The 114,612-nt window shown below is 44.0% G+C and overlaps 4 protein-coding genes across 9 annotated transcripts; 1 reads left to right on the top strand and 3 right to left on the bottom strand.

The window, feature by feature from the left end:
- Positions 1 to 9,639: 9,639 nt before the first annotated feature.
- DCK (deoxycytidine kinase) lies at positions 9,640 to 19,610 on the bottom strand. Its single transcript, XM_068403443.1, has 7 exons — positions 19,345 to 19,610; positions 18,177 to 18,295; positions 16,352 to 16,545; positions 15,550 to 15,697; positions 14,263 to 14,378; positions 13,913 to 14,012; positions 9,640 to 10,944 (listed from the first exon to the last, which is right to left on the bottom strand). Exons 1-7 carry the CDS (start codon positions 19,412 to 19,414, stop codon positions 10,918 to 10,920), a joined length of 774 nt encoding a protein of 257 aa, XP_068259544.1. The 5' UTR covers positions 19,415 to 19,610; the 3' UTR covers positions 9,640 to 10,917.
- A 1,139-nt stretch (positions 19,611 to 20,749) lies between these two features.
- Positions 20,750 to 57,144, bottom strand: MOB1B (MOB kinase activator 1B). The gene is made up of 6 exons (XM_068403500.1): positions 57,050 to 57,144; positions 38,403 to 38,569; positions 33,668 to 33,761; positions 29,087 to 29,220; positions 26,835 to 26,998; positions 20,750 to 26,262 (listed from the first exon to the last, which is right to left on the bottom strand). Exons 1-6 carry the CDS (start codon positions 57,061 to 57,063, stop codon positions 26,185 to 26,187), a joined length of 651 nt encoding a protein of 216 aa, XP_068259601.1. The 5' UTR covers positions 57,064 to 57,144; the 3' UTR covers positions 20,750 to 26,184.
- A 4,556-nt stretch (positions 57,145 to 61,700) lies between these two features.
- GRSF1 (G-rich RNA sequence binding factor 1) lies at positions 61,701 to 68,592 on the top strand. The gene is made up of 10 exons (XM_068403761.1): positions 61,701 to 61,874; positions 62,246 to 62,390; positions 63,272 to 63,427; positions 63,628 to 63,768; positions 64,525 to 64,654; positions 66,658 to 66,818; positions 66,956 to 67,080; positions 67,297 to 67,432; positions 67,639 to 67,722; positions 68,458 to 68,592. The coding sequence occupies exons 1-9, from the start codon at positions 61,701 to 61,703 to the stop codon at positions 67,695 to 67,697; spliced, it is 1,227 nt and encodes a 408-aa protein (XP_068259862.1). The 3' UTR covers positions 67,698 to 67,722; positions 68,458 to 68,592.
- A 312-nt stretch (positions 68,593 to 68,904) lies between these two features.
- On the bottom strand, positions 68,905 to 113,287 carry RUFY3 (RUN and FYVE domain containing 3). 6 transcript variants are annotated; one of them, XM_068403755.1, is made up of 19 exons: positions 112,748 to 113,073; positions 96,844 to 96,897; positions 89,493 to 89,666; positions 88,199 to 88,316; positions 86,481 to 86,582; positions 85,124 to 85,247; positions 84,633 to 84,694; positions 84,060 to 84,125; positions 83,888 to 83,957; positions 82,492 to 82,584; positions 81,694 to 81,774; positions 80,913 to 81,080; positions 80,099 to 80,196; positions 77,216 to 77,335; positions 75,370 to 75,472; positions 73,685 to 73,764; positions 73,012 to 73,039; positions 72,093 to 72,167; positions 68,905 to 71,085 (listed from the first exon to the last, which is right to left on the bottom strand). In XM_068403755.1, the coding sequence occupies exons 1-19, from the start codon at positions 113,064 to 113,066 to the stop codon at positions 70,942 to 70,944; spliced, it is 2,079 nt and encodes a 692-aa protein (XP_068259856.1). In that variant the 5' UTR covers positions 113,067 to 113,073; the 3' UTR covers positions 68,905 to 70,941. The 6 variants fall into 6 exon arrangements, with proteins under 6 accessions (XP_068259856.1, XP_068259858.1, XP_068259859.1 ...); XM_068403757.1 differs by lacking the exons at positions 96,844 to 96,897; positions 112,748 to 113,073 and adding exons at positions 105,502 to 105,944; positions 106,049 to 106,116; XM_068403758.1 differs by lacking the exons at positions 96,844 to 96,897; positions 112,748 to 113,073 and adding an exon at positions 113,208 to 113,287.
- Positions 113,288 to 114,612: the final 1,325 nt, after the last annotated feature.

Below are 114,612 nucleotides of genomic sequence, written 5' to 3'. Positions count from 1 at the left end.
AACAAGGTCAATTTGTCTCCACATTATTTATATTTGCAGTGTATTTTTCACCTTAGTATCTCAACAACACAGTTTTTACATTCCTAAAGTAGTTTTTTTTCAAAAGCAGTAAGAATCAGCCCAATTCTGCCCCTCGTGATGTCACTTCTCCCAGAGCAGAATCTGCTTGGGGGGAAAAAAATCAACTTTCTCACAAAACAGAAGTTGAGACACATGCTCTCTTCAAGAAGCTGTGCTGTAAGTTAAACATCTCATTTCTCCATCTCCCATCACTGACTTTTTAAAAACTGAATACTCTGATTCTCAAACTCAGCAGGATTAAAATACCAAGAAGGAAAATAAAATTAAAAAAAAAAAAAAAAAAAGAGAAAAACACACACATCATGTCCAAAGCATAACACAAGTACTACCACTCTAACCCCTTTCATTAAACATTTACAGAGAGCTCATCTGCATGTCTCAATCTCAAGCAAACAAACCCAAGTTTGGAGCCAGATGTGTTTAGCTGGATGAGGGATCACTTTCCCTCTCACCCCACCAAATTAAAGACACAAAACAGAGATAAGGGAGGCTCAAAACCACTGTCAAGCTTGGAAGTGACAATTACTCTTTTCCAAATCCTTTCTGAGCGTGTTCTCCTCACTGGGAGATGCTATTAAAAAACAAACCAAACCAAACCACACACTAACGTGATGAGTTCCTCTTTGACAATACACTACATACCCAGAAAAGAAAAAAACAAAACAAAACAAACACTCATTCTCTTACAACATGTGCTTAACTAAGACCTAGTTCAAATAAACAGGGAGGTTGTAGTGAAGTGGGAGTCGGCCTCTTCTCCCAGGCAACCAGCGATAGGACAAGAGGGCACAGCCTCAAGCTTGGCCAGGGGAGGGTCAGGTTGGGCATTAGGAAGCATTTCTTCTCAGCAAGGGTCATTAGCCATTGGAAGGGGCTGCCCAGGGAGGTGGTGGAGTCACCATCTCTGGAGGGGTTTAAGAAAAGCCTGGACATGGCACTTAGTGCCATGGTCTAGTTGCCATGGTGGTGTCAGGGCAATGGTTGGACTCGATGAGCCCAGAGGGCTCTTCCAACCTGGTTGATTCTGGGATTCTGTGACTTTTACACCAAGGCCAGGTCTATGATGTGAGCTGTCACTACAGTTACACCTTGCTTTACGGCTTGTAGGGCGAGCATAGCCTTTCCTGGCAAAAATGCACTACAAGAGCTTACTCCTGTCTTTCCAGGCAAAAGCTGCACTGACAGAAAGATCTTTTTAACCACAATAACTGTGCCAGCACAAGACACAAGACAAAACCGCCTGCTAGATTTGTAACAGCTTCCTTCATTCTTTAACCTACGTTTATTTGGCAGAAAAAAAAATCAGTAGGTCCCCTTCAAAGCAGCTCTTACTCACTAACTCCATCGGGGTGTAAATGCCTGACCCTACCACCAGCACTGAAGCATCTAGCCCCTTTGAGTCTGCTTCTTCTCACTCGCCTCACCCTCTGGTGACAGCACTGTCCTATCATCTCCGGTGTCTAGATATGGACTGGGTATGGCAGAGCATGAGCAACTGCGTCATCACTTATAGCAAGTCTCCTTAGCCCCATCAGCCCTCACCTACAAGGAGCAAAACACAGCACACTTGCCTTGGTCAGTGGCCCGGGGCACACAAACCTCCTACAGAGGCAGAGAGAGAAAAGCAAGGATATTAAAATTCCTCCAGGGACTTGTGCTCCCCTGTAATTTCCTTTCTCCCATTGTTGCTCCCTCAATTATCCAGCACGCGGGAGCCAGAACGGAGGTTTTGCTGCGTCACTGGCAAGGCAGGAACTCGGCACCCACCTGCTCTCTGAATGCTGGAGCTTTGGCAGCTGCTCAAGGTAACAGAGGTTAGCAGCACAGATCATTCTAGCTGTAGCAGTACCAGGATTACCTCAAACTGCACTCTTGCCTCTGCTCCCTTCTATCAGGTATGGGATGTAAACTTGATATATTATAATAGCTCATCAAACATGTCTTTAAGTGGCACTTTCCATTTATTTGTACAGTTGTCATCTACAGAAAAGCACATCAATTTTTATCCTTCTCTTCTTTAACAACAAACCTCACCACTGAACAGACCTTTCAGCATTGTTCTTCCAAACCTGGAAGTAAAATTCCATCAATCAATTTCCTTCTAACATCTATAAACCTACCTGGTCTAGTCTCTGCCTGACTCATGGTGTTACGTGACATGTTCTGCTTTATTCAGGTCACTGCCCACTCCCACCCCTCACTCAGTGTTTCAGTAAGCAATGCAGTATAGTACAAAGCAATAGTTCAAGTCCTAAAGAGATTTTGTTCCTGTCTCTGATGTCCAAGGTCATGCAGGACTCCACACTCTGTCCCAACTTACTCCTCTCTTAAAAGGGGGGTACTACTACTTCTACTTGTCATGTACTGTCACATTAGCAGATGGCAGTCTTACTAACTCCTTAATTCAGGTTTCAAAAAACTCAATGTAGGTCTCAAAACCATTTTTTGAGCTCAGCTTTGTTGCTGTAATAACACATCATCCTCCCTTTACAAATCTATGAAACATCTCCTACTAGTATAATGCATGTTTCACTAGTAATCTAGGTAGGTAGCGTGTAGGTGCTACACTTGTCTTACTTGGTCTACACCATTTCACTGTTCCTTAGTTGGGGTATTAAATTAAGACATTCCTAAAGTATTTACTTTCCCCATTTCTGGTTTAAGGGCCATATAATTTTCCACATGCACAGTAAAAATATTTACTAATTCCATCACAACTAGCTCCTCGCCCAGAAAACACCCAGCTAGTTGTAGCTGTCTACAACACTAACTCCAAGCTGTAGGCTGCAGACTCCTGGGGCCAAGGGGTTTGCAAGAGGTAACAGAGGAAGCAAGCCTTCTCTCAGGAGGTCACATAAAAGCATGTCACACCTGTAAAAGTGGTTTGATTTCTGTGAGACTATTTTGAAATGAAGCTTCAATCATGAACACGAGCCAAAGATTTAGTCCAGGGTATCTCATTTCTCTCATGTACTGCCAGACAAATAAAACCATAAAAGCCCTATCAATCAGAAGAGAATCAGCTCTACCATACGAGCACCTCCCTTTCCAACATCCCTCTGCCTCTGCAGCTTGGGGGATCCAACAGGAGCACTTTGAGCAGGATTGTCCCTGCACCATTCCACAAAATATTCTAAACCCAGCAAGTTTCTTACATGAGCTTATTTAACTTCAGCCTGAGCCAGACTAATTTTCCCTTTTATCCTTAGTGACAGCTAATACTGCAAACTAAAGGCTTTATTTGCCTCTCCCTTGCACTCTGCTTTCTCACTTCAAATGGTTACATGGCTAAATGGTAAATATTACTCACCCTGCTTCTGCTGCACCAAAACTCTTCAACCACAAGTTGTTTTTCAACTCGTACATTCTTTGTCTTCCCCTTTTTTTGTGAGGGGGCAGGTAGTATCACCAACCACCTACCAGCAGCAAACACCTCCTGGCCTAGTTAACTTGAGTAGAGATTGACAGCACCTGATCCTTGTTAGCTGCTACCAGGGAGGACCACACTGCCTTCTGAAGCGCTTTCTCATCTTCCAGGGGTCTTAAATTTGTAGTTTGTCTCCACTGCCACAGACAAAAGCTTGCAGAAATCATTAGTAGAACATTTAAGTGCAGTCCCCTTATTCCATATCATTTGACAACTCCCACACAAGTATTTCTACCTTCTGCATTTCCCAGACATCTATTTTTTGCAGCATCACGCACAGAGATCCCATCCAGGCTCCTGCTAGCCTTACATCTTATTCAGGTAAAAAGGTACACTCTCCTCATTCATTATCTGTTTACATCTTACTTTTCATTTCAGCTATATCTACATTAATTGTGTCCAGGCTCATAACAAAATTTCTTTCCTTTAACATCTGTCTTAACTCCCTCTCTTGAAAAAACAGCAACTAAGACCTTCCCTCTAGCTCCTTCCATCCTCCCCCCACTCCTTGCTACCAGTACAGGTGCTACCCATGACCAAGACCACATACTGTCAGCAACAGCCACAACTAGAACCAAGGACTTGCAAATACTAACACTTTGCTTATTATTTCAGATTAAAGCTAATTTTACAGACAGCCCACAGTCCCCTTAAAAAAAAAAAATAACAAAAAACCCCTAAAACCAAACCAGACACAGTCATAATAGTCATTATGATTCTGACTTTGAGAAGCACAGCAGAAAGGCAGGATGTTAGGAAAAACCTTGCTAGTAACATTAGCTGCTAGGCTTTCTTGCCTAGCAACCCAGTTGGCCACAGGAGATAAAAATCAAAGGAATAAAGCTGCCTTCTATCTCAAATAAAAGGAGAGAAAAAAAAAAGACACTTTGCATGAAGTAATGCTTGGAAAAAAAACAAATCACTTGCCTTGTCCAATGAACACAGTGCTCTCTTAAAGAGAGACTGTAAAAACTTTTAGTAAAACATAACAAAACATCCCCAAACATAACACCCTGAAATCAAGAAGCAGAAGTGGAAATCAGTACTTACATTAAGAGGCTGAGGACTGTAGTATCTACACCTAATTTCTAGACCTTATGTATTTCCCAGTGAAAGACAAGGTCATTCAATGGCCATACTACTCCAGCCAGCAGGAAATGTTGTAGGACAGATCTAATCCCCCACAGAAATGTCCTCCAGGAGCTGAAGTAACTACAGGTATCCAAGAGAAGGATGAGTACGCTAACAACCAGTAGTTTAGCCTAAGTATACAGGCTCAGAGCGCAGGGGCTCAGGGGGTTAAATGACAGATAGAGATAAGAAGAGCAGAAGAACAGGCAAATAAAAACCCCTCAAAGACAGCACAACAAATGCAGAGACAGAGAAAATTCCTGACAAGAAGTGAGTAAGGAGCATTCTGCAGAGGGACCTTAACAGATCCAGAGACCTTCAGCTCCACAGCAAGCAGACAGAGAATTGCTACATGTTCAGCAATGCTTTCTGACCTCCTGCCAACATGATTCCAGCTGGATTGTAACAGCAATCCCAGAAGTAATGCTAACAGCAGGATTTAACGCCAAAAGTGCAACCAGATGCTGGAGATGTCCTCATTTGAGAGCACCAGGCAAGTGCAGACCATCAATAAAACATAGCTGAGATGCTTTGAGTGTATCATGGGTGAAAAACCTTGGGAGAAAGGGAAATTTTCAGACAGAAACTCATCTCTGGCATGGACAAATTCCATCAGCCCCACTGCATGCACAGACTAACCATAAGTCATTAACAGATGTCATGAAAAGCCATTACTTACACAAGCTAAATAACTACAAACATCATCAAGAGTCTATCTGTATCACACAAGTGTCTGATATAGATGTAAGTCCTGGCAGATATAATTAAAAATAATCTCTAGAGCACACCATGCCATAGCACCTCAGCAGCAAAGACCATACTGAAATGCTGAACAGGGTGGGAAGCCACAAGCAGCAGAACCATCACCCACTAGACCACAAGTGTCATGCTGGCCTCTGAGGAAAAGGCTGTTCAAAGGGGACAGAGAGTAAATCTCAGCAGGTAAGAGCTGGAACTGAGATCAAGAGTTCAATTCACAGCTGAATGTGTAAGAGTAGTAGGGGCACTCACTAGGTACAAAAACCCCATTGTAAGTGTACACACAATAGCATGAGGCACACTGAAAATAGAGATTGCCTGAGCAAAAAGCCTCAAGGAATCTCAGTTAACCCTCCAAGAGCTAAAACTGCTCGATTCCACAGAAGTGAGCTATATTCCTTTGTCACAACACACAGCAAGCCTACCAGTCAGAAACCAGAAGGTTTAAAGCATGCTCCAGCCAGAACTGCTGTTCAAGCAGGCCTAAAAGCTCCAGCACCCTCCCAAGCTATCGTCAGGCTGTGGCCACAGTACACCACAACAGAAACCCCACCTGAACAAGCTTTTTAGTCCCTTCATGCCTATCCCCTAGACAATAATAAAGCAAAGACAGCAAAGAAACTGCTGACAAGGACAAGCACACACGAAAAACCTACCCAACTACGCTGGACCATCGCAATCGACCGTCACGAAACAAGCAGTGAAGCAGACCAGGAAGGGACACCTAAAAAGTCCTGCTTTCTATGGCAGCGGGTGTTCTCCTCCCCAGGCACAGCACGGGCAGCCCATCCACACCAGCAGCCTGCTGCAACAAAGCAGTCAACGACCTGAGGCCACTGAGAGGGTCAGGGTAAAGGCCACAGGCTAGCCCCAAAGGCTGGATACTAGTGAAATTTTGGCTTTAACAAGTCTGTTACAGCTTGATCGTGCTTTTAGGAGTTATTAAAAGTCACAACAACTTAGAAGGAAATCAGAGAGAAAAAGCACAAACTGCAGGACAGAACAGCCTGGAGAAAGCACAGGAACATACCTCCAAATGAACTGCAGCAGCAACATCTTTGTAAATAACTCTCAGGAACCAACTGCCTTTTCTAAGTCAGTACTATTAGTGAGCAAACACACAGCGCAAGCTGGGCTACCTTGGCACTCTGGAGATACGTATATGTAACATACACCCTGCCTAAGACATTGGGAAGAGCAGAAATCCAACAGGCAATAGCCTACATTCTCATCTAGCACACACTATATTCTTATTTATAACCAAAAATATAATCCAAAACACACAAAATTATACTTAGCTACAGAGTGCCGACAAGTTGCTCCAGGAATGGTGATCCTTGAGAGTGCACAAGAGGGAGGAGAGCAAAAAAGAACCCCCCTTGCCCCAGCAGCTCTCCCTTTTATAGTGAACTTGATGTTAATGCTATAGGACACACCTGTGGGCCAGCCTGGGGCAGCTGCCCTGGGTTTAGCTGCTGATGGCCCTGATCACCGTGGCTGGCCACAACCTGAAACAAAATTTAACAGAAACTTGATTCTATCAACTTTATCCCCAGGAAACCAGGACAATACCAGCCTAAGGTACAATAAATCACTCCACCACTTAGTCCCAGTATGGAATCCACCCTCCTTGTCACTACTGGATTTCCATCAGAATTTCAGAGGAACCATACCCAGTTCAGGCTTATATTTGGCACACAAAGTACCATGCGTGACTTCACTTAGTAGAATTCCTAATTGCTTTATTTTCCCAGCACTAGTACTGCTCTCTGCCTGCACTCAGGGCCCATAGCTCAGCACTGGATGATTGTTATTGCTCAGACACGTCAGGATTAGTGTTATCCATGTGCTAATAGTCACCTACAGAACAGAAGCAGCTGGTGGCTGCACAGACCTTCTGGTGTCAAAACCCCTCCCATGTTCAGCTGTTTCTAGTCTTTCACTTAATCCAGCAGGGGCTTGCTTTATCCCCCTCCCTCCAGATCAAGATTAATAAATACACTTCTGAATGAGATAAACCAGTTTAATGGGTTTGCTCCAGCAAAGCAAGGCAGTGACCTCTTCCTTCTATCCCTTTTCCAAAGCCATTCACTGGCAAAACAGACACTCTTCTCGAGCACCGAGGACACAATGACCTCGTGTGGCAGATCCTGCACGTAGCTTCGCCACTGCCCACGGAGCTACAGCGACTGCAGCACAGTTTTGGCCATCAATTTATATTTCAAGGCTGAATTTGTAATAAGTTTCCTTTCCTCACAAATGGTGACAGTTGTGGGTGGCCACGTTTCTCAGCAAACTAACTTCAATACAATTAACATGGCACTGATGGCTTTTAATATCTTTTAAAACAAATAATTTCTATTGGTGGTGAATCTGGGCCAGTGACTCCTTTCATGAGGACATCAAAGCATCCCAGTGAAAAATCTAAAACCAGGGCTGCCTCCATTCTCAATTATTTAATAGAGCACTTCAGACCTACAAAAGAGCACATCAATATTAACCAACCAATCCTCCCAGCCTTCTGAAGGAGGAGGGAGATATCAATATTTTAAAGGTGAGAAGACTGAGGCAAAGAATGATTTACTCACAGTGACGCAGCAAAAACAACCTTGGAGTCCCTACACCCAGCTATGCTGAAAGCTCTTGGCAGTAGCCATTGCACACTGTTTTTTCCCCAAGATGTAACTTAATTAATACTAGATATATTCTTCCCTAGTCTATGCTCAACAGTTTTTATATCCTGTGTCGTTTTGATTTCACAAATAGATTCCTGGAGTTTTTAATCACAAGAAAAAGAATAATTTAAATACTAATCACATTTTATATACAATTCCATTATTATGAAGTCTGCTTAAATAAAGAGTAGCAATACCTAACTGGCACAAAACTACAGAAAATTAAGTTCTACGTACAAAATTGTTGCTGTTCAAGACGCATTTATATCAAGAGAACTTAAAATGCACTATACAGAAAACAACTACAATGACTAAAAACAAAACGAGGCAATATTATGTCTATTGCTCACACACGTACAATTAAAACACTACCAATCAATATCTGGATCTGTACCCTAACTGGAAAAAGCTTAACAAAACCCACATACCGGTTTGGTTCCTGCTCGTGGCGATGACACTCGATTAAAACCAGCAAGCATTTCTAGCCAGTTCCATCAAATTATCTCTTACCCAAGGGAAGAGAAAGGGACACAGCGCTCAAAGACTGAAAAACCACTGTCGCCAGAGAGTAGATAGCAGTTCAGATACCTCTAACAGGCAAAAAAACACCACAACAATCCCGTTTTGTGGTAGCCTGGGAATAGATTTAAGCAAAGAAAAGAATACTGACAAATCTGAAAGTCTGAGGGACTGTCAGAGCTGTGAGGTTTAAGCTGACATCTCCACTTCTGTCCTACATACCAGTAACTCCAGCCCAGCCACTTCCAAAGCCCTGAGAAGCTTGGGGGCAGGAGGGGTGTGTGTTTTGGGTTTGTTGGGTTTTTTTTCTCCGCAGCAATTAAAAGCAGTCTAATAATTGGTCGTGATTTTGCTCCTCCAAAGCCAAACTTGGCAGGCAGAGATTTTGCAAAGGTTTCTGGAACGGCACGCAGATAACCTGCCACAGAACTTCTGTGTGCTCTGTGATGGGTTTGAAAAGAAGCCTTTATTAGGACTCAGACTTGTTTACTCCTCGCAACGAGCACTGTCAGTCCAATTCCTGTAATTAAATCCACAATTTTGACAGCTGAAACCATAGGAGTAATTGCACTGTTAGTCAAAATAAGTTGCTACTGTTCAGACTGTTGCCAAGAATGTTTTAAAGGCTTCTACTACGTGTCTCAAGTAAATCTGAACTGAATCTTCATCCATTCCACCTCACTTCATTTCTGGAGCAGAGAGCTTAAAATCTTTCCTTTTACTAGGCAACCTTGAAGGCCAAAACAAGATTTTCTACCATACTATTGCTGCATTCCACTATAACATAAATATCATACAAAATGCTTACTGATCAGTAAGTTATATATATGATAATTATATATAATCCTGTGTCTCTAGCCCATAAGCTCCTTTCTCACACATGAAAATAATCTGAAGCCAGTCACAGTGTTTCAGAACTCTTAGAGAACTTGGACACCAAATACACTGAGAATACATCATCTTAAATTCATCCATTGTACTAGTATTACGTACCAGCAGTCTACAACATCGATTCTTTTATGAGACAAGGGAGCCAACACTATCGAACACTGAAAATCTTCCCAACCACTTTTATTTTTCAGTCAACAGTTAAAAAACGCCAGCACAATTCCAGCCACAAAGGAAGAAATTCCATCTCAAATTAGCAGGTAACAGAGGCACCACAGTGAACAAGAAAATGCTTTATAATAAAATCTTGCACTCAAAAGCCAATCGTTCAGAAAGGCTAAAAGCAGAACAAAGCAGCTCGTAGAACACAGTACTTGAGATGTGTACCCTGGATAGTTCATATCTGCTGCACCTGAAACAAAAGTGGCTCAGTTAATAAAACAAGATGGACTAGAGGAGCAGCTACTCCACAAAGGTCTTGCCTTCTTACTACAAGGAAGAACAGCCTACTTCAAATATTGCAAGAGCTTGTAGAAGCACCCAGAAGGCCCAGCTAACAAGCAGAGAAGCTAGAACAAAAGCAGGAAGCCACCTCTCACATCCAAACCTGATTGAGGAAAGGGTTAGAAACACGTCATTGACACATGGAGGCCACTTGCAAAGTTCTCTTCTTCCTTTTACGGTGCCCATCAAGCAAACATACTCCTTGACAGGAAAAGAGGACTTAGCAACAACAACAAACAGCTCTGGTTTATTAAGAGCTTAAAAAAATTGGAAAAAAAAAACCCCAAACATGCCAGAGAATGGAAAGCTTCTTAACATCCTAGTTTGCAGTGCACAATGAAAGCAGATGTAAAACCTGATTTGACATCCACAGAATTTCAGCCATACTTGGATCTGTTTTAATTCAGTGTATTCTGTGAAGAATTTCATCTACCAAAATTGTCAGACAACGTTTTTATACCTTACAATATAAAGCTCCAGGTTATGTTAAAATTCCCTCACCAGCAAAAATGGTTTTTACTTTTTTCTTCCTCAGAACAATGAGACACCCATGACAAATCAATTCCACTAAGAAAACATTCAGGAGATCTAAAAATCACCACCTTCGTGAAAATTCAACAGGTACCGGGCACAAAATAAATTTAAAAATACAATAAAATACTCCAGAAGTTATTGGTCTGAATAGAAACAGGCGCAATATTTGGGATCTCTCAGAATTCCAGTATCTTCAGAATTTGTGTGTGTTACTTAATATGACCTACTGATTAATTAAATAATTTCCCTACGCAGAAAGGTTGTTTGTTCCTCACAATTAAATCAACAGGATTGAGTCCTGCCTCTCCAGAGGCCTTCTACAAAAGCAGAAGCTGTACTTCAGACTTTGATCGCACAGATGTTTGGAAAGGTTTGACTCTGCCTGTGCTTCAAAGAGGATTATAACGTGCCCAAAAATTCTTTGACCTGCAAAAAGAAATGAATATCATCAATCAAACGAAGGATTTATCAACAGAAACACACAGCAGCTACATTTACCTCTCCACTGCTTTATGCTTTACCATAACCTACAGAAACAGGAACTGGGATAAATAACTTTAGACTCAGCTACACTATTTCTCCTCCAGCACCAACTTTTTCAGCCCTGGTTCCTGTAATTTAGCAGTTGTGGAGAGAGACGCATTGGAATGACGCTCCTTCCTCCCAGGGTCCTAAACTTCAGAGCTACATTGCAAATGAATTATCTTAAAAGCAGGTCTAACCTAAACACGAGGCAGATAAGGACCACCTGAGATGATCTGTCATTTGGAAAGCACCAAGTCACACCCCCTACCAGAACAGAATTCATATTGAATGTTGATGAACAACCCAAGGCATCTAATTAGTACTTTCTTTGCAGTTTGAGGTTGGCCAATAAATAATAAACCACCACCTAGCAAAACCATAGTACCTGAAGAAATCCAATACTGCAGAACAATGCCAACTGCATGAGAGCTGGATCCCAATCAGGCAGCGTGCCGAGCACTGGGCTAGCTTTACACTTAGAAGTGGGGTCACTTAAGACAAGGTCTTAAATTCAGGTCACTGCCAAAGGTTGCAAGAAGATACCACGCTGAGAACACGCTTCTTGCCACAGGTATATATGCCTTTTCGTTGTGCACCTCCCCAGAAGTAACATAGTAATTACTCCCTCCCTTTAAAGTGTAGGGGTAGGAAGGGGTGGCAGCAAGCACCAGGCCACCTATTTTAAAATATAATAATAACCCAGAGGATACGAGACCCAAGGAATACAGGGCCTAAGCACACAACTCCTCTCTCTCAGTTTCAAGAGCATCCTAGAAACTACACTGTGATACAACTACCTGAAGGGAGGTTGTAGGGAAGTGGAAGTCGGCCTCTTCTCCCAGGCAACTAGCGATAGGACAAGAGGACACAGCCTGAAGCTTCACCAGGGGAGGTTCAGGTTGGACATCAGGAAGCATTTCTTCTCAGCAAGGGTCATTAGCCATTGGAAGGGGCTGCCCAGGGAGGTGGTGGAGTCACCATCTCTGGAGGGGTTTAAGAAAAGACTGGACATGGCACTTAGTGCCATGGTCTAGTTGCCATGGTGGTGTCAGGGCAATGGTTGGACTCGATGAGCCCAGAGGGCTCTTCCAACCTGAGTGATTCTGTGATATAGCCTGAACTGGGAACATTTGCCTCTCTGTCCACTCAAGCTAGACTACTGCACAGAAAGGCACTGACAATTCACTACAGAACATGGTGTTAGTCTTTTGGCAGGGGCTCTCACACACAGAGCGCATCTGCAAACGTTTTGTCCAAATTCTCCGTGTGAAATGGAAACAGGTTTTGGATCACATCCTCCAGCTGGGACCCCCCTTCCTAGTTCAGGGCTCAAGGAGGTCGAAAAAGAAGAGGTCAAATCCCTTCATGTAGAGAAGGGAACACGAAACTGTGCCAATACTGTAACTGGGAAGGTATAATGAGAAAGCCACCCTCCACTTCAGAAAGTAGCAGCAGTAGTACTGCACCATGAACCTTACCACGATTCACACCCCAGGCGTAGTTTCAGGACGGGGCTCCAACAGAGGTGAGAAGGAAGCACAGAGCTCTTGGTCCCCACTAGACATAAGCACACACTAAAGGCCAAAGCACCCAGCCTCATAGGAGTGTAGCAGTTCTGGGACTCCACTTAGGAAATGCCAAAAAATCAGGCCCACACAGGGCTTAGGCTGTTCCCAGATAACCTGGCAGGTTTTACACGCAGGAGTAAACTCTGAAAGCCCTATTGAGGTGCCTGAGCTTGGCCTTCATCTCATGGTGCAGATGGGAAGCACATTCATTCCACAGCTGCACTGTCCAGTCATTCCATCAATTAACAAGCTTTAAAAGAACAAATTCCATGAAGGCTGGTTTTCATCAGGTGAACAGTTCTACTTCTCAGTGGATAAGCCGAGATCAAAGGACAAAGCTGTTTTTCTCATGAGGTAAACTATGTCCAAAGAGTGGAAAAATGTGCACATACCATTGCTAAGGTCTGTAACTCGTTGCAACTACTCAAATAAAAGTCAAGTTGTCCTCAGCTGAATCCCATCAAGACTCAAACACCTGAGCAGTTAAAATGTTGATGGTTTGGCCTAGCTTTAGAAGATATATTACACTATTTTGTGCTAAGGATTAGATCTTCTTAATCTAGAAGAATAAAAACCTCAACTTGAATCCTTTTTATATCAAATAGACATTATTTTTCCATGCCTTCAAATAAAACTAGAAAATACTCTGGATTTATAGTCCGCATTACGTCTTAAAGTAGAAAGCTACATTTGAAAAGTACTCCCTGAAGTTTTAGACCACTGCTTTTGAGAAGGATTTCGAAGCTTAATGCTTGGATCAACATTTGGCTGCAGGTTCTGTAAACTCACCCTTCAATTTCCCCTGTAACAGTTTTGTGCTGTATTTTCACAGCACTTGGCACCAAAGTTCTTTTATTGACTAGCACTGTAGGTTAGACACTTTCACACCTCATAGAAGCAAGACTTTACCCCAGACATCCAGCTCTCTCCATCAACAGCTACCCTCATCCTCTCCCACCCCCATCACATTTCTTAGGACACCTGCACAATGTCAGAAGCAGGACGTAGCAAATAACAGTTCTTTCAAACAGGTGAATGTTATTTAAATGAGAAATTAGATCTGCAAACAAAGCTACTAGTGAAAGTTGTCTCAAAGAAGCCTGGAATATTTCCTTCCCCCATCCTGCTTCTTTTTTTTTATGGAAAATTTATGTAGGAAATAACATGAAGAACCACAGGCTTTAAGTCTAGTCTGACTTCAAAGGATTCTACACTTTGAGATGCAAGAAGTATCCTGAATTCATTCTGACATGCTGGCAATAAAGCTAAACATTCAGTTTGTACTGTTTGTGGAATTGTACCTTTTCAATCATGTGATCGTATCGCTCCTTTTTGTCTTTGAAGTCTTCATTAACATCTAACGTTAAAACAGGGATTTCCTGTAGATACTCAAAATCCATCCTGTATTGGGATAGGAACAAAGAAAATATTATTAGCTGAAAAAAAAGTATACATCACTCAAGTCTCTGTCAGCATTTTTGTTGTTAAGAATCCCATGAAACAACTGCACGTATAAATTATGGCCATCAATTCTGAATATAAAGCAGCTTGAATTTACAGTGTGGCTCCTAGGATGTATTACTGATTCTTGAACATTCTCTTCCCCCAGCACCCCAAGTTAAATTCAGCTGCGTGTTTAAACAAACCCTACCGCAGCGTCCTATGCTGAAGCCAACTTTCGTGTTTGTAGTGGAGCTTCTCCAGATATTCAATGGGGATTTCTTGCTCTTCATCTCTTCCACGCAAGTAAATCCTGTTCAAGCATTTCTAAAGGCAAAAGGTAACACAAAAAAAAAAATATTGGTTGTTTTTGCAGACCTACAGAGGAAGTCTAGTTTGCTTAAGTTTTTTTTGCCTACTGTGCTCAATATGCCACCCTTTGCCCAAGATCAATATTCAACTAACTGTCTTGTGAGCATAGAAACATTACACCATGTTCAGCTGATGGAGCCCATAGACTACATACAGAAATCCAAGAAGGACCCAAGGAAATGCATCACATATTTCTCCACTACAAGGAAAAGTCTCATGTGAGCTCTTTATTAAAAGAAGGGATACCAGCACATTGCCTCAGAAGAGCACAGAAATACCCATTTGACATTACACACAGGCATTCCAAAATCTCATATATTTCTGGCTCTTAGCAACCCACTTTTCCAATGTGGGAAATCATTTGCTCCTGTCCTGAACAAAGCCTCAATAACAAGCCAATCAAAACTGCTTAAAACTGTTGTACTTCGTAATTTAGATATATGTTCTTGACTTAAAGAGAAAAAAAGGCCCTCAAGAGCGAGCCTAGTCAAAAAGCCCTCAGAGAAACTCTAGCATGTTACATTACACAGTTGTTCACAACAATTAAAAAGATGAACGCATGGAAGTTGGAAGTAAGGAAGTATGGAAGTGGTATTTTCTGGTTTGCTCTTGTCATATATTCTGTTTTTATATTTATAAAGTCATTATCACCACATTTTATTTAAAAATACAGAGGCTACATTTGAAAGAACATTCTTTTCTGAAGTATTTCCAGACTGTATTAGTCATAACTCAAATATTATAGTCTTCAGGGGACTACTACAATCTGAACTGAACTCTAATCATCAGGACTCTTACAGTGAAAGATAAGGGTAGCTCAAGATTTTGAGAAGATGACTTTTCAAGGAGAATTTCTCCACTGTCTCCTTGCCTGAGATGTTCAAAGCAATCCCTAAAACAAAGATACAGAAATCCCTAAAACAAAGATACGCACAGTTGTGACCTTACTGGAGTTGACTGCAAGCACTTATTCCTTTATCATAAAAAAGGTCTAGAATCACAGTTAAAATATACATTTTTTTTAAGAAAAAAAATACTATGGAAGCATAGACAGAGATCAAATGTTACAAGCAAGGCGTAGAACGTACTCTCATTCTCTGTGCAGTCATAATTTTTTATTCCTCACCTCAGGAGTGGCTCTGAGATAAATGATCCCATCCAGCGCTAGGCTTTGACCTAACTGCTTATTCATCCAGTCGTGCCAGTCTTGGTAAATAGTCCACTCAGTTTCATTCATGCAATCAGACTCATATAAACTAGCCGCAAAGATGTATCTGTGAAGACAAAATAGTTACATAAAAACCAAAATTAGCTGGAATAGTTATCACTTTGTTTGCCTGAAGTGCTGCACAACAACAGTGTCCACAAAAAGCAGTAACATTTGCAGCTCAGTTACCTGTTCACCACCGCTGGTTTGTTCACTGGGGTCATTTATTTACAATATATTAGAACACAGTGAACACCTAAGATTAGGTGATGGGATTTAGGTATCAAACCTATCCAAAAACAGAGGGTGCAGCAATATGAAATAGCTAGAGCTGTTCCAAGAAGCCTAAAAGAAAACAAGATTAAGTGACAAAGAAAGAAAGTGCTCTTGACTCTTCTTGATGCCTGCTCCCCTCTTCTCTTTGAAGGGAAAGGTGTATGCACAAATCATAACAAACCTACCCACAAAGAATGAGATACTACACAGAGTTAATCAAGGTTATACAACAAAGCTACAAACCCTCAAATCAGTAATTCTACTTCGCTGTCAACACCAGTGAGAGAAAGACAACAAACCACTTACTGATGTTACTGTGATTCACCAGTATCAAAATTATGACAGAAGGAGCTACAACACTCAGTCACACTCTGCTTTTTAGTTATTTATGCATTTTACTTAGGAGAATTTTGATCTTCACTTCAAGGCCTTCACTCCAACATACCTGTCGCTGTAGACAGACCGCTCGAAGAAGACCACAGGATTCTCCACCTCTTTGAGTTTGCCATCCAGGGACCTGAGCTGAGCCCGGAGCCTGCTGAGACACGCGTAGGTCTGGAAGGTGAAAGCCCACCTCTCTGGTTTCTCATACATCCTCCGAAGCACGTTTCCACCACTCTTCTGTGAGGCAGTCAGCTCCTGGTTTTAAATGAATACAGTGACCCTTTAAGTTAGGGAAGTGGATGATTAAGGTAAAATAGAATTGCTCTACTACATTAAAGCTCTTCAGTCTTTATTTCAGGTTTGCAACCACATAATTTACCTCCCAACCCTGTTTATGATACAGCCATAAATGCCAGTAATGTTATTCTTCCTATGGCACCGAGCTGAATAAGCAACTCTGCAATCTACGACGTCAAAAGGCTCAAGTGCTGAAACACTTGGATCACTATTTACAAGCTTTAATAAAAGCACACATCCTATCACCAGTACAAAAAGTCAACAACACTGTAGAAAAATCCATGCTCCTTTTACTCTGACAAGGGTGAGTTTAAATTTAGGCTCATTTTGGTTTTTTATCTATTAATTACTCTTATGACAGCAGCAGCTGCTGATGCAGCACCTTAAGATATGATTACACTCTCATTCGACCCGGGAGGTTCAGAGCAGACACCAGGGCAAAGATCTCCCTCAGCCCACGAGGGAGATCAAGCACCTCGAGCCAGCCACTAAAGCTCATGGAAACAGCAAGCTGTGTCCCCATTAACACCAACTCCAAATATTGACATGTTTTCAGAAACCTCGAGATAGAAGGTCAACCCCTTTTCCCAAGTCGGAAGACCCTTATTTATCAGTTTCAACAGTAAGAAATAAAAGATATAGAACGAACCTCGGGAAAAGATTCCCATGTCCTTGAAAAACACTCCATTAAGAAGCACAGCACTAAGCCATCTGAAGTATTTAAGGTGTAACTTTCTTAAGAACTAACTACAAAAGCAGTAAGACACACCTCTTTCTATGAACACACACACGTAAAAAATGAGCTTCACAAATCTTTTTGTACTGTGGGATGATGAAAATACCAACTTTATTAAAGACAGAAAAGTGAAAGTCTACTTTTTGCTATTAAAGTATATAAAAAAAGAATGAAGATCTTGCATGCTGATAACTTTTCTCAGAAAAGGGAATGAAAAAAAATAGGCAAAGGCCTATTGTTCAGGCTGTACAATGTTCTTACTAGAAAGAAAACTGATGCGTAGCAGCGAGAAAACAACACGCCTCCATTAAAAGTTTACATTTAGTTAACCAAAGAAAAAAAAAGAAGTTAAAAAAGAAAAGTCTTCTACAGTTCATCAAGAGCTGCCTACACAGCCCTGACTTTGGCCACTAGGTAGCAGCTGGATTGCCAACAGAATTACAGGTAGCTGACAGAAAAAACACCACTAGAAACAAGTTGGCAGTAGTCCATTATTTCCTTTAGGCATTTTAGAGGACACCTGGGCAACCCTCTGCTCTCACCTGGTTAGTTCACAGTTGCTAAATGTAACTTCTGCCTAACTTTTTTCCATCCCTTGCTTTATACATCAAATAGAACACGCTTGTACCGCTTGTATAATTTACGTCCTGGTGTTGGATAACATTTATTCTATAATACACCGAGCAGACTGGAAAAGAGGAACTCAAATACTGATAAGAATCAGGGAAAGTATTGCTATCACGGACATGTTCTAAAACACCTAGTCTATCAGATGTGTTAGTCTTGTGAAAATAGAAAAAATTTAACTGTTTGGTTGATTTTTTTAAAAAAGTTTCACCTTAGTTTCTTTTACCTTACAATCGTCTTCAGAGTTTTGATGAACATTGCACCATCTAGCTATAGGCTCAGGAACAACCTCCCATTCCTCATCGGCCTGTTTGAGAATATTCACAAACGTGGATTTCCCTGCAGCTGTAGAAAAAGCATTCAGTCAAAAAACACCCACAGTGTCGTTATTTAACTACAACACAAATCTGGTTTCAAGTCCCATAAACGAGTCTCCCACACTCATGTCCTGTTGACTTCGTGACAAGCATGAATCGAAGACCATTGTGTACCACAGATCAGCAATTAATTGAGCAACAGGAGGTTTCATTTTTATTTTGTACCACACAACACCAATAGCCAAGTTCACAAAAATCACTAACAACAAGTCTCAGCCAGATCAATTATCTAAGTTCTAGAACGCTACATTTACAATTAGAACATTAAGTCTTAAACTTTTAAAGCTACTTAGAGGTCCAGTCTCAGGCATGAAGCTACAGTTTTCGTAAGTTATTCTCGGAAGGAGGGGGGAAAGCAAGCAAAACAGTTAAACAGGCTTCTCTTCTTAATTAGTAGGAGTATTGAACCTTAGAAGTTTCATAGAATCACAGAACGTTTTAGGGACCTTAAAGAACATCTAGTTCCAACCCTCTGCCACGGGCAGGGACACCTTCCACCAGACCAGGTTGCTCCAAGCCCCATCCAACCTGCCCTTGAACACTGCCAGGGAGGGGGCAGCCACAGCTGCTCTGGGCAACCTGGGCCAGGGTCTCACCACCCTCACAGCAAAGAATTTCTTCCTAATATCTAACCTAAATCTCTCCTCTTTCAGTTTAAAACCGTTCCCCCTCATCCCATCACTCCACACCCTTGTCAAAAGCCCCTCTCCCGCTTTCCTGTAGCCCCTTCAGGCACTGGAAGGTGCTAGAAGGTCTCCCTGGAGCCTTCTCTTCTCCAGGCTGACCAGCCCCAGCTCTCCCAGCCTGTCTCCAGAGCAGAGGGGCTCCAGCCCCCTGAGCATCTCCGCGCCCTCCTCCGGACTCGCTCCGACACCAAACAAGTTTGACCCGACGGTCTGCGTTTACACAGGGGTTTTACACCTCAATCAGCCCACGGCGGGAAGGGCCGCGCCCGCAGGGAGAGGCCGCGGAGCAGCGCGGTGGCCAAGCCGCCGAGGGGCCGCCGCCCCGACTCACCGATGTTGCCCTCCACGGCGATCTTGGTGACGCCGCCCGCCAGCCGCCCGCGCTTGGGAGGGGTGGCCATGGCGGCGGGGAGGCCCGAGGAGCCGTGACGGGGACGGGACGGGACGCCGCCGCCTGCGCGCGAGCCCGCCAACGGCCGCGCTCGCGCCCGCCTTTCGAACTTGGCGCGCGGCGGGCCTGACGTCACGGGCGGCGGGGCCCGGCCCGGCCTTTTTGGCCCTGGCGGCGTCCCGTACGCGGCGCCGCGGGCCGCCCGCTCTGCCGCCGCCGCCCGTGACGTCAAGAGCCGGCAGGGCGGGCGGTCGAGCTCGGCGCTACGGATCCAGGCAGGGCTGCGGAAGGAGGAGCGCATCGATGGGCGGGCGCCACCACTGCCACGAGTTGCTCGGTGCTCGGCTCGCCCCAAGGCCAAGCTTCCTCGTACACCCACACAAAGGGGTGGGCAAAGGCCACAGCCGTCACCGAACGGCGCTCACCAGCAGTTGTTTAGGTTAAAAATCTTCCAGAAATACCTTAGCGGTGACACGCAGGGTGGGTTTAAAGGAGATCAAGGCCACTTGTGTAAAGGGTTATTGCTGAAAACGCTAAAATCCGCCCCAAAAAGCCACCAAACCCACACTTGGCAATGCATACAAGCATGCAGGTTCTTGGAGGACCAAGTTAAACAGGGATAAACCCTCAAATCCATGAAACGGGCAGCGAGGCAGTCGTGACCAGCACACGCGCTCGTCTCAAACCGCGTGTGACAAACCCTGTCCCTCAACCACACGCCAACCCCATGATTTGTGGGGAGTGAAGTAAAAGCGACGTTTTTAACCACTTTTTTCCAACCCGATGGCACCAACCGCTTTCCAGCCACGCGTCACAGATGACTTACCACTGGACGGGGTGCTTCAGGGTGCGAGAGGAGACGGCGGAGGGCACGCAGAGGGGGGGTAGGAAACCTGGAGCGCTGCAGCATCAGGGTCACGGGAGGCTTTTAGGGGAAAGAAAGAAAGAAAGAAAAAAGCAAAGCAGAGGCACCCGTGCTGCTGAGCACGGCCACAGCGGAGTGTGTATTTCGTGTGGACACCCTCCTTGTAGCAAAGCTTTCAAACCCCCCCGGGATCAGCACCAAGAGGCATTTAATGCAATACTAAACTTGTTACCAGTAATCCCAGTTGAGCTCCATCCTTACCAGTTAAGTTCAGGTCATGAAACAAGGAAATTAAAAGGATATCAGGTTGATTTATTGCTATCGTGTCTGCCTGCAATGCAAATATTCACAAATTAAGACAAGGCGATTACAAAAATCTAATTTGTGTCATGTTTGTATGTGTACAATATACAGGAAAAAAAACATCTACAAGTGGAAGATAATTCAGCACCAAGTTCAAGAAGGAAATCAAGACAATCATGGTCAAACATAGCTATTTATTTTCTCTTATAAACAGCCTTCAGTTGCTTATTGAAAAAAATCTAGAATTTAAATATTTCATCCCGTCACATACAACAATCTGTATACATTATTTACAACTCTCAAATAAACATGTTGCAGATTTTTCAGACATTCAACTTTTTTTTTCTTTTTTAATCAAAAGCTGTTCTCATTTAAAACTAAAATACCCATCAGTGACTACAAACTGAAGCGATATTGGCACAGTTAGCTTACAGTAAGGGTTCTCATCTTGCATTTTGTATTTTACACCGCGTTTTCTCCCGTATATTTTAGGATTCTAAAGGAGGAGGAAAGGTTAGTGTTGCTTTCATAATATATATATTTCTTTTTTCCTTCAAAAATGGCCTTTTATTGAAACCTCATTCACTTTTATTGCATTCTCTTCCATCGCACATCAAGGGATGTGCTTCTAGGTACTAAGCAACACAACCACAGCACATCTAAGTAGTAAAACAGCCATGAAAATAAGTGTTCCCTCCGCGACACGTCTCTGAAAAATGTTGCAAACGTACAAAAATAATGAGTATAGTTTAGTGGCTATAAAAATTAATCTCCCCTAAAAATACAATACTCTATGAACAATTTAGGGAATTGGTTTCTTCAAATAAAAACTAATTTCTTATTTACCTAGACTGCAATCTTAAGCTGGCAAGAGGAAATTGGAAGGAAAGCAGGAAAATAAAAAGGTTTAACACTTAAAATAATCAATATTAGTCTCATGGTAAAAGAGAAGGTATCCAGGAAAAGATGACAGGGATCCAGAAAACTGCTAGTGGTTTTAGTCGTGCAGTTTGGAAAAAAGACAACTGATATCAGCAGTGAAGGAAACAAGATTCAGTGTGACAGGGAATCTTTGAGGAAAAGAAAAGCAAGGAGTCTGCGCCCGTGCTGCAGCTTTTGAAACAGTCCAGCTGAAAGGGGGCAGTTTATGTACAGTAATACAGCACCCTGGCAGGTAGGAAGGGGGAAGAGGCTTGCAAGGCAAAGAAGGATCCAAAAAAGAGGTTTTTATAGTAAAAATGTGTGTGGTGAGTGAGGAGAAAGGGAGGGGGTGCAAGAAACAGGAACAATCTGAAAGGGAAGTAAAGTCCATAGCAGCAAATAGGTGTCCTTACCTGTTACATGAGTGTCAGGGAGACAGGGAGAGCGTTCAGCTCCTAAACACTGAGTAAGGACAGTGCTCCTCTACATCTTAAAGTAAAAGCAAAAGCTCCAAGCTCTACATTGCATAGTAAGCAGTAAAAGAAACTTGATACTTGCAGACGGGCCACCTGCCCCTCAAAACCTGTCTTCTCTGTCCATCTACCACTCAGCTACCTGCGACAGCAGCACGTGGCATCTGTATCTTCTATTCCTGTGATGAACTTGTATCCCTGACTTGAATTTGAAAGACATGCAAAGTTATTTCTGCCAACACAATGTGCCCACACCATCTCAACAGCGTCAACACTGGCGTGCTTAGCAGGGTTTGCCCCATCCCGTCTCGAGGTAGATGGGCTCCTGAAGTTACCACCTGAACCACTGACATGGTGTAAGATGCTGGTAGCTGAAAACCACCATCAAGCACAGAATTTAAGGACCTAAGAATGCCAGCACTGCCAGCCCAGCCTCGTTTAACCCCACCTTCCCCTCCCAACAACAACAAAGCTCAAAGTTCTTGTCCCAAAGCACTCATGACACGTCACAGCGTCCATCTGCAACATGATGGAATCCATCCAGATTCCACTTGTACAACGTGGCAACTTCTGTTTAGCATTTCAATGTGCCCTTACTTCCAGAGTGTAAACACACATCAACTTCTGGTCCCACATCTTTTTTTGAGGCAAAAAAACACAATTAGAAGCTGCAAATATAAACAGCATAGGGATACTAAGTCCCAAACACTGCGTACGTAGCTTTAATGTTGTTATTTTCAAGTGTTGTATAATTAAACGACGTCTTCATACAGCTGTCAGGCAAATCATGATCTCCAAGCTTTTATTACATGCCTAGAAACTGTTCTGTAAAGCGTTTTCTACGGCCAGATGCTAAATACAAAAAATACACTATGACATAAGACTAATTTTTTTACATAATACATTCTAATTCTGATTGGCTGAACTGCAGCAGATGCCTCTGAATTTGCAGAATTGGCTATTTAAAATAAAAATAATAAAAAAAAAAAACACCACATCCAAAAAAAACCCAAAAAAAACAACCTTCCAGAGCAGAAATATGCCAAAACTGAGAACTACTGCACTGGCATCACTCTCAGCAAATCCTCACTTGTAAGGATTTTTCTTTTGAGTTTCTTGTTGATATATGACAGCAAACCAGTGAGACAGCTTTAAATCTAATGGAAGATATCTCCTATTTAGCACCTTGGAGCAGGCTTCTGCCCTTCTCACTCTTGTGTCTTGCTGCAATGGGATAACACGAGCTCTAGCACTGGTTACAAGGCTCCTCTCCAGTCAGAGTTACCAGCTCAGTGAACGTGCACACGCAGCCTCTTGAGCAGCGCTGACTCAACTCAGCAAAGCAGTTTTTATTGGGATGTTTACACCATTTTTAATATCAAAACTGCACCTGCAGCGCTCTTCACGCCTCTCTAGCTGGAAATTTCCAGTCATTAAACACTCCTCAGACAGAAGCACGCCTAAAAGGCTGTGTGTGTAAGACCACGTTCTTAAACTCAGCTTCCTGCTCAACTGGAGTCTGTTTAAAATCACGCAGTTCAAATTTGGGAGTTAAGCTGCTTTGCGTGGTCAGGTGGATGCTGACTGCTCCCACAACGCTGAAAAGACAATATTCAGTCAGAATTGCATGGGGAAGTCCAATGTTTGCCACACCAGGTATCTCCTACAAAGAGCAGGACTGACAAAAGCATTGGGGTGAATACTGCAGCCAGAGGCAACTTGCCAAAAGAAAGGAGATTGTGCTCCTGCTTCTTGTTTGCTTTTGCCTCTAATTTTCTTATACCTCGTGCATATTTTTCCACCTCCCTGAAGAGGTAACAGACATTGAGTATCTCCCCTCTTTTCCTCCCACGTGTGTGTATGCACACAGGAGAGTCAAGATCCTCACTGCCTGAGAAGGGATAAGACCTTATGGCACCTTTTTTAAACTAGGAGTTTAAAACTAGTTTCAGGGAAAGCTCTCTGCATCATCAGCTTGACTCAGTGTGGACTGTGTTAACTCCAATCCAAGTTGTTAAGAAAAATACAATATAAAAGCCCTTTCCTTTGACATCCACACATTAAGATTCTGTATGATATAAAAAAAAAAAAGCCAAAACATAATGATAACTGCAAATTTCACTTGTCCTTTGAGCAGGTTATAACGGGCAACGACATTAATCTGCAAAGGAGCCAAACACATTCTACATTTTGTTCATAATGAAGCTTCGAATGAAACCAAGGAGTCATAATTATGAATACTAACTGCAGGTGTTGTGCAAGAAGCCTCTCTACTTCACATCAGTGTAGCCAAACCTAAATTCAGTATGAACACCACTGCATCATCACTCTTCACTACACCACGCTCCATGTTTCCATTTCTAAGCAAGCAGCAAACAAGTACGTAAGGCCAGTTTCTAGCTCAATACTAGGTTTACTCAATTGTTCTCAAGTCTGTTCAGGGGGAAAAAAAAAAAAAGGAGATGCAGAAGAGGGAAGAAAACATTAAATTGCCTCTCCAGGAAGCAGTGTAAGCAGACTAGGAAATTTAACTCCATTGAAGATAAGATATTATTTTAGATTTTCTTTAAGATATTCTTAAAATAACCTTCAGATGCTTAAATTATTTTAAGATACTCTTAAAATAACCTTCTGAAATACCTCATTTTAACTCAGAAGTAGTGATTCTAGTCTCCCAAATGAGTATATGTTTATAACTGTGCTTAGATGTTAATTAGCTGGCTATACTAATGGCCACTTAAATATTTTGCAGGCTGCTGTACAGTATTTTCCACTTGCCTCAGGATTTTCAGCACACAAAATGTAAGCTCAACTTTCCTGTCGCACGCTAACCTTGGCTCCACCTGTAAATTTTAGAGGTTCAAGAGTCAGTTAAGGTTTTCATGTTACTCAGGTCTAAAAATGGCATTTTTGCAGAGTCACAATCTAGCAAAGCCTGGCACCATCATCCATGGACCACCGCAGAGGTTAACTTCTCACGGGCAGTTCTCATTTCTGGTTTGAGAAAACACAAGGCTAGAGAGGCAAAGACACTAACCCAGGTCAGGGAAGGCCACAGTATGATTAAGTTTTCTCAGAAGCAGAAGCAGCACTTCCCAAATCACAAACCACTAAAAATTCACCAGTATGTTCCTACTGCTTTTCCCAGCTGCTGCAGTTCCTTGGAGCTGGGCTGCAATTTTAAATGTTGGAGAACACCCTCACGCTAACGTAAATCCAAAGTGGTCCATGAAATTATATTCCCTCCAAGCTACATTTCCTACCACGAAAAACAACGGCCACCAGAACTCCTCCACAGAGCCAGGCTTTTTATTCACAACTCACATCATTTCACTAGCTATTTTTCAAGCCAGATTTTTCTTAGTATTACCCCAGTGCATTTTTTTTAATATTGAATATTTTCCCTAGCTGTATTTGTGCAAACTAACCGTCCATTTGGCAAACGCTAGGAAACTTAACAGGAGTGACTGACCCAAGCTGATGCTTCCCTGTTAAAAAAATAAAAGCAACTATGAAAAGCCAAAACCCATGGCAACAGACATGTAACTACTTGCTAAGCACAGGTTCTTTGTCATTTTGACACCACCTTCATCGTTTCGATTTAGTGACAACTTCACCATCACTTTTCTTTATAAGAAATATCTAGTTGTGAAAAATTCTGTATTAATCTCTAAAAAAATAAGACAAATATTTGTATTAAAAGCTGGAGATCATTGATTTCAGTAAGTTATGGCTTTTTTTTAGTGTAAGCATATATATATTTTTCTAAAACAAGTATAAGTGTCCTGGGTGTTAGTTCATATTTTCTGTTTCCAGCAATGTTCAGTATTGTATGTGCTTTGCACCTCAGAAGTGAGTCTGCCAAGGCACTTAGAGAATGTAAGCAAGTCTTTTAGGGACTTCATGAGAATGGGCTACCACTGACACAACACAAGAACCCATCCACCAGCAGAGTCAATCCCCCAACCAAGCATGTTTCCTTTATAAACACTCAGCACCTGCTAAAATTCCACAATGAGTAACAACAATCAGGAAAAAAAAAAGCTATTTACCGCGTGTCACTAACAGAGAAAAGATTTCCCCTAATAAAAGCACAGAAAGTAGATCTTCGCTGTCATTAGTAACAGCACAGGGTTTTGTTTTTTAAAAAAAAACAAATGAACAAAAAACAAATACCACACGCTTGCTTAAGGAAACAAGTGCCTTCAAGAAATCCTTTTATCTGTCCTTAGAGGTGAGTTTTTCAATCAGTTCTTGGAGCGGTGCAAGTTCTCTTCTATCAATGAGGTTGAATTCCTGTAAGGAGGATGAGGAGAAAGACACACATGCAGAGTTTGGTATGTGCAGCTCAGGTGAGAAGTCTTATTCAGACAGAAGTTGTTTGGAAGTAGGATTTTTGAGTCCAGGCTTAGCCACTACAGCGTTTGCTGCCTGTCTGCTGTTGGCTGAACAGCAGGGTTTGGCTGCCTACAGCTTTATCCCCCACTTAAAGGAAGGAAACATGAGAATATGATATTTTTTTATAAGGGGAGAGGGGGAATGTAGCTTTCAAGCAAGCACACTCTCTTCACTCTACCTTCAGACGCTGTCCTCCCTCTTTCTTTTGTTAGGAATTACTGTTCTACTGAATTATTTAGGAAACACTTTTCAGTATTCAATTTTGTAGCAAATGAATACTTTGTTGAAAACTTTTCCATTCCTTGAACGCTTCTAACAGTAAATACACATAAAAAGGGAGTAAGACACTATTCTGGAGGTGCTGACTCTCCTACAAACACACCAGCTGTTAAGAAACTGAATGGCCATTACTTTGATACATCACTTTTTCCAGAATATAATCGCAACCACCATGCTCCTGCCACACCTACCTGAACAAAAAATATAAAGTGCTTGAAAGAAGTGTTAAGGTGTGCCTCTTCCTGTAGCTGGATCACTGGATCAAAGTGCTGGTGATAAATGTGAGCGTAAACTCTGAAGAGACGCTTTAAAATTGTCTTTGCCACTGACATGAAATTCTTTGGGAACGGTACACCTAGAGAGAAGAAAACAAATGGCTTATTTTTAAATGCCCATGCCATGACCCAACCCAATCTCTTGCACAAGGAGGGCTGTTGGTTTCACTCAGCACTTCCCTCTGTAAATCACACAATGTGCTTAGGCTGAAGGATGATGACAAGCTCATTGAAAGACCAGAGGGGAGGTTTCCTTTCTTCACTGCCTGCTTTAGTGCTCTGAAACATGCTCCTTTCAGTACTTTCAGTGAAAATGACCCAAGACAAAATCAGTTTCAACAGCAGATCTTTATCAGTGCACAAGTTTTATTAAAATTGGTTAGGAAACAGCAACCAGCTACTGGGAGCAATGATCTCTTTAGTAGACACATCCACAGGCTAAAAAAAGATATGTATCAACCACCTAAAGGGATTAAACCTGCCTAGCTTCTCCTCACACAGCAGTTTTCCCAGTCAGCTTAGTTCTTTTGCAGTCTTTCCAAGTGCTGAAATCCTGTTTGAGGGCCAGAGGCCCAAGCTGGATGCTGTAGGTCAGTCATGATGTCCCCAATGCTTTAAACACTTAGCAATAAAATTTTCATACTCCTACTCCAGCTTGCCCTGCTTACATGTACATCACATTTCCTTCACTGGCTGCTGCACTGCGTGGGAATCACAGAATCACAGAATCAACCACGTTGGTAGAGCCCTCTGGGCTCATCGAGTCCAACCATTGCCCTGACACCACCATGGCAACTAGACCAGGGCACTAAGTGCCATGTCCAGGCTTTTCTTAAACCCCTCCAGAGATGGGGACTCCACCACCTCCCTGGGCAGCCCCTTCCAATGGCTAATGACCCTTGCTGAGAAGAAATGCTTCCTAATGGCCAACCTGACCCTCCCCTGGCAAAGCTTGAGGCTGTGTCCTCTTGTCCTAGCGCTAGTTGCCCGGGAGAAGAGGCCAACTCCCACCCCACTACAACCTCCCTTCAGGTAGTTGTAGACTGCACTAAGGTCACCTCTGAGCCTCCTCTTCTCCAGGCTAAACACCCCCAGCTCCCTCAGCCGTTCCTTGTAGGTCAGACCCTCGAGACCCTTCACCAGCTTGGTCGCCCTCCTCTGCACTCGCTGGTTCATATCTCATTGGTTATCCACTGTGGCCTTTAAGTCTCTTTCTCAGTCACTACCTTTCAAAAATACATGCTGTTAAAAGAAAAAAATGTCTTCAGCAAAATATATGCTGCAGTTAAAGAAAGATCAAGTCCTGATGTAGTTTTTTTAACCCAACTTTAACTGACTTTCTGCTTAACTGTCAGTAAAAAAAAAAAGCCACTTGATTCTGACAGGTGGCCCTGTTTCTCTGAAGAGGCTTATTGAAAATGTGTCAAACGCTTCAGAAACTACTCACAAAATAAAAGCAATTAAGAGATCTCCCTTCCTTTTTTCCCCACAATGGATCATAAGGCTATGAGTAGTGGTGTACTGGAAAACTGCCAGCTAGGAGCTTTAGAACAAACAGTCCTTCGTGCCTCTAGAAGCAGGGTTTTCTTCTTGTTATCGTTTCTGAACTGGTGGTTGTTCATGATTTCCCCCCTGCTTTTCCAAAAGAAATCTCTTAAAAACATACATCTTTCTTCTTGACTTGAAAAGGAAAAATAATCATGAACTTAAGATCCAAGATGTAATTCAGCTTCTTTGGAGGTAAGGCCTATAAGTTCCTCACAAGGACCAAACATCCTGCATCAAAAAGCTGCCAGTTTGTACCAGTTACTGGTTATAAGGTTTTGAGACCCTCTGCCTTATTTCTAAGGAAACAACCCACTGTTCAAAATGAAAAAAAACATGAAATTTGATCAACACAGACAGTTCTTAAATAGCAACAGTACCTTCTGTATTCAGAATTGTGACAGATGTTTATTAGGAGTATTAACACACGGATCAGAGTTCATGTACTACCACATAAATTTTATCTGAAGAGATAAAAGTGCCTTCTTATATATATATAATGTAACCTTTTAAAGCTGCCCTACTCACGAGTCATTTAGGAGACCTTTTAATGCTGTATGACTTAAATATTCCTCTACAACCGTAATCCAAACGCATTGTTCAATTTTACTGATTTACTTTACCTATTTTTGAAGGAAATAGCGTTTCATCATCCAGCTGATCCTGGACCCAAGTCATCAGGTAATCAATGTACTTTGGTGCAGAGCACTTAATTGGTTTCTTGATGTTGGTCCCGTCTGCCCAGTGGTACTCGTATCTGGGTTGGGATGACAACAAGAAGACATTTCTGAACACAAGTGAATCATTCATATCAAGGCCTGGAAGGTTACTCTTCCTGCTCCACTCCCCCTCCTCCCACACCCTCCCTCAAAACTAAGGTCCAAATGCTCCTGAGTCACCTGCAGCTGCTCCACACTCCAGGGCTCACATCGGTGAAGGCACCTGACTGATTTCTACTGTGATGTTTCACCCACTCAGCCCTAGCAATGGGCTTCTCTTCACCTCCACTGGCAAAGAAGAACTGCAAAACCAAGTGGCAATGCTCCACATGTGTAGCAGCTGCCAGAAGACACATTAGACCTCTAAAATTGATGGAATTTCTTTACATTTGAAAATATTCTTAGAGATTTTGCATAACTGAAGACTATACTGGCTCTTGCCAGAGATCCTGAATTATGATTGTATTAGAGACACGGAATAGATGCAGAGGTAGGTTAATGACAAGGAATACTACTATAAAACTGGACGCTGGTATAAAATGCCTTTCAGCTATCTCAGAAGAAAGCTTCTAGACTAAATAGTCCTCCTTAGAAAAGGCTCATATCTGAAGGACTAGTGCTACCACGCAGCACACCAAGATTCAGAAAGATCTTGGTTTCCACTTATACCACTGCCCCACTTGGTAGTCACAGGCCAGTAACTGGTTTTTAGCTTAATTTTTCCACCTGTATAGAAGGTGATATCACACCTTTAGAAACCACTGACATGCCTATGGAACAGTAAAACGTGCTCTCTTAAACCTTTTCCATCCACAGAGCTAGTCATGTTGACATCTTAGTACAGCATACCCCAATGTCTGGGCTGCAGCCACCACTGTTTAAACTCTCCCTTGCTATCTCCAATTAGTACTGTGCAGACACTGAAGAAGCCTTCTATTTTAAAGACCACACACATCATTTTATGCAAAGCTTAACTGTAGCTGATAAATCTGGCTCCTCATTTTGTTTAACAAATTCAGTTTTGTCAGAACAGTAACTGGGAGAACATTTTCACAATAACGAGATTTTCTGCTCACAGTGGTATAAAAAGATCCCTTTTCATAACAGCCACAAATCAGAGGGTCTGAAAGCATTTTATAATCGTACCTCAAAACACATGCAAGCCTCCCTCCCCACCCACAACACTATGGGTTAATTCTGCATTTTTGCTACAGGAAATGAAGGGCAAAAATCACATTTCTACCTCAAGCTTGTGAGTAAACACCTACAGCCCTGGTGATAGAAACAAATTAACCTCATTGTGATAGGCAGTTCCTCTGTGGAAAACACATTTTTAGAAACCTCTACAGTTTAGTGGAGGTTTTTAAGGGCAACACAAGATGTGAAGGATAAAGAAATATACAGTTCACTTCAGGAAGCGCAGGGGGAAAGCTAAGAATCCCTGATGACTCTGGTAGAATTGTTTCATACTAATAAACACAAGATATTTGCTGTCTGTAAACGGAAAACCCAACCATGCTTCTCATACTAAAGTATAAACCATCATAGGACCAGCTCCTCTACCACCCAGTTACATGTACATGACCTAAAAAAACCCAAAAAACACAACCAACCAAAACAAAAACCAGCTTGACAGAACCAAAGCTGTTACCTTGTCCAACAGCAATAAAATGCAGTGGCTCAGTAATGCCTTCACCATTAAGAGTGAGCTTAGTGCACTCACACAAATGCCTAAATGTGGACTGTAGAGCCCCAGTTCAGGCATCCAGCTTTGAAAAATGCAGCAGCCTTGTCCCCCTCCTTTGTGCTCTCGTTGAAGACTTACAACGAGGGAGGAAAATAAAGCAAATCCCCCTCACCCAATGCTGATTAATAAACATATTACTTCCACGCAGGTTCTTAACTTCTTATCATGCCTGTTGCACTGATGGTGATGCTGCAACTGATGTAAGAAGAGCAAGATGTGATAACCAGGTAGGGTTTGTTTGGGTAAGAAATGGTTGGTCTTTGCTGAAGTGAAAAGAGTGGAACAGCACCATGAGTAATGTATGTTTTGGAACAAATTAATCCAATACTTCTTTCAAATTGTTAGACAATGAGCTGAACAGCAGGAGAGGGAGATCTGGTCCTGATCTTTATGTCAATCTTGAACTAACTCAATGTACTAACACCCTGATAAAGGCAAAGTCAGCAATCCTTTCAACAAAGACAAGTCGAGGAGAAATGAAAGGGATCCCACAGCACACAAAAATGTACCTGCCTCAGCTAAGCCCTTCTGTTAAGATCACTACGAAGCAGCCCTACAGCCCCAAGCACTTCCTCAAAGGCAGCCCTTTAAAGAAGATAACCCTCCCTGTACCAAAAATAAAACACAAAAAATCAGCCATGAATCTAGGTGACCTGTCTGTTGCCAAGGGTCTTTTTTTTATTATTTTAAAGAGGTTTTAAAGACAAAACCCCAGCACCAGGCAGTGGATGCAGGAAACATCCCACTTCTGATCTGGTTACCCTCTCACTTAAGACATCTGGTTTAATTTTTCCATAGACTGCTACAAGTTTGTCAGTTGCACTATGAAAACTGTGACTGAGCCACCATAAGTTCTAAACAGTCACCTACATACACTTACAACCCCTTTTTAATACATGGACCATAAACACTTTTCCAGTGGGAACACAAAAATCAGACTTTAGAGCCACAGAGGACTTGCTGCTTGTGCTTCTCCCCAGCTACTCACGCCTAACCTGTTCCAAATGACCTTAAGTTGTTTCAGCTAACTCAGACTCTTTTGTCCAAGAGATGAGGATGCAATACTGGTGGTGGCTCAGCCATGGATGTGAGCAGACAGCAACCTTCAGCCTAGAAGCACTCATGAGCACCTAAGAGTTGATGCTTCTTGAACTAACACAGCTTGAGCCAGAAGAGAACATGAAACAGAGATAAGAAACAGAAAAAAAAGAGGTAAATATCAGTGCTTTCATGCTGACAGGTTTTCCAGTGGTACTTCCCTGAAAAACATTTTGCAAACCACCTTTTAAGTGCAAGAAAGCCACACTCAAACTAAAAAATACTGTATGCACTCCACAGCCTCACAAGCCACCCGTCCTGCGCCTGCCTGGCCTCGGCCCCTCACGTGCACCCACGCTCCTGGATCCTTTCACAAAACCCATCCCTGAGCACAGGCAGGGGCTGCAGAGTTTGGGGAATGCTCTACAAATCCTAGAGACAAGATTACCTAATTCAAACTTTGGCAGAATGCATCTTCTAGCCTCTAGCATCTCTTTTCTGCCCCGCTTCGTAACTATTTGAGTACAACATATGTTTCTGTCAATGGTTATCGGTCTCTTCAGAGAGAAATAAATGGTTTAGTCTGGCAACCAGAGAGCTAAGCCTTTAATAATTAACCTCCATCCTCAAATAACTGCTTCTCAGCACACAAACAATAAAGGAAAGAAATATTTTCATGCTCTTATTTAATAACTACGAGTCTGTTCTGCATGCCAGAGCACAAAGCAGACAATGGGCTACGTTATTGCACAAGCTTATCCCAAAGTTCTTTTGCATAATGGTAAACTTGTATTCCTTCTGGATTTTCATCCCTCCCGCTTCGCAGCGGCAGGTCTGCCTGCCCACACTGCTTTGGCCATTCAGCAGAGTCCATTTTTAGTTTAAGAACCCAGTGCCAAAGCTTTTCTTGGTCAGTCTGGCTGCTCGCCCCTCACAGAGCTCCTGCCCTCCCAGCTGCGCTCTTTTGCAAGTCCTCAGCTCTCCACCACACTGGCAATTACTGGCTTCAGATCGTACAACAAATATCATTATAAAGGAGGAGGAAGTGGAGGAGAGGATTGTTTTTCTTGATTGTTTATTTAAGATTTTACAGTAATTTAAAAGGCAGCAGCGCCCTCCCTCGCCACTCGCTTAGAAACGCGGGTGCTTTCCTCTTTGGAAGACACTCAGCAGCTGGAGAGCAAGAAAAAACACAAACCTTGGACGTCTGCACAAAACCATAAGCAAGAATCAAAGCCGTGAAACTTAACTGATGGACAAGGTAGGAGATTCTTACCCAGACTACCAAAAACTGTAGCCGAGTTTATTTCTACAACACCTACTACTCAGATGCCTAAAAGAAAGATTATGGTGAGCTCTACTTGAACACTTGCATATATAAACTTCAAACCTTAAGAAGCCCTCATTAATATTTTAGAAAAAAATAAAAAAAAATATAGTTCTAATAATCAGTTTACTTCCCAGGCTAAAGAAAAAAAAAAACTAACCAAACATACACCCAAAAAAACCACCTTTCCATTCCCCACTCCCTTAAAAAGTGTTCAATGTTTTTTCCCCTCCACAGGCAACAAGAGAAGAGAGTCTTTCCACCCCCAGAAGTTACCTTATCTTTAGCACTCAATTGAGCTAGTCTCAAGTTTTCAAATGCAAAATCATCTCCAAAACTGCACGCTCCCAACAATGTGTGAAGAAGAACTTACTTTGGGCCAGCAGACATCACGGGGCAGCTCTCCTCCGTGCAGAAGTCCGTGATGGTTCCATAAAGCATGTTGATCTGGTTGAAGAAGTCGACGGCTGTAAAGCATTTAAACCATCAATTAACACTCTGCAGTGTTAACTGCAACACGAGCTGCTTAACTATAAAGTGCACGTGCCTGAAGAGGACCCTGGAATATGGTTTGTGAACAAACTTCATTGTGATTGCTTTTTAATTCCTATTATAAAGGAGATGCAGAAAGCAACCACACCAACTTTCTAGAACAGTCTCTGGCAATAACTAATTGTTCACTGCCGCAAAATCCTCGTTTGAAAGAAGAAAAGGGGAAGAGAAAACTGAGTTATTTCCTTTTCTCAAAGTTTGGTGTGTTTTATTAGAACCTCAAACTCTGCTGGCAAGTCTGGGATAAAACAAAGATTTCCAGTGTACACTTTCCAACTGGAGAGAGCTGTTACTCACTAGGTGACACCGACTTCCCTCAGGATCCTGTATTCCAAAAGCACATCTTGTCAAAGAACATTTCACAGAATCACAGACTGGTTTGGGTTGGAAGGGACCTTAAAGGTCATCTAGTCCAACCCCCTGCCACGGGCAGGGACACCTTCCACCAGACCAGGCTGCTCCAAGCCCCATCCAACCTGGCCTTGAACACTGCCAGGGAGGGGACAGCCACAGCTTCTCTGGCCAACCTGGGCCAGGGTCTCACCACCCTCACAGCCAATTTCTTCCTTGTATGCAATTTAAATCTACTATATTTTAGCTAAGTTATGGTCAAACACTACACGTATGGGAGGTGGGTACGGAAGTCAGGACATAGGAATAGTTACAGCGCCAAGCACCTTGTGTTCCTTAGATTACCAATTAATTACCACAAACCAATATTTAGTCCACAATGTTTCCTCATTATAAGCTATCCTTGGAGTTTTGTTTTGGGGCATAGAACGTTACCAAGGTATCAATATAAAACCTATCTTTTCAGGATGTCTTTCAAACAATGGATGTCATGAGTAAAAATTGAAAGGTGACCAATATTAAGCACTAGGAAATAAAATTAAGTAGGTTGGGTTAAATTCTTACAACTAAGTGCATGAAGTTTCAGAATAAGTTTTACTACGTATTCCTGTCTCCCTTATCCTGCAACAGTTACTGTAAATTCTGCTCCTGGATGAAGCCAAGTAATACAAGCATAAAGGAACTTCAGACTTGTGGGACTACCTTGGGTGTCCTTATTCAGCCATTTTTACGCATGGATGAAATTCAGCAATCGTATAAAAACCCAAATCAAGCACGGTGGAGTTCAACTCCTCCTATTCAACCACAGTGCTTTCCAAATTTAACTATTCCACCGACACACTCCTACCCTGAAAGGAACCATATAAAACATACAAACAGATTTAATGCCCCAATGCCCAGTCTAGGCTACATCCTAAGAGCACTGGGCCTGCCACCTCTGACAACAGGAGCCTTCACAGCTCGAAACTCGATTTATGAATCATGTCTGCAGAGCTAGCCCTCAGGATGAGAAACCACAGCATCGCTTAAAACTTACTTTACTTCTGTGCTACCTGCTTTATGCCTGCAATTCCATGTGCCAGTGACAAACTGCTCCTTTTTTGAGACAGATTTCATACATAAAACCCCTTATCAGCAGTACTGACAGTCTAATCACGTCACCAAACAGCCATGTGTTATTCAATTTAGTGTCCAGTGACAAAGCTCTTCATTCTGAACCAACAGACAATGGTGGTGTCAGGGCAATGGTTGGACTCGATGAGCCCAGAGGGCTCTTCCAACCTGGTTGATTCTGTGATTATATGAACAGGGAAAGGTTTTCCTGTGACCAGTCTCTCCAGTAGTTAGACAGACGTGTTTGTCTTAACTTAAATAAATAAGTTTAAAAAAATTAGTTTAAAAAAAGAGCTACCACTTGCAACACTGAATAGTCTCACAAAACCAATCTGCAGGACACTGTGGAACCAACACCAACAATACACTCCTCTCAATCCAGTGCCATGCCAAAGAGAAGGCAGCGTATTTCTTGGTAGCCTACCCAAATTTGTGTTTCTTGCTTAACTCTATTACAGAGATGTACAGTTTTGCTGTCATGAAATGGAGACCGATATCCTAAATGTCAGCACTAGCAGATACCACAGACTTTGAAACTAACTGATGGCTGCAGGAAAGGGAGGGTTAAAGACTGCAGCTCCTCTCACTGATTTTTCCAGAGAATAAACAGCAAAGACAACACGAAGGTCAGGCAGCAAGTTATAGCTACTGTTCAGCAGTTCCAGGATATGAGCTACAACTGTGTCATGCAACTTCCCAGGTATCAGAAAAGGGAAGCAAATAAAAAACTGGTGTGGCGTGCACCTAGCACAGCTCATCTCAGAATCACAGAACCAACCAGGTTGGAAGAGACCTCTGGGATCATCAAGTCCAAGCATTGCCCTGACACCACCATCTCCAGCAACATCTCCCACCACCACACCCCCCGCACAGTAAAAGCAGAAAACAGCCAAACAACGTTGGGAAAGGTTGATAAAGAAGGACCAGGAGGACTCCTAAAGCTTGCTTGGGCGGGGAGAGGAGGCAGTTAACACCGAAGGCACCAAGAAGTGGTTATATACAGCCCTTGTTTCCTAAGCGTACCCAAGAACTGTTAATTAAGTTTCCATTCCCTGCTCCCAGTAGAAACCACAGCCCAAGGCAAGGATGTTCAAAAAACCCCACACAGACTTTGACAAGATGACTGATTAGTGTGAATCCCAGGCTTGCAAGTCTCAAAAGGCCATGAGACACACACCACCCATCGACCAAAGCCAGCAGCGTGTGACAGACGAGAAAAATACAAGGACCTCCTTTCCAACACGTGTAAAGCTGTACAGTGGCTCTGCTTATTTTCATTTCCTCTTCTTACTCATTGTCCTTAAGTTTCGAGGGCTTAGATTAGTTTTTCCAAGTGTTTTTCTACTCAAAGAAATGCACACTGTCTGGTGTTCTATTACAAAGATACGGGCAAGATGCACTTGTGAAATTATTTTTTAGTATTTTCAAGTCAAGGAGGTGACAAATGAAACTCAGAACAAACTGATTATACACTTCTCACCTTTTATTTTTAAAACATATTTGAAAAATCTACACGTACACCAACTCATTACCCTAAGACATCAGTAAGGCTAAGACTTGAGCAAGAAATATTTGTTCCTGTGCTCTCACTACTGTGAAGGGCAAAACCAATGACACTGTCATGCATTTTATCTCCTTATTAGATATCACAGAATCACAGAATCCCAGAATCAACCAGGTTGGAAGAGCCCTCTGGGATCATCGAGTCCAACCATTGCCCTGACACCACTCTGTCAACTAGACCATGGCACTAAGTGTCATGTCCAGGCTTTTCTTAAACACCTCCAGAGATGGTGACTCCACCACCTGATATCCCAATCAACAGAAGGGGCTCACAGCTCCCATTCACTGGTACTAGCTGTGGTAGAGGGATGCTGTAAATGAAGGGAGAACCTAATCAGTTAATCACTTCTAGACGAAAAAATTCAACATTAAAACTCCACTTTGCTGCAGGAGGCATGAAAGAGGACCACTTCCTTACAGAATGCAGCTGTTACCAAAAAGGAACTCCCAGTCTCTTGTCAAGTGCTTTGCTGCCTTTGCCACCCAGCTAATTTAACAGTTTAGTCATTTGCGAAGGGAAAAACCCTGCTGCCACCCAGGAAAGAAGAGACATGGACAAGAAGAAAGAGACAGAACCATATAAACAATGAGAATACATTTATCTTGAGCATAACTCACACTGCACTGCAGTGCACAATCAATACCGTACAATCATGGAAGCACGCCAAGCCAAGGACACAAAAGATGAGGAAATACCCAGAGTTTGTGGCAGCCAGAACTCTGCACGGGCTACGGAGCATGACAGGATTGGGGTTAAGCCATTCTTTAAGAGCAGAAGGCAGGCAGCAAATTCATGCAGCAGGGAGAGGAAGGAGGAGGAAAGGTGGTCAAGCGATCAGAAAACACTAATTTGGGCATCATTGTCTGGCCTGACCCAGCGTGAAAGGAGAGAGCTAGGACAAACAGCTTGAGAGGAAGTTACAATGATGACATCAGAGACTTACCAGAGCAAAGGCTGGTAACTTGGTGGAAACAAAAGGAACTAACTTTAGGAAAAATGCAAAGATTGATCTCTGGGTTTGTTACAGACAAAAAGAAAGCCAGGCCATACATGTGACTGCAGTCTTGAACATCTTTTAGGGCTGGCCCTCACACTTAGATAAATTAAGGTTTTACACTGAGCATGTCGAGGCTTGACTACACCACTGAGTAACAACCCCAGCTGAAAAAGAGCTGGATTAAACATATTAACATGGCACTGACAGGCTACTTTCTAAAAACAGCAGTGACATTTTTCCTTCAGCACTTAATTTGTGATCAAATGCTCAGACTTTAACCACTAAGACTAAGAATGATTTTGTTAACAGGAGCATATTTTTGGCACAAGGAGATTAAGGAGGTTTCGTCTCGGCGAGTCGCTCTGCATCTGTCAGCTCTAAGGATACGACACTCACCTCTCCCAGCGGCAGCAGAGTGGAGCACACAGGACAGAAGGGCTTGCCCCACCAGAAAGGAGCACGCAGTTGTTCTCCAACAAGTGTGAGCCCACATCCAAGCCCCCCTTATGACAAAAAGGTTGGCCAACTTACTGTTAACTGCAACCCACTCATTTAGGTCTTCGCCCTCTGGAAGCATGACGGCCATGCGGAGGTTACCGCTTCCGAGCGTGGCTTCGGCATGTTTTAGCAGCTCGTACTGGTGAGAGCCCTCTGGAATATTCTTCTTTGGTTTGAAGGTTTTGGAAGAGCGACTACCACTGCGAAAGGGAGAGGAAATATTTAAAGAACTTGTGGAAAGGGAAAAAGAAAGGAGCGGACAAGTCACACACAAGCACAGGACGAACGTTAAATACTTTCCCCAATCCCACATTTTCATGTCGAAAAAGGGAATTTAACAAAAACTGGGATGCAAAACTAACAGGTGCTTTGACTGGTTTTAAACAATTAAATGCTTCTCCACTACCCTGCCTTCTCATCTGCTCACCCTACCGTTAAGCCAGTCAGACAACTGGGAACGCTCAGACTCCCTTCCCTCTCTCAGCAAATTGGATCACGGGCAAGATGAGACCAAAAAATATTTCCTTCCCCAGAAGCTGGAGAGCCACGTATCAAGGCTAGCAGCCCAGGCAAAGAGAAACCCTTTTTACTCTGAACAGTCATGAAGCTTGTCAGGGTAATTAAAGATACTATTTATTTAACAGAAAAGCCACAGAATCCCAGAATCAACCAGGTTGGAAGAGCCCTCTGGGCTCATCGAGTCCAACCATTGCCCTGATACCACCATGTCAACTAGACCACGACACTAAGTGCCATGTCCAGGCTTTTCTTAAACCCCTCCAGAGATGGTGACTCCACCACCCCCTTGGACAGCCCGTGCCAATGTCTAACAACCCTTTCTGAAAAGAAATTCTTCCTAATGTCCAACCTGAACCTCCCCTGGTGAAGCCAGAAACAATATCTGGTATCGTTTAGGAACTTAGTTTTTAAAATGCAGTTGCTCAAGAAGACAGGTGATGGAGAAGATGCCATTTGCCAAGAACATGACAAAACTGCCTGACAGTTCTTTTAGTCACAGTTCAGACCTGAGCATGAGCAATGGAAGAAGAAAACATACTGAAACCAGAGATAAATATTCCCAAATTCTTTTAGGCAGGTAACATCATCCTTGCAGGTGTATCTTTGAATATTAAACAGATCCCACGAGTCCAGCTGGTTAGAGATTTACACGGTCCCAGTCCTGCTCTGACTCTGCCTTGCTACAAAGGAGCAGCAGCATCCTCCTGATCCCGTAGGCCTCGAGGGTAAGAAGAGCAAACATATGGCTCCCATATATTGTCACAGGACACTTCTAACATGCACCCAGTCATTTGCATTTCACCAGATTCAAATCTTCAATAAAATAATTGCCTCCCAGTGGGAGTGAGAAGCTTTGGCGGCTCAGGGAGTTCCCTTCACCTCCCACCCCTCCAGCCACCTGTGTTTGTTGCCAGGCCAGGTTCAAACCAACGCTGAAGAACAAGGAACTGAAAAAAAACCACCAAACAAAACCCAAATCTTTTAACTGACTGCTTAAGACCCAAGTTTTTCTCTTGAGGAACATACCCACTTTATAGCCACTGTGCCAACACAGGGAGTAAACATACAACTGAAAACGTCTGGCAATTGCTTTGGTGTATGGCTGCACGGACAGGGCTGACACAAGGTAATATTCACAACTGAGGAGCAAGAGAGACTGGTCTCATTATCTTTCCACGCGTGCCAGTGTAAGCAGAAGAAAACCAGCACATGTTGAACACAAGCACAGCACTTCCTAACTTGCTCGCGAGATTTTGTTCTCACTCCATCTTAACTTGACGACGAGGGAAATGAACTCCTGATACTTCCATGAAAAGGTTTCCACAGATTTGCCACCACTCCAAAGCTCAAGTCATTCATTCATTGTAAATGAGAAAGGAAAGGAAGAGATTCCTTCCGCCCCCCTGGCTGCTTACACAGAATCCCCAGATCCTAAAACTTAAGTCCTCCTTTCACCATGTTTCAAAACCTAACATGTAGCAGCTTCTCTTTTGCAATACCATCACTTCCATATGATGATGAAGGCTGAACAACTTAAGTGCTGTCACTGCTCTGGTGCAGATGACGAGGCAAGATCTACAAGCTCATTATAGAGACTGCTCCTGGGTGTGGGAGCTCCCCAGGCGTGATGAGGAAAGCTCTATCCAGGCAGAAGGAGCACTTACCAAGAGGATTCAGGTCACAAAGGGCAGCACCCCACTTGCAGCTTCAGCAGAAAGTCTTTGTTCGGGAGGAGAAGATGGCATAGAAACATAGGAAGGAGTAACTGGAAAAGGTTATGAAATAACTAAACCAAGAAACTGTACTTCTCAAATTCAGCACAGCCACGCTCAGGCAGCAGGAAATGGTCTCAGAGGAAAGGCAGGCAGGCAGCCAAAAGGAAAAGTAATTAGGATAAACGCAGGCTGCTGGTCATCGTGTGCTATGGAAATATCTGCAATTTTGGCAATAAATTATCAGAATTCCATGCATTTATGCAGTTCAGCATATGCAAAGCCAGTTAACTGTGTGCACGGTCACACACTCCTTGATACAAGCAAAAGTTCAGGGGCTCCACAACCTAATACAGCTTCTTTAAGCCAAAACCCTTCTAGGACATGTTTGCTCTTGGGAAGTCTAGTTGTACATGTTGCTGCAAACATTATTTCAATTATATTAGTTCAGAAGCTCTCCTATTATTCAACCAAAAAACATCCTCATTTACTTATGCCTTAGCACCATCAGGTAACCACCCCTTACCAAGTAATCCTGCTTCCTCCCTAACCCCTGCCCACAGCACCACCTTATTCCTGCTACCCTACATTATGATTCCCAACACTGAGCTGAAGGCATCTTAAAAAAAAACTAAAACAAATAAATAACAACTTTTTTCCCCCTATTATGTCAATCTGTTACATGTGACAGACTTAGAAAGTCTTCTTGTTCCAGGTCTACTTCCTCAACTCCTTGAGCACTCAGTGAAAAAAGTAATTTTAAAGAGTTCTGTCCGTTGGCCAACAACACACACAATAACAGATGTCTTGATCAAGTATGACAGTTTATTTTCACCTACTAGCTATATCTATGAGCCATTTCTCCCCTAAAATGCTCCGAGTCAGTAAGCAGCACCTGCCTTCCCCTGTTAAGAGTCTCTGAACTCTCCTTCAGTTTCGAAACAATAATGCAGAAGTGAAAGGGGACAGAGAAACCCTCAGAAATGCCATGCAGCAGATCCCATCTTCCTTGGACATAAAAGGGTTGTGAAATGGGGGACACGCTGCATCATCTCCACTATTTCTCACAACCAATTTCTAGTCTCCCAAGAACTGACTTCTCCAAAAATTCTTGCAATTCCAAGGACGTTTTTGCCTCCCTTCACTCCCACCTCCAACATCTCTAGCAAATTATGCCCTTCTATTTTTATAGGTACGTACAGCTGCAGCAGTGCCAGATGCAGTTCCACCTAGCACTAAATCAGGAGATGTGTTTAAAGCACCTGACTCACGGAGCCGGGGTGAGTCGGGAAGCCAGGGCAGGCAGCCACACTGCCGAACCACAAGCAGCACTTCCCACTGCCAGAAGCCCACATGCTGCTCGGCCTCACGAAGACGTCACAACTCGCTTGTAAGCAAGAACACCAAATTTCCTCCCAAGCTGTGATTTTATCTAGTCATCTGCTGGCAGGGAGGGTTTGTAATGATGCAGATTCTGCAGGCTGTTCTGTCGAGGTGGTGGAGTCACCATCTCTGGAGGGGTTTAAGAAAAGCCTGGACATGGCACTTAGTGCCATGGTCTAGTTGACATGGTGGTGTCAGGGCAACGGTTGGACTCGATGATCCCAGAGGGCTCTTCCAACCTGGTTGATTCTGTGATTCTGTCTTAGGTTGGCAAGATGATGTTTCCAGAAGAAAGGAAAATTTTCAGGCGTCCTTTTACAACCAGAGCAGCTCAACATCCAGCCTAAACGCTCCTTGTTAACTGCAGGAAAGGAGCCACTTAAACCTTGGCACTCCTAAGAGAAGCGCTTTGGCTGGCCTGGCTTAGACCTCCTCACACCCACCTATTTGTGCACTGGAGTCTTTCAATGGAGCTTCTTGCTTATTTCTAAGAAGTCTGCTGCATATTCAGGGAAACTTGGATTAAACCAGACAAGTTTAGGCTCCTCACGCATAGAACTTAAGACTTCACAGCTTGTTCTTACCACAGAACTAACCTCAAGCTCTTACCTACTGTTGTGTCTAACACGGTGCAAACCAACAAGCAAAAAAACCCTGCCCTGAATCTAGCGTGCTTCACAATCCAACACAGGGATGCAGATCAAAGCCCAAACCCTGCCTCTACCCAGGCAGCACAACTCCAACCACTGAAATATTGACAGTGCTCCAACGTCTTCCTCAAATTCCTCTTGAGCGAACAAAACCAGACCAAGTTATCCCATAATTCACTAACAATTCATTACAGCATCTTAAACTAGTGCAGTACTTACAAAGCATGCAACTACTATGCCACTGGCAAAATGCAATGAGGAGGAGAAGCCACCCTGGAGGAGATATGAAAATCTGAAAACCCTTTTTTCCCTGCACACCTACTTGCACATCACATACCCAACTGACATGTTCTACAAGAAATTAAGATTTTATTTTAAAATATCTCAAGCATTCAACTGTCATGGAAAGCATAAAGAGCACTGCTCCTCCCATCTGTTTCAGGCCACCTCAGGCTCAAGAACACAGCGCTGCCATTACCATAAATCATGTCATACAGGGCTCGTTCAGGGGACTGTTTTATCCACCACCGCAAAGGACAGAAGCTTGCCCTGGGGAAAAATGAACAGAAAACGCTGCAGTGGCACCATTTTCAGGACACATCTGCCACCTATATTCTTCTAACCAGTACATAATGCTGAAGCTGTAGGATACCATCTTTCTTTCTTTCCTTCCTGGTGGAACCTGCGAGTAACTAACTTACTTCTTCAAGTATAGCTATACTACTTGGTGTCTCCCAGAAGTGTTCACCACCATGATCCAACCACGCTCAAGACAGGACCCAGAACGTTTACCTGGGGCATGGAAACTTTTCCTATTTTGTATTTCAACTCCTGCTTTTTCATCTTCAAAGGCCTTTGTAAGCATTAATTAATCCTCACAAAGTATCTTTGAAGTAGGCATCATTAGCGAGTTAGACCCAGGGAAACTGAGGCAGAGACTCATGGCCAAAGGCCAACAAGTAAATTTATCAGAGAAGTCCCCACGTTTTAGTTCTGCACCTCCTTGTCTCCTTTCTCCTGCTGCGCCTCTTTTTAAACCCCAACACACAGAAACACTGTAAGGCAGAACAAATTCCAGAAAATCAAACATTTGAAGCCTTCAAACAATAATCTGGGGCTTCAAATGATAACATCCTGCTAAGAACAGACACACCAGAGTATGATCGTGTTAGTTTCCAATAGCCAACACATCAACATAGAAATTAAAATAAAAGCTCAAGCTACTTTTTGGCAATCAAATCAATAATTGCAGCATTTAAACACATTTTCCCTGCGACAATCACAGCATCAGGAGGACAGGAGGTAAAATTAAGTTGTACGTGTTCAAAATCTGCACTGACAAGATTTAACTTGAGCATTTCTATTTATAAAAGTGAGTAGTCACAACATTTCTGTTCTGAAGAGACGTGTGTGCGAGGCAGGCATTATTTTCTTCCACTCTTACAATACCAAAAGGTCATTTTCCAGTCAAATTCCCACTCATTCCATCCCAAGATCACTAAGCCAACTGAAGCAGCCCATCTGGGAAAGGATTAAGAGCTGCCAACTCCCTACATAACCTCGCTGCTCCCCGAGAAGGTAAGGCAGTGGTTAGGAAGCAATTCCAGGCCCAAGGTTTTTGTTGTGCTTTGTTTCTTTGGGTTTTTTTTAAGGAAAAATCAGTCTTGACTTGAGAAGTTTCCAGAGACACATGGTCACTCCTACAGAACCAGAATACATGCTGTTTATTTGTTTACACACTCTTGTAGGAAACAATAACTGAAAACACTTAGATCAATGGCACACAGCTTAAGTTTCCCAGTGTAGCTAGTATGAGATATAACAACCACCTCCGCTCACATCCCCTCCTCGCAGGCACTTAACAGTTGGACTTGATGGTCTCAAAGGTCTTTTCCAACCAAAATGGTTCTATGATTCTGCTGAGCACGGCAAAGCTGCCCACAGCAGCCACTTCCCTGCAGATCTCCACGGTGGCTTTTTCCCAAAAGCCCCAGGTCCTTGAGCTTAGCAGCTGAACAAGAAATTCAGATTTAAAGATGAATAAATAAATGCCAAGGTAACAGATACAAAACACAACTTCCCACAGAAGGCAGGAGGTCCCCTCAGAAGAGAAAGGAGGGAAAAAGCTTAGTTTCCAACATCATTTTTTTAAGTATTGAATACCAGCTTAAAAAAAAAAAAAGACCAAGCAGAAATGAAACCAAAAGTTTCCTCATCTTAAAAAAGTACCACAGACTGGGGGAACAGTGCGTGGAATTGACAACCATGGCAATACAACATAGTTTATTCCTAAAAGAAGAGCTTCTTCAGATGTCTGGAAATGGAATAAATACAAATTCAGACAAAACCACAAATCCCACTTTTTTCTTGTCAGTGAAACACTGTTCTCCATCCTGCCTCATCCCACCCTTTGTCTTTGCTACACCATGGAGTAAGTTCAATTTTCTGGAGGCTTTTCAACCTTGAACATGCTTCTCAAGGGGTACACTGACCTTTATCATTATAACTGATTTGTAATAGTGCCTCTTGCTACTGAAGTACTGACAGTGAAATAGGTATTTTTATGAGATTTTTAACTCTCTACCCATCAAGGTGGGGAGTAAAATCTGGCTTCCCCCTCTCGGAAAAGTAGCTGTCTTCATCAACTGAAGTTCCACACAGGACGGTATGAGAAGAGGCAGAAGAAAAAGTCACCATTTAATCAACAGCTCTTAGAAAATACAGGTATCATTATACACAAGACTCTACACGTTAAAAGAGCACAAGTTTATCAGATTATTCACATCCGGTAAGGAGAAAGTTATTTAAGGTAGCCTTAAGGAATGGTTTTGCTTTTGCTTGTCCCAACCATCACCACCCAGAGTTGAAAGCTGTCATAACACGTACACGTCCACATTCTTCAAATACACTTTTTTTTTCTTCTATACACACACGTTTTAGAGTCAGTGAAATGAAGCAAACGCAGGAATCGTCCAGCAGAAGTCAGATGCTCTTAGGTGCACCAGAACATGGCTAAGGACAAACTTTTCTGGCTGAGCTATGACTAGGGGACAGGTGACCGGCCCTAGGACAGTGGCCGTTTAACTCTTCCCTCTGGCACATGCCCTCGCTGCAGCAGCACACTTGGTGCCAAATCCATGAAGATGTTAGGTGGCCACAGGCCGTCTTCTAGCCCAGCCAGGCACCTACACTTCTCCGCGTCTCTCCGCCTCCGCTTTTCCATCTTCGAGCTCAGAATGTGCCTGTAAACAAGGGGGAGGTGTTGTGCTACAAGGCTCGTGGTCTACTACAACCCCACCCATGTAGGTGGCAATGGTGTTCCTGCTGTTCACCCTGATGGATGCAACCTTTCTCCCAAGTAATCACAATTCCTCATGCAAGGAACAAACAAGCGTCCAGAACACCAGGACGTAACCAGGAAATCACCATCAGTTTGCTATGCTCACACACAAAATAAATTCCCTTGTTTCCTTTACAACATGTTCACTCAATACACTTTCATCTCCTGGAAAATCCTCAAAATAAATACAGCAAGTCCCAGTCGCCCTCACGGGATACTACCAGAGCTCTGTGCACTCCAAAACACAATTAAACTAATTCCCAGAGCGGCCAACAGTTGCGGAAATGATTCAGCTTCTCAAGCGTTGTCCTCTGTAGGACTAACAGCAGCGCTGGGCAATGCAAGGGGTGGGACAGGCCAGAGACACAAAAAGAAGTACACAAGAGAAAAAACTGAGATGAAAAACGAAAGTACACATTCAGCCAAGCATGACTTATGGACTTGCAGGGACAAGCAGGCGGCAGAGGAACTGAAGCACGTCCGTGGTAGAACATCCGCAGCCTCCCAAAAGGCTCACCCTGCATGTTCTATGAATGTCACTGCACTGCTGCTCCCAAGTTTCTCCACAGAGTTTTTCAAGAGCTTCAAGACCACCAAACATCACCTGAAACAATGGGCAAGAACGAGGTTTTTAGCAGAGAGCCAAGTATCTCCACCTGCTCTCCTCTGACATCCATTTGAAATCCTGTACATGAGAGGAATCAAGACTATCCACAGTGTTTCGCTGCACACTCCCAGGTATCCACCTTGAGGCAAACACAACGCTGTCTTCACTCACAAAATTTCTCTCTTATTACAAACAGAAGTTAGATTTTTAAGAAGGTTGAGGACTGGTCTTGGCTGTTGTGTTGGGTTCTTTCAATCAGATCCAGGTTCCTCAGCTGTTTGAATACCAATGTTTACTGTGTACATACACACACACATCATGGAACTGTAGGGCATAATCAAAGCCAGATTTATTTCTGCAGATCCTCATCTCCTAATATTCACATATTACTCCTTTAAAAGAGCTGGCTACTAGCAGCTTTGAAGAAGGTAAACCCAAAGTATTCCTTCTTCTCCAACTGCTGTTTTTCCCAGGGACCACTGAGATGGAGTTCAGTATCTTTACCATTTCAGTCACTAATTAAGCTCTCTGCAAACTAAATAGCACAATTTTCTCACTAATTGCCTGTCTTTTCTCAGAAAACCCTTATTGCTGTCAATTAGCACTAGCTCACTTAAAAGGGAGGGCACAGCATGAATTCAAACAGAAGTTAGAACTTCACCTAGTTACGCTTCAAAGTTTAGTTTCCACCAAGGTTCAAACCTCAGTTTACTGCATGTAGGTACCTAATAAATTATTCAGCAGACACAACTACACTTATTTTGTAAAAAATACCCTTTCCCATACGTAAAACTCGGCACTCAAAAGCCATTTGAACACTTATTTCTGCTGTACATGACTGTATGGCGCATTTTCCTTTCAAGAAGGGTGTACTCGATGAGGCTGTAAATAGTAAGACTACTCAAAGCTCAAAGGTTGCCCCAAGGGATGCTGTACGTACCCTGCAGCAAGGACTGCTGTAGAAGAACTCAGGCCACAGAGAATGCAGTTCCACCCCGTGGCAAGCAAATTCAGAAAGAAAGTCAGACCCCTGGGACAGAAGACTACGTAACATTCGGTAACAAAAGCATACCTACGCGCTCCATACCCATGGAACCCTGCAGAAAGCCTCGGCCCTGGGCAGTCTGCAGCCCAAACCATCTCAGAGGGTCTCCCTCTAACTTGTTATACGTGTAATGAAGACACAGACCCAAGAGCAAATGCAGGAAGAAGAACATTTGCATATTTTTGAGAAATTCTTAAAACCTGTCACTCGGATGTTTCCAAGAAAATGTTGTGTTCTAAAGGAAAACAATTACATGATCAGAAATCAAACCTAGGAAGTACCATTACAGATGTAACTAAGCAAATTAAACCTCATCAAGTGGCCCAGAGAGCTCCAGCTTGCCTTGGGCAAGTGCCAGTCCCATGAAGCATCACACGGCTTGTGGGGCAGGAGGAAAGGGGAGCGGTGTGGTGTGTCACATAAATAAAGCAGGTGATGAAGAGTATTTGCCTACCTATGATTTCTTTACTGCAATACTTTTTGAGTTTGATAAAGCAGGGATAAAAGTGTCCCATACAAAAGGTATACACCACCTTCCATAGCAAACTGTTCCACCTGATAAAGAGATTTCCTTATATTAATCTAAATTTATGTCTTTACATTACTAATACCCTCTGCATCCTAAACCATATCCGCTGGTAATAGTCACACCCTTTAAATACACTTAAAGCAGGAAGCAGAGCTTTTCAGAAAGCGATCCACAAGCCGTTGAGGATGATAAATTGCAGCAATAAAAGCCTGGCTCGAGTGTCAAATTAGATCCTCACTTACACACCAAATATAGTGCTTGGAGAACATGCCTCAGAACATGGATAGTTTCCCAAAATGCTGATCAGTGCTTTTGAAAACCAATGCTTTATGAATGACTAAAGCAAATCCAGTCACACAGCCTACAAAATCACAGCAGGGCATTTAAAAAGAAAAAAAACTAAACAGTTTAAGAGTCTTCAATCCTTTTAAACACAATAAAAAGAACAATCTGTTAAAAAGGAGAAACTTAAAAATTAATGGGAGAGGAGTCACTTTAGCACTTTATAAAGGCTGTCTTTTACTGTAACCCCCACGCAAAACAGGCTGATGGTATGAACACAGCAAATGAGAAACACTCAGCAACCTCCCAAGAGAAAACCTCAAAGCACATGTGTAAGATGACACTTACACTTGGATTAATAGGCACAGTGGGGTCTGAATTCAGGAAATAACATCATTAGGGGCAAGAAACAACACAGAGAACAACAGGAAGAAGGAATGGACAGGAGGCAGCGATGAATAATCTCACAGCTTTCCAAAAATACCCTGCATTATCTCATCACCGAGTATTTCTTACACATCTTTTATGTGCTGTGTGTAACTATGTTCAGTAAAATTTACTTCCACCTTGCAAAGTATCATATCAGGAAAATCCACCTGTCTGAAGCACCTGAGGGAGAACAATAGCTCCTACATACACAAGAACATTTCTTCTGAAATTATTTAAGCTTCTGCATTTGACAGTTGAGTCCACAGGCAGTTTAACTGTTTATGGTGAATTTAAATATACAGATTTTCCCTCTTTTTCCACTCACACTGCAGCAAGAAATTTTAAGACGAGCTGTCAACCACAGAAGTTAATAACAGGACATCAGAGACACTTGATTTTTTGTAAAAGTTACACTTCATCATTAGAAAAAACAATATTTTGTAGCCATAAAGTATAAGGCATAGTAATGCTATTTTGATTCCTGGATCTAGATTACTCAGCAAGTCCCTAGAACAGCCACTCCATTCAAGCAAAACGAGGACTGTGCTACTGAAGTTGGTAAAAACACAATTAAAATATCAGGTAGCAAAATAAAATACAGGTCATTTTATTAAGGTCAACATAAATCCCCCCAAACATTATTTGGGTTGAAATTATTTCTATATCAAAAATTAGATGTGTCAATTTTTAGCAAAAGAGGGATTTACCAACGCGTACCTCAGCTCATTTATTCTCTTTGTCATAAAGAAAGGAATTACACTTGTGGTAAAGACAACAAATCCAGGCATTATGAGTTCTTAGCTGCAAGATGTTCTTCACTGAGGAAGGAATTAAGATCTTCTACATCAGGAGTGCTCATATCTCTAGGACACAAGCAACTAACTCTGGAGGTAAGCTACCAAATTTAAAGATGAAGCACAACGATAGACCAAAAAAAAAACCATCCAAGTATGTGGAAAAGCAGCAAACTTCACATACAACTCAACTGAAATATGGGTAGGATCACAGGAGGTATGTAAGAATAACAAAAGGAATGGATTCCTGCCAAGGAACAGCTGTGAACTGGAGAAGGAGGAGAGGAGAGGGTGAACAAGATAGAAGTGTCTTCACAAAAAAAAAAAAAAAAAACCAGAAGGAAATTTGGGACAAGAAGCTAAGGTCACAGCTGGATTTCGAGAAGAATGGAAAAAGACAGAACAAAGGAAGAAAGGCCATTTGCATTTGCAAGTTACACCAGAGTGACCAAAATCAATGCTTTGAAGGGCAAGGCCTGAAGGGACCAAAAAGCTGCACCTTATCCTTAGCTTTCTCCTGAAGAAAAGCAGAAACAAATGCAAGAGAAGAGTGAATGAATTCACTTCCAAGTACTGCTTTTAAAAGTTTCAAAATATATTTGCAAAGAAAAAACTACTGTTACCTTCCTGAATTCACAGTGGGAGACTGTCTTTTTATTAACACAAAATTACAGTGTCATACTCATGGATTTACTCGCTGCTGGCTCAGGCTACACATCTGAAATGGGAAGCAAAGACTGGAATTAAACAGGACACGTCTGAGATGCTCAACACATTTTACTACACTGCACAAAACGAGGTATCAGGTCCTGGAAGGCATACACCTACTAAGCTAACGAAGAAATAAGAAGTCATTTCAAAAAAATTAAAAAAAAATTAAAAGAAAAATAATTTTCTTGCCCTCAAGTCATCTCATAGAGACTGCAAAAAGGACTTTTCCAGTGTTTCCTCCCAAACAGTTTCAGCATCATTCACCTGTGGTGACCTTCCTACAGCACGGCGTGGTCCTTCCCACCAGTACAAACACGTCCATCACAACTTCCCTTCTGTAAAGTTCACACATGCAGCAGGTGAAGTCAGCATGCTGACAGCCAACATTACCCTGGTGCCACAGAAGGGCTATGAAGTGAAAGGGAAGGAAATGCCATGTTTAAAAAAGCAAGACACACAGAGAGATGACAAAGCAAAGCACTGGATCCTGATCATCCCACATCACGAAATTTCCAGGCTAGAAAAATTTTGAAAAGTCTGTGAAAAGCTATTAAGTTATAGCTGAAAACAGATTCTACAGCATTTGAATACATAACCCACAATCTCCCTGTGTACTCAGGGAGAAAAAAAAAAGACAAAAACCAAATAGCAAGTTCATTGTAGCTCAACTCTAATAGGAAGTGGCTTAGTTTACAAATGCTAAAAGCATCACAAAGCATATCCTGCGGTTTAGGTTGATTTGTGGGTCAAAGGCTCATTGACAGCTTTGGCAGCAGTATCTTTCTTACTGCTTGTTAGACTTAAAGTGGCATAATGAAATGCAGCTATTTACTTCTCTAAGAAAAACAAGCAGCTTCATTCTGTCAGCCTTGGGCACAAAAACATATTACCACACTCGCAACTCTTAAGCCACCTCTCGGTGAACAAATGCTTCTAATATTTTATCCTTTTTCAAACGAGATAAAAAAGATTATGTATTTCTCACGACATGTACAGCATGAGGTGTAACTGTGATCCCTAGGCTGTCCTTACCACAGTTGTCTGTTGCCATGAAGAGGTCCTAAATCCAAAGACCTGACAGAAAAATATCAAAAGCACCTTTTCCAGATGAAAAACCAGCCACTTGACATGTGCACAAATCCTCCCCTGAAAGTCATCCTTGTCCCACCACTATTCTGCTCTGACAAATGTAAATAACTAATTGCACAGGTTCACTTACATTGCAAACACAAAGGGAGAAGGACAAACAAGGGAGAACAATCGTGGCATCAAAGCAAACACTTAGGAAGCAATTAAGACCGGACATCACTGTGTTGTAGTAAACACAACTTTCACACTGAACAATGCCTTTCTTCTGTTGGGGTTTTTTCATTCCAAACTGATGCTTCTATACCAAGGAAGCATCTAAGAACATCTAAATGTGCCAGTCACTCCCTTCATCAATTACATATTCCCCAAAACAAAGTAGCAGCAGCACTCACACGTTGCTGGCTACAACTTATTTCCATTCCATTGTACACAAATTTGATCAGATGGTTTTTGAAAGTGTACACTAGTTTGCCACAACAAGCAGAGGTTTCATCAAACTCATCAAGGAAGAACAAAGCCACTGGTAGGGGAATTGCAGGAACTCAACTACTTGAACAGGTAGTAACACACACACAAAGCCAAATGAAGTCTGAAGGACTGGGCTGGTGATACAGCAACGCTTCTTCGATTGCCAGTTCGCAATCTTCCCTTTTGCCACGTCCAGACACTCCTGCTGCTTCCATTATTCCGACACCACCCCTCATGTCACTACACAATGACACCAAGTAACTACACTAGCAAAGAACTAATCCCACCAAGAAGGAATTAAGCGTTTTCTGCTGGTTTAAGCTGCTTCAGCCAGCTCATTAGAAGGATAAGTGCCTCAGTGAGCTTAACCCCATCAGCAAACTGCACCCTAACTGTTCTGAGGTCTTTGGGGAAGATCAATGAGGAGGGAAGCAGAGTGACAAGCACTTTAAAAGGCCTTTTTCAAGATGGTTCTAGAATTGTAAAATGAATTATACCACAGGCAGCACAAGGGGCAGCTTGAACACCTCTGGGTAAGTTGGTCATTGCCGTGGTTTCTGGAAGCTTTCTGTTCCTTGGTGCTCCCTTCCTTGAAAGCAAGACCATCTGCCAGCCCAGGGGCAAATCTTTTGACAGCAGTCATTTCAAAACAGGAATTAAACATAGAGTTAACACTGCAAGTGAAGTGATGTGCTTCAACAACATCAGACACAATTTCAGGTAAGAGCATATTTCTCTACACCCAATAATTCAATGAATCACAAAATCATTTAAGTTGGAAAAGACCCTTAAGATCATTGAGTCCAATCATTAACCTAACACTACTGATGAAAACTATAAGTAGCCAAAAAAAAAAGGTTTACTTTCTGTGAAGTTCATTGTCAGAGCTGATTCCATACAAACTCTACCTCTAAGGAATCCTTTTGCTTCCCTCAAAACTCAAAATTACTGGTACCAATACTCAAAAAATAAAATATTATTTTAAAAGTTGGTAATAACTTTGCAGTTCTCTCTCCAATTTACTCATAGGCAAACTCAAGAGAGTTTTCATTCCTGGTATTCTAAAAACAAAACCAAACCCAAACCTGAACACATCACTAATGGTACTGGTTAAAAAACAGATTTTGCAATAACACATGCACATGTCGAGAGCCTCTACCCTGATGTCTGCTCTAGGAACACAGGAATATTACACTAATCAAGCTAAAACTGAAGCAAACCAGTACATTAAAATACAGGGAGAAAAACATCTGAATGTTCAACAAGTACATATTTCCCAACAGTTTATAAATGCCTACATGTTGCTTTTCAATGACTGAAATTTCAGTTTAGAAGTGCCTAACAGTCTTCTCTGGGAGTCCTTGATAAAGAGGAGATAAACACCACATCTCCAGCTTTTAACTACAGAAGGAGCACTCACAAAGCACTCTTGCTCTCCAGCTAGAGCAAGCTGAAAAATACTGCCCACTTTAGACACAGCTTTCATTTGGTAAGTAGCAGCAACACATCTAGGGAAGCTGAAGAAGGGCAAAAAACAAATAACCATGATGTTCTTCAAGGGCAGGAGCAGACTGGGAAATCAGGAAGGCCACAATGCTTGTCAATGTGGAAACAAACACACCAGCTCTGATTTAGGTATTAATTCTGCAAGAGATGCAAGGAAAAAAAAGTCCCACTGCACCTTTTGCACTCACATATATACACAAACTATGATTTCAATTTAATTTTAAAAAAATTGACCCACATGCACCATCAGAGGAAGCTGCTCGGCTCTGCCATGCTGTGTAACAAGACAGAGAAGGAAGAGCACATCTTCCCCCCAATCTGGTTTACAATTTAACTTTGCACTGATTCAGAAATATACGTGCCCCAAACAACAGCTACTCATCCTCACCCTTATTTGCTGTTTCCATCAGCTCCTGGTCTTGCAAAGTCTCACCAGTTACAACTACTTACACAAATCTCATTTTTCAAAAACTGTATGCTGGAATTTTCTGAGAGGGATTTACTAATACATAGGTGTTTGGTTTAAGACAATTTCACAGCTTCAATTAAAAAAACCTCAATCTTTTCCTTTTAAAAATAAATGGGTTTCATCTAGCTTCTTTTTTATGTAAGTTTTGCCAGCGTAGGATAACACAAGCATGTCACCATATGGCACGCCTACCAGAACTATCTTTAATTTTTTTCCTTGGAGATGCAAGCTAAAGTACCTGCAACTATGCTATAATTTCCTTTCAGAGAGATCTTATCAAGCTGAATTTTTTTGGAACTGAAGATATTTTCTAATAAGAATTCTAGCCCAATTTTTGCTTTTCTTTTTTTAAAGATTCAAGATAACCTATCCAACCACTGGAGAGGCTTACAAAGTCTTTTCAGAAAGGAAGAAACAGACCAGAGGGAGAAAATAGTGGTGCTGAAAATAACAATTGCTGTCAAACCCGAGTTGTATTAATTCAGTGACTCGTCTCACAAGACAGTCTTTTTATAATGTTACCCATAAGCAGAGAAGACAATGGTTTCCCTTGACTTTTTTTCCCCCACCCCATGTAGCTTTATATGTCACTGGCCCTAGCAACAGCGAAGAATAGCAGTGGATTTGTCAGCAGACAAGGACCGTGCAGCGAGGGGGGCCCCAAGCACCCTGTGTTATCCGAGCACAATCGCCCTGTTCTTCGACAACGAGCAAGGCTGCAAGCAGGACACGGCTTCTGGTATCATGCTTGAGTGTCAAACTGACAAACTACAGCCGAGTTACTGATGATAAACCTGCGTGACAGGTTCACGGCAATTTAGGAAACTTCTCTAGTCTAAGAGCACAAGGACAATCTTCATGTGCCACATCTTTATTGGCAGTTCAAAACTGTGAGTCAGTTCATAAAAAGACAACAGTATCACTGACACGGAGAAAACAGCACAGAGAAACAGTCAGCTTTGCTACCTCCACACCAAGGAAACCCTCGGTGAAAAAGAGGGTGAAAAAGAGTCAGTAAATAAGATTACAATGCCTGTTTGTCCATCTGTACAGTAACTTTATTTTAGATTATTTTAGATTAATTTTATTTTAGATTAATATGAAAGCCTACGTAGAAAGTACTGTGACAATGTGGGGGGTCTGCAGCTCAAAATACAACTTTGTACTACTACATTTGTGAAAGTGTCAAGATATCCAACCACTATCTTTAAATAACTCTATCAAGTCAACACAATATTCAACTCTGACAAAAGGTGCTGCTAACTTTCTGGATACTTTAAAAAAAAAAAACCACACCACTAACTACCTGCCACCAACCTAGAAAGTTTCCCTCGTCTCCCTGAGGCCTACCTGGCATATTTTAAAATTATTTTTTTAAAATCCGTTTCTAGACTGCAGATGAGTAAATTAGGTGCTGTCTACAACACTCTGCCAACAACAGCTGAGACAGCTTTGCCAACATCTCTAGCTTTGCCATGCCACAACTTGAGTTTCCATCTCTGTGTTTCATCCAGCAGGACCACTTGAAACAATGGAGCTGGGGGTAAAGTTTTGCTTTTCTTTGGTTTCAGAAGGGTCTGGAAAAAGAAGCAAGCATCTCATTACTGCCTGTGACAGAGGGTGGAGGGTTTCATGCTTTTCCATTACCAGCTAGCCAAATGCCACAGAGAGGGAGGCTCTCTAATTTGCAAACCAGACTCCCAAGACACCACCACACTCGAAATCCTGTCCCCCCTTCTCCATTGCAGCAGCTGAGAATTATGAAGGAGGGGGACAGCTGGGCTTCTCATTAGGAGCACCGCGCCTGAATCCACGGACAGCCTTTTGTACCCACCTCCCATGTGCAGCTTATAAGTGTATTTCAAAAATCTCTCTTGGGGTAAGGCAGCACGAGCCGGTTTGGTAGGGCAGAGTTAAAAGATAAATGCAACGGAGAGATTTACAAGGAATCCAGCGTCGGTGTTATTTGTCTCCATGAGAACACAACTTACTAAAACACTCCAGTTCCCGAGATAAAGTACCTTCTCCAAGAGCAGGCTACACGTACATCTGTTGGTTATCAATATAAGCCTTTAACAACTGTCAGATACGATGGCAACGGTCCCACTAACCGCTCGCACGTAGCTCTGAACGTGCAAGAACACTCAGCGGGGCGAAGGCCTCAACGGAGCTCGGCTCTGCCAGGGCGCCTTTTTCAGCTGCCTGGATTTCCCTTCTCTCCCTAGAGCACATCTTCACTTTAATTAATAGGTCACAGAACCGGTTTATGTTAATTGTCAGAAGTGCCTCGTCTTTGCTCCCAAGGGGAGGGACCAAAGTTCATTCAGTTGTTGTCTATGGAGCGAAATTGCAAAATGTCAGGTTTTGCATGCGCCTGAACTGCCACCAGCTCCTGAGGGAGCTTTTTTACGCCGCAGTAAACAACTAAACAGCAAGGTGCCTCCTGCCAGCCGTCCCTCGCTCGCCTTCGTACCAGATCACCCTCCGTCAGCTGCGCAACCATTACCTGAACCTGGAAATTAACTTTTAAACGCTGCTGCTCAGCGAAGCTGCGCCAAGGCGATCCGGTTTTAACTTAGCTACCGCAGATAGTGCTACGGGCAGCAACTTCTGCCCACACCGTCCTCGCTAGGAGCGAGAAAACATTATAAAGGAAAAAAGGAACACGAGGAGATGGGTGTTTTCCCCTTTCCAGCGATACCCCTCGGCCTGCAGCACAGCCCTCAGCGGGAAGGTCTACCCCGACCCCAACTAAAAGCCTCCGGAGGATCCGTCCCCCCCCCGCCGCTAAGGCAGGCCGAACCCCCTCCCGCAGCCACCGCCGCCCTCCAAACGCCCTCCCGGCGCGGAGGGCCGGCCGTTAGCTCCCGCGGCGGAGGGGGGCGGCCGGGCCCCCCCCCCGGGGGACCGAGGCACAAAGGGAGAGAGCGGGCAGGGCGCTGCTCCGCCGTGGGGGGGGAGAGGAGAGGTGCGGGAAGAGGCGCCATGCCGGCGGGGAGCGGCCGCCCCGCTCCCTCAGGGCGGCGGCCGCGTCCCCTCGGCGGGACGGGGCAGAGGAGGAGGAGGAGGAAGGGACCCTTCTCCCGGCCGGAGCGGGGGCACCCACGTCCCCACCCGCCACCCATGACCCGTCCGCGGTTAACTCACAACAAGAAGCTCATGGCGATGGCGGCGGAGCGGGACCGGCGGCTGCCTGGGCTCGGCGCGGCTCGGCTCGCCTCGGCGCTGCTCGGCTCCCAATGGCAGCGGCGGCGCAGGGCGGGTGTGTGCGGGGGAGAGCGCCGCGGGGCGGGGACACGGCCCGACACCGCCCGCCTCTCGCCATCGCCCTCAGCGCTCCCCTCAGGGCCGCCGCCTCCCGCCACCGCCCTCAGCGCTCCCCTCAGGCCCGCCGCCTCCCGCCATCGCCCTCAGCGCTCCTCGCGCCTCCCCTCAGGGCCGCCGCCTCCCGCCATCGCCCTCAGCGCTCCCCTCAGGGCCGCCGCCGGCTGTCGCCTGTTCCCGTGTCCCCCCTTCAAGACCCTCTGCCCCTGCTCCCTCAGACACCCTCGAAATAGCCCCCTCTGCCCCCCCGACACCCCCATCCGCACCCTGCGGCAGCGGCCTCAGCCCCAGGGGCAGCACAGGGCTCCCCGGAGGCGTTTCCCCCAGCCCTGGGTGACCCGAAGGGAGCAGAGAGCAGGGCCCAGCCTCCATGGATAAACCTCCACACAGCTCCAGGCCGCGGTGTCCCAGCTATCACTGCGCAACACTTCTTGGACACAGGCATAAGTGCCTCTGACAGCCTTTAGGTAAGTCCTGGCAGTGAAATCCCCGTGGTTACCTACCAAATGTCACAGGGGAACCATGAAAAGTGCCTCAGCGATAGCGCAGCCCACCAGTATTCATCCCTCTCCGACCCCAAACTGCCTCCTGTGGAGGAGGCCTGCGGGCTACAGTTCACTTTTCTCTAGCACGTCAACGCCAGGGACTCAAAACGCATTATAATCTTATTTTTCCTGTCATCCAGCCTTCCTTAGGCCATCTGTCCTCGTTCTTCTGGTGCATGACAAAGGGCTTTGGGTACCCTACCCACAGATAACCACCACAGTCTTAAAAATAATAGGGAGATCTTAACTTCAGCATTTCTGCCCTCCTCACTCAACAGTCTGACCCCTTTTAAAAGAAACATGTCAAAATGGCTTCTAATATTTCAACACAACTGTCTGAGTCGTGAGCAATTTTTAACTTAGCTGGTTAGGGCGAGCAGTCGGCTAAGAAAGGATGCACCTCAGAAGCGAAGGTACAGGCAGCTGCAAACTACTGAGGTCAAAAAAAATCCCAGTTTTCCTCACAAACCCTTGGCAAGTCCTTCACCTGAGGGCGCGCAGTGCATTGCAAAGATGTCTGCCAGCTCGTTCGACACCAGATGACAGACGCAGGCTGTGTTTTTGGGACCTGTGCACTGTGCTCTGGGAATCCCGACCTCCCGTTCCCAAACCAGGAACAATGCTCTTAATTTTTGGGTTTGTCTCGGTCAGTTTATATGTTCCAGGGGAAACAAAGCAACATCCAGAATGCTTCAAAATAAAATACTATATTCCTATCAAACAAGGACCACACTGTAGACTTTGCCACATCCAAGTGCCACCTCTTTATGGCAGAAATTACAATCCCAGGGTGTAATTTAATGTGAAAACTTGCCTCTGTTTAGGTCACTAAGAAGCCAGCTGGATTTCAGAGAAGGGACAGGACAAGACGACCTGCAGAGGTACCCTCCTGCCCCAAGGGGATTCTGCGAGCCCTGGCAACCCCACAAAGCCCACGCTGCTGCAGGTAGGCCAGAGGAAAACCTAATAACTTTCAAAATAATTAATTGGGCAAATTCAGTGCATTGAAACATGCTACAATCCCGCCCAGCATGAAGTTTCTGTACAGCACATAAAGGGTTTCAGCTATAACACCTTACGTGGCAACATTGACAGTCGTCTACTGCTCTCATGCTTTTAAATGCTGAAACTGCATTTTCTGCTTCTCTGGCTCTGTCCTTCAGCCCCAGCCAGAATGCCAGGTCAGTGCATTTCTAAGTCAATTAAAATTACGCGACTGTTTTTAGGACACTGTTGAAATCAAGTGGTTTTACAGGGCAGCGAAGGCATAATTAAAAAGCATTTCATGACGTTTGCAGTTTTCCTTTTGCCTGTATTAGTACAAGCAGACATGAAACGAGTCTCGGGGCACTTTTTAGCAGACGCTGTCAGACTAAGTTGGCCACGTAAATCGAACTCCAAAAAATATTGCGCATCTTTCTGGCACATTCATGTTGAGAGATGAATAACCTCCGTTCTCTATTCCCACCCATACGCTTCCTTCTGCCCACAGAGTGTTTTATTTTAGTGGCAAGTTAAAATTAAATATCTGTTACTGCAGCAGAAATACTTGGCCTGGGCAGCTGTCAGGAGAAATGGTTGTGTAATGTGTACATGTTCTGTCTCACATTAATATTGGCCTCTTTGGGGTGGCGAAGGGTCACACGAAGGGCTCCTTTCAGACACCAGGGACTGGCAGCATGCTGCAGTCTTATGTAAGAGCCGAAGCGCTCCAGGAAAAGCACAGTGAATGCACCCACAGCCTCACGTCTGTCATCTTGGTTTATCCATCACCCTGTAGAGCTTCAAGAATTACTCTGAAAGGGCCCTCAAGCTAAAAAAGCGCTTTGTCCCCAACTGAAGTTTCCAGCTTTTGCAGCACAGCTCGGTAAACACAGAACATTCCAGCTGAAGGAAGTTCAAAAATGAAAATCACGAAACTTAATATGTTTGTTATCAGGAATATCAAATAAAAGGAAACAAAATTTTGTTTTTAAATATGAATAATATAGTATGTAAATACTAGGCTCTGTAAACATTCTCCCCACATTCTAGATTAAACCGATAGCATCCATCAATTTTTTAATTGGATACTTGTTTGTGCATTCAGGTAAGGGATTTAATTTGTGAATAAGCAATACCCAGAAGACTAATGACAAATGTAGTGTGGCATTAAGTATAAATATCAGATTGAACCTGTGCTATGTACTTGTAATCACTCCCTACAAAAAATACAACACATGAAGAAATTACAGGAATGATGAGGTTATTATACAGTGGGCCTGAGAGTCACCATAATTCTGGAGCTGGGATACTACAACTCATCAGCCTTGTCATTGGTGGACAAGAGAGAATAATAACTTTGGCCCTCTGTTGCCTTCAGCATTTTTACAGTGCTCAGATACATGCCATTCCTGCTACAACCTTCATCCACTTCAGTAATAATGTCTCAGAAATAAATCATTTGTGTAGGCCCTGCTCTACAAATCTCAACAGTATTTATGGAGTGGACACTGTCTGCAGGGGGGTTCATGCTACTTTGTAATTTCTCCATGCAGAACGTGCTCTCCTTAATGGTTTGCAGAGTTGGTGGTCTCACTCAGGCTAAGCAGGTATTGAAAAAGGCATCTCCAAGATAGATAAATTTAACTTCTTGGTCAACAGCAGTATGGAGGGGATGGATGTTAGCAGTATGCCAACAGATTTCCTCTCATAAGTAGACTTCATTCAACACCACTTCTCCACCAACACAAATTCTATTGTCCTAGGCTGATTTTTTTTTTATGATCATAGATGCAGAGGCTTTGATCCCTAAGGAAGCTCTGAGATTCCTGGAAAACTTCAGTGCCAACAGATGCCCAAGAAAGTGGTGCCCTCTAAAGGTAATCTGCACATACCAGCAAGCTACCAGACAAACAGCAGTGGGATATTTTTTTTACTGTACTTGGGAAGCAAATATATTGAGCGAAAAATGGATGGAAAACGTGCATCTCTTAGACTCTTCCTTGCACTCTGCTTGGTTCACAAGAGAGGAATGCACGTAACATTCCCTTGGTCCGTAAGATTCGGGGATCTGCTTATTCAGTCAAAGCACGAAAGCCAATCCAGATAAAGATAAGTGTTCAAGAGGAATTCCTACAGTTATCTTCATTTTTTTCCTCTTATAAAATCTGCTTGCTTATTTAAAGAAGGTTTTGAAGAGAAACCCAACGTGTAGACTATCAAAAACTGGAATGTGAACCACTTGAACACGGAGGTCAACTTCCCTTTGAAAATGTGTTTAATATGTGATTTACCTTGAAAATTTAAAACAGACTGAGAGTGCCAGTGTCAAGAAACTCTGCTATTATCAAGCTCCTGAACAACCTCTCAGATACCTGCCTACATATCCTGGATCTGAGCCTGCACAGGCTCCCTTAGCTCCTTCCACTGTTGTTTTTTTTTTTCCCCAGCTTATCTTTTCTCTTCCTGCTTTTTTAGCTTCACCCTAAAAATTTTTCTTCTGGGTCCAGCATGACCTCCCTTCCCCGTGTGTGCACTTAGGAGCCGGTGCCGGCTCTTCACCCTGTATCCCTCTTAGATGCAGCATTAATTTTTCCAGATTATTTTAAAAGTCCTGTGTTCCTCGCAAACAGGTTCAGCTCTAATATCTACGACTGCCAAGCTAGGATGGGAGCGAGGGGGAGAAAAATCAGCTCTTTTATACGAGTCTACAGGAAAGGGGTGTCAAAGGGTTGCTGTGCTGAAGTCTGACTGAAAACTCTACGTTGCAAATATACTGTGGGGTCTTTTTCCTTCGTGTTTTGACAAAAAAAAAAAACACAGTGTGACAGAAACTCTAACATAAGCCACTGATAACTTGTGAGGGAGGCCCTTCCCGGGCCACCCCGCTCCGCCCGGCCCCGCCGGCGCCTCCTGGGAAGGGGAGGCGGAGCTCGGGCCCGTCGCCCATGGCCGCCGCCGCCGTAGCGCGCCGCGGCCTGGCCGCCCTGCTGCTCGGCCGCCGGCTGGGGCCCTGCCTGCGCCCGCCGCCGGCCCGCAGCCTGCCCCGCGCCGCTGCCCTGGGGCTGGGGGCGCCGCGGGTCCCCGCTCCGCTCTGCGCGGCCGTCCGCAGCTACAGCCAGGTAGGGGGGAACCGGGGCTAAAATGGCGGCCGGGGGAGACGGAGCGGGGGGCGAGGCCGCGGCCTGCGCGGGGGTCGGGGAGGCCTCCCCGCGGCCTCCGTGCATCGGGGCGGCGGCGGCCCGTTAGCGGGGCGGCGGGCAGGGAGAACCCCGGTGCCCTCGTCCCCCGGCGGCGGGGAGGCGGTTGCGGCCTGTGCCATGCGCCCCGGCTGCCTCGTCCTTGCCGCCCCCCCCCCCCCCCCCCCCCCCGCACCGCACCAGACCCCGTTACCGTGCACCGCCCTGAAATGCTGAACGGGGCACGGTGCCCCCGCTCCAAGCTGCAGCCTTAATTCGGAGTGGGTTTTTTTTTTGTTTCTTTTTGGGGACAGGTTACGGATGCACCGTCCAAGGAAGGTCACCTCTCGGAACCGGAGCCAGAGTCACCCAAGGCGGACAATGAGAATGTTTTCCTCATCAGGGCAGAAGGATTCCCCTTCTCCTGCACCGAGGAAGACGTGCTTACCTTCTTTGATAGTATGAGAGTTAATTTTCCTGCATAACTGTTCAGTGTGGTGATATGGGACCCCATAGTCAATGATTAGTTAACAGAAAGAAGTTAAATATCTTTAGCCAGAGAAAGAGAAGTTTTTGATGCTGCTGTAAAACTAGTCACAATTTTCACATATAAAACAAATAACCAATGGACAATAACTAGAAACTCATCCTTAGGGCATTTTATGTTTAATTGAGCAAATCTCTCCCTTCTTAGTTGGTGTCTCCACAGTAAAGCGAATCCAATTCAAAGTGGTTCCTTTAAAGACTTATTACAGTTAGCTTTTCCCCCCAGCTCCTCTCTTTTAAACAAACTGGAGTGGCTTGTGCTTACTAGTTTAAAATCTGGTGTTGCTTTCTGATCCTAATTAATAGGCTCATGCATACCTTTGCAGGGCTGATCCCTCCATGCTGTAATGTTGTGATCCATTCTTCCAGCATAGACTAGATGGTCAGATCCAAGTTTTGAAGTGGTTTCATAACCTGCCAAAATAAAAATAAATCAGTTTGAAGTCCTAGGGAAAAGGAACATAGAGCAGGCAGAGTATAGAGACTGAAAGACTGTAGTATTTGTTCTTGATTTCAAATAGCTCAAACAATTAAGTTCATTAACAATATGAGAATATATATTATCCAGTTACACAGCTGTGGGAGCTAATTGATGTCAAATCAGTTTCTTATCTGTGATAGAAGTTAGAGTTAATGTTAGAAATAGTTAAGTAGCAGTTTTCTTTGTTTCAAGACAGTGTTTTGCACTGCTGAGGGGAATAACTCTATGCAGAATATTTTCATCTGCAGTCAAAAGACCCCCATGTTTGATGCAGTTGCGTATGTCTCTGTATCGTGTGTTCCTTGATTTCCAGGCTGTAGAATTCGAAACGGTGAGAACGGCATACACTTCCTCTTAAACAGGGATGGGAGACGCAGGGGGGATGCCCTGATCGAGCTGGAGTCCAAAGTGGATGTGCAGAGAGCCTTGGAAAAGCACCTGAGGTACATGGGCCCGCGCTACGTGAAAGGTGGGTTTGAGATGACAAAAGTTGCATTGGAAGAAAACTCATGATAAAGCAAATTAGAAGTGCTTGAATAATAAAGTGGGGTGGTGTGGAGAGGTGCAGGATGTGGTGGGGGAAGAAACATGAGGTTTTGCAAGGGGAAAAAGCTGCCTCGAAGGATGCCTGCAGAGGGAAAACGTGTTTTGTGCCTGTATTCCTCACAGTTTTTGAAGTCCACGATAGCGATGTGGAGGGCTTACTACAGAGTCTGCGGGATGAGTCCCAAGCCATGAATGATGGAGTTGTGCTACTCAGAGGCCTTCCCTTCAGCTCGACTGAGTATGATATTGCACATTTTTTCTCAGGTAACTCAGCCTAGTCCGTGCTCTTCAGTTTTGAGGTGTTTACTTCTCCAAGTGGGTGCTTAGCTAGGCTGTGGTTCCTCTAAGGGCGAAAAGCAAAAGCATGTGCAGCCTTGAAATCTCAAACTGCTGTCCCTCTGCAGCTAGAAGTAACTAGAGTTTTCTGAACAAGCCTTTGGCTGCAAGGCTTGCTTCTGGCACCTTTGATTTTCTGCAGGACTAAGCTAGGATCAGTACTTGCAGCACTCTTTTAGCTGGGAAATAAAGAGAGGAGGAACCTAGATCCTGTTATCTGCAATTGGATTGCCACCAGTGCATAATTCAGCAAAGTTAAGAGGGGGGGGAAAACACCTGCATGATAGTTAAAGTACAAGTATGCAGCCATGGTTATTAACTGGCTTACAGGTTCCCCAGGAAGACATTATGAGGCACAAAAATGGAAGTTCAGTGAATTTGACCTGAATTTTAAAGAGATGGGGGAAAAAATTGCCATAATAATAAGATAAAATTTCAAGAACATTTGTGCTCTGGACTTACTTGTTGTCTAGAACTTGGATTCACTTGTTTTCATAGTTACCTGCATCCTCAGGTTGATTAATTATTGGCAGTTAAGCCTTCTGCAAAAACTAACAAACAAATCTAGTAAGTTGGAGGTAAAAAAGAAGTTTAAAAAAACCAGTACGTAGGCCAGCACGAGCAGTTGTTTCAGAACTATTTAACTGACAATGTAAATGCATTTTTCTCCCTACCCTTCCACAGGTTTGAAAATAGCTGACATAGCTTTTGTTTACCGAGGAGAAAGAAGAACAGGAGAAGCTTTTGTGCAGTTTGCAGCTCCTGAAATGGCAGCTAAAGCCCTGCTACGACACAGGGAATATATGGGGAGTAGGTAGGTGCTTCAGTGGGGCTCACGAGGGTAGGGGAGCATGGTGTGGAGCATGCTGTGTGACTAAATCTTTCTCATAGTGATATCAGACTGTGAACTTTGTGGCTTTAAACTTCTCTTTGTTAACAGCACCCTCTGAAATACTCTGTGTAACCCAAGTGTTGCCTCCTCTGGTGGTGTTTTCTTTAAAACCTTGACAAAAGTAGAGAAAAGAAGATGAAGCCTTTTGCAGGTGTCTGTGCACTGCAGAGGCAGCTTCAGCACACATAGCTTGGGGGAATTTGGGGCCTTTCAGAGAAAGTTTCAGCTCTTTTTAGGTATTCCTGAAGGCAGCCTCATCCCAACAACACCAGAGTGATAGCATCCTTCCCCACAGCCTCGTACCAGCCACAGGCAGTGTCTGCACAGGGAGAGCACATTGTGCAAAGCACAGCTTACCACTCACCTCTGGTTTGAGTCCCTTCCCCATGCTGACTGCTGGCCTGCACCATACCATGGTCTGCCTCTTTGGTGACCACATACACCTGGGCTGTCCTTCCTCAGGAATCCATGTTTAACCATTTTCTTAGAGCACTGTGCCACATGTTTCTCTCACAAGAGCCTCTCTTTCTCCAGCAGAATCATTTACCAGTTTTTCTCAGAATCCTGAGCTGCACTAAGGAAAAAATACCTCTAGGCTTGCTTTTAACCTGCTGAGGTTTCTGATTTTTCTTTAATAACCCACTAAGTTCTCTTTCTGAACACCAGGTAGCAAAAAACCTCTCCAAACTCACACCTTCTCCTCCACAGCACCTACCTCCCTCCTTCTGTTGCCTTATTTCTTCTTCCCACTCTGCATTTCCTTCTGTTTGTCCCCCCACCCCTATTAAAAGAAAACAGCTGCTCTGTGGGTGTGCCCAGTGATTGTGTTCACTGACACACTTCCCTGCCCTCCAGGAGAGATTAATCACTTCTCAATCTTCAGGAAGGGGCCAAAGCCTCCTCACTTGGATGTCCACATTCTCTTTTTTATTATGTTGTCATGATTCCTCCAGTGCTGTCTGAGCACAGGCAGCTCTGAGTTCAGGGCTTCTGGGGTGGGTAGATAGAAATACAAGGCATTGTAACGTGACTAAACCTGCAAATAAGGGTTTGTTGTTGTTTATTTTTTTTCTGTGTAAGTGGGATCTTGTTAGAGTCCCTTAATGTTGCGTTACATATTGGTGTATTACACCCACGACTTCCACACAGCCTGTTACATTTTATCCCATCAATTTCACAGAATCACAGAATCAATCAATGAGGTTGGAAGAGCCCTCTGGGATCATCGAGTCCAACCATTGCCCTGACACCACCATGTCAACCAGACCAGGGCACTAAGTGCCATGTCCAGGCTTTTCTTAAACCCCTCCAGAGATGGTGACTCCACCACCTCCCTGGGCAGCCCCTTCCAATGTCTAATCACCCTTTCTGAGAAGAAAAAGTTTCATAGCAGTATATAAAATCTTAGGGCTTTCCTGAAGTGTTTCATACGACCTGTTTCAGTCATCTGTTCTGGGGTTGGGTGGTGGTTTAATTTGGGAGTTGTAGAGATGCAGTGAGAGGAAAACAGCCTCACGTGCAGGCCTGCTCAAAAGGGATGTGTACTACTGAAAGAAATCATTTTTCAGAGGAAATAAATCTGTATTTCTGCAACAAAATAGGATTTTGGTTTGTGAGTGATTGGTATTCTATGAGAACTTTGCCTAAGGCTACAAACTAAAGACCTTGTCCAGACCAAACTGGTGATCTGTCTCACACTGTGTGGGTTTATACAGGGGAGTGGCTGTCACTGCAGGTTGAAAAGGGCTTTCAGAAACAACTCTGTAATTTAAATTAATTAATCCTTTAGAACCGTTGCTTGCCAGACCACAGCTCTCACACTGAGTACGTGAGCAGGGCTGAGACAGAACCTTCTGAAGGTGCTTTCTCAAACTCCTGAGTTCTTTGTGAAGGTGTGTCATGGGATCTTTTCCTTTGCATTCCAGATACATAGAAGTGTACATCAGTAGAAAGCATCAAATGCAACGGCACGTGCCTTATGACAGGCAGATGGGGGCCTACCCCAGAGTGAGAAAGGAACAGGAGTCCGTGTCTGAAGAAAGGGGATGGAGCAACACGGGAGACCCTAGTGCTAAAAGAGAAAATAGTGAGTCCATCTTGCATGTTCTTGGAGGCCTCTCCAGTTCACCCTATCTGAGCATGAGCCAGTGTGGCTATAGCTTTCACGAGAGGGAGGTAATAAGTGCAAGGAGTGTTAATGATGTTTTGTTACCTGCTCCACAGAAGCGTGCAGCGAAGGAACGGAAACCTCCAGGCACATTTCAGAACCTGGGAACACCCCGTCCCCACTGCACGTTGTCCACATGAGGGGTTTGCCTACCCAAGCTAGTGCCCAAGACATAATAAATGTGAGTAACACTAAAACAACGAATGAAATTCAGTTGTCATTATCAGTGCAAACCCTTAATTGTTACAGATGAAGTGACTTCCGATTTTTAATTATCTGTGGCCTTGTTAGCCCTCAGTGCTGCGTGGCTTCAGGCTGAATGCAGTTGGAAACTTGAGCAGCAACAACTTGGTCTGGTGTTTCTGTCTCACCACACTCTTCTTTTCCCTCTTCCCAGTTTTTCGCTCCGCTGAAGCCCACGAGGATCATGGTAGAATACAACTCCCATGGAGACGCCACAGGAGAAGCCGACGTGCATTTTGAGAGCCAAGAGGACGCGGTGGCTGCGATGGCTAAGGAGGGGTCCCAGCTGCGTAAGTAGAGAGCAGGGGGCTCTTAAAACTTAACTTATCAAGCTACTGTTAGTACCCTGTGTGAAAAAATAGTCTGAAGTGTAGATTTCCAAATTACCCTGTAATGTGACATTGGCTTTGTGGAAGAAAGAAAGAAAATAAAGAGTTAAAAAAAAAAAAGAAATACAAGTTGGTGAACCCAGATTGCCTCTCCAATTGTTCCCCAGAGTGCAGTGCCATTGAGTTACTCCTGAATGAACATCCAAAGGCAAAACAAGACTGCTAGTGACAGTGACTTGGTCGCAGCTTTGGTAAGTGCCTCCTTTTCCTCCTGTTCCTGTTCTGTTTTTCTGCAGCGTGTGCCTCATGCTTACTCCTCCTGATACTTTGAATCTCAGCTACCATAAAGGCTAGAATGAGAGTGGCTGAAGGGGTTGTAATGTACTTCACAGTCTTAACAAGGGGAGAGACATCCTGTGCCAGGACAGGTTTTGGGGTGGGTTTTTTTGGCATCTGTCCTTGCTTGTGTGAGCGTGGGGGAGCTGGCCCTCCTGCAGAGCCAGCACAGTGCCAGGTGGCAGTTACTGCTGCTGTCACATCACGCAGGACAGCCCTCCCTGCAAAAGGGTTGCCCAGCTCTACACCCAGGAGCCAGAACATTTGTACTGGGAAAGAAGTTTCCTGTGACCTTTATGGAAAGCCCTGGCCAACTCGTAACTCTTCCGTGACTTCCTTTCTGAAAGCGGGGGGCTGATGGCCGCTGCGCCTCGAGGTCCAGGCCCCCCAGTGCCCCACAGCTCTGCCTTTCCAGTCTAGGCCAGGGACGAGCTCTTGGGGCACATCCAAGGTGCCCACCTCACTGCGGCCTCCATCCCCTGCAGCCTCCCTGCTGCCTTGGCACAAGAACATCCATTTAATGTTGCCCAGTTCTATTGTTCAATTATCAGGAACCATAATTTGGAGTCAAACCCAGTGGGGTGCATTAACAAAGGAAAGCAGGAACCTGCAGCCAGGTAGTGATTTTTCTTTTCCCTCGTCCGTTCTAGGCCAAAGCGAACACATTCCGTGGGTATGAGCGTAAAGATCGTGTACGAGTGTCGCTGCTCAGCAAGGATAAACTGTGTAAAATTTGATTTAATGTTGTGTAAAAGCATGTTAATAAACGGTGTTGAGACTCTGGAGAGATTGTCTGGTGCAAAAGCAGCAGCAGCTGTACAGGAGGCATGGCAGGTGCTGCAGGATGGAGCAGTTGTAGTCTCCAGCTGCATAGTGGTGTACAAAGCATTAATAACACACCAGTATTCACAATTAACAAAACTAGAGCTAATTAATATCCTCAAACACAAGTCAGCAGGCGCAGTGTAGCACAGCCAGCTCCCCATCCCTCCCACCACACCCCTCTCCATCTCCATTACCCGTTTTGAAACGCTTTTGTATGCGTAGCCGAAGCAGAGTGGAAGGAAAGACCCCTCAGGACGCGGGATACAGGTCACCAAGGTTTTATTACTGTGTGGAACAAAATTAACATGAGAAGAGCTGCCCTCCGCTCCCCCCAGTGCAGGTGTCAGCCCACCCTCCCGCGTCACAGGCAGCACCTGAGCGCACGTGCCTCGTACCTGCAGGCAGGGACATCGCGGAGCCTCGGGAAGGGGGTGAGTGCTGACACAGCCAGCGTGGGCTCACACTGGCCTCTCCAAACACCAGCTGCCATCACAGCTGCCAGAGCTGTAACTCAGAGGGTTGGTAGCCACCTCCTGCTCCTTCACGGAGCTCTGTCCCTTCGGAGGAGCTGCTCTTCGCATGGACACTCACAGCCGTCGCTTTGAGCAAGCCGGGCTGCTGCTTCTGAGCTGGGAAGTGCTGGACTTAGTGCAGCGTTACAATTACTGACAGTAAATGTGCAGTTTCCAGTTCAATCCTCTAACACGGACATTGGTTGAGTCTCACTTTCTCCTTGGGATGAGCCACGCTGGGTTTGGCTGCAGGAAGTTCATCTCTTCCATGTGTACGTACACAAAACCAACACTAAATTCACCTTCTCCTCTGGCGTCTCACCCCCACAAAGCAGCACACCCCCAGCTGAACTCCAAGCAGTTTGTACCTCAGCACTGTTACAACTACTCATCTTTAGGGGACAGCAGCGAGGAAATGTATCTGTAACTACCATGAGGAGGGCAAAAAAAGAGCAGAAAAAGAAAAACAATTTAAAGTTGCCCCTGTGCGAAGAGCTCTGGCTCCGAAGGGCACTAAGGGGAGCTGGAGAACTTGGGTGGCTGAAGACGCCGAGGCCCAGAAGGAACTAGAAGAGTAATTCCTGGTACAAACTAGCACCAACCACGTACATAACCCCAGCTCTGACACGCTTTGCAACACAGCTCCAGCCAGTCTAACAAAAAAATCCCGTCTGAGGGAGTAAACCACTAACCCCTAATAAAATCTGTACAAACCCAAATGAATTTATCACATATAAATACATCAGTTTTCTACGGACTACAAAACATTCTGTGGTCTTAAAGACTGAAGTAGGCTTCCAGTATAAACCAGACCAGACACCACCATGACGTGCTTCACGAGGAAGCCACCGCCGCTTTTTGGAGTAACACAAAATTCCTTGAGGTAACAGCAACAAAGAACCATGTACATCAACTGTGAAACGTCTTTGTGTTTCAAAGCAGAACTGCTGGTAGGTGAGAAGCATTCCCATCCCATCTCACCTTCGAAATAAAAATAAAAAGTGCAATGCCAGGTTTATCACAACAATTTTTTCACGTGCACAAGGGGGAGAGGTGGATCCAAGTGGCCCTAAACCTTCTGCGTCGTGAGGATTTGGTATTTTAAGTCCTGGGGATTCCAGTTCTTCCAGTTACCACCCCAAAATGGGAAGTACAGTTACACCCTTAGCTTTAACCACCATTTAGTCACAGTGAGGGTCTCTGAGAGGAAGGTCAGAGATGCCTGAAGGCACTTCCATGCCAGATCAGTGCAGGGCATCAGTTCTCCCATCGTGGATGCCTCAAGGCTACCCACACCCCCCACTCCAGCCCCTAAAATCCAGGAGAACTTTCACAGCTTTGATTATTTGATATTAATTTGCATAGCAAGCCTGTGGCCAGAGGGCTGAGCCAAAGAAATGAAGATAGAAAGTTCATTGGCCTCTTACCTGGCCTCCTTACGCCTGGCACTGGTTTAGCACAGTTGAGCCAGACTGTCAAAGGCAATTGGGAGAGGGGAAATGGTAATTCAAGTGCAGGCAGACACGAGGATTAAGAACACCCCCGTCCTGCTGTCAGCCTTCGCTCAGCAGCAGCGTGCCTCCACGCCACATGCTTGAGGACGGGACTGTCCCCAACCTGCACACAGCAGGCAGGTTTTTGTGCAGGGAAGGCTCAGACTGTTGTTTTAGTCACAAGACTAAACATGAAGCCGCTTCCCCTCTGACCTCCCAACACCACAGGTCTTCACATTCCCCCCAAACAACTCCAGAAACCACCATCAGCGCCAGCCCTTGACTGGTCACCTCTGCCCGTCCCCTACAAGGGGCTGCTCGAGTACTGCTGGATGAGCTGCCTGTGGCAGGGGTTGCAGACGCGCTCGGGGTTAATGCTGGACGGGAGGGGCAGCTCGTTGGCTGAACAAGCTTCACAGAAGGTGCCACCACAGTTCTTGCAGATGTTCTGGAATGCAGGAAGAGCACAGAAAAATTAAGGAGATGCTCAAGACAAAAGCAACACAAACTTTATTCTCTCATAATCAACCCAAATCCTCCACTGGGTTAGAGAGATGCTCCCAACTCCACTCTTGTCCCCTCTGCAGACCAGCAGTTTGCTCCTGTGCTCAGCACCAAAGCTCCTTAGGTCAAACCTAAGTTTGAGCAAACTTGTAGGAAAGAAGGTACAAGTTACCAACAACGAACCCTTCACGTTTAAACTGACTCCATCTATTAGAAATGGTACACTTGTATATTTTATAGCCATATAAATACACTGGAACAACAAGTCTTGCCTGAGATAAGTATTTCAATGTGCACAGGCATTTGGAAATGCATCAAGTCAGATATAAAGCTGTGGTTTGCTTTGAACTCGCATGTTTTCTCCAGATAAACACAGGAGAAGAGGAAAGACCAGAAATCCTACACAGAGCTCCCACACGTGTAACCACAGAGGTTCATGGGGCGACTGGGGGTGTAATGGGGCCCCCCCTCCCTGCCTGTTCTCAGCACCATGGTGCCACAGCACTGGGGAGGAGAGGGCTGGCTTCTGACCACGTCAAAGAACTCTTGTAATCCCTCTAGACTCAGACTGTAAAGCAGTGAGGAAAGCAACAGGAGCTTAGCCACGAAAAAGAATAAAAAAAAGAGAAAAAGGCAAGGTGGCTCAAGTGGAGAAACAACAAGTGTTAACACCTCCTGTCCTCGCTTCTGATGGATCCCAGAAAACAACCTCTTAGCTGAGAAGGGGAGAAGCTGCTAAGGGGAGGGAAAGACAAACCACTGAACACAGAGCAGAGCGGGGAACCCTCAAGCGACCGCTGTTTAATACTTCAAGGGTAAAGAGGACTTGAGAAAAGGGCTCATTTCTCTGTCCCACGTCACCCGTAGGAAACCTGCGCTACTCGAAGATGAAAGTCAGAGGAAACATGTTCCCCAGATGACAGGGACGACCGTGCAAGTCCTTGGAGTTACCTTTTTTGTGCTTCGGCTGCCTTCCTCCCGGCACAGCTGGCAGATCTCGGCGTTTCCAGGGCCCGACAGCTGTTCCTACACCCCCAAGGCAAACCCAAGACATTCTGATGCTTTACTCCATCAGAGCTCCATGGCTGACCCACATCTCCCAGCGGGGAGGAACATTTCACACTCTTGTGTTCTGAACCCCTCTCTATCCGCAGCACAGGACACCGTGCGTCTGCAGGGTGACCTACTGGCTACACCCCAGGGCAGATGGGGAAGCGCAGTGAACCCAGGACCACGCAGCTCCATTTTCACCCCGAGGTCAAGGCCGCTGGCCCAGCAACAAGGTGGGAACAAACAGCTTTTTCGCTGTGAAAAAGAGCTGACAGAGGCAGAAATTCCCCGTAGACAGGACACAACGTGAGTGCTGCAGCGTCCCATGGACAGTTTGGGGTCTGGCCGTGTCTGCCAGGCATCCAAGGGAGGAAGAATCGATTCTGGGCAATTTCACATACATGGAAAAGACAAATCAAACCAACCGAGCAGAACACCCCTTCCCCTCTAGCCTACAGAGCAACCCTAGCCCAGACCAAGGAGGTTAAACACCACCTTTGTCACAAACACTAAATTATGCTTTCGTTGTTCTTTTTAGACACACCGACCAGGAAAGGGATGGGGCAAAGGGATGATAAAAAGGGTTAGTATCAGCTTAAAAACCAACACTGCCAGCTGAAAGCCTTCCCAGTGAGACAAGCAGCACTTTTCCACCAGGAAACCACTGCTGCTACAGACTCTACAGACAAAACCTCCACAGGGCAAAACCTGGAGGACAAACTTCAGGGTATTTGGGCATAGAAGGTGCTGCGGTGACCCAGGAGCTCCCCTCAGTGCCCCTGCCCTTCAGTGTTTCAACACAAGAAAAAGAACCACCAACCTGCTCTTCCTGCGTGCTGCTCAGTAACCTGTGAGAGAAGAACATCATCACTTGGAGCTGGCACATCAGTCACCACCACATTCAAGAAAAACATCTGCACTATCAGGTAATTCCCTCGTCCTGTTTTTAAAATCAGGCAGCCATCATGTGCTTTGGGGCCTTCCAGATAAATCAGCAGGGTGAAATGGGGTCAAAAGCCATCTCCTTGAAGTATTATTTCAAGTTCTCTTTCTCCAACAGCTTCTGTTGTGGTCCAGAAGCCACCTGTTATTAGCCCCAAATGCCACTGATCCACCAACCCTTCTCCTTTCCTCACCAACAAAGGTACCTTCTCTGGACTCGAGTACCAAATGTCCAGGTCTCTGCAGCACTTGGCTTATGAAAGTTCATTAAGTAAGAACAATTAGTAAACAACAGAAACAAATTCAAAGGTAAATGGGAGAGAGACTGAGCTTTTCAGATCCAGAAACGCTGATGGCAAGCAGTAGAACCTCCTTCTTCCCTCTGAGGGTTACGAAAAAGCAGCAGAGACCTCAACAAAGGGCACAAGGTTGAAAGCTCTTCCTTAGGAAGAGTAGCTGCACCGTTCCAAACTTCCCATCAGCCAAGAAATCAGAGAAGGGGCAGCAGGACTTGGAGAGAAGGCAAAAATGAGATCTCTTTCCTTCCTTACTTGTGTGGCAGGACGCTGTTCTCCTCTCTCAGCGGCTGTTTCAGCTTGGCGTTCTCTTCCTGGATTCTGAGCTTCCCATCCTGCCCAAAGGAAACATCTACCCATCAGTTCACGCTATGAAGACTCCAGTTCCACCCCTGCCACACTGCAAAGGGAGACCTTACGTTGCTATTTTGGGAATGGTGATGTGACCCTCCTTGGCAGCGAGGGATATTTGGACACGGGAACGCATCCAACCACCAGCCCACCCTAGGAGCAGCTCTACATGCCTTCCTTTCACTGAACAAAACATTGACTTCACATTTTAGAGATGGGATGCAAACGTGTCCAATGACCTCCTTGTACTAGAACATACAAGAAACATTTAACAGCACAGGTTGAGAAGATAAACAGGCTGAGCAGCCCATTCTCAAGTTGCTTTTTGGCACGTTGGCCCACTCGTTCCCAGGGGGAACTTCATCTAATTCCAGCACAATTGTGTGGGAAATAAACCTGTTGACCAAGGCTGCAGTGGAGAGCTCCCCAGCTTTTGCTCTGAAGATCAGCCTCCCCAGCTTGGCCTTTGGGGGCTTCTTGTTTCCCTTTTTTACTGACCAACTGCATCACACTCAGTTCCTGATTCCTCCTACTGCATTACAGCTGTTCTGCTACAGCAAACATGACTTTCTGATAAATCACAGAATCAATCAGGTTGGAAGAGACCTCTGGGATCATCGAGTCCAACCATTGCCCTGACACCACCATGGCAACTAGACCATGGCACTAAGTGCCATGTCCAGGCTTTTCTTAAACCCCTCCAGAGATGGTGACTCCACCACCTCCCTGGGCAGCCCCTTCCAATGGCTAATGACCCTTGCTGAGAAGAAATGCTTCCTAATGTCCAACCTGAACCTCCCCTGGCGAAGCTTGAGGCTGTGTCATGATGATTCATTTATCAAAATTTCATTTTTGATAAATAACTTCACTGAAATGACACGTAATATTGGTTCACAAAAGCAAACCCAGACCAGTTCAAGCAGCCCAGGGAAGGCAACTCTAAGTGCAGCAGCACACGTGAAAATTGCAGGAGTCACCTCTGTTACTTCACAGTTCTCAGTTACAAGTTTTGTTCTCCAAAACAGCTGTTTTACTGCCAATTCCCAGCAAAAAAAAGCCTGTTTCGTCTGACAGAAAAGGCCACAGAGCAGATCTGCACTTTCAAAGGTGAATTTACTGCTAAAAGGGGAGTTTCACTTGGGGACTAGGAGTTTGACTCTGTTGTGATGCCCACAAAAGACAATTTTGTCTTCCAAGCTTTACTATTTACCCCTCTCAGGAGAATTTCCCTTATTACAATGCAGAAAATAAAAATGAGCAAGTTTGCTTTTCTTAAGATGTGGACATGATATCTCCTACTCTATTTTATTAAACTAGCAAAGGAAAACCACAATCACTGTCAAGATATTGTCAGGCACCCAGCCTGGAGGAGGAATCCACTGTTCTGCAATGAAGTGTCCTGCTTGCAATATTTTTGCAAGGCTCAACTCAATAACCTGCCTGTTTAGTGTGTGTAAAAGATGCTCCAAAGCTCATTTTGTTGTGGCACATTAAAAATACTTATTTATTGCCTAATAAAGCTCAGGAAAAGCAAACGAGCAACATGAAACCTTCCTTCAAACACAAGCCAGGAATGCAAATCACATTACCTGTCTTAGCCAATTCTTTGTGCCTTTTTTGTTCTCCTGGCTGCGGTGGTGACTGTGTGACCATCTGTCTCTTTCCCGCTTCAGTTCCAGTTCAAGGTGGCTCCTAGAACATGGAGGTGGAATGGTGAGTAAAGGCTAGGGTTTGTAACACTCCACACCAAGAACAAGTGAAACATTTAACCCTCTCTTCACACTAAAGTGACTGAACCCAAATTCAAGAGCTGAAAACTGCCTCTTGGAGTAAAAGGTTGTCTGGCAGGGTGTTAAGCCATAATATGTCAGGATGGAAAACCTACAAGTTCTTCATTTAATTCCAGCACACTTTTGTGGGAAATAAACCTGTTGACCAAGTCTGCAAGTCCTTAAGAACCAGTTACTCATCTCTTACAGAACTGTTGGTCAGCACCCTGTTCACAAGGACACTCTTCAGCACATCAGCTGCTCCAGGACCAAAGTCCAGTCAACATTCAGAATCCTCGTTGCTACTAAAACCAAGATTATCCATTATCACCCTCGTTAGCCTCCGTACAGCTCCAACAGCTTTTTAAACAACTTGTTATGACTACAGCCTCATTAATGACATAGCCTAACTGGAGTAAAGCTGGTGGAGACTTCCATCCAGAAATGAATCCTTGCCCGTGCTGACATTTAAAAACAAACTGAGGGAATTCCTGGTTGTAACTTGGATTTAGAAACACCACCACCACAACAAGCCCCATTTCCACTTCAAGGAATATAATCCAAGCAAGACTTCCCACCAACCACTGCAGCACCTTCCCATATCTCATTGCTTTAGAAACCCACTTCAATGAAGCCATAAAACCTCCCAGGAAAGGGGGCTCAATTGTTTTCATACCATCATCTTGATTTAGCTCGAGCTAGGAAGGAATCAGAACACGTCCAACTGATGCAAAACCAAACCAATTTATAAATGTCCTCCCCTGAGTTAATGTGACTCAGTGTGAGGTGCAGAGAAGATGCATTCCCCATTTATACATGGGAACACCACTAAGCTCACACACCCCCAGGACCTCGTACGCATTTCTAACCAAAGCCCTCTGTAACTTTTTGAAGAAGGAAACGAAAAGCTGTGCCAGGAGGGGGCCAAAACCAAAAAGCAGCCAGCAATGCTTCCACACAATTCATTCCAGTGACCTTGCAGCAAACCAAAGATGCGTCACGGCTGCAGAAGGAGAAGATGCTCTTCTATTTTAAGGTAAAAGGTTTTCTCTGTTTTCCTGATACGGGTAAACTGATGACACTGCAAGGGAAAATATGATAGCTCTGGCCAAGTTCTTTACATTTGGCTGCTTTTTGGTCGCCTCCCAGCAAAACTGAGACCAGTTTCAGCTGGGGGGAAAAATAATATCCCAGCACTGTTTGTCAGACCCTACCCTGGCTCCAAACTCTCCCGTGTTAGCTCTAGGCAAAGACTCAGCTGCTACACCCTGCTGACGAGCAGCACAGTGTTTGCTTTTGCTCTCTTCTGTGTTCAGAAAAATATCCTGACATTTCATTTCCACCCAAGAGATGTTCTGCAACCTGCTCCTGATATCCCACCGCCACGTAAGAGTTGTGCTTTTGCTGGTGGGTTCTGCTGACCACGTAGTTCCTCTGCATTTTCTTCCAATCTGATTTTTCAAGTTATAACTTCAAAGACACACATGTGAACAGATTTGCCATCTCTTAAAGCATTTCACCTCCCCAGAATTACTACCTGGCGTCTAAAATGCCCCTGGGCCCTCTCCATCTCCAACCCCTACCTCCTTTTGCGATCGCCCTGCCTGCTTTCCACTAGACCCAGTCAGAACAGCCCAGAAAATAGGTGAGAAAAGGATCTCTTCACCGCTGCCTGGAGAGCTCTTCCACTTCTAGCTGGAGGCTGTTGATTTTGTCCCCAAACTCCTGCTTGAAGAGACGGTTGTCCTGCTGGGCCAACTGACGGTCCTTCTCTGCCTGTCGCAATCTGGATTTGAGCCACATGAACTTGTGATAAAAAACAAAAGCCATGGTGGGGAGGAAGACCGAGTTTAACCAACAAATAAAACACCCAGTGAAAAGGTCAAGCCAAAAAAAAAAAAAAAGAATGGTAAAAACAATGGAAAGGAGGAAAATATTTTAAAAGAAAAGCAAAATGTAGGTGAACCAGGCAGAAGCTCTGATTTTCAATAGTTTTTATTCTAGTACTACAGTTTACAGCCATTAGATGAAAAACATAAAACATCACTTTTATCCAGATTCAAAGCAAACCTCAAGTACACAGAATTTTAAGTCAGGTTTGATTTTAATGTACATTACGCCTCAGCTCTACACATGTAACTGGAACTTGCAACATAGGTTAGCTACTCTATTAGAGAATTAGTGCATTTTCTTGGTCCCTTCCGTGGACTGGCACAGCAGCATCACTACACCAAAGCATCTCCACTTCGGGCCTGATATTGGAAATGGCCAGATCCTTAATCCTGTCTTAATTTTAGCATCACTGTGGCAGCAAAGAAACCAGCCTAAACCCCTGTTTCTGCAGCAGAAATCTGGGGAGGGGCAGAGGTGTTAACGGTTCTAACTAACTATTTGGAGCCCTTGATGAAAGCTTCCACCTTTTTATTATTATTTTATGCTTCTCTGAGTAGTTATTGAGTTTCTAGGGAAAGGTTACTAGGAGCACTATCCCCCAGGCCAAAGGGAAAACTGGCTCCGAAGAATTTTTACAGGCATCTCACCACAGCAAAAAAAACCCTTATTCAACACAAAAAACCCTCAAATGTGGTTTTCTGGAAAGAAAAAAATCTCTAGGAGCACTTCTAACCTCCAGCCTGTGAGAGGCCACCACGGTGAACTTCTACAGCCACAGGGAAGAGGATATTACTTTATAACAGTCTAAGCTACAGTTAGTGAAAGTTTTGCACTGGGGTGTTAAATTGGCAATTATTTTTCCTATCAAGAGCTGTTTCCAAGCTGTTCTTTCATCAGCAAATTCCATTTGGATTGAGCAACACAAGCTCAGAAGCAAATGAAAGAAGGGTCATAATAAAAGGCAACTCTTCCTTTTCAACCACTAACTACTCACACAAGGAGTGGCCAAGTACCCAATTACCATTTCCACGCCGCACCACTGCACATTCAGTTCCTTTCTTCTCTTATTTTTTTTAATTAAACACTAGAGTATAAAGATCAGATTATTTTTTGTAAAACGTGTAACTACCCTTTCTTGGAAGATGAGAGACCTCCCCAAGCACCTCTCCTCGGCTTCCTTCGCTCAGGAAGAAGCACAACGTCTGTCTAGAGGGATTCATGGCAGAGGTAGAAGGCAATGCAAAGATAAGGAGGTTTCCACTGAACTCACCACTCTATCATGTTACTCTAAGACACCTAGCTACTAATTCTGGACACATGAAGTTTAAAGGAATAAGGATAAGTCCTAAGTCCCCACCCACCCACCAAGTCACTAAGGCAAAACCCTTGCAAGCAGTCTCGGATACGAGAGGGCTGGTCTTCACGGCGATGGGCCCGTCTGTCGTGGACTTGGGGCTGAACCCACAGAAGTGAATGGCTAACGGCTTGGGGTACGCACACAACTACTTTCAACAACTTCCAGGGATGCATTTTTTTTTTTTGTCTACTTCACAAAAAGGGTAACACAGAAAACTAGCTGACTTGCCAGAGCTGGCCAATCTGGTATTGGCTTCACCAACGCACCTAGGACCCATAAATGCTGAAGACCTGTGCTGCTGTATACGGTGTGCACAGAGCCACGTATCTCCCATTCCTGACGCTCTTCTGGTGTGTTTATTGGCCAACTCATTGGTACTTGAACACAGTTTAAATGGCAAAGTTAGGGATTTTTATACCCGACTCTAAACCTCTGAAAAACTCACTGATTTTAAAAATTCAGCAAATTCCAAATCAACTTTAGGTGACAATTAACATTTTAACAGTTGCTTTTAGCAATTCTCAAGTTCTCCCCTCATAAACGAGTTCTGGTGTCAGAGCTGTGAGGTGACCAGAGATAAAAATGTCTAATGATGCTTCTGGATCAGTTTGTTTGCTGCACTATTTAAGGTTTTTGCCTGTTTCACCAAATCCTTTTCACTGTACAAGTAAGGTAGAATGAGGACGATCAGACAATGGAAAAATAAGAACAGCAAGAGAAAAAGAGCAAATGAATTAGCTCAGTAGATACCATAAAACATTGGAAAATACACATTTTCTACAAACAAAATGACCTTTTTTGTAAAGAATCATTCAGAATATAAACCCTAAAATGAGAATGTTCATTTAGTGCATTGACCTACTCATTAATAAGTCCCAGACACATTGCCAAGAGCTGTGCTTTCCCCTGATTTTCTCAGCACTAGCATTATACATTATACATTATTTATTATTATTTATTATTTACATTATTATTATTTACATTATTTATCAGTGCTATCAGAGACAGCCATTGAGTTGTAATGACTGACAACACACAAAAGTGCAGCTGACATAGATAAACAAAGCTGCTATTTTAATTACTGGTTTAATATCATCTTCTTTTCTAATGGAAGCCCTCCTGAGCATGCCAAACACTTCTCCTAACAGCATCTCAACAACTAGAGCTCTCCTCATGCAGCTCTGTTTCACAGTGGCCAAGCAGAGCACTCAGACTCCTGCCTGGTCCATTCAGGGTCAGTAGGACACTACCACTAGAACACACACCTGATTTTATAACTGTGAAAGTTTCCTTTCTTACCTTTGTTCAAGCTGTTTGATGGTGGCAGCCATCTGATTTGTTTTTTCTTCCAAACGGCTGTTTAATTCACTCTTCTGTTTCACTCCCATGTCTGAACTCTGCAAAAAGGAGCATTGTGGCTTTTTGTAAGTAGCAGTAAAACCAAAACAAGCCACGCTAAATCATGTGGCACATGACACAAAAGGGGCAGAAACCAAAGAGGCAGGAGAAGGTGCTCAGAAAGCAAATGCCAGGTCAATATGGCAAGGACAAACATCTTGCCATGCAGGTGCAGGCTACATCTGGACCCCCAAAAGGGCAATACCATAATCACTAATGCTGCCTGTGTAATACATATTAATGCAGTACCTGCTAATATCATTCAGCTGTTTTGCACAGAACGATTGGCTCAAGGAGAGCAGATCTTTCCTGTTTAGGATTTCTTTCTGAGCATTTTGTGTTGCTCTTGGTCTTAAGAGTCTGCTTTTGTCATCACACAGTAATGTCACTACACCACACACCTTCAAATACTAGACTGTACTGAACAGATGCTACCACAGCTCTGGTTTTATACCACAACACCACCTGAAGCTGCTTTCCCCAGTCAAACACACACATTTCCAGATCATCATGGGTCCTTCTTCAGAAGAAACTGCATTTTCCTTTAACCCCCAACACATTCAATTGTTCACAGCTTTCCTGCAGCAAGACAGAGGTATGCTATACAGCCTGGACATCTTCCACACCTAGCACCTTTTAAATAGATGGGAGGGTAAAAAAAGAACAAGAGCCATCACTTTTATCTGCAATTCACTGCATTTAATTATCTCCCTACCTGCAGCTTGAAAGACAGTTCATGCTTTAGGGCCCTGAGATCATCCAGCTGCTGCCTGAGTGCCACCAGCGCATCTTGCTTCTCACAAACATCTTTTTCCAGCATCTTCATGGCCAGCTCCATCTCCTGCCGCATCCCGATCTGCACCTCCAGCTCCTTCTCCACGTCCTGGAACACACGGATCAGTCAGCATCACCAGCCAGCTCTCCTCACCACCCATGAGATAACCACCCTTACCTGGTGCTCCTGCCAAGGCAGTCACTACCTAGAAGCGTGCTGCATTGCCACGGCGTCACAGTTACAGCTCTGACCCATCCAAGACAATTAAGGACAATAAATCCCCATTTTGAGTCCAACATTAAAGCAAAGTAAACAGCATTAAAGAGTGAGAAAGTACTACCTAGGCCCATCTTTGTGATGGAGGAGACTAGCAAAAAGCTGGGCAGACTTTTTATTTCCTAAAAACCTTCTGCTCAGGCATTTTTTCCTCACCAGCTGAACACACTACATTGAATAACAGTTCAGATAGTGGCAATATCCTTACCTGCACGGGGGCTATGTCAGAGCTAGAAATGCACATGCTCATTTTGAGAAACAAGACCTCAAACTGATCAACAGAGCCACAAAATTAACACAGCTGCTGACAAGACTCTTGCAGATCAGTCTGAAGCAGGCAGGAAGGAAAAAAATCCCCTGGGCAAACATTTTCAGAAGTGACTGTGTGACATGGGGTTATGTGAAGAAGCATTTGTACTGAGCTCCAAGCTCCCACAGTCCTTACCAGCCGCAGCTGAGTCTCCTCCTTCAACTGTTTTCGTGCCTCAGTCAGTGCATGTCCATCAGCAGTTCTGTCTTTAGTGACCTAAGTTAATGAAGACACCCAATTAACTTGTCATTATATATTACTAACCCTCTCATTTGCTGATTATTTCCTTCTCCCACCACTTTGAAAATGAATTCTGCAACTACGAAAACTCAGGGCTCCATTCAGTTAACGCAGCATGCGGCTTCCACGTGACCTGACTCTTTCCCCGCTTCCCCAAGGTGCTCAGTGCACTCCAATGGATATGAATTAAATGCACAGACTGTTTTCAGAACCTTTATACTAAGTACAGTTACAAAACCCCAGAAGATCTTATGGCTTTTAAAACTAAAAACAGATTCTGCCATCATTATGAGCACTTTCAATAAATCAACCAAAAAAAGATAGATCCTGCCCCTTGATTTCCAAAAAGGGCAGCATTTCAGGCCAAAAAAAAGGAACTACTTCCAAATTTTTCTGCCACCCCCTCAGTAAATCATCCTTCCTCCTGTCCCTTCCAACACCTCCGCCCACAAGCCAGGGACATGCTGTGTTAGCTCTCGGCTCTGCACACAGTTTCACCAGCTATGACCAGGCAGGATTCACTGTGGCCAGGCTCCATCTGTCACCCTCTGCGCAGGACCCACCTGGACTCACTCTGATCTACTGCCATTTTTGCTTGATATAAATGAGAAAATAAAGTCTCTTCTGAACACCTACATCTCGGTCAAATTTGGGCTGGGACTTAATGTTCAGTAATGGTTCACGCACACCAACCTTACGATTGGACTCTAAGATGTAAGAGCTTTCTTCTTTAACCCGTTCCATCTCTTCTTGCAGTGTAATAATCCTGTTGTTCGCAACCGCAAGCTGTGAACAAAGCAGAACAACAGTAACATATCAAAACCTACTTGACCTTTTCTTCCCCCCTCTCTAAACACATTTTCTTCCTCAATTTTTTTTTCAAAGAGAGAAAAAAAAGATATTTGGAGTGGCCACCTCAGCCTCCTACCATGAAGAAAGACTATCTGACTTGTGATGCAGTTCATTAACTACACCCTGCAAATAGCCCTGCTTGGCACAGCGTGTGCCACTGTCACTTCAATTCTTACTTTGAACTGCATGCAGGCTGCACTAAGACACAAATTAGTAAAAATCAAAAAATACTTCAGTCAACATTGCAATTAATCTCATACCTAATGAGCACAGCACTCCTACTCTGCAGGTAATAAATCAAAAGCCACTTATTACAGTCACACTGAGAAAGGAAGCCTCTACTGCAGAGCACCTTTTTAAAATTAAAAAAGTATTTTAATTGTAAAAAACATATTACTCGTTAATTGCAAGAGTAGATACACTAATTTCCACCACTTCAGCTTCTCATCATTTGGAATCCATTCATTAGAGCAAATGTTCAATAACCAGACACACAGACCTCCTCTAATGAGGGCGAACAAGCAAAAAAGAATTTCTATTTCATATTTGTACTGCAAGAGCAGTGAGACGTCCCCATCAAAATCATTCTGCTGAGCTAAGCGACATGTGGACAGGGACACTGTAAAACCATTAGGATGAGACCTACTATCTCCCATTTGTCAGGACAGTGACCCCAAAAGATTTCATTACATTTATGCCATTACTAGTGAACTGTAAGACCGATTTTAAAACACAGGTTACACCTATGACACACGTACCAACCATTTTTCTTGCTCAGACTGAACAACATTTTATCTAGGCTAGAGAAACTGTTACTGAAATATTTCAATTACCATCTTTACACTGTAGTAAACTTCTGCATCTGTCAAAATAAATAGACTTTAAAAATTTGTCATGTCTGGACACCTCGTAACCTACATCAGCTGTATGGCATTCGAAACCATATCCACCATACAAGTTATTCTAAGACCTTCTCCAAAAATCAGAAAGCACTCGAAGGCTTCAGAGGGATGAACTGTATTCAACTGCTTTTGGTTTTTAACATAAGCATTGTTGTTTTCACCTCATGCTTAGTTAGTAGCAAGAGCCAGTATAATTCCTTGGCAGGTCAGTTATTCCAGTGCCATCGTTAAAACACTCATTACATACACTAGAAATCCAAAAACAACTCCTCCCTTACCTTTTTAATCCCTGATCCAAAAGTCCAAAGCATGAGATGATTTTCTACTACACTTACCTCCTCGGTCAGTTTAGTGTTGGATTTTTCTAAGGCGTCCACCTTGGCCTGCAGGTTGTTTACTGTCGCACTGGTGAAGAGAAAAAAGCCCTACAGTAATTCCTTCTTTTTTAAAAGCCAGTTTTCTATTTTGCTGTACTATATAATAAAGAATAAATCAATCCTGTCTTACCTTAAATGTCTATTGAGTTCTTCTACATAGTTCTTCTGGTCCAAAATAGCAGTTATCTGACCATCTCTGGAAAAAAGAAACACCATTCAGCTCAGCCAGCTGGATTCAAAGAACTAAGAGTGACACCATTAAAGGTCTAAGAGGAAATGTGGTGATACAGCCCTGGTCTCAGTGAGTCTAGGGGATGTACATGAAATAGCAAAGCCAAGTTACAGTCTGTGCCTTTATGATCAGTTACCATCCCCTGACTCCTCAGAAGCTGCAACTGCTACGTTCACCTGGATGACACTGAGGCATTTGGTGACACACAGAACAGAACGATTACGGCACACAACATTTCAGAGTACAGCAGTATTTCAAACAAAAAAAACCCTGGTTTGTACTACATTTACAGTGGACAGTCATCTCATCAAAATCCATGGTTTATCATAGCAGAGCAATTCAGTATAAGTAGCTTTTTATTTAAATTAAGTAGCTTTTTAATTAAAAACGTAACAGCTTGCAGGGCAATGTGGAATACTTGAATACCAGTCACCGAGAGATAAGCAACAGGACAATTGTGTCTGTACTTACCCTTCACTGCCCTTCGTGCTGTTCCCATCTTTCAAATACATCGAGAAATCAATAACTCCAACCTAGAAAACATTTGCATTTCACATTAAACACTTTTTCAAAGACTCAACACCGTCCGCAGCCATGAAAGTTGAGAGTCATTCAGTTACAACATCAGTACACGTTGTATTACAGCAAGGATTCATTATGCCAGTAATCTATCAAAAATTAATGAAAACATAGTGTATTTCAAGCAAAAACATACCAGAACAAGCAGTAAGTTGGCAAGCAAGTCTTAGGACAGAAGGACAAAACATGACCATCACCATATCTGTATATACCCTGCCCACGCAAGCTGGAACATAAATGCATATGGGCTCATTTTCTTTTAATTTTATATTAGGCTTTTATTACATATAGTCACAAACTTGTATCTCAGTTGATGAAATTCCTCTACAAGGCAAAATTCTTCCAATTTACCAGAAAAAAAACATTAACTGACTACCCAGTACCTGTGAGTCCAAGTCTTCTCCTTTCATGCAGAAGTTTGCATCGATGACATTCAAACCTACTAGGAGGCCAGCAATGATCGCACCTTCTTCTTCCATCATCAGTGCATTAGGCTCATAAAATTCACTGCAGGATGCACGGCAAGAGCAGACAAGTGTTACAACTTTAAAAGTCAACTAAAATGATGTCAACCAGCATGGGATCCCTGCTATCTCATGCAATAATATAATGCAAGCTCAGCCTTAAGAAAAACCCCAGCAGAGGCACATAGTCCACACAGAAACGGGCTCCTACATACTATCAATGTACTCCTGCTCCTACTGAACAACTATTAGTACAGTAACTTTTTAGGTGAGGCAAAGCCCCAGTAAGCAGGAGACCTGGTCCCTCAGGTGTTGAAAGGTGATGGAAAGTAAGCACGATTCTTGAGTAATAGCACAACACATTGAATATTTAAGACTGGGGCTTAATATCAGGGTTTAAGCAGCATACTTCTACTACTCTGTTACATACTATTATTAACACAAGCCACTACCACATTTTCCAGTGGATGATACTGAGCTCTCCTTTCTAACCCCAAGTCAGCTATGGATTTACACAGACAGCCAACAAAAACCTACTTGTTTGAGTAAAGAAACACCAACTTATTTATTATGCAGAGAAGGCAGAGTTGCTGAATACCTTCTTTGCTTCGGTCTTTAATCCTAAGACCTAGCACAGGCTCGCCAGAGAGGTGGTGGAGTCTCCTTCTCTGGAGACTTTCAAGACCCATCTGGATGCGTTCCTGTGTAACCTGCCCTAGATTGGTCCTGCTCTGGCAGGGGGGTAGGACTTGATTATCTCCAGAGGTCCCTTCCAACCCCTCACATTCTATGATTCTATGATTAACCCCTACTGCTTTACACAGACATAGTAGTTCAAACCCACAGAGTTTCAATTAAACTACAACATTATTGCTGTTTTATGAGTGGGAAACAGAGACACAGAGAAGTGGAATGACTTGTTCCAGGTCAGATGGTAATGAAGTGACAAGGTCAGAAATAAATCCCGGGCCAAGATTCTGCAGACAGAGAATGCTGTATCCCCCCTGTACAAATATTTCACCCAAATCATCTCTTTGGAACCAAAATTGGTGTTAATTCTAACAGATATTTGAGATGAAGTGGAGAAATAACAGCTGCTGAATTAAGAGAGAATACTAAGCATTTTTAATCCCTCAGAGGAAGCTCTGCATTTCACAAATAGCACCACTTCTCAAAGTACACACATACTTCACCATTTGGGTGTAAAAGATGGTAAAGATCTTACAAGAGGGCAGAAGTGAACCTAACCTAATCTGAGAGCGAGCTCAGCACTCACCTGAGAAGATCCTTTCTGTTGATCAAGGCTTTCATGTATTCTGAAAGTTTCTTCTGCATTAAAGCCAGGCGAAGCCAAGCTCTTCCTCTACCCACAGGTGTCCTACAAAGGCCAGGAACAACAGTTACAGACATAATGCAATGCACATCCACAAACAGCTCTAATAACCCCATTCTATCTAAAGTTTCTGCATCTGAAAGATAGAGCTGGCACTGATGAAAACAGGGAAATACAAGGTATTTAAGTGCAAATAGTTACAGACAAGTTTATCTAAGCAATCACTATTTCTCTCATAGGAAATTATGTATTTGTTGTTATACTAAAAATATTTCCCTGACTTCACCCCTGCTGGATGCTACTACACAAAGATCAGCTGCTTCAACACATCACCTTCTAATTCAAAAATCAGTTTTGCATAAGGCAAGTCAGAATAGTGTGTGGATACTTCAGCACAGGTGACCAACACCACTCCTTCAGGTAGGTGTTAAGTCAGGTGAGAATCCACAAAGACAACTGAAAACACAAATTCAGTCCTGTTCTCTTCAACTACTTCACTCATTAACCCACTCATCACAGGATGCAATGGGTTATAGTCACTGTCCTTCCCCCTCTGTTTCCCCTGTCAATCTGAAGCACACAGCTTCAAAAATACATTAAGTGACACGCTGCATCGCAGCTCTGGTCCATCTCCCTGGTGTGCTGGCCAGGAGCCAGCACCAGATGCTCCAAAGGAAGGTGCAACCCCCCCGTGTTAATAATATTCTGATGAGAAGGGAATTTCTTTTCCATCTCCAGCAGTCAGTCAGCTGTCTTACACCAAACAGCACGTGGGGCACTTTATTTTCTAACCTTAACTAGTATAAGCACAACCGCCCGTGAAAGTCATCTTCATTACTGCCCATTCTTGACTTCCCTAATACATGACATGACATTTCCCAAGGGTTAGTATGAATGCAAGGCTGAAGTTTAGAAACTTATTCTAAAAGTGTTCATTATTTCAATTTATTTAGTGTTTCAAGTTTTTTTTCCCAACAGGAAAAGGTAACAGGAGCTCTGGCACAACACTGTTGGCACTACACGCTGGTCCTGTAAAGCTGTTCCAGGGGGAGTCCTGCACAGATCTCCAGTAAAAGCACTTGTCCGTATGTACATTGCTAAATACTAACCCAAAAGAAACTGTTAGTGAATCTCTTAACCTCTTTTTTCAGCAAAGATTTAATCTTTAGCCCTGCTACTCATACAAAAGCTTTCTTATACCTTTTTTCTATTCCCCAGGCTGAAAGCCTCTAACAGTTTCTTTTTAACATGGAATAAGCAAACTTGAACGTGATGTCTGAAATGACTATGAAATTTTTAAAAGCAGTATATGCTTAAAGTATTTTTTTCCTCTCCTCTTTAACATAAGCTAGTATCTTCTCCAACTTTGAGCCTGCCTTTTACACAAACTTTACAGGTTTACCTGCATTTATTTAAAAGTAAATTTACCTCTATCAGCCTCAAAACTATTTAACTATTTAACAGCCCATGCACTTAGCACAGAATAGATCCTATCCTCTCCTTCTGCAGTTCCTTGATTAAGAATGAGAGTAACGATCCATTTTAATCAGCAGAAGATGGCAGATGTATTCCTGAAGGTTATGTTTCCCCTTCTCTTCTTCAGGATCCTTCTTAAAATAAAATGCATATTTTGTACTTGTGCAGTAAAAGACTGTACTTACTTCAGCCCTGGGAGATCCTTAACGCTCGCTGTAATTTCTGCAGCTTCAGGAACAAGTTTTTCTACTAGTTCTAGAGGTCCCCAAAATGACTTGTTTTGCCCAAGAAAAGTCTTTTTGGCTAGAAAAGAAAAAGATATAAAATGAGCCTGTTAGGCCTGACTAAATACATTGTCAAACATGGTCAGAAGTGGATCAACAGTAGACAACAATTGCCAGATTCTTCTGGGTCTGCTGCTGGACCAGTATAAAAGATGACTTTTTATGCCCGAGTGTGGCAATTACTGGTATCATTCAAATAAGGCAACATGAGCTCGACAGAGATGCCAGAAAGTATTCCAGATATCCCCAGCATGCCAAAATAACAACATTGGTGATAACCAGCAACTCAGAGTCACTGCTAGAGGTCAAAATCTCTCCTAGGATGCTGTCACTGTCCCCGAGTTACACCCCATGTGCGCACAGTAATTTTCTCTCACTGACCATCACATGACTAAGACCACATCACTTTGAACCTGCTCCTTCTCCAAAGCTGCCAGGGCCTTCTCTGTGTATCCTTTCCTTCTTCTGAAAAGCTTTCTAGTGACCCCGAGATACTGAAGCTGGAAATTAATTTTCTCCTTCCATAGTCTTACTGCTACTTCACAGCAGCAGCGAGAACACTGAGAACTGTTAACTTCAGACTTATGACCAGCAGCAGGGACACTGGCAGATGGATCAACAACGAAGCTGAAGCCCATGAACACTCTCTCTTGCACAGTGCTACCTTAACCAGCACAGGAATCCCTTCTTCTGTGCATAGTGCTGGGCACGACTACTAAAGCAGCACCGCAGGATGTATGTATGGGTGTTGAGAGGGCATTTAATATCCTCTGCTTCTCATCTCGAGGTACCATCACACAAGGGCAGCACATCAAGAGCAGCAGTCTGGTACTTGGCCATTTTAGTCATGACTCTATAGTTAAAGATCCGCTCTGCTTGCTATTTTAGAAAGCAGCTTGCAAGACATGAGCTGCACAGAGCCAAACTCCTCAGATTTGATGGAACTATTGAGAAAGGACCTCCATGAGCCATCTAAGAAGCTGGTTTAGAAGTGGCAGGGACCTGCAACAACGGTGAACTTCTCACCTGCAGTGTTACACCTTCAGCAGTTTTCCCTTTCTGTGGCCTGTCAAGTCAACCGTGATCACAGCAGTGACCCTGCTCATCACAAAACTAGATTTTTAAACCAAGATTGCTCTTTCTTGCTCCCACGCTACGACAAACAGCCTGGGAGAGCCCTCTCAAGCACAGTTACCTTTCAAGCCGTGTTTAAGGCAATGCTCCATCACAACGAAGAACTGCTGAAGAGGTGCATAGTCAGAGTCCAGCGTCCTGCCCAGATTAAGCGCCGATTCAATCAACCCCTTGATACTCAGTTTCGCCATGTTCATCAGGTTCATGCGTTCATTCGCCATGAGATAATTAGGATCTATTAAAAAAAAGAAGAAAAATACTGTTGAGTAACAAAAGCTATTTTTGATACAGTGAGACAACCCATCTCTCTCTCTTTTTGTCCCTCAGCTTTGAAGGCATTTTTAGGGGCAGCAACAGTTTCATCTGAGGCACTCTCTCAGGCCATTTGTTGAGAAAAATCAAAATTAACTATAATTTTATGGCCGAAGCCACAATGACACAGGAACGGGCGACATATCCCATTAAGGGTGCCTCAATACTTCAAGTGACCACAAAAGCTTTGAATTTTCAAAGAAAAAAAGTTTGAAGACAGCTGTTAATATCCCTTTCACAGAGTGCCAATCTTCCCAAACCACCACTGCATTCCCGACACCTCAAGAAAAACTCATCCACAACAGCGTTGTCCCATAACTAGAGCAAGATTGTCCTACGACCACAACAAATCAAGTGCTCTTAAGCTTTAGGCCTGGAGATACACAGTAATAGAGAGAAATTCTGGCTACTAAAATCATGTCACACCAGTTGCAAGTTTTCTATTTGTTCCACCTTCAATCTCACGCCCAATTTGTGAGTTAAAGTTCTTTGGTGCAAGCGGTTTCATCCCTGGAGGGCACGTTCATTCTAGGGCTGCTGTAAACAGCCATGGACCCTTGAACCAATTTGCCACCTCCCTGAGTGAATTTACTACCCCTAGCAGCAGAAACATGAGCAGAGGACATCTAAGACTACACATCTAAGCACGGGGTACACATTTTACCTGCTACAGTGACAAAGCGTGCTTGCATTGAGCAAACAAGTAAAGCAAATAAATACTGGAGACTGAAAACTTTCAATTACAAGAGCTCTGTTGAGTACCTCCACCCAGACCAATCCAGCAATGCTCACCACCATCAGGGTGTTCTCAAGCTCTTTTTGGCTCTTTGGAGGCTCTGTCTGTTCAACACACAGACAGCTGAGATAGGTTCCTACATCTCTCCTTAAAACATCTATCATGGTGAAGGAGGAGGGGAAGATGCAACCCTTATCCTCCATGGATCCAGTCCCTGAGGGAAGTCTTGCAGAAGTTTGGGGTTGCATTCAGCGGGTTTGCCACTGAGTCAACATCAAATCTCTACGAGGCAGGTGGACTTGAGCTGTCTGGATTGTTGACAGTTCTCATCCTCTTGTCAATACAACTGTGAAGAACAATTTCTTACAATTTAAAATGCAACAACTTAGCCAAAAGAGGCCAAGCAGCTACTGCAGTCTCCTACAGGACTTGTTCTGATGATGCAAGTCATCATCCTGCTTCATCATGATGCTGATACTGGTTGCTTGAATACAAACTCCTTGTCATCTCAAATGTGCTGCCCCTGCAACGAGGCATCTTGCCAGCACTCACCAGCCCAAAAGAGAGCAAGAAGCAAAACTTTATAGAACCACAGAATCATTAAAAATCACATCATTCCCACTGCCAATCTCTGCTATCTCCTGCAGGTTGAAAACCACTGTAGGCCCAGCAGCACACAGCCAACAGGAGTAATATTTGATTTCAGTAACCTATGGCTGAATCCAGAACAGGCAAGAAGGGGAGCAACTGGCACCGTGCAACTGAGACTCCTTATGCCAGACAGGAGACACTGAAAGGCACCTCAGGGCTAGGAGACGAAAAGCAACTACCAAAGTAGAGACAAAAACATCCTCAATCAAAGAACCTGAGAAGTTATGAAAGGGAATCAAAAGAGAGCATTTGTGAAGCCTGGGAACAAAGGTGGGATTGCTGAACCTGCCTCTGAAGCACACCATGGCCAGGTTCCCACGGCTCCAAGGCTAGGTGGCACCCAGGCTGGTGAGGTCTTGTTATCACTGCTTAGTTTGGGGTGGGGTTTTTATCAGGGATGCTGCTGATGACTCAAAGACATCCTCAGACCTAGCCCTGTGGCAACACCACCACCAATACTCAAGTAGCCCTCATCGGAGGGGCACTAGTCAATGCCAACTGGAACTGCCACCCATCAACAGCCACCAGTCTAGTCACGCTCCAGGCCACGTCATGCTGCCTTCATGTTCAGATGAGTGGCAAACAAGCCCAGTTCTTCCCGTGTCTCCACCCAATCTCCTACTGCTGAGGGACAAAGTGATCAAAACCCCCCGAGAGTTTTATTTTACTAACTGTGTGCTCTTCAAGCACTGATTGTCTTGGCTCACATAATATAAAAAGACTGAGATTAGGCATTCAGAATTTATTTTCACAGCTTAGAAAACTTCAAAGTACTCATTTAGGACTGCAGTTCTCATAGCAGCACTGGACTGTAGAAAGATTTAATTTGGCGGGTGATTTTTATTGCCTTTGCAGAACTACTACTATTGTAAGCTGATACATATGGCATGTACATTGAGCAGATGATCTCCTTCATGATTTGCAATCCATTTTATCATTTGCAACGTAGCTAACATTCAATATGACTAGGAATGCAGACTCAGGAAAAAAAAGTCATACATAATATTACACACAATTGCAAAAACTAGTTTTTGTACATGCAATTCCAAAAAACTTCTATTTTATTCTGCGTACTTCTGCATATAACTAATGAACACCACCTCCGACAGCATCATCACAGCTGCCCTGAAAGAGTCTATTAATATCACTACAGCATTTGCTTCTACAGCAGACTATTGTCACAAAATCATGCTTTGCTTCAGTACCATGATTCAAAATCTGCTCAGAACAAGCTTATCTAGGAAAAAAACCATCAGCCCCCTCCCTCAGGACTTCTGGCAGCACAACCCCACCTACAATCTACCCATGCTTCTGGCCACGACAGATAAACCAGCAGAAATCTCTAGTAGGTTTGAATTATTTTCACATAATATTTGTGAGGCAATTTGTATACATACCCTCAAGAGAGTACAGCGCTGTGGTAAAAGAAACAAATAGACTTTTTTTAAAGTTTAAATACATTTTGAAGGCTAGATTGAACATGATTATTTGCCTGGCCAGGCTCTGAAGAAAAACTCTTATGCTTATGCACACTGATCACAGAATCCCAGATTCAACCAGGTTGGAAGAGCCCTCTGGGATCGTTGAGTCCAACCGTTGCCCTGACACCACCCTGGCAACTAGACCACGGCACTAAGTGCCATGTCCAGGCTTTTCTTAAACACCTCCAGAGATGGTGACTCCACCACCTCCATGGGCAGCCCCTTCCAATGGCTAATGACCCTTGCTGAGAAGAAATGCTTCCTAATGTCCAACCTGAACCTCCCCTGGCCAAGCTTGGGGCTGTGTCCTCTTGTCCTATTGCTAGTTGCCTGGGAGAAGAGGCCGACTCCAACTTCACTACAACCTCCCTTCAGGTAGTTGTAGACTGCTCTAAGGTCACCTCTGAGCCTCCTCTTCTCCAGGCTAAACACCCCCAGCTCCCTCAGCCATTCCTCGTAGGTCAGACCCTCCAGACCCTTCACCAGCTTGGTCGCCCTCCTCTGCACTCGCTCCAACACCTCAACATCTTTCTCAAAGTGCGGGGCCCAGAACTGGACACAGGATTCAAGGTGCGGCCTCACCAGTGCCGAGCACAGAGGGACTATCACTTCCCTACACCAGCTGGCTACACTATTCCTGATAGAGGCCAGGATGCCATTGGCCCTATTGGCCACCTGGGCACACTGCTGGCTCATGTTTAGCCAGCTGTCGATCAGCACCCCGAAGCAACCATACAAGCCAACTACATGGCAAATGTTACTTTGGCTGCAGTTCTTAGCTAATTTGAATTACGGCAGAGTCCAAGGACACGGCTCAGAAAGAGGGTCCTACTCCACTCTACACTCACAGCGTGATCAAGACAACTAGATTCTTTCAACACTTTTAAGAGCTAATGAACATCTGAGCTGATGAAAGCACTTAGGACAAAATAAAAAGCAAGGCTATGCTTTATTTAAGACTCAAATGTGCAATCACAGTCTAAAGAACTGAAAAATGTTTTTATCACTAGCTAATTAGAGGTTTCTGCTTCATTAGCCTGTTGTGAATGATGGTGCTCTGCATATGCAGCTTATATAACATTCTCATCTTGCAAACCGATTAAGTGTTATATAGTATGAAACTGGATAAAATCCCAAAGTTTTATTCAAAAAATTAAATCCTAACTGATTTATACTGTTGTTATATGTGCTGCAACATATACACCTTTAAAACTGAGTCTAAAAGTGCAGGGTAAGCAAGCAAAGATGACTGTTACACAGTTAAGACTACCCGGATGGCTTTAAGTCAGCCCAGACACTTTCTGCTTTGACAGCCTGACCTTGACATGCAATTGAGATTCTCCATTTGAGTCAACACCTTCTCCAACTTTCTCTTTCTGCCTCTAAACTCTACATGTCTTTTACTACACATCACGTCATAAACCTTAAAAAGTAAAATCTTGGCACTTAAACTTTGCCTTTCAATGTGGTTTGGATTTCTACTGAAGTAATCTTAAATTCTCAAGACACTTCGCTATTTAAACATAGTAGCTTCTACAGAATAGACGTGTTTTCTAACCACCAACCTTGCACATGGGATGTAGGTGGTTACAACTGAACTGGACTTGCATCCCACTGCAATGACAAGGTAAAATAATCAGCTCATCTTACTGTTTCCTGAAAACACTGAGCTTCCAGGTTGTTAAAGAGGTAAAACTGTGCCACAAGCATTCACAGGCTAACAGCATGAAAAGCAAAGGGTTCCTGAGGAGCTTCCACAAAGACCATGTTTTCAAAAGCATCCAAGAATCTCAGGAACCCTGTAATTTGTTTAAAAGTTAAAATATGTACCTAGGAACCTAAAAGTCAAGGAAAAGGCCAATGCAATACTGGATCTCAAAGGGTTAAGCTGTGACTGTGGTCTAAAGTATTTCTCACCTGGTGACAATAAACTTTGAATTACCCTAAAAGAATTAAGAAGAAACTAAAATAAAGCTAGAACTTTGATCAAATGCAGGTAGTCATAAAACACTGTAGATGTGAACAAACCTGCCCAAAGTAATGCCCATTAATTAGTATTTCAGCTAGGTTCTCCACGTACAGCATCCATATCAAACCAGGAATTCAAGCTTAGAGCAATCTGAAATTTAGAAAGGCTGGTTCTGTGTATGGAAGAGATGTCATCTTGCAAGCAGTCCACGCTGTATTCAGGTTATCTGAGATATGTTAATGGTGAAACACTTGCTCTCCAAACAAACCAGCCAGCTATCTACAGTGCCCTGAGTTGCAGTTAAGCAAATTCACATTAGGAAAGACATTAGTTCCAGCTGCTCAGACTATGAAATCATGAACACATGTATAATTTCAAATAAATGTGGAAAGCAAATCTCTAGGTAAATTAAGGACTTCCATCATTTAAACTGGAGTTCAACATCATTATGTATTTTTTAAGCTGCTTGTGTTTCAGTTAAAGCTTTCCTGACATTCCCTTACATTCAAATGCCCCATCTGCCTTCAGCAACACAAGCCCTGACCACCAGCCCAAGGATGGGGTGATACATGTTTTGCATATCACACAAACACTCCCTTAAAGGCAAGCAGTGATGAAAATAAAAATGACAGGACTAGTCACAAGTGAAAAGCAGAGGCATGTCTGTTTTGACAGAAAGATATTTTATTATACTAATTTTTTGCTTCTATATTCAAAATTCAACCTGTTAACTCTGAGGGACTGTGGATAAACCAGAAAGCAGCTGGGTTTACAAGACACACATTTCAAATGTGTCCCATCCCAACAAAATCAATGCAAAAAATCTGTACAATGTTTAATGGAAAAAATAAGTCTCGAACTCAATTTTTTTTTCCTTAAAGACTACCTTGGATGTGCCCTCACTGAAGCAGAATTAGCTGTGGTGTCAGGAGAGTGAACATCTCCCAGGGCTGGGGAGCACCTGCTGTGTTTACAAGGCCCCCAGGCAGGAGCCCAGGCCTGTAACCAAGCACAACAGTCAAGAAAGGCACCATCCACAGGGGACCAGCAAGAGATCCGTGTAGTTAATGCGGTGTAGTTAAACTAAACCAGTTTTTGTGCACAACACATCCTCTTCGAAAACATTTATACCATCTGAGTTGGCAAATATAAATAAAAGTAAACTTTTGCTATGTCCTCTGGGATTATCAGTGTGAGAATAACAGGATTCATGCTCACAAGTCATCTAGATATCAAGAACCTTCAGCTTCTAATGTGAGATTGACAGTTTAAAAGAATTTGGCCTGCACAGATAAAAACCCCCAACCATCCTTCTACACTGAAATCTATATACTCCCTAATAATGAGCACAATCTTCTCAGCCACAAAAGGAAAATTCCCTTCCTACTCCTTTGCCTCCAAAAGGTGTATTACCCTTTTGGCTGCAAACACCTTCATCCCAAGCATCAACAGTTGCATTTAGTCATCACATTACAAAATTACCTCAGTATACGCCAAATTGGGGATACAACTATTTCACTCTTGCACCATTTTTAAGAATCAAGCAAGAAGCACTACCAAAAAAAATTCTCATTTAGTACTTCAAAAGTTTTAATCAAATTTTGCAATACAAGTTTTAGAGTCACTTTTGCAAAGCCCCGAGTTGATAAATAGAAATACTTCAGAAAATCTGAAGCTTCGGGGTGATTTCTGAAATATTTTTTTTAATTTAGCTTCCATATATTGCTGCAACCTTTTAAGTTGTGTTTACATCAGGCTCAGGAAAATAATCGCCTCACAAAGCATTTAAGAGAAATAAACTAATCCCTCGTTGATTCACTTTTTCTGCCTCCACTTGAAGTCAAAACACCAAAAAAATTTAAAACATTGTTTTAAGCAACACTGTATGCACATATTTTCAAAAAAGAGAGAAGTAAGATTTCAGAAAGCAAAACTGATCACATGGAACCCGTGAAAGGGTGGGTAAAATTAAGAAAAGCCTTCACAATATCCATTTTAAATGTAAACTAATACAACTACAAGAGCAATACATACACTCGAGCGATCAAAGGCATTTTCTTGAACAAGCTAACAGCAGAAACCAGAGTGCAACTAGTACGGCATGTTCTGGCTGCAAACCTGGTTCAACCAGACAAGCACGTTCAGAAAGCCACAGCTATTGGCGCTGCAAAGGAAAACTCTGTTGCACTCAGGCTCCAAATAATAAGTCAAAAGCCAATCATCAGTGGAATTAATAGCTGAAAGATGTCGGTGTGGCACGCACCTTCAGTATCATCACGCAATTGCTCCACCACATCTGTCAAATCCTCCCAAGAGTCTTTGCAAACAGCAAAAAGAAAGGAAAAGAAAAGAAAATGTCATGCAAGCTGTGATCTAAAGGAAAGATTCAAAAATCAGGGTATAAGAAAAGGATAACTGAAAGGGAGAGTTGCATAATACAAGACTTAATTCATAGCGGGGAGAGATTTGCAAGGCAAAAGGGTTTATTAGTCTGCACAAAGCAATACAGCAAAGCGGGTTTTCTTCTTAACAGTCAAATTTAGGTAGGCCTCAGGAAAGCTTTAGAAGCTTTTGTTTCTTTCTGCATTAAAACAAGCAACGTTTTTGTAAAGCATATCCTAAAAAGAAAAGCAAGAAAAGCATTATTTGCAAGATCAAAGCACTAAACTTTTAATATTTATGCAATGTCAGCATTTGGTTTGATTTCCTCCTCCCCAGGCCTAGAAGTCCCCCAAGAGGGTAATCCAGCCACCCACGAAAAGCAAGCGCGTTCCAGGAGAAGGCCATACTGAGGACATATTAAATAAGGTTAAACAGAGCTTTAACTCCGTGACGACCGACCGTCACCCCAAAGGGACGGTCGTGCAGAGGCGATCCGGCCTGTCACGGGTTTTACGCTGCCGTTCCAAAGGCGGTTCGCTAAGGCCTCGGTGAGGAGAACACCTCCACCGCCTCGCCGGGCGCCTGCCGACATGCACGGAGAGGAGGCGGCTGTCCTGGAGAGGAGCAGGCACGACGAGGAACACGCATTTCAACACACCCACTGAGTCCCTGCTTTCAAACCCCGAAAACGAAGCCAGACGAAGCCCCGGCGGGTCTGAACCCCGCAGGATTGCCAGGTCCCTACTTACATGCCCGCTCTCCCCAGCGCTGATTTGCAACCGGTTGAACGCCCGAAGCACAAGAAAGGCTCTATTCCCCTTCACAGGCCAACCGTGACAAAGTCCCGAGCAAAGTACACACGCTGCTGGGACCTCCTCCCTCCCACAGAAAAGCTATCAGCAGCCTCCTCCCGCTGTACGAGCCGGCCTTGGCCAGCAAACATCCGCAACCACTGCACTTAAAGCAGGAAAAAAAGTCTAGATACCAGTAAAACTAATAATTCAACTGATCCCCGAAATCTTCCTACACTGCAACACCGCTGACCAACACTCTTGTCGTACTTCTAAATTCATGTAGCACCCTTTTATTCATGTAGCTGATTTTTAGCGATGAGTTTCCATCATAAACCATAAGTTCACTCCTTCCCCTACGGCCAAGCGTTACCACAGTACTGAAAGCCACCACGTGGCGGGTCCTGCCAGGCACCCAGGCTGAAGGGGTGAACTGCTTTCGATGCAGCAGGGATCCCTCCTCTCTGTGTCACACAATCAGGTTCACCCACCTCTGCTTGCCAGGAGCAACAGGGAGTTTCGCTTGAGAATCTCCCTGTTATTGCAGGAACAAAGCCCTGGTGATGCTCCCCCCCATGCTACACTTACGGCTTTTGGTCTTTTATCAGATCTTTCTGTAGGTCCAGGAGACTTTCTGGAGCTCACAGGGCAGAGAGGGACTGACACATCCCTGATGCTTTCCCGGACCCTACTGCACTCTTACCTTGGAGTGCTACAAACTGGACTTCAGGACTTATGGGTCACTGTCATCACTTTTTTTTTTTTGGAATTAAAATGGAGATATCTGTGTGATTGAGCAATTCAGTATTTGTCAAAAATGCTTTGCGTAACACTACTACATAAGCAAGCTAATATGGCTAGTGTTTTCTGGCTGTATTTCTATAATTTCTGAAAATTAATCGGATGAGAACCTAGCTGCACAGGCAATGATTTATTTAATAGCAGTTTCCATCACATGCAGAGATCAGAACCAGATGCTGATAGACCCAGAATCCCTACCTGCACACTGAGATTGAAGCCAGGCATCATGACTGAATAGTCTGTTACCTAATACTGAGGGTTTGGGGTTTTTCCTTAATCTAAAGTGTAAGCAGAACTTACACTTATCTCATGTAAGTGTATGAGAACTTATAACCAAAAAAAGACTTACAATTAGCTTGGTAATGGGGACACAGATAATTGCCAGGTTTCATTTAATCTTCCAAGTGATCTTTCTCGCTTTGATTTTGTCACTCCAAACTCCTCCCTACACGCACCACGTAGCCTCCAATTATTTAAGCTCTCTACTCCTCTCAGACTCTCTCTTTGCTGAGCACCATATCCAAAAACCACCCAAGACCCCCAACCTCCTATGACAGCTGTTAACAACAAGTCGTGAGGCTTATACACAGAAGAACAGGTCTCAGATGAAGTCGGTACTTTCCATTATTATGGAAAAATATTAAAGCTTGTAACTGGTGTGCACCAAGTTTAGAAAAACAGGATGACCAAGACCTTTAAGTCTTCATAAAAGGATTAGCTCACTCCAACTACATTCCCAGGAAGGTTAGTATCATGGAACTGAATAACCCACTGGAATAAATACACAAGCAAGTTCTTTACCAAGGAACTGGAGTGCTTATTATCACCAATATATTCATCACGAAAATCCCATCTGTTATTTTAACACTAACGCACACCAGCCATGTTCTCCACTGGTGTGACCACAAGCAACAACCCAGCAGCAGCAAAAAAAAAAAAACCTACCGGCACCGATTTTGGGAAGTGAGAACTGAGCCTGATACCGAAAGACCTCAGCAACGGTGACATGTCAGTTATGCTGCTCCGGCTGCTGTGAAAGGCTGGGCACAAACCTGCTACTTTTTGTACAGATGCTAACAGAGAACATTAACTCTGTTGAAGAGTTATAAACAAACAAAACCATACCAAGCCCAGGGTCCCCGTGTCCTGTTCACTGAGAAAGAAAGGGGCATTTTTCAAGCTTGCCCACAACAGCAGTCGTTACTTTTATCATGAAACTGAAACCTATAGTCACATTATTCTACTTAAATTGTATTATCCCATATTTGTTGCCTTAGGGATGATAAATAATACATCTAATAAGAAATAACAAAAGTGGTCAAGAAAGAAAACTGAGTAGATGCTGTTAATATCATTGGAGCTATGTAACGAGTTTTTTCAGATTAGATTTGCAAATCAGGCAGATCATGAAGCGTTGACAAAGAAAAGGGACCAGCAAAGAGTTTCAGCATCATGTTCACACACCTTGGACTCCAAAAATGGAGGAAGCGACCAGACAACCTGCAGCCTCAAACACCAGGAGCAATCTACTCAGAACTTACAAAGCAGCTTAGGAAAAAACATTTTTTAAAACCCACTACGTAAAAATCCCATCTCTAAAGAGCTGCTTTACCTCACAGTACAGCACCAGTTTGTGCTGTCATTACAAACTGTGACAATTAATCGCAATATTTTTAGTGTAAAACTGTTACAAGATTATTTTTTTCCCCTTTCAAGGCCCCTGTCATCACTCTTGCTTTAACACATGCTACTCCCCACTTGGCAGCATCGGGGTCACAGACTGACACAACCATTTTTCCTACACCGCAGACATTTTGACCCAAGTCAAGGCTTGAACTGCACTAACAGAAATAGCAAAGTCACAGATCTCCAGCAAACTGGGAGGAGATAAAAACAACAGAGAAAAAACACAGAGGACTCGGGAATTCCAAGCCCACTCTCCATTACATGTATGGGACAAGAGCAAACGTTCACCATGTACATTAATGGTGTAATTCCCATCTCCACATAGTGCCCTTCAGGCATTTCTGCATGTTGCAGCTCTGTGGAGTCACACAGAATGTTTCTCCACAACCAGCCTCTTTCCAGAGGGAAATACATAAGTAACTGCTGTGGGAAATTTCTCATTTCATTTTGGCACTTGATAGTTTGCACAAAGAAAAAGAAGAAATAAAACCCTACCTTTTTTCCCCCCCATCTTTCACTTCCCATCTCAACTGACACCTAAGAGGTTTCTCTGCAACACTGTTGATTCGTTACCTCTGAGGGAAATAAACCTGCCCCACGTTTCCCAGGTCTGACTTCATTTAGAGTGAACAAGCTTAAAAGAGCAAAGAAAACAACTCTCGACTGTAATTTCTTAATTACAGCCTTGAAAATATCTACATAAGTTTAACATTTAAAACAAACTGAAATTAGAGTAGCCCTGATGTACGTCTCGCCCCAGCCTTACAGGGCACTCACTCTTTTTCTCTGAATTGTCTCAACTCACCTGTGGGGCTGGCACATTGTACTGATTGTCCTGAGGAGCTTTGTAAAACTTCATCTTCCCTCCCCTGTGGTTCAGGGTCAAGTGTCCATCTTCTCTCGGTCCCCTCCCTTTCTTCCTGGCTCGTGATGGGAGTCAGTGTAAATACAGTAAGCAGGACATCTCCCCCGTCCCTGGGGAGATGACTATCTTTATCATGTTACTTTTCAGTACGTGCTGTCTGGATTACATGATCTAACTGCTACTCAAAAGATTTATGACCATTAACACACTGTAATTCATTTATCTTGCATATTATTGACTTCACATGTGTTCTATTAAATCTGGTCTTCAGCTCCTTCAAACTTTTGACCTGTTTAGGGGTTTCTGCTACCATATGTATTTTAATAAGTACTTTTCTAATAAGAGAGTCATCTCATGCAGTTTCTGTTGACACGTGAAAGGTCCCTGCTACTCTCAGTACAGTGTTTGCAGCATATTTGCTTTGTCATGGGAAAAGCACAATCCAGGTAGCAATTTCATCTCTCCCAACAGTTTGCTTTTCCTATTCCACATCACTAGAGAAAACCTAAAACGAAGTAACAGTCACCGGGGTTTCCTCCTACATGTGCTTTGCTTTCTGCAGACCAACATGGCTTTATACCAGGACCTTGGTCCCCCCAGTAGCACAGCCCCGTCCGGCAGATCAGCCTTCATATCACACGGTTCCCTCACAACTGAACGGCTCTGTAGCTTCCCCACCAAAAATAAGGAGATTCTCACCCCCTCCACGCAAGCTTAAATGCCAAGAACGCTGCCAAACTGCAAAACAAGAATTTAACTAAATGTCATGCTGCTTCCTTAAACCGTTTTGAAGTGTGCAAAGAAAGACAGAAAAATACTTGAACAGAAAATGGAGAGAAAAGGTAGAAACTGAAGAATGATTCAATAAACAGTGCAATAGGGTAATGGGCAAGAGTTATCTGTGCATTGAGAAGAGCATCTGCTTTTTCTGAAGAGCTGTACAACTTCTACTCAGGGCATTTTACACAAGCATGCATCTGAAACTAACACTTTTAAATTACTGGTCAAAAAAAATTTTTGACCTTAGCTACCAAAAATTACACTATGGAAAAGATAATTTAATCTTTGCATGTTATAAACATACCACTCCAATTCCCAATTTTAGTGCAAATAGAACAGGATTTAAAAAAAAAAGGGGATGCTGTAATTCTTGACAGTTGCAAGTAAATTCAGATCATACAGTTATCACATGGATTCCTTCTGTTCTCAATTACAAACTGATCCCGTGAGGATTAAAATTTCCATTGCTCTAATGTGAAGCTCCTCATGGTTACTCAAAGCAGAAACTGAACATGCAGTAAAAGCGTGCAAGGCCATTTTGTATTTCATAACTTCTCCCAGAAGCGGAGATCAGTGCTCCCATACACGCGTGCACTCTTGACCGTGCAACAGAAACACAAACGAGATATTTTTCACACCTCAGTCCCTAAAGGTGCCTCAATGATCATGACACATATTGCAAACAAACAAGAGCTTAGTAGCCACTAGTGCCACGTTTCATTTTGTGATGCCTGCACAGCACAGTGAAGTTCTGATTACCTAATTAAGAACCACTGTTTGTTCAAAAAGAAAATGCTTCTTCTAAGCCAGATTTACAGTATATAGCAAAATCAGCTTATTTTCATATACCCAGAATTGTCTGGAACAGCTGAAAATTAATTGCTTTTATTGTTAAATTGAGCATCCACGTTACACCTTGTATTGAATACATACAGTCACAAGAAACTCAGTAACTATACTAATGCATCTACCCTTCTGCTACATGCTACTTTTAAATGGAAAAAAATTTAAGTTTTGCTCAGAGTTACACTCAAACTCTGTGGCAGGAATGGAATTACTCCAAATTTACACCGTTTCATCTCAGATCAGAATCTGTTTCCCAAATTATACTGCCTTTGGCTTAAGAAGCAGCAGAATTGGGCCTGGTTTTACTAGAAACCACCACCACCACCGCAGATTTGGGCCTAGTTTTACTAGAAACCACCACCACCACAGGAGGATGCCTATGGTTTTTAAACGTCAGTAAGACTGTGATTACCACTACGCCCTTACATTACGAGCTCCCTCCCTGTCCCTCCAGCTATCACAAAATTGGCCTCCAGTGGGATTACTGCCGAGAAGGCCACGGCAAACCGACTCCTGAGGAAAGGGCTGACAGCAGGCCTGGCCTCAGAAATAATAAGCACCTCTGCGTGGGGAGCCCTTGGAGCACAACCACAAAGCACAGCAACCTGCCTCTAGCTCCCTGTAACATCCCCATGCTAAGATCTGGCACCATTAAAGTTCTCTTCGTGCCCCTCTCTTGCCTGCAACCCCCCTCACCCTGTCCCGTCGACCCGTGCAGACGCTGATGCACAGCGGCAGTGCGGATGCGGCAGCACCAGGCCGCACACCAGGGATAAAGCTGTGTCAGCTTTTCTATTATGAACGCCTTTTCCTGACCTTTTATCTCTTGTAAAAATGTGAACTGGGTCCAAAACCTGTCCCCCCAAAACAACCAGTCTTTCTGCCTCCCAAGAAGCAACCTTAATTTATGAATGTAGAAACATCTCCATGAAGGTCAGTACGATACAGCTCTTAAATTCATTTTTGACATGAATTAAATATGGCAATGAAATGAGCAAATGGTATTTTCTAACCCTTTCTGATACAGACAAGAGAGTGACTGTCATTACAGCTTTAAAAACAATTATTCTTCCAGTTTTGGGGAAGGGTTAGTCTAGTATTAGTGTTTGAATTGTTTACGTAGGCAATTTGTACACTGTAAGGACACACGTTCAGCATATTTGAGAAAAGCAACCCAGAAAAGCTCTGTTACAGACACCAGATTCATCCAAGCCTGCCTTCCCGTGAGTTTGCTCAGAGCAAGGTGGCGAACAGAGAGGAGACACGTACAAAAATAAGGACCTCAAGAACTGCCTCACAGCGTGACTGAAAGGTTTTGCAGGCTGTGCTGTGAGAAGAGCCCTACGTTGCTTAGAAGGTCATTTACTAACTACAACATGACAAATCAAAACAGTAATTACTATAAATGAGAGAAAGAGATAGACTACATGAAAATCAATCCACCTACACTAGAATGTACTGTTAAAAAGACCAAAGTCCAAAACCACACGAGTAAGACCGAGCAAAGTCTGAAGAAACCTGTGCCACATACAAGCACATGGAAACTGGAAGTCATCTGACTTACTGCACCCTTGGCTTACCCTGTACTCCCTGCTCTGGTTCTGCTTTCTTGGGCCTGCAGCACCTCCCTGAAACCCTAGGACGTGCTTCAGAGTTAGTCTCTGCTTTTGAAACCTCTGTCTCGTTTCCCACTGGGTGACTAAGTATTTGGCAAGCAAATCCAAACCCAAGGGCTGCTACCACTGAAAGCAGCTGTCAAATGGGAATTAAATTATCAGCTGGGAATTAATTTTAAAGCTCAACTCCTCACCACAATTTAAGCTGCCTCATCCAGCAAGACAACAACAGAGTAAGCCATTACTGACTTGACAAGCAAGCAAACGGGTCAAGCAAGACTACGTGGTGGAATCACACTTCAGTAGTCACTGGAGAAGGGTCAGGTGTGAAAAGGTGGAGGCCCCTCGCTGTAAGACTGGAAGATGCTCAGCATCCTGCAAGGGGCACTCAGAACCTGGCAGTGGTGGTGACCATGGGAGCGCTGGCTACTGGGCAAAACTCCTGCCAAAACTCATCACATCTTCTTCCCCACTTTTTTTATTGGCAGAGCAATGCGTGGGTGCCCTCTTCTGTTTTCAGTACTCACAAACCCCCTTTCAATCCTCATTTTACATGACCTGGCATAAAACTCTTTTCACCATCAACCCAGACCACAAATCCCTTTTCATGAAGAAAGCAAGACGTGTTACACCTCCACTTTTCAGGCTTCCAAGCCACGATGAACAACAGCACGCTCAACAGCGGCGAGCTGGAAGACTTGTGATGGTATTATCACCTGACAATAGGCATAACTGCGTAATCACTTGGGGCTTTCCAAAAACTACCCACTGACCGTACGCACGTCTGTGTTTGCCAGTATGCTCCGCTTGTAAAAGCAGACAGATGACTAATAGAGCTATAAGCCTGGTTTTAAGAGTAATATCTTGATTAAAATCATTATCACTGAGCACACATCGTGGTTAACTTCCCTCCTGAGATGCTCTTTCCAGATACATCTTAAAATATGATAACAATTAAGCACAAATCTCTCTCTTTTAAAGGGGTGGATTACAAAAGATGCAACAAATTCTAAGGGCAGTCTGAAGCACCAATTTGGCTAATATGTCAAACGGTCAGGTTCTCCAGGCAGGACAAGAACATCTCGTCCTGGAGCCACCCCCTCCCAGCTCGTGTGATGGCTGCGGGGATCCCGAGGCAGGGAAGCGGACCGTACCTTCGTGGGTAGGCTCTGGGTCGGGTGTCAGCGAGATGTCGTCCAGCTCGCGCAAGCAGAGCCATTCTCCGTCCATCGACACTCGGAATTTGCAAAGATAAATGGTCTCCATGGCAGCCTGAGTGATCTTGTCTGTGGTGGGGGTTGGCATGTCGCTTTGAGGCGTCAGAGCAGACATGATGACTCAGCTGGTACAACAACAACGCGGGGGGGGAATAAGAACTAAAAAGAAAAGCTTTCTGAAGAAGAAAATAAGAAATAACTTGCTATTAAAGGATGGAGATGCTCAGGATTGCACAGACTGCTCTGGCCTTTTCATATATAAAGCAAGGTAAAAACGCTGCTCCTTCACGCTCGTCTTCCTCCCTCCTTTCCACCAGCGGTCGTCGTCTTCAGCTATGCTAGAGGCTATTGATCCCAAGCGGCCACAGAAAGCCTGGCTTCTGCATCAAAGACAGAAGGCAAGGAAAAAAAAAAAAGGTAAAAAATTTAAAAAGAAAAAAAAAAAGCAGAAGAAGGAAAAAGAATGGCTTCCTCTGATGATTACCCAAGCGAAAACAAAGGCAGGCTGCAGGGGCAGATATCCAGGTCTGCTGAAATGGAACCGCTGGTTCCCTTCTTCCCCGAGGAGCCCAAGAGCGAGTGCGGACAGGATTGGCTGTGCGCAGTGAGCAGGGTGTCGACCAAAATGGCTGACTAATGAACTGAACCGAGCATCCCGGCTCATGTGATCAGGGCGAGCAATTCCCAGGATGCTTCCCGGACGCAGCGACCGGGCTCTCCTCATCCCCAGCACCTTCTCGTCAGGAACGCACCGCGCACCCCTCGTCGGTCGCCCCCATACTACAAAGGAGCACGGACCAGCAGTGCTGGGAACACAAAGCCACCTTTGTATTCCTTTCACGTGCCTGGATGTCACTACGTGAATTAAATCAGTACCTTTGTTTTCGCAGCAGGTTGCAGTTTACGTTTTATTCGCTGCGCAGCTTTCTCGAAGGGTACCTCTGACCTAAGATTTCCCTCATACAAAAAAATGTTAGGATGGATTTATCTTCTCAGGGAAACAATGAGGGGAAAAAAAGATCTGGCTCTAAGCGCTTCAGCAACTGAGGATTTAAGCTCTTTTTGGAGGGCACGTGCACATGGAAGAACAGTGAGGGACAACACCACAAACGTAGCTACTCGATTCAATCTTACACCTTGAAAACCTCACCTGAAAATTGGTACTGCTCAGGTGAGGCTGATGAAGAAGTATTATCTCTCAGCAGGCAGAAAAACAGGCTTTCAATCTCTCAAGAACAAGATGACAGCACTGCGTTGCCCTGTCCCTTCCAGCTCAGACTCCTCCCTGTCCCCAACCCACACAGCCCCACCTCTAGGGCACAAGAGGTCCCAGGTCCACAGACACCCCCTTATTCCTGAGGTCACTATTTAACAAGACAGAGTATCATCACCCACTTCAACTACGATACCATGCAACAATAAAATTAGCTTATTTTACTTAATTTCTGTGGGGCTCTGGTATATCTGTGGAGAGCAGATGCGTAGCATCCCTCTGCAATGGATGCCTGGTCCCCCCATGTAAATCCAGAGATGGCTGATTGTTCACCAGAACAGGATATTGATAGGAACATATCAATGATTAACACATGAGACCTTAACTATTCTCTGTACTTTTTCTTCCCTAAAGAAATACTCAAAATGTGTGTGTCTTTCTTAGGGACATAAAATGCAAAAATTAACACTCGATACAGAAATCAGCATGCCAATGCATACACCCATTATGTAAAACCTTGTAAAACTGGAAAAAAGGGTTAAGAGCTGCTATTTCTAAGGAGGAAGCAGTTGCTTTCACTGAAAACTTCCTGCTTGGTGCATAACGTTTTGACTCAGCAACTCTTTCCCCCCCTTAGACTTATTATTACAGTGATGCAAAGAATTATTTCACAACCAACAACAGTTACTATTGTTCCTTCTCCCTAAGACTGAGGTTTATAAACGGCGCTGACAGCATTTTAACTCATAGGATATTTACACACCCTTTCAGCAATGACAAGCTCTAGTTTTAGCATTCACATTACACCACTTAAAACCAGTGCAAGTTGCCATATACAAACAGGAGAACAGTTGTTCACTCTACTCCTGCTGACCTTTTGGAAGGATCTAAACCAACAGCAAATAATCAAAATAAACCCTTTAGAATCAACAAAGTACCACAAGCCATTGCACAAGCTATTATGCAACATATCATTATCAGTTTAATTTTTTTTATTTTGAAACAATTAGAAACACAAACAGCATCAGGTATAACCCTGCAGCTCCAATTTCACAACAGGGGACTTCCAACTGCATTCAGCACTGGCAAGTGACCCACATACCAGGATCACAGGGGAAGTTTGTTAAAAAATTAAGTAACTGTTCAGCTTCAACTGGTTTTCTTTTATACCATTTGCTTCTTCTTAACATGAAGAAATAAAAGAAACCAGTCTGCCCCTTCCAGCTCAGCTGTATTTTCAGGCTCCTTTATGCAATGTTCCTGCTGCAAACACTCCATAGGGATATTTAAAGTACTTGAAAAATATTTTTCAGCTTTAATTTCAGTTTATTAGTATGTTTTGCCCAAAACAAAACTTTAGACACAATATACCATCTCACAGGTTTTGAACAATTGCCACCTTAAAAGAAACTGAGCTCCTTCACCTCTGTAGGACTGTATCTTTTACTCCTCTAAGAAACATAAATGACAAAGTACACATATGCTTAGAAACTGAGTTGTATTTGATTTTTTTTTAAACAATAATGACAAGTTCAGAACTTATTTTTCAAGCTGATTTGTTTTTTTCTTGCAGAGTTTTGATATGGGTACTTGAAGATCTAAGGACTCTTCAACCGTGCAGAGGAGGTTGTAATCTCCCAGTTCCAGCACAGGGCTGAATTTACAGCTACAGTATAAAAATAGAGAACTTGCCTTCCCAATACAGCCTTCAGGGTAAGCTAAGGCAAGTGGGTAATGTCCATACGTCAGCTACAGTACTACAGGAAAATAAAAACTACTCAGAAAAGGAAAACAAAAAAACAAAACAAATCCAAAAAACCCCATACAGGAACCATCTGTGAGTTACTGACTTGCAAGCCTTTTATCCCCCCTGGAAAACACAATACAAACCTTCCCCTACCCCATCCTATGCCTCAAAGTTATAAAGCGCCACAGCGTCTTACAAAGAAACAAAAGAAAGGTATCAAATATTCGTATTTTTATAAAAGCCTTTGATAAAACTACCATGCAACTCAAGGCCAAGTGATAAAGCTCCACCAGGATTCACGAGTCAAAGGACAAATGAAAACCAAGTGTAGGTATAAATGAAGAGGAGGTTATTAATGAAGAACCACCTTCTCAATCTCAAATGAGTCAGACAGCCTTGACTGGTCTTACACACTTAAGCAAAAGTGGACAGAGGCTCTGGCTACATTACAAAACAAGGCAGTTTTTTGCAAAAATGTTTTCAAGGTAAAAGAATTAGAAGCTGACTGTGTTGGAAATTTAAGACTAACCATCTGAAAGCAAAGCATTCCATCAGACACTAGTATTTGAAAGCTCAGCTGTTCTGGAAGGTATTTTTAGTTTCAAAAGCTGAATAAATTAGAATAATCTAAGCAGTAAAACCCAAATAAATTCCCAAACAACCTTTTGGACTCCAGAGGGCATCTTTGGGTAGGGTTTTATTTCCAGTGCCAGCACGCCCAGCCTGCAAGCAAGCCGAGTTTCAATCATTAGGAGAAAACTTTCCCCCGTTACTGTGCAGATTGCAAAGCAGCCACAGAGCTAAAGGGCAAAATTGGCAGATTATTGTTTCAGGTGACTGCGTTACTTCTCGTTATTTGAAATCGCAGGAGACCACAGAGTCATAAAAAAGCCACCAATGCCATCCAAATGGGAACCACTGCCGAAGGAAACTGTCCGATGGCAACAGCTCAGATCCACCTCTGAGCTCCAGAATAGCTGCTCAGAGCACCTGAGAGAGACTATAACACCAGAGGTAACTCCATGCAAACAGGGTAAGAATTGTGAAGAGACACAAGCCTTCATATCACAGGCTAAGCCAAGCGTGAATCACCAGCAGGTTCTGGCAAGTTTTTCTAAAGCCTGTAACCTGTTTGTGGCTGCTGCATCAGATGAGGCAGCCTGGCAGTCTGGTCCAGTAAGGCAGCTCCCATGGTTTTAAGTGAAACAATTCTCATCTTCCTATTTTCTGCCCGTGCCATCCAACTACCCATTCGTCCTCTCAATGGCCATACCAGTTGTGATGACTATAAAAACAGCATCAGGGCTATGCCCCCTTCTAGAGCCAACAGAGCTGCTGCTCCACAAAGCACACGGTCGCACTCTTCCAGTAGCCTCTCTCCAGGCAATCTAAAAATATAAAATTAGTAACAAAGCATCTACATTCCAAAGTCTGTTTCTGACTCTTCTGCCAGCACAGATATGTATGTTATCTTGAATGACAGTGGCACTTTGAACCCTGCACGCTAAAACCATGAGTGGGCAAAAGAAAGTTTAACAACCCAAAAACCTCTGACACGATTTCTTAATTCCTGCAATAAGTGACAAACTGGTTTTTGTCTACCTACTGTGAAATACAGAGATATTATTTAAGGAGTCATGTAACTCCCATAATTGAGAGTACAATTAAAAAAAGGGAAGGAAAAGTCTGCTGGAAGTATCATGATATGTGGTAGGCTTTCAGCGGGAGCAAGGAATGGTTTGGGGTTTTTTTGTTTGGGGTTTTGTTTTGGTTTTTTTTCAAGACAGCATAATCAAGTTGCTTTTACTGTATTTAAGAAGTATTCTAAGGTTTTACTGCAGCTTAGCATGTTCAAGTAAATCATCTTGTTGCTTCCGTCTGCCTGGAACCATCTGTATCAAAAAAGCAGGTGCTGCTGGCATGAAAAGCTTTTGCAGCCTCCTTCCCTTCACTTGAATCACTGCTTTCAGTTTATAGCTACCTAGAGAGGCATGAGTATTCACAGAGTATATAATTTTTTTTTAATACACATACAACATGCAAAAATAGCTTTCTTCACACTCCTTGGTTTATCTTAACTCTAAAAATAACTCCAGCACTGAAGAATCAAGGGAAGCAGACACAAACAATCCCTCCGGGTACTATTGCAGAACCAGGAGAAGCAGATCAAGAACAGTCGATGCTGAGCTCTCATATGTTACGACAACCCAAATTCATGATTAGTGGAGAAGAACCAGTGAAATGGGGCTCCACAGCAACACCAACACGGACGTGATCTTTATAACCCGGACGGTGGTTAACGCCGCCGCACCTCAACGCTTCACAGAGTAACAGCCATTTAGAGGAGATGCAAGAAGTGATGACACCTGCAAAGCCGCATACTCTATGAGTAGCCAGGATTAAGTTCAGCAGTTAAACATACAACGTCCTTTCTACACCAGCATGAAGTTCTACCCACTGCTTTAACAGGACTCCAAAGCAGCCAGTGAAAAAGCAAAACTTTGCTCCTGCTGCTCAACAATGAACACATCAAAGCCACTTTTTCAGATATAAGAACTGGGAAAAACAAGCCCAAAAACAAACAAAGCAGGAATGATGAAAAAATTGATTTACAGAGTTTGCCCCAGGAGAAACAGAGTCCAAGAAAGACACTATATAAATAGATTATGATACCTGTTCCCTTCACCCACTGCTATCGCTGCATCAATTACTTACCAAGCAGGATTTGACATACGATATTACAGGCAGTGATTACCTCTGAGACTGGAAAGAACAAGGGAACTTTAATATACATTTTATAGGGGCTTTTTCACAAAGCTTACATGAATAGCCACTGCAGAGTAAGGCTAACAAGAGGGATAAAGCATTACGCAACCCGTGAGTTTTTACACGAACTCCTTGTGAACAAACATGCTTGTCTCAATGCCTCAGTTTCACCACACCTACGCAGAAGCCTTCTCACAGCGAAGTTCAAACAGTAAAAGCATGATGGCTAAGATGAAACATTTTTCTTAAAGGCTTCTTTTCCATCAGAAATAGCTCAGTCCCTTGCACACACATCACGGGACTACAGTGGGTAAAGATCTCCTGATTAATGGGGGGGCAAGAGTAAAACCCATGGTTTTGACAGGGAACTATCAACAAGAACTCATCAAGGAGGGAGTTTTGGACTGGGGACAAAAGTTGGCAGTCAGAAATAGCGCTTTATATAACTCAAAACAACATTAGGTCATTTCACCTACTCTCAGCACTACAGAAATCAACTTCTTACCTCACTGGTTACAGCTCTGCTGAGCAATGGCTTAAATAAAATGCAGGAGCTTCAAAAGGAGAAAAAAAAAAAGAAAAAAGAGACCCACCACAAAATGATCAGCTCATGTGTGAGTGAATGCTCACCTGGGACATAGGCAGGAGACAAAGCACAGGCAAAAAGCTCCGTCACACACACCCTGGGCCAAGTCCAGAAGATGAAACTACTGGCTATTTTTAAGATGGATGGAAAAGGGAAGATGTCTTCTAAATGAACCCATACGTGTGGTTTTTGATTTTAAAGCACGCACAACTACTTCGCAGTACTCCAGCTTACCCAACCACACCACAAGAACACTCCAAAGAACGTCATGAAGCAGAAAACCACTTCCCACCCAACACACCCCACACGAGAGCATGCATAGCCGGGCACTTCAGCCTTGCCAAGCTGCCAGCGTGCAACGCCCTCGGCCCTAAGTTTGTTCTCCACGCCAGCACTACGAGGGAGCCCGAGCAGGCGTTCCCTATCCCACAGGTACACCCCAAGTCAAGGTGTAGCTCTGTCAAGTCAAGAAGTCTCTGCACAGCCGCTTTTGCTGAGCTTGTGGGTCAGCACTGCCCACACACAAACCTCCTTCCAGAGCTCTCTCTGCCCCTTCCCCAGCCAGCACACACGTGCGGCCATCTCCCTGCCGTCGGGGCAGCACCCAAGCCACACGACACCCCTACAAACCCCCGTCCCTGAAGCCCTGCCGGGTCGAGGGGGAGGTTTGGGGAGCGCACCCCACTTCCAGGAGCCACCTCATCCCTGCCCAGGATCACAGCCCTGGGGGCACCGCTCCGTGTGGCGGCCAGCAGCCCAGCAGGGCCGGGCAGAGCTCCCCCCCACGCTGCCCCCCGGGGCGGCTCCCCCCGCCAGCCCAGCCCGCCCGAGGGAGGCTCCCGGCCGCGGGAGCCGCCCCGCCGCTACTCACGGGTGCCGGCGCCGGCGGCTCCGTCGGGCCCCGGGTAGCTCAGCAGCAGGACGGGCAGGGCGGCCCCGCCGCGGGGCGCCGGGGCTCTCCACACGCCGGGCGGCGCGGCGGCGCCTCCATGGCCGGGGTAGAGCAGGAAGAAAGGCGGCGAGGCGGGCGGCGAGGCGGGCGCCTCCTCCTCCTCCTCTTCTCCCGCCGCCGCCGCCTCCTCTCCGGCCTCGGCCCGCCGCTCCATGCCGGGGGGCAGCTCCGCGCCGGCCCCGTCCCGGGAACTTCCCGCCAGCGGCGGCAGGAGCGGCGCCCGCTCCGCCTCCGCCATGGCCGCGCCGGGCCCCGCCCCGGCCGGGAAGTAGGGCCGCGGCCGGCCTCCGCCCGCCCTCCGCCCCCGCGCTGAGGGGCCGCTCCCTCATCGTTCCGCGGCGACCATTTTCCCTCCGTAGACCCCCGGCGCAGCCCGTACCTGCCGCTGGCGGGGCTCCCCCGGCGCGGCCCGGCCCTGCTCCGCGGGCGCAGCTCTCCCTCGGCCCGGGCCAGCCTCCCCCGGCCCGCCGGGGGCCGCAGGCCGCCGCGCCCCTGCGCTGGTTGCCTCAAGGGCGGATCGCGGAAGCCTGACAAAAACCGGGTCACCACGGTCGTGTAGGCGCAGGGCCGCCGGGCATCACGGAGAGGACCCGATTCCACCCCTCTTCTGAAAGGCTTTTGTTTTACCAGCCTCATACCCTTAACGCTTTCTTTTTCATTGCTGCCAATTCTTCTCACACTTCAACGAAAAACAAACTAAAGACAAGCCCACCTAGTGGGTGCTGATCGACAGCCGGCTAAACATGAGTTTAAACAGTGTGCCCAGGTGGCCAAGAAGGCCAATGGCATCCTGGCCTCTGCTAGGAATAATGTAGCCAGCCAGTCTGGGGAAATGATCGTCCCTCTGTACTCGGCACTGGTGAGGCCGCACCTTGAATCCTGTGTCCAGTTCTGGGCCCCGCACTTCAAGAGAGATGTTGAGGTGTTGGAGCAAGTCCAGAGGAGGGCGACCAAGCTGGTGAAGGATCTGGAGGGTCTGACCTACGAGGAACGGCTGAGGGAGCTGGGGGTGTTTAGCCTGGAGAAGAGGAGGCTCAGAGGTGACCTTAGTGCAGTCTACAACTACCTGAAGGGAGGTTGTAGTGGAGTGGGAGTCGGACTCTTCTCCCAGGCAACCAGCGACAGGACAAGAGGACACAGCCTCAAGCTTCGCCAGGAGAGGTTCAGGTTGGACGATAGGATGCATTTCTTCTTGTAAAGGGTCATTAGACATTGGAAGGGGCTGCCCAGGGAGGTGGTGGAGTTGTTACCAGAAAATAGTACCCAAGAAAACTCTCTAACCCAAATGATAGTTTAGAAAGCCGACAGTGGTTTATTGCAGTGCTGGGTGCAAGGGGGATCTCTCCTCCTCGCATGCACACCTAGGAACAAAAGCTTGCTCATTATATACATCACAAATATGAATATTCATATAATTCCAAGAAAAGCCCACCTATTCCAAGAAACTTATGCATATGCTAATACATGATGTAATGCATTACGTAATATCTTTGTGCATGTGTACTAAATTGGGGAAGGGGTCTTGGGTTGTCTCTAGGGGTCTCTGGTGGTCGCAATCCCCCTTAATTGTGCTTCTGTGCAAGCGTGGTCGAGGCCTTCTTGTTTACAAGTACATGTGTTCTCAAGAAGAAGATATTGTTTTGGACTTATCTCTCCTCTGACACAAGAGTTTATGAATCTAGTTAACTTAGACATCACAAAGTTGTTCTTTACAGTTTTGTTTTGTCTTTTGGCCCTTTTATAATTAGCAGAGACCTTTGTTTTTCTAAGACTAAGCGTAAACA

This window comes from Nyctibius grandis, chromosome 6 (assembly GCF_013368605.1).
Source record: "Nyctibius grandis isolate bNycGra1 chromosome 6, bNycGra1.pri, whole genome shotgun sequence".
NCBI lineage: Eukaryota > Metazoa > Chordata > Aves > Nyctibiiformes > Nyctibiidae > Nyctibius > Nyctibius grandis.
Note: the sequence above shows the minus strand (reverse complement) of the source record. Positions and strands in the feature narration are given on the sequence as shown.

Excerpts from the sequence above, each read along its gene's own strand:
- DCK (XM_068403443.1), bottom strand. The coding sequence starts at position 19,414 with ATGGCCACCCCTCCCAAGCGCGGGCGGCTGGCGGGCGGCGTCACCAAG. Across the intron at positions 18,296-19,344 it reads CGCCGTGGAGGGCAACATCG|CTGCAGGGAAATCCACGTTT; the intron begins GTGAGTCGGGGC and ends CTTTTTCTACAG. Across the intron at positions 16,546-18,176 it reads ACTCTGAAGACGATTGTAAG|GAGCTGACTGCCTCACAGAA; the intron begins GTAAAAGAAACT and ends ATTTAAAACCAG.
- MOB1B (XM_068403500.1), bottom strand. Across the intron at positions 33,762-38,402 it reads TGAGTGGGTTGCAGTTAACA|CCGTCGACTTCTTCAACCAG; the intron begins GTAAGTTGGCCA and ends AATGCTTTACAG. Across the intron at positions 26,999-29,086 it reads GCTATTTCCTTCAAAAATAG|GTGTACCGTTCCCAAAGAAT; the intron begins GTAAAGTAAATC and ends TCTTCTCTCTAG.
- GRSF1 (XM_068403761.1), top strand. The coding sequence starts at position 61,701 with ATGGCCGCCGCCGCCGTAGCGCGCCGCGGCCTGGCCGCCCTGCTGCTC. Across the intron at positions 63,428-63,627 it reads GGGCCCGCGCTACGTGAAAG|TTTTTGAAGTCCACGATAGC; the intron begins GTGGGTTTGAGA and ends TATTCCTCACAG. Across the intron at positions 66,819-66,955 it reads TAGTGCTAAAAGAGAAAATA|AAGCGTGCAGCGAAGGAACG; the intron begins GTGAGTCCATCT and ends CCTGCTCCACAG.
- RUFY3 (XM_068403755.1), bottom strand. The coding sequence starts at position 113,066 with ATGGCGGAGGCGGAGCGGGCGCCGCTCCTGCCGCCGCTGGCGGGAAGT. Across the intron at positions 80,197-80,912 it reads AACTGTCTTTCAAGCTGCAG|AGTTCAGACATGGGAGTGAA; the intron begins GTAGGGAGATAA and ends TCCTTTTTGCAG. Across the intron at positions 73,765-75,369 it reads CAAAGAATTGGCTAAGACAG|GATGGGAAGCTCAGAATCCA; the intron begins GTAATGTGATTT and ends TCCTTTGGGCAG.